The sequence below is a fragment of the Xyrauchen texanus genome, chromosome 9 (assembly GCF_025860055.1).
Source record: "Xyrauchen texanus isolate HMW12.3.18 chromosome 9, RBS_HiC_50CHRs, whole genome shotgun sequence".
Classification (NCBI taxonomy): Eukaryota; Metazoa; Chordata; class Actinopteri; order Cypriniformes; family Catostomidae; genus Xyrauchen; species Xyrauchen texanus.
The window spans coordinates 781,612-925,790 of NC_068284.1; the positions used below are offsets into that span (position 1 = coordinate 781,612).

General features: G+C 41.0%; 2 protein-coding genes across 5 annotated transcripts; both read left to right on the forward strand.

The window, feature by feature from the left end:
* Positions 1 to 6,297: 6,297 nt before the first annotated feature.
* Positions 6,298 to 72,686, forward strand: LOC127649408 (gastrula zinc finger protein XlCGF8.2DB-like). 2 transcript variants are annotated; one of them, XM_052134481.1, is made up of 2 exons: positions 6,298 to 7,549; positions 55,775 to 57,246. In XM_052134481.1, the coding sequence occupies exons 1-2, from the start codon at positions 7,456 to 7,458 to the stop codon at positions 56,710 to 56,712; spliced, it is 1,032 nt and encodes a 343-aa protein (XP_051990441.1). In that variant the 5' UTR covers positions 6,298 to 7,455; the 3' UTR covers positions 56,713 to 57,246. The 2 variants fall into 2 exon arrangements, with proteins under 2 accessions (XP_051990441.1, XP_051990440.1); XM_052134480.1 differs by lacking the exon at positions 55,775 to 57,246 and adding an exon at positions 71,291 to 72,686 and having other exon boundaries at positions 6,303 to 7,549.
* Positions 72,687 to 97,594: 24,908 nt separating this feature from the next.
* LOC127649410 (gastrula zinc finger protein XlCGF7.1-like) lies at positions 97,595 to 141,429 on the forward strand. Of its 3 annotated transcripts, none has more exons than XM_052134485.1 (4): positions 97,595 to 97,841; positions 116,621 to 116,764; positions 136,857 to 138,489; positions 138,636 to 141,429. In XM_052134485.1, exons 2-3 carry the CDS (start codon positions 116,671 to 116,673, stop codon positions 137,702 to 137,704), a joined length of 942 nt encoding a protein of 313 aa, XP_051990445.1. In that variant the 5' UTR covers positions 97,595 to 97,841; positions 116,621 to 116,670; the 3' UTR covers positions 137,705 to 138,489; positions 138,636 to 141,429. The 3 variants fall into 3 exon arrangements, with proteins under 3 accessions (XP_051990445.1, XP_051990444.1, XP_051990443.1); XM_052134484.1 differs by lacking the exon at positions 97,595 to 97,841 and adding an exon at positions 116,186 to 116,530; XM_052134483.1 differs by lacking the exon at positions 97,595 to 97,841 and having other exon boundaries at positions 116,186 to 116,764.
* Positions 141,430 to 144,179: the final 2,750 nt, after the last annotated feature.

Below are 144,179 nucleotides of genomic sequence, written 5' to 3' on the forward strand. Positions count from 1 at the left end.
AAAAGTATCTTGCTGGCATGGTGTAGAGTACACTGCTAAGAACAATGGTATGGTAACTTCATGTTAAATATGTATTTAAATTAATAGGTGTCATTATTTTTCCTTTTATTAGGCTACTATTAAAATTGTTAATAGTATAATAAATAAAAACTAAATACTAATAAACTAATTCATAATACGCAATAAACTGTTAAGCATTCAAATGAGAGTAGTAATGTTCACGTTAACACGTTATCTTGTATTACCATATATAGCCTACATGAATGAATGGTTATTTTTTTATTGGTGTACTATTATGTGCTTTTCTGTGTAGAGTGAAATTGTTTTCCTACTTTCTGCTTTTTAAATTGTAAATTTAAATGTAACTTATTTGATATCATGAGAAAAAGGCAACACGGACAGCAGTAAAGGGCAAAAAAAAGAAGAAAAAAGAGCATCAAAAACTATCAGGGGTGCAATAACATATATAATATAATATACATATATTTACGTTTAGCAGGGAAATAAATATGCAGTGCAAATTATAGTTTCCCAGGGATGCTTGTGTGTTAGATGCTGGAAATATCCCACCCCTTACTGAAACACAAAATATGATTGGTTAGCAAATATCCAATTACGTCTGAAATGTACGTTCTGATTGGTGGATCAGCTTAGCTCCCCAGTCAGTGCATCTCTGTGCGCGTTTAGAGAGAATCTCTGTAAATTTTAAAAATAATAATAATACAACACAATTGACTCAACGGTGCTGCAGCATGACGTTATTAGATTGAAAAAGTTCAGAGTCAAAAGCTTGTTGTTCTGGCGGCCACATGTATCATCACTTAATTCAGGTGGGCATACACTAAATCCTAAAACTGATAGGAGGGCGTACGGTATATGTCTGCGTATGCCCTAAACTACACTGATTTTCTGATTTTCTATCATTACCTCTTCAAGGCACTGATCCCTCTTATTTGAACGAGTTTTGTGACAGTGCAAGCGCTTGTCTACTTATGTCTTTCAGCATTTATGAATGTTAAGATGAGTGGAAGAAGAAACAAATCAATATTTGGTAATAGAGGATAATCCGTTTTATTTCACTTTGAACTTATGATTATTGTTCGTGGTAACCAAATAATAACAATATCCATAGTTAAAAAATAAATAAATTATTTAGAATCTATATTTTTGTGTGAGGATCAATATTTTAAATACAACTTCAGTATCGAAAGTATCGATACTTTTAGGATCGGTCCGCCCATCCCTAATCTCTAGATACAGACTTGACGTTCTTTAGAATCCTAGCCCACACTCCCTCCTCCAATATCAAATTTAAATCTTTCTCCCATAATCTCTTGATAGAAGTTAAAGCTCCAGACTCTGAAATTGCAGGAAGTAATACACTGATGCCTCATGACCTTTTCCAAAAGCAGTAATCACCAATCCCACAGTGTCTGGTGCTTTAGGGGGGCGTATGCTACTCCCACAAATGGTACAGTGCAGGTGACACACATGTAAATACCTAAAAAACTAAGATCTGGGAATCCCAAAATGTTGAACCAAATTATAAAAGGATCTCAACACTCAACTCACATATAGGTCACTGAAAGTAGTAACCCTCTCACAATCCACTCTGACCAGCAGAAGGGGACTTATTAATACTTAATTTTGGGTTCAGCCATATGCTCAAGGCAACATTTAAATAAATGTCTGAATTAAACACTCTGGACACTTTTGTCCATACCGAGTGCAAATGCAATGGGATGTAACTTAACTTCTCCGGTTAGTTTAATAGAGAGGCTTTGCAATGGGAAAATGGGCAAGAACTTCCTGTTCAATACAAAACCAGGGAGGGGCAGGTGGAAGTGACTAATGCAACAAATGTCTGAGACCGAATGCATACTGATAAAACGAAATCTTGGGAAGGCCTAGCCCACCTTTGTTTATCGCCTATTTAATTGGTTGAAATGCAATCTGGGACGTTTACCATTCCAAATAAATGTCTTCGCTATGCTATCAAATTGCTTGAAATAAGAGAGGGGACATCTATTGGGAGAGAATGTAGCAGGTAATTGAATTTTGGAATACAATTCATTTTAAAAACATTAACCTTCCCAATCATAGATAAATGTAATGAAGCCCACCTACTCAAATTTTAATTTACTTAACTAAATCACACAGATTTGCTGGAAATAAAAAGCCTAAATACTATATGCCCTGTTTGGGCCACTGGAATGTGCCCGGTTGAAAAGCTGTTACAGGGCAGTACTTTGTCAGAGCCAAAGCTTTGGATTTAGACCAATTGACTCTGCATCCTGAGAATTTAGAGAAGGAATTAATAATCCTGTGGAGGCAAGGTATGTATCTAGTGGGGTTGGAGACGAATCACAAAATATAATCTGCGCCACACCTCCCACCATCATCCCTGGAAAATGATCCTCCTTTCTTATCGTGGCTGCTAATGGTTACGGAGCAAGACAGAACAATAATGGTGAAAGAGGGCAACCATACCGGGTGCCTCTATCCAGAGTAAAATAATCTGAAATTAATCAATTTGTTTGTACCGCCTCTACCGGGAGTCTATAAAGTAACTTAATCCATCAATAAAAGTATTTCCGAAGCCGTATATTTCCAAAATCTTAAAAAGAGAATCCCATTGTACCATATCAAATGCCTTTTCAGCGTAAAGTGAGATGGCAGCGATGAGAGTCTGATCATTCACCACTGACCACATGATATTGATGAAACACCTAATGTTATCAGAAGAGCTACGGCCCGAATAAACCCCAAACTATCTACATGTATAAGAGATGTCATAACTTTACTTAATCGGTTAGCCATAATTTTGGACAATATTTTAACTTCTAGCTGGATCAGGGAAATTGGATGGTAACTCTTACACTCGTTTGGTTCTTTGTCCTTTTTACGAATCAGACTGATCCGGGCTTGTGTCGTGGTTGGCGGAAGCTTTACATTCTTTTATGATTCTGTATAAACTTCTAATAAAAGTGGAGCCAGTTCTGTAGCATAAGGTCTAAAAAAATTCAGCGGCAAAGCCATCTGGCCCCAGAGCCTTGCCTGTAGGTAAGTCAATTTTTCAAGTCAATTTTATTTGTATAGCGCCTTTCACAACACATATCGTTTCAAAGCAGCTTTACAGAATATCAGCATTAACAGACGATAAAACAGTAATGTCTATAAAGTCGATTAATCATCATTGTGTAATTTAGATAAAATACGTTTTTTAATAGTGTTTAAAAATAATTAAATGATAATTGTATTAATAACCCCAGTGAGCAAGCTGTAGGCGACTGTGGCAAGGAACACATATCTCCACAAGATGTAGATTAATGGAGAAAAATAACCCCGGGAGAAACCAGACCCACCACGGGGGCCAGCTCCCCCCTGGCCAACATCATGAATGCAATGTAAATATTAATTATGTATAGGTAAAATCATGGTTTAAAATTATTAAACTAAGTGTTAAGGGTCAGTGATTAAACATCGATTGTGTTTGAACTGTAAGATTAATGACCAAAGTCTTTGAAGTCCATCTTGATTAATTGCAGAAGTTCACATAGATGCAATTGTCCTTGTTAATTGGCTGATGAAGGCTTTTGTTGGCAATAGTTAGTCTAAGCATTTCATTTCAAGATCGTAGTCCATAAATAGACCGAGGTGATGCAGGTTGGAGTTGGCATCATTTCATCCTCTGAAGTCCGTCATAATAGATTGAAGTGATGTTTGGCTGGCACCGGCTGCATTTAGTCATCATCATTCTGCGACATGTAGCAGTGGAGTCCAACATGAAGCAGGAATGGTGCTGGATCCAGCCGGTTCTGGTGACCTCAGGATAGGAGTCCCGAGGTTGAGACAGGGAAACAAATAAAAAGATGTAAGCGTAGATGCCATTTAATTTATTGCAGAGTTAGAGATCATGCTCAATGTTTCTGGTTTCTGGTTCCGGCAGACCCAACTAAAGCAGCCTAATTGTGGGTTGGAGGATAAATTAGGTGTATGCCTGGCTAAATAGATGAGTCCTTAGTCTAGACTTAAACTGAGAGAGTGTGTCTGCATCTCGAACAGTGTTTGGGAGACTATTCCATAGTTTAGGGGCCAAATATGAAAAGGATCTTCCTCCTTTAGTGGATTTTGATATTCTAGTAACTATTAATAGGCCAGAATTTTGCGATCTTAATGAACGTGTTGGAATATAGCGTGGTAGAAGATCACTTAAGTACTGCGGAGCTAGACCATTCAAAGCTTTGTACGTAGTTAACAGAATTTTAAAATCAATACGGAATTTAACAGGTAGCCAATGTAACGATGATAAAATGGGCTAATATGATCATATTTCTTGGTTCTCGTCAGCACTCTGGCTGCTGCATTTTGAACCAATTGAAGTTTATTTATTGATCTTGCTGGAGGTCATGAACGCTTGAATTAGTTTTTCGGCATCAGCAACCGAGAGCATATGCCTTAATTTAGCAATATTTATTAGGTGGAAGAATGCTGTTCTATAAACATTTGTAATTTGATTTTCAAAGGACAGGTTGGTATCAAATATAACACCTAAGTTCTTCGCTGTTGGAGATGATGTAACAGTACATCCATCTAGAGTCAAATTATATTTTAGTGGCTTATTTTTAGAGTTTTTTGGTCCAATAATTAGAACCTCTGTTTTGTCAGAATTGAGTAGAAGGAAATTTCTGGCCATCCAATCTTTTATTTCATTAATACACTCTGCTAATTTTGAGAATTGTGAAATCTCATCAGGTTTTGAAGAAATATAAAGTTGTGTATCGTCAGCATAGCAGTGGAAACTTATTCCACGACTCCTGATAATATCTCCCAGGGGAAGAATATACATGGAGAAAAGCAGAGGCCCTAAAACTGATCCCTGTGGCACTCCATATTTTACTTTTGTTTGGTTTGACAATTCCTCATTTACATAGACAAAGTGGTAGCGGTCTGCTAAATATGACCTAAACCATGCTAATGCCACTCCACAAATTCCAACATAATTCTCCAGCCTATTCAAGAGAATGTCGGGATCTATCGTGTCGAATGCAGCACTAAGATCTAAAAGCACTAGGAGAGAAATGCAGCCGCAATCAGATGATAAGAGCAAGTCATTTGTAACTCTGATAAGTGCAGTCTCTGTACTGTGATGAGGCCTAAATCCTGATTGAAATTCTTCATATGTACTATTTCTCTGTAGAAATGAACATATTTGGGAGGATACTACCTTTTCTAGTATTTTTGACATAAACGGAAGATTTGAAATCGGTCTATAATTAGCAAGTTCTCCAGGATTAAGTTGTGGCTTCTTAATTAGCGGTTTGATAATTGCCATTTTAAAGTTTCTTGGGACATGTCCTAAGCATAGCGAGGAGTTAATGATATTAAGAAGAGGTTCTGATATTACAGGAGATACCTCTTTTAAGAGCTTAGTTGGCATAGGATCTAACAAACAAGTTGTGGCTTTTGATGTTTCGATAAGTTTTGTTAGCTCTTCATGACCTATGATAGCGAAGGATTGAAGTTGCACATGAGGGAAATTATTCGACACTGTTTTCTGAGGTGCTATGACAGATGATTGCATAATTCCAATTTTATTTCTGATTATTTCAATTTTATCTGTGAAGAAATTCATGAAGTCATTACTCTTGAGCTGTGACGTAATATCTGGTTCGGTTGAGGCTTTATTCCTAACCAATTTAGCCACAGTACTGAATAAACATCTAGGATTGTTGTGGTTATTTTCTATGAGTTTACTAAAATATGCTGACTTGGCAGCTTTGAGTGCGTGTTTGTAGCTACAGACACTATCCTTCCATGCACCCTGAAATACTTCTAATTTTGTATTTTTCCACATGCGCTCCATTTTCCGAGCTGCTCTCTTGAGAGCATGAGTGTGATCATTGTACCATGGTGCAGGGCTTATTTCTTTAATTTTCTTTAATCGAAGTGTATGTTATTATTACTGTTAAGGTAAGGCCTTAATTACTTCATCAAGCTCCTCCAAGGTTATCTCAGAATTAAGAGAATATTTTTGCTCATATTTAAATAATTGTTATCCTCTCTATTTTTCTGATCAGCCTATTATATAACCTGTAAATTAATATATTTCCAGCTAAAGCTTAACAATATAATGTACACCACTTTTGAGATTTCCCTAAGAGCTCATTTCACGCATATCACAGATTTCACATCTTACATTAATAATTACTTAGAAGATTGTAGAGTTGAAAATGACAGTCAGTATGGTGAATAGATAATCAATATCATTAGATAGATCCCATCCAAGCCCCTGTTCTCCGCTCCTTTTAGGGAATATTTAGTTTCTATGACAACTATGGAATGCCAATAAGAACGAGAAGATCTTATTATTGATTTTTGCATCATAGTGAATGTGATGCCACATATAACAGAATGTGATTATCTGACTCCCGAGTGTATATAGACAATCACTGCTCAGACAGTATACGAGTGTTGAACAACATTGATGAAGATCCCACTGACACCTACATCAGCCACAGTAGAGAAAAGCCCACAGGGACGGAAGGACGGACGGACGGACGGACAGACAGATAGATAGATCAAACATTATGTATTTGCATCAGGGTTTCATTATTAATCTTAATGTTGGTATTAAAAAATGTAGGGCATTATATTGTATACGGAGGCTTCTGAGTAACTCTTTTTGAATATACACTGCCTGCCCCAAAAAAAGTTGCATACTCTCATATTACATTGGACCGCCTTAAGCAACATTTATTTATGTCCAGAGTTGTATTCTTTTTTGAGAGGCTTGTACAGTGGGCACTATGCATGATGGGTGCATTGCTTCATGTGCTTCCCTTTTTACCCGGACGCGCCCATCGCTTTGTAATAGGGTAAATCTGGACTCATCAGACCACATTAACTTTTTCCATTGCTCTGCAGTCCAATCTTTATTTTTAAAGTCATTTTTCCCGATTTTCCTCATTAACAAGTGGCTTTCTTGTGGCCACACAGCTGTTTATTCCCAATCCTGTAAGTTCTCGTTGCATTGTATGCATGGAAATTATCTTTCTTGGAGTCAAAAATGTTGAGAACCACTAGTTTAGGACATGTTTCTAAAACAGTAGATGGCGGTAGTTTGCGGTCCGCCGTTAAAAATCAAGAAGAAGAAGAAGAAGATGATGACGCAGAAGAAGCTGCCAGTTTGTTTGTTTATAATAAATCTTCCGAGCGTTGGACAATAGACAACGGCATGGGCGGAAATATAATGCCCGAATATCTAACATGAGAATTTAAATGTAACTCAGTGTAATCCGGACAAGTTTAAGAATCGCGATACTTACATAGTGCGTATAGAAGTATGGAAGTAAAATCCCGCGAATATTCTCATCATCCTAAACGTGAAGAAGACTTGTTTCAACACGAACAGGAATAACTCCAGGTGTTATCTGCGTGAGAAATCATTGTAAAATGATGTTTATTAAAGAAGAGAGTGAGGACATGAGTTATCCAGAAGCATGCAGTTCAAATGCCATGAAAGATGAAGATACTGAGGAACAAAGAGGTTTGTGTTCATTCATCAATCAGCTAAATGAAATCCATTAGAATGTGTGATCAGGCCTGGAGTCTCACCACTCATCTAGGCCAATCCATTATCCACCCTGAAGAGAAGAAAAAACGTTTACCTCGAAAATGTGTGGTAACATCTAAATTAACTGTTATAATTAGTCAAAAGTATTATTTAACATCACTGAATCAAACTGACTACACGATGTTACACCAACAGAACATATGTTAAGGGTTAAATCAAGTAGAAAAGGGTATTTACAGGTTATGTTATAGTGCACAACATTTTGAAATTACTGCTACTGTAATGTATCCTAAAAAGAACACCAATTTACCTTACTTTTAATATGATTAGACATTTTTGAAAATAATACCTTTATTCCTTTTTGTGTGTATTTCTGTTGGTCATAACTTAAACAATTTAATGAAAGCACACACATCCAATGGCAAAAAAAGCTCAATGTGGGTGCCCTACCAAATTGGTATCAGAAAAAGAGGGGAAATGTTGGCAAACCACAGCTCAAATTAGGTATCAATGTGTATCAAAATGTATTTTGATGTTCTCGCCTAAAGTGACATTTCGAGCCCACTGCTCTTCATCAGACAATAAAACCATTCAAAGGTCAGCCCTTATGTACTCCGGAACAATCAATCAATATACATCATGATTAATCAGAGATAAACACTAGAAAATGTTGTGATGCCTCAACGTGCACAAAGAGAATAAACAATCAAACCAAAGACAACCAAAAAGTGCAAAACAGAATAAAAAAGAAATAAAATAATAGTGAATCATGATAACAGAAATGATAACAAAAATTTATAGTATTAATAATGATAATAATAATATACAGTACTGTGCAAAACTCAGGCACATAAGATGTTTCACAAAAGCATTTTTCTTAAGATGGTTTTTTATATCTTCAGCTTTAGTGTGTCAATAGGAAATATAAATGTTTGACTCCCAAACATTACTTTTGCAAATAGAAAAGTTTAGAATAGAAGAACACGGAGCCCTGCAACAGATGTCATGTCCCCCACAGAGACCCCCACTGAACATCGTGTCAGTCTGAGATTACACAGAGACAGATGCAATTGAGACAGCCCAAATAGATAACTAGGAGAATTGGGGCTGTTTTGAAGGCAAAGGTTGTCACACCAAATGTTGATTTATATCTTTTTTATGTTTACTAGACTTTGCATGACATTTAAGTGATAATATTTATGGCATTATTATAGAAGACATCCTCACTATGCAACATTTTTCACAAGTGCCTAAAACTTTTTGTACTGTATATAAATTGAAAGTGCAAATGAAGATGTTACTGAAAAAAAAAAGTTATGTACAAATACAAATATGTAAAGTATATTAAACAAGTACATATAACACAAAGTATATACAATAACAATAAAAATCCATAGGCAAAAAACATCAGGTTAAGATACCATCAGGACATGGGGCAAAGGAAAATTCACATTGAAATATTAACTAAAGGTGAAAACCCAATCAATGCACAAATGAGCACCCTTTTACATCAACATTCTTATTGCAGACTATTTTTAGTACTGCTAGACTACTGTATATTGCACAGATAACAAATAAGAAATATTTAAGAAATTCGAGAAAGCAGGGCTCAACAATAAGGACTGCCCGATGGCCCGGGCCAGTGTGAGAAAGATTCAGGCCAGTTGCTAGAACTGTCACTTGCCTGATCGGGCCAGTGCTGCATTTATAACATTAGTGCAAGAAAACAACAAGCGAGAGAGCACAAACATTACACGGAGCGAACAAAGTCTTCTAACCGAGGAGCGAGCGCGAGTATAATTATCTCGCAAAGACGCACAAATTCATAATATACTGGACGGGCCAAGGCACAGTCGCATGCACACAAAAGATGGTGCAGACACCAAACGCACTCTCCGAGCACTGTCCTTGCTCTTTTCCAAGTGTCTTAGCAGCAGCTATTACCAATGTGTAGAAAATAGCAGGAAAAAAACCCACTTAATTAATTTCGTAGTGGGATTTAACGTCTTGTGCAATTCTGTGTTCACAGTGCGCAACATCCCCACATTTTTTGTTTTTACATGTTGGTGAAAAGTAGTAATCCACACATTTAAAAACAAGAAATCAACAGTTTCTTTCTATAGGACTGAAAATCCATGTCACTCCATGCATATGTCTCATCATCTCTCTCCGTGCAGCGTAGACTGTTTAACATGCATGTGCTCTCGTAACGGGACAGAGTGAAAACACTACAAATGGGCAAAACTTGCATGACTAAACGGGTGACCGAAAAGCCATCATCTCCTCCACAGAACTCTTGGCTTAAAAGCACATGTGTAAATGTTAGGACGGCTGAGGTTAATATGATGTATTTTTGAATTTATATCTATAAAGCACATATATGGGATTACATAAGGCAAATCATATCTTGCAAATTATAAATGTGATTACATTTTGGGGGACATTGTATTTCAAATTTGAAAATTAAAATTGGCTTGTTGAGCGCATTACCGTGGAGACATAGCGTGTGTGGAGGCTTCACGCTTTTCTCCAAGGCATTCACGCACAACCCACCACACGCTCCACCGAGAGCAAGAACCACATTATAGCAACCACAAGGAGGTTATCCCATGTGACTCTCCCCTCCCTAGCAACCAGGCCAATTTGGTTGCTTAGGAGACTTGGCTGGAGTCATTCAGCGTCTTTACTTGCTGAGCTACCCGTGCCCCTGTTGGACATTGTATTAAAAACATAAGATATGTAAAAAATATTTATCTTCTGACATATTTTTTGAAGCCATGATGGTATAAACAGCTATTTGTCATTTTTGTTTTGGGGCCAGTGAAAATGTTGGCAGACTCAGTAAAAATCTGAAGCACTGGCCCAACCGGGCCAGTAGAAATAATTCTTAGCATTGAGCCCTGGAAAGGAACTAAAGTTAAACTCTTCTTTCAGGCCTTTATGTGCTACAGTATCTAGAGTGTAAATCCAATAGGTTTAACACCTTAAAAACATATTATTAATATCACCTCCCCTTCAAGGACACTTCACTGATTCGATACCTATATACTTAAGTGTGGAAATGGAATGTCTTATACCAGCAAAAATGCCGTGCTGCCAGACTCTTAGGGTCTTGATACCTAATTGCACTTATATGTTCGGAGATACAGGTTTTAAGAGGTCTACTGGTTTTACGAATATAACACAAGGACAACTCAGCATGTAAATAACATTCACGGTCTTACAAGAAATAATCCCTCTTATTTTAAGTGTTTCCAGTATGTGGGTGTTTGAAAGTTTGTGTTTTGTAAGTAAAATTATATTGTTGACAATCATCACATCGATAGATGCCAGAAGGCACATTACTCAAAAAAAAAAAAATTGGACGATCTGACTATGGAGAAGATTGCACAACACTAGGTCACTGTCGACAATGTACCAGAAAATCTGATTGATTCTGGTAGTCATCCTCTCTACTTCAGATCCTCCAGATACAGCTAAATTGAGATATTGGTAAAGAATGCTTCAGTGGAACAGGGTGGTAAGAAGACCCATATAGTAACATATTATGGTCAGTGGGTTTACAGTATAGATTTGTTTCAAGACCAGTTTTTTTTGTGTTGTATTTTGTACAGTATTGTTGACCTATACGTCTAGAAAATTAATTCCATCACGATGGAATTCTAATGCACTACTGCGATCACTAACAAGACTGTGAAATTCCAGTAACTGGGATACTGTACCACTCCATATGCAAAAATATTATCAGGGCTCCCGACTGCGACTAAAATGGTCGCAAATGTGACCAAAAATATATTATTGCGACAGTAATTGAAAATCTAGTCGGCATTGGCGACAGTTGGGTTGTGTGCGTTCATATGCGATTTCAACAGATATCATCATGTGAGTTATTGAATGGTCAAAGATGAAAACAGGTTTTCAAGCATAAAAAAAATGTAAGTGTAATAAAACCTTAAATTTGTACTTTTTTCTGAACATTAGAATGAGTCCTGTAAGTTTTTTTTTTTTTTTTTTTTTTGCAAAAGAAATTATATGTTTTTTATAGGGATGTTCCGATCCACGGCATCGGTATCGTGCCGATACTGGCCCAGAACGCTAGATCGGTGATCGGAGGGGAGAAAAAAATATGAGCCGATATCCAGTTAAGCGGCGCAGCTTGTCACGTGATGACAGTAGTAGCCAATTATAGTCGCATGAGTATGAGAGTTAGCTACGGTATCTTACAGAATAGCCATGTCAGCGGTGTGGAATTATTTCAACCTTAAAGAGGAAAAAAGTCCAACGGTCGAATGCAAAATTTGCACTGCAAATGTTTCGAGGGGTGGCAGTGCTGTTGCTCGGTTTAACACCACTAACTTAATTAAGCATTTGGAAAAACACCACACGGAACGGAACAATATCAGGAATTTCTGCAAGCAACTGCTGCAAAGTAGAGCAAAACGCCCCGACAGCAGACATTGCTGGAATCAATACAAAGTCGAGAGAAACTCCCCCCGTGCAGCAACAAGGCGAAATTGATAACGGAGAAACTAGTTCAGTTTATTGTCCTGGACGACTAACCCCTTTCAGTGGTAGAAAATGTGGGGTTTCGACGCTTAATTGAGCATCTCGAGCCTCGCTACACTTTGCCCAGTCGGCATTATATAACGGAAAAGGTAATCCCTCAGATGTACAATGAAGTTTGCGATGTCCTCTCCAAACTTTTGGAGAATGTAAGTGCGATTAGTCTCACAACAGACATCTGGAGCTCAGACGTGAGTCCAATGTCCTTGTTGAGTCTGACCGCGCAATGGATAGACTCTGATTTTAGTTTGAAAAAAGCTGTGTTGCATGCGCGAGAGTTTCGTGGCTCGCACACAGGGGAGTTTATTATGGCAGCAATTGAGATGTTGCGTGAATGGAAGATTAATAAAAACAAAGTCCATGTAATTTTAAGGGACAATGCAAAAAACATGAAGAAGGCCATGGATCAACTTGGCGTGGCGAGTTTAGGATGCTTCGCGCACACACTGCAGCTAATTGTACATGAGGGACTGTTGTCGCAGCGCAGTGTAAGTGACACATTGGCCAATGCGAGAAAAATTGTAGGCCACTTTAAACACTCACCGCTTGCCTATGCACGGTTAGAAGACATCTAAGTGGAGCTAAATATGCAGCCTAAGCGTCTGCAGCAGGACGTCCGAACTAGATGGAACAGCACCCAGTACATGATTGAAAGCCTCATTGCGCAAAAACGGACACTATCTGCATATACAGCTGAATACGACCTGCCAGCCACACTGACAGCAAACCAGTGGGGGCTGTTGGAGAATGCTTCCACGGTTCTGGCCCCTTTTGAGGAGATGACAAGGGCGGTGAGTGCCTCCTCCGCATCTGTAGCTGATGTCATCCCCGTTGTGTGTGTCCTGAAACGTGTTCTCAGTCAGGAAAACGAGGATGATCAGGGGATTAAGACAATGAAAAGTACCCTCCTTGACGCAGTCAACAGACGATTTAATGACGTGGAATCTGAGCCATTATACTCGGTTGCTACTCTGCTGGATCCACGTTACAAAGACAGGTAAGGGAATTTCTGTTAACTTTATTTAGTGTGTGTGTGTGTGTGTGTGTGTGTGTGTGTGTGTGTGTGTGTGTGTGAGAGAGAGAGAGAGGGGGAAACAAATCCCTCATACCTGTGTGTGTGTGTGTGTGAGAGAGAGAGAGGGAAACAAATCCCTCATACGTGTGTGTGTGTGTGTGTGTGTGTGTGTGTGTGTGTGTGTGTGTGTGAGAGAGAGAGAGAGAGGGGGAAACAAATCCCTCATACCTGTGTGTGTGAGAGAGGGAAACAAATCCCTCATACCTGTGTGTGTGTGAGAGGGAAACAAATCCCTCATACCTGTGTGTGTGTGTGTGTGTGTGTGTGTGTGTGTGTGTGTGTGTGTGTGTGTGTGTGTGTGTGTGTGAGAGAGGGAAACAAATCCCTCATACGTGTGTGTGTGTGTGTGTGTGTGTGAGAGAGAGAGAGAGAGAGAGAGAGAGAGAGATAGAGTAACAAATCCCTCATACCTCTGTATGGAATTTGCACTACCATTTCATTATTTTCACGTCAAGTACTGTATAAGTCTTCCAAGCAGACAAATAACTTGATATTAAGGAAATACTAGACTATTAATATTTTATATATTTTATCATACCAGGTACTTCACAAATGCAGACACTTTGAGACTTGGAAAGGAAGCATTACTGGCGCATGGTAGGAAAGATGGAGGAAGTGTTGAAGACCACATCTGAAACTACAGCCTCTGAGCCAGCAGACAAAACTCCACGGATGGAGGCGTTAGGCACAAGTACCAGCAGCCTTGGCAGCATCTTTAATGAAATCCTGGAGGAGAGCCAAGTATTACCTGTTCCAAAGAAAACCACAAGTGCACAAATTCAAGTGGAGACCTACCTAAGTGATTCCGAATACCAAATATTCCACGGTCGGACAATCCCTTACTTTACTGGAAAGTAAACGAACCTCGACTGCCCTCCCTGGCAGCCACGGCAGTTAAGTTTATCTGTGCTCCCTGCACAAGTGTAGAGAGTGAGAGGCTCTTTAGCACTTGTGCAGCCTCAAATGTGATTAATGAAAAAAGGAGCAGGCTGACGTCGGAGACAGCTGAAAAAATAATCTTCCTAAAGAAGAATCTGCCCCTCATGGTTATGTGAGCAAACGTAAAACATGTTCAAGAACTTTGTTACAGGGAAACTGCACCCGTGAAAGTGATTTTTAATTTTTATAATTGTTAATAAAGCAGCTAGGTCAGTAAGTTTGTTAAGGTTTAAACTGTTTAAGGTTAGGGTAAGGTTTAAACTGTTTGTTAATGTTATGTTATATTTATGTTATACATATTTATGTCTTTCAGTGCCTTTTTGTTATTACTGTGATTTGCACATAGCTGCACTGTGAGGGATAGTTTTGTATTTATTTGGTTATTTACAATGTAGAATGCTGCTGTTTAAATTGTTTTAACTTTAAACCTGTTGGTAGCTAGCTAGCTTTAAGTACTGAAGTACCTGTATTTTTATTTATTTATATATTTTTTATTTTTTTGTAGGGTTTGAATAAAGGGTGGCAATCTTTCATAATCAACTGTTGTTGTGGACTATATACTGGAGGTATATTTTAGGTGGCTAATTGAGAATAGTGCTATATATTTTATTAGTTTAAGAATAAAATAAAAATATCGGATTGATATTGGTATCGGCAAAAGCCAAAGCTGCGACATCGGTATCGGAAGTGGAAAAGTGGTATCGGGACATCCCTAGTTTTTTACCATGATTTATAGTGGATGCCCACTAAAATGTCATTCAGGGTAACAATAGTTTGTATACAATAAAATCTTGTCAGGCATATTTATAACAATCATTTGATGACATATGAAAAGACTCTTTTTAAGGATCACAATGTAGCCCTCAAATACTAATTATTTATCATTTTAAATCTTTATACTTTGCCAATATCCTTCAAACCACTAGGGCTTACCCATTTGTTAGCAAGAAGTTTTTGTAAGGAAGTGAAATTAATTTAAAATATAATAAAATTTAGTATGATCACATATTCCTTTTATATAATTTAATAAATACAGGTAAGAATAAGTGTTTTTTTTTATTTTTATTTTTTTTTACCTAAATCTATCTTTACGCCAAATGACCATGGTTTGTTACTCTGAATGACGTTTTTTCAAAAAGCGAGAGAGTGTATTAGTATTGTCATTGTTCCCATTATTGCAATGTTTTTAGTATTAGTCTGTATTAAATTAGTTTTAATAATATTCTTGAGTAAATGACAGCATAAGCAGATGTTGAGGCATGTGAATAATGGTTCAACATGCATAACAAAGCCCTTTAAACTGAAATGTACAACAGAAGAACAGATTGTTATACCTGTATAAACAAAACAAACATTGGTGGTATGGCTGGGCGATATGGCAAAAATATTATCACTTTATTCTTTTAATTCGATATCGATATTTATCACGATATTGAATCACAATACAGTCTGAATGGACCATTTTTCTATTTTCATTAAAGTGAGAAAGACTACGCTACAAACAATAATTGTTTTGTCTTTCATCCTTGTCAGAGATGATGACATCTGAATAATTTCACAAAATTAGAACTGAAATCTATTTGTTTATTATTAATGTCTTGGAACATGCAGATTAATAAAACTAAATTTAGAAAGAAAACTTTATCGTCTAAAGGCGTTCTGGAAACACGCACCTCATGTTTACGCACATGTGGGGAAAAGAGGACAGCCCGGGACAGGGCATCAGTGAAGCGTGCAAGAGAAAAATATTCAAGAATACAGTGCAGAAAGATCAGATATGATGGCACTGTTGTTTTGTCACGCTGCTCACTAGAGACGAGGAGAGGGCGTAACCGTCGTCATGATATCTTGCAGTCAAGATGGAATCAATCTGGGATCCGGAACGCGGTGACCTGCGTAGCGGGGTCGAGCTTGACGCTTGGCTTCCATAGGAAGGAATTGAAAGCGCTCACTCACATTCACTCAGCACGCGCCAGTGGAAACATACGACAAGAAAGCCAAACTGCTAGTGTTTTTAGCAACACGTGTCTAGATGTAGGACACAGGCTAAATATCGTTTTTTTTATCGCAAAATTTATTGATATTGTTTTATCGCCCAGCCCTAATTGGTGGCAATACAATATATTCAATATCTCTCATTTTATTGAGAACTCAGAACTTAAAAGAACACACACACACACTCCTGCCTACTCAATAAACTTCTCCCAATCTGCACTAGTAAGTTTGGACTTCCTCAGGTTTAATGGCTCAGGTTCAGACACTATTGCCTTCACATCTGATATGAAGTAAAATATTCTGTCTGGTGTCTCAGGCCACACAAATGCATTCTTTCCAGCTCCACTTTGATGCATGCAGTTAATCTCTAATTCGTCACCTACAGCCTGCAAAACCTGCCCAACAAAGGGCTTGCCTTTGTCATAGAGGACCACAACATATTTGCCGGTTAAGTCTTCAGCAGGTTCCACTGTCACAGAGGCTTCTGTATTTGTTCCACTGACCTCTTGGAGGGTTTGAAAGTCGATCTGCACTGATGGTCCACATTCACAAGTAGCATTGATTCTGGAGCAGAAACAGGATACCGATGGTGGATCTTCCCAGGCTTGTTTGCCACAATTTGGTGGATTTTTAAAGTGTCCTTCACAGGTGGCAGCTAATTTGGAACAGCTTCATCATACCTGCTTACCTCAGTCATACCAATCCAAAATTATTTGATGCATGATGTGGTGTCTTGGAGGACTTTGAAGAGATCTTTTTTGTCCTGGATATCTCCTCGCTTTTGTACAAAGTTATCTTTGGACAGCACCACTCAATTCATCTTGTGCCCCTTTTCTCAGAGAAGTTCCATGTCACCTGTTTGAACCCAAGGAGAAAAGAGACTGTGCTCATCAGGTAAAAATTATTGCGATTTCTGTACTGGGTTACTGGGCCATCGCTCTTGTAGTGAACTCAAATTCTCCAGTACTGGCTTGAGGTTAGCCCAGACAGCACGTTCATCATGACGCAATTAATCTGAAATTGTAGCATAGGACTGGTGACTCTCAGATGTGTATGCTACACTTGTGTGAATGGTGGCCTGCCTTCGGTTGCCACCAAAGTGAAATGCCTGCACTTCAGTGGCGAATTTGCATGTTAGTTTTCTGAAAAGTTCATGTGGAGTACAGCCTCTACCTCAGATAGGATCTCCTTTAGATGTCGACACTGTTCTACTTGGTGGAGACAGTTATAGTGGTGTCTTGTTAGAAAGTCAAGCTTATTATTGAAGACTTTCAAAAGATCATTCCAGGTCCCATTTTTGTCGTCTTCACAATGTTGGTGAATGGCTTATCCCCTACTACGGTCTTCTCTCTTTCCCACTGTTGCCACATAGTCTTTACAGGTTTTTCAGGCACTTCAAACTCACCATAGCAGCACTTGGCACACACGGTACATGCAGTTTTTTTCTTTGGGTGGCAGACGTTTGCTGCTATTAGTTCAGAAATGCTTGATGTTTTTGAACCAGAAGTTTAACATTCTCATGATCTATACAAGCACATGATCGGAACGATCACTTGCTTTTGGTTCAGTGATGTGAAATGGCCTTAAGCATAAGAAAGAGTCCTCACTGTCCACTTCTGAGTTATACTCTCCAGAGTTCCTTCAGTGTCTTTGTGAGGATGCATCTCTGAAGTTTAGTTTTGTTTTTTGTTACAGTGTCTTTCTTACCAGACAGCTGTTGGCTGTTCACATCTCTACTCAGAAAAGAACAGACGTTTTCTCGTTGTGATGCCTTTTCCTTCAAACACCTTTCCCTCTTGCTCCCCTTTTTTGGTCTGCTCTTATTCTTAGACCTTTGTAACTCTTTCCTAATCTATTCATACTTTTTTTGGGCTTGGGCTAGTTATTTTTTCAATTGGAAGAGCCGTTTCCTCAATTTCAAATTTAAGTTTTTCAGTCTTTTACAAGTCTTACCCACCAGTTTCTGTTCCGGGGTGGAGGAGGCCAATGGTTCTGCTGGTGGAGCCTGAGGCTGTGGAGTGGGTTCTGCTGGTGGACCTGAGGCTGTGGAGTGGGTTCTGCTGGTGGAGCCTGAAGCTGTGGTGTGGGAACAGCAGGAGAGTTTCTTTCAAGAACTTCCTCAGAAGGCCCCACAAAGGAATCTGGCGTAAGATCCTGAACTTCCCTAATACGTTTTGCTTCTACCCTATGTTTTCTTTGATTTTTCCCACCATTGCTTTCGCCTCTTCTCAGCTGCAGCATCTGATAAATTCCTGATGGCCGGGTGATCAGGATTTCCACCCAAGTCTCCACCCTTGCTTTCTTCTCTGATAGCTGAAATGCAGATTTCATGCAATTATTGACATGGATATAAACTCTGTGTTATTAATTATGAATACTTTATGTTTGACAACATAAATGACATGTTATCAGGATGGGTATTTCAGTGGCTTCTCTTGAACTTGACATAGGGCCCCTCCCTGTGTCCAGAAATAGTGGTAAGCTATTATTCTGACAATTGCAATCCTCCATACCTTTCTTGTCTCCTTGCTAAGAGCGTTGCCCTAGCTACTGGGTCTGCATTTACTTTCTGGCGGTGCCTAGCAACTCTCTCTTTGTTCGTGGGCATCTAAAATAAATAAATAATATTAATTATCTTTATTAAAAATAAAACATGCATTATAATATTAATATTTATCAAGTTTAACACATTTGTCAGTGTTAAACATCCCTCATTTAACTGAAATATAAATAAAATGCTAAATTGTTATCTAAACAGTATGTAATGGATGACACTGTGGTGTAGCAGAGAATTTGCATTACACCAAATGACAAAAACTTTACCCTGAATGACGAAACTCTTCAGCTTATATTGCAGGCATCAACTGGCTACCTATATCAAATATTGAGCTTGACCAGTAAAGTTAATCACAATTATTCACAACATCTACAGGTGCTGGTGATATAATTAGAATTTCATCAAAAAGTTGATTTATTTCAGTAATTCCATTCAAAAAGTGAAACTTGGATATTATATTCATTCATTACACACAGACTGATATATTTCAAATGTTTATTTCATTTAATTGTGATTAAAACTGACAAGTAATGAAAATCCCAAATTCAGTATCTCTGAAAATTAGAATATTACTTAAGACCAATACAAAAAAAGGATTTTTAGAAATGTTGGCCAACTGAAAAGTATGAGCATGTACAGCACTCAATACTTAGTTGGGGCTCCTTTTGCCTGAATTACTGCAGCAATGCAGCGTGGCATGGAGTCGATCAGTCTGTGGCACTGCTCTAGTGTTATTAGAGCCCAGGTTGCTCTGATAGTGGCCTTCAGCTCTTCTGCATTGTTGGGTCTGGCATATCTCATCTTCCTCTTCACAATACCCCATAGATTTTCTATAGGGTTAAGGTCAGGCGAGTTTGCTGGCCAATTAAGAACAGGGATACCATGGTCCTTAAACCAGGTACTGGTAGCTTTGGTACTGTGTGCAGGTGCCAAGTCCTGTTGGAAAATGAAATCTGCATCTCCATAAATTTGGTCAGCAGCAGGAAGCATGAAGTGCTCTAAAACTTCCTGGTAGACTGCTGCGTTGACCTTGGACCTCAGAAAACACAGTGGACCAACACCAGCAGATGACATGGCACCCCAAACCATCACTGACTGTGGAAACTTTACACTGGACTTCAAGCAATCTGGATTCTGTGCCTCTCCTCCAGACTCTGGGACCTTGATTTCCAAAGGAAATGCAAAATTTACTTTCATCAGAGAACATAACTTTTGGACCACTCAGCAGTCCAGTCCTTTTTGTCTTTAGCCCAGGCGAGACGCTTCTGACGCTGTGTCTTGTTCAAGAGTGGCTTGACACAAGGAATGCGACAGCTGAAACCCATGTCTTGCATATGTCTGTGCGTGGTGGTTCTTGAAGCACTGACTCCAGCTGCAGTCCACTCTTTGTGAATCTCCCCCACATTTTTGAATGGGTTTTGTTTCACAATCCTCTCCAGGGTGCGGTTATCCCTATTGCTTGTACACTTTTTTTTTCTACCACATTGCTTGTACACTTTTTTTTTCTACCAGATCTTTTCCTTCCCTTTGCCTCTCTATTAATGTGCTTGGACACAGAGCTCTGTGAACAGCCAGCCTCTTTAGCAATGACCTTTTGTGTCTTGCCCTTCTTGTGCAAGGTGTCAATGGTCGTCTTTTGGACAGCGGTCAAGTCGGCAGTCTTCCCCATGATTGTGTAGCCTACAGAACTAGACTGAGAGACCATTTAAAGGCCTTTGCAGGTGTTTTGAGTTAATTAGCTCATTAGAGTGTGGCACCCGGTGTCTTCAATATTGAACATTTTCACAATATTCAAATTTTCTGAGATACTGATTTTGGGGTTTTTCATTAGTTGTCAGTTATAATCATCAAAATTAAAAGGAATGAACACTTGAAATATATCAGTCTGTGTGTAATGAATGAATATAATATCCAAGTTTCACTTTTTGAATGGAATTACTGAAATAAATCAACTTTTTGATGATATTCTAATTATATGACCAGCACCTGTACTTATTTTTCAAGAAATGTAACAATAAAAGTGTTTTTTGGCATTTCACTGAATGACATGTGGTTTTGTAACTTAGGTTACCACACCATGAAAAGGTGAAATTATAAAATATTTAAGAGCAGTAAACTCACCTTGTTGCATCACCACACAGTCTTCAGGGTGCCTTTTGATGATGTCACAGACTGTTGAATGACTATTAGTTTTTGATGAGATTTCAAAATGGCTTTTTGATCCTGACACTGAATAAATCTAACAAACTGCACATTTGTGACAAAAGTCCCCTGGTTATTTCAATACTTGAAATACCGCTCTGGAGCAGGTTTTCATCAAGGATGTCTCTGTACATTGCTGCATTCATCTTTCCCTCGATCCTGACTAGTCTCCCAGTCCCTGCCACTGAAAAACATCCCCACATCACGATGCTGACACCACCATGCTTCACTGTATGGATGGTATTGGCCAGGTGATGGCCAACCTGGTTTCCTTCAGACATGGTGATGAGCGGTACCTGGTTTCCTTCAGACATGACGCCTGCCATTCAGGCCAAAAGATTCAATCTTTGCTTCATCAGACCAGAGAATTTTGTTTCTCATGGTCTGAGAGTCCTTCAGGTGCCTTTTGGCAAACTCCAGGCAGGCTGTCCTGTGCCTTTTACTGGGGAGTGGCTTCTGTCTGGCCACTCTACTATACAGGCCTGATTGGTGGAGTGCTGTAGAGATGGTTGTTCTTCTGGAAGGTTCTCCTCTCTCCACAGAGAAATGCTGGAGCTCTGTCAGAGTCACCATCAGCTTCTTGGTCACCTCCCTGACTAAGGCCCTTCTCCCCCTATCGCTCAGTTTGGCCAGGTGGCCAGCTATAGGAAGAGTCCTGGTGGTTCGAAACTTCCATTTACGGATGATGAAGGCCACTGTGCTCATTGGGACCTTCAATGCTGCAGAAATCTTTCTGTACCCTTCCCCAGATCTGTGCCTCGATACAATCCTGTCTCGGAGGTCTACAGACAATTCCTTGGACTTCATGGCTTGGTTTGGGCTCCGATATGCACCGTTAACTGTGGGACCTTATATAGACAGGTGTGGGCCTTTCCAAATCATCTCCAATCAACTGAATTTACCACAGGTTGACTCCATCCAGTGGAAACAGGATGCACCTGAGCTAAATTTTGAGTGTCATGACAAAGGCTATGAATACTTATGTACATGTTATTTTTTTTTATTTTTAATAAATTTGCAAAGATTTAAAAAAAACTTCTTTCTCGTTGTCATTATGGGGTATTGTTTGTAGAATTTTGTGGAAAATAATGAATATAATCCATTTTGGAATAAGGCTGTAACAAAATGTGGAAAAAGTGAAGCGCTGTGAATACTTTCCGGATGCACTGTATATATGTGTGTGTGTGTGTGTAATAAATATATATACATATTTACATTTATGCATTTGGTAGATGCTTTTATCCAAAGCAACTTGCAGTGCAATTATTTCATGGACAATCCCCCCAGAACAACCTGGAGTTAAGTGCCTTGCTCAAGGGCACAATGGTGGTGGCCGTTGGGTTCGAACCAACGACCTTCTGATTAACAGCCCTGTGATTTAGCCACTACACACATATATATAATTACTGTTTTGATCACTTTTATTATTTTAATTGCTTTTTCATTTTGAGTGCAATTTGAATTTAGAAATGTATTTGATTTAAGTTTTTAAATTTTTTAACTTAATTTAATTTTCAATATAAAATCACTAAAGCAAGAATATTCACCGATCCCGCCGATGAAATTGTATATTGTGAGATAATATATATATATATCTCACAATATACAATTACATCGGCAGGATCAGTGAATATTCTTGCTTTAGTGATTTTACATTGAAAATTAAATATATATAATATATATCTATATCGTGAAGGAGGGAACAAAATGAATTCATTCACACACGATGTATTTTCCCAGACACCGATATACCCGACAGGTAGAATTTTTTTTTTTTTTAAATAAGTTGAAAGTTTGAAATCAAGGTGTCTTGCTTTATTGTGTAGGCTTAACCCTAACCCTGCTTAACGTAAATTACCTCATAGTAACACCTAGCGTCCAACCAGCGTTAATACCGGTGTTTGTCAGTTTACTGTGGAGTTTTTTGTGTGTTGTTGATATTTTGTGAACAACCGACCAATCAAAACTTTGTTGACCAAGACTCTTCTCATCGACTAACATTTGGTCTACTATCAGGGGCAGCCCTAGTGCTTTTGCATAAACCGCCACAGTGCACATCAGCATGCTCCAGAGACAAGACCGGCAGAGCTCTGGGACAGCGCAGAGCGAAACTTCCGTGATTAATAGTGCGTTCCATTTGTACTCTGAAATCGGAAATTCTGAGTTCCCAGTAGTATCTTTTAACTGGAACACCCCCTCAAGTCAGAATTCTGACTCAGAAACTCGGAGGAACTGCAACAACCCCGACTTCAAACTCCAAAATGGCTGCTCCGCGCATCAACAGTAAGTGAAACCATAGTAATATATTGTTTATTAGCACTTCTGTTTGTCTGTGTCTCAATAAACAGTACTATCCAACCTCTGTGGAAATGATACTTCGGCATTATCTGTGCAAAATACTGCTTTTTTTTTTATGTGTTTTTGTCGACTGGTATTGCTAACAATGTTTACTTCCCCCACCCCGTTTTGTGGAAAGTAAACTTTAACTTGTTAGATAAGCTAAAGCAGGAAATGTTTTGGTTAGATTTGCTCTATAGTTGTTTGTATTCCGAAAGCGCAAGCACAACAAAGGTTTGCCTGGACACGTCCATCTTGGTTTTCCGACTTGTGTACTGGAACGCGGTCAACTCGGTGTGACATCATTCCCAGCTCCGACTTCCGAGGTAAATGGAACGCACCATAAGCTGAGCCTCACTCGATAATGCGGCAGCCGGTGGATACCACAAAGCTTATTTGGCCCATTTTAATTCTACAGAGAACATTCTATTATAAAGCTCTATAGAGAAGTGAAACTTCTCAGCCTCTACATAATAAACTGCACTGATGAGGTAAAGAGGAAAAAACACATAATCAGTTTTAGAATAAATTTAAACATCCTTACTAAAATATATATATATATATATATATAAGTTACACAAGCTGGTACTGTGACTAGTACAGATTAAATTTAAATCTGTTAGTCTATTTTAAGTCAAGTCAATTTTATTTGTATAGCGCCTTTCACAACACACATCGTTTCAAAGCAGCTTTACAGAAAATCAGGCATTAACAGAAGATAAAACTGTAATGTCTATAATGTCGAAGAATCATCATTGTGTAATTGGATAACATTTTTAAAAATAAGTAATTAAATAATTTTATTAATATCCCCAGTGAGCAAGTTGAAGGCGACTGGCGAGGAACACAAAACTCCATAAGAAGTTGATTAATGGAGAAAAATAACCTTGGGAGAAACCAGGCTCACTGTGGGGGCCAGTTCCCCTCTGGCTAACATCATGAATATAATGTAAATATTACTTCTGTATAGTTTAAAATTATTAAACTAAGTAAGTGTTAAGGGTCAGTGTTTAAACATTGATTTTGTATGAACTAAGATTAATGACTTATGTCTTTGAAGTCCATTCTGGATTAACTGCAGAAGTTCACATAGATGCAATTGTCCTTGTTAATTGGCTGATGAAGTCTTTTGTTGGCAATTGTTCGTCTATGCATGCCATTATAAGATTGTAGTCCATCAATAGACTGAGGAGATGCAGGCAGAGATCAGGGATGTGAAACGCAGTATTACAACTGTGCAAGTTGTAGTTCAAGGATTCTAAATGTTTTTAGGCTATTTCATAACAAATACTACAGTATTTATTTATTTTTTAGAAAAGATTATTAACAATAAACTTACCACTGTATAGGGGTGCCATCCATGGTCTTACTTCAAATGCCGGTGTTAATCAAGTCAAGTGTTTTTTATTGTCGTTTCAACCATATACAGTTAGTACAGTACACAATGAAACGAGACAACGTTCCTCCAGGAACATGTGCTACATTAAACAACATAGGACAAACCCAGAACCACATGAGACTACACAGACTAAATAACATACCTATATAAAGTGCACATGCAAACAGTATGGGACAGTACAATGAATTACTAACAATGAACAGGACAATAGACACAGTAAGGGACAGTGCAGCGCCGACCAGTACACAGTAGTGCAAAAAGATGACGGTTTCTAAAAATGCCAAATGTAAACATAACATACCATGAGATAGTGTTCTATGCACATAGCAGTTATTGAGGTAGCAGCCAGTTATAAAATGACAAAATTAAAGTGCAACTCAGGACGTGTGTGTGTGTCAAACCAGATTCTGAGTATTGAGGAGTCTGATTGCTTGGGGGAAGAAGCTGTTACACAGTCTTGCCGTGAGGGCCCGAATGCTTCGGTACCTCTTGCCAGACGGCAGGAGGGTAAAGAGTTTGTGTGAGGGGTGTGTGAGGACATCCACAATGCTGGTTGCTTTGCGGATACAGTGTTTTTTGTAAATGTCTTTGATGAAGGGAAGATTGACCCCAATGATCTTCTCAGCTGTCCTCACTATCCTCTGCAGTGCTTTGCAGTCCGAAATGGTGCAAGTCCCAAACCAGGCAGTGATGCAGCTGCTCAGGATGCTCTCAATAGTCCCTCTATAAATGTAGTGAGGATGGTGGGTGGGAGATGTGCTTTCCTCAGCCTTTGAAGAAAGTAGAGATGCTGCTGGGCTTTCTTGGTAATAGAGCTGGTGTTGAGGGACCAGGTGAGGTTCTCCACCAGGTGAACACCAAGGAATTTGGTGCTCTTGACTATCTCCACAGAGGATCATTCGATGTTCAGCGGAGATTGGTCACTCTGTGCTCTCCTAAAGTCAACAACCATCTCTTTTGTTTTGTCGACATTCAGAGACAGGTTGTTGGCTCTATACCAGTCCGTTAGCCACTGCACCTCCTCTCTGTATGCTGATGAGACCCACCATGGTTGTGTCATCGGCGAACTTGATGATGTGATTCGAGCTGTGCATTGCTGCACAGTCGTGAGTCAGCAGAGTGAACAGCAGCGGACTGAGCACACAGCCCTGGGGGGCCCCAGTGCTCGGTGGTGGTGGTGGAGATACTGTTCCCGATCCGGACTGACTGAGGTCTCCTAGTCAGGAAGTCCAGGATCCAGTTGCAGAGGGAGGTGTCCAGGCCCAGCAGGTTCAGCTTTCCAATCAGGTGCTGGGGAATGATTGTGTTGAATGCTGAGCTGAAGTCTATGAACAGCATTCAAACGTATGAGTCCTTTTTATCTAGGTGGGTGAGGGTCAGATGGAGGGTGATGGCGATGGCATCGTCTGTTGAATGGTTTTGACGATACGCAAACTGCAGTGGGGCTAGTGAGGGGGGCAGCTGGGTCTTAATGTGCCTCATGAAGAGCGTCTCAAAGCACTTCATGATGATGGGTGTGAGTGCGACGGGACGGTAGTTGTTGAGGCAGGACACTGAAGACTTCTTTGGCATGGGGACGATGGTGGTGGCCTTGAAGCATGTTGGAACGATAGCGTTGCTCAGAGAGATGTTGAAGATGTCGGTAAGAACATCTGCCAGCTGGTCTGCACATCCTCTGAGCACTCTGCCAGGAATGTTGTCTGGCTCAGCAGCCTTCCCTGGGTTGACTCTGTAGAGTTTTCCTCACATCAGCCATGGTAAGACCGAGCACCTGGTCGTTGGGAGGAGGGGTGGTCTTCCTCACCACCACGTCATTCTGCACTTCAAACCGAGCGTAGAAGGCGTTCAGAGCATCTGGATGGGAGGCATCTTTGTCACAGGCAGCTGATGTTGTCCTGTAGTTGGTGATGGCCTGGATGCCTTGCCACGTGCGCTGCATGTTCCTGCTGTCCTGGAAGTGACTCTGGATTCTCTGGGCCTGTGTGCGCTTTGCCTCTCTGATGGCCCGGGACAGTTTGGCCCTCGCTGTTCTTAGGGCTGCCTTGTCCCCTGCGCTGAAGAACAGATGGTAAACTTTTGTGTAGGCAGGTAAAATTTAGAATGAAGGGGTTAACTTGAATTATGGACAGATTATTGACAAATATTCCTCCCTGTTTTGTCCTCCTCCTGTTCTAACCGGTTATGTTTTCCTTCATATATTCCTAAGGTTACTTCAGCCATTAGGTTTGTGTCCTTCTAAATTTATATCATTCTTGTTCAAATAAAATGTCCAAAGAAATGCTTGCAGTTACATTCTCCACTTATTTTAAATGTCTTAATAAAATGCTGCAGTGAATAAAAAAATAAAATAAGAATTGTGGCTAATTGTAAATTCGGTTACTGGAAATTCTAAAACGGAACAAGTAAATATTGAGATAAAAAGACAGAATAATAAAGTTAGTAGCAAATTTCTCTTCAGTGGAGGAATTGGCAAGTAAAGTAGTAGAATCCAAACATCACCAATAAAGAAGCAAGAGTGCTTCTTATCTAATACACACTTTTCCTTTTCTGAGGTGTGAATTAGTGAGGTTGCAAAAATTCTGAATTCATTGAAAAATTTTAATGCAAAAGATTTTCGTAATCAGACTATCATATTAATTATATCTCATTATGATGTGTTGTCCCCCTTATGCATAAATTGTTAAATATTTGTTTACAGAAGGCAGTTTTCCCACAATCATGGAAACGGATGTCTGGTGACAAACAGAATGAAATTATCGACCTATTAGTATTCTGCCTATATTGTCCAAAGTATTTGGGAAAAATTCTCACAAACCAATTAACTGAATATATTTAATGAGAGAACCTGTTAAATGAACATCAATTTGGTTTTCATAAGCAAAGCTCAACTGTTTCTGCTGTTCTTTTCACAGAACATATCAGCCCAACCCTTAAAAAACATCAAATAACTGGTTCTGTAGTTATAGATTTCCTGATAGCTTGTGATACAGTTAATCTATCAATCTATAGTATTGTCATTATACTGTATCATCGTATGTAAATAATCGTATAAAATCCGCTAAAATAGGTACAACAATCTCTCAGCGAGCACTTAACCAATACACACTAAGTGCACTTACTATCAAACTTGCACACACACAAAAAACGTATTTCTCTTTCTTCTGTGCTAGCACCTATACTGCTCCAGCCACCTTGAGAGCTTTTGTATGAAATCTTGTTTTTTTTGGTAATTTCAAGCACTGTATAGCCTTTATTCTTCAAAACAATGATTGACTGACATGTCAGTCTATTGCATACTGTGGCACCTCAAAAACAAACAAAAAGACTATGTTAAGCTTAATTTAACAAACCAAATAGCTTTCAGCAGTGTTTGATATAATAGCAAGTGAATTTCTAGTACTAAATTAGCAATATAGCATGATTACTCAAGGAAAAGGTAAAGGTGACTACCACCCCTGGGGTCGCGAGTTTGAATCCAGGGCGTGCTGAGTGACTCCACTCAGGTCTCCTAAGCAACCAAATTGGCCCTGTTGCTAGGGAGGGTAGAATCTCATGGGGTAACCTCCTCGTGGTCTTGATTAGTGGGTCTCTGTACATTTCAGCAAATTCTAGGTAAAGGGTGACTACTTTGAAGATGCTAAAATATAACAGTTTTGATTTATTTTGGATTTCTAGTCACAACATAATTCCTAGTGCCATTTCTGCTATTACATAGATTAGATGACTTTAATATTATTCTAAATGTCAATAAAGAATAAGTGACCCTAAACTTTTGACTTTTGTATATATATTTATTTATACAGTGTATATTTTAAATACGTCCTCATCTTTCTCAAACTAGCATGTTTATACCTTAATTCAATTATATTGTCATCTATTTCTTACTGTTTACATATCTGGTCTTTACTACCCAAGATGCTCTTGATCTCATTATACCAATTTATAATAAAGCTCCTTAAATACTGTTTGCACTCCCTCTTTGCACTCATCATTGCTTGGCTTTACAAAATTATTTTTTAAATAAATGGAACTTAATGAAATGAAATTTTTATTAAAAATGGACTACTTCCACCTGAAATTTTTACTTTATTGCCTACATTTACTCAAGAAAGACTAACAATTTAAATCCGGTACCAAGTTTTATGAATAATTATTTACTTCCATAAATTATATTTTTGATTATTTCAAATGTATTTAAGTTTACTACCACAGGATATCTATTTCTTTGTGTATTACAAGAAGAATGAGTACTATATTCATTCAAATAAATACACAGTAAGTCACGTTGACATTTTGTTCAACAATTAACAAATCAACAATTGTATACATAATTATACAATTATGCATAATTATGCATAATATACATAATATACATGCTATTTCTTACTCAAGGTGGTGCTGTTAGTAGTATGTATTATGTACGTTGTGACAAAAAATGATTTATGGCCCTGATTTATGGTTTAATTGCTGTACATTTGACCTTTCCCTCCGCCCCCCTCCCCTCCCTCCGGTAGTTGTAGGCTACATGCTGTGATATGGCGTGTCTGTTCTGATACCCCCATCGGTGTATTTAAAAAGGGTTAGGTTTGTTCATTGCAACTATTCAGCAAGTATTTTGTGATTTCCACTTGTGCAATGGCTGCTCCCAGCACTCCTAAAAAACAATGTTAAATGATGTAAAAAGACTTACTAAGATATATTGGGCTCCGAGGAGATGTCATGGTCCAGGCATGACCAGGTCTCTCCATGAGCCGTTAGAAGATCTGAAATATGAATTTCATCTAAACAACACACAGTTGTGTGTGTACGACTTTGACAGAACATCTTGTACTGTTAAGTTATTCAACAAGGGTGATGCAATGGATGAAGACCATTGTTTGTATTTCACGGAAAAGGACTGGGATGTATTTTACAATCGTGTTTGGAGGGATCTGAATAATGGAGCATCTCCAGAATCATTTCCAAGAGACCGTGTGTTTGGTAACCACACTATCAAAGAGGGTGGCTGACCATGTCTACATACTTACCAGCGAGGACAAACAGGGTCTCAGTGACAGAGGGTGTCCTTTCCCAGAGACAGAGCACAATGAATGTTTCCAAATGAAGTTTTTGTTTCAGTGGAAAGATATTCCTATACTGAATGATGTTTTTTCAAAGATAGACAAACTGTTTAAATGGTGTGATGCAAATGACCAATACAATGTAATTAAGGTCAGCCTGTTTGACCCCGAAAAGCGTGGGAGTGACCGTGTAACACCGCCCACCTTCTACAGACCTTAAAGGCTGGCGGTGACTGACCGCATTTCAAACCAACATTCAAACCAACATGTCTCAAGACTTTACTACATATCTTCCTGGGCTCGTCGCATCACCCAATGACCCAGATACTTCAGCAAGAGATGACCCTGTTGTAGGGTCTTCTGACATCGGCCATTGGCTTGACAAGTTTTGCATGGAGCTTGGCTACAGCAATCTAACGTTCATTTCATCCCACGGATCAGGATGCCCACTTCCGGATGCAGCGGCTCTTAAGGGAGAGGACGACACGGATGGCATTATTGGTGTGAAGGGGTTCAATTTCATAAAAGCAGTCATAGTGGTCATTCTGGATCATCTCCTCGATTTAAAGTTAAAAGAGTTGTGCTACGGTTGTGAAGTGGATCACCCCAGTCAGATCCAGCACACGTGCTTGTTTGATCCTGACAAGTATTTCTTTTACACTCATTTTGAAGAAATTTCCAGTAAACTGTTTAAACCTGTGTTAAACCAAGTCATCGGCCAGGCTTTAAAACCATTTGGATTGACACCGCATCCTCAGAGAATCCATGGAGTTGTCGGGCGTGTTGTGTGAACTAAGAGAGGAGCCGAACATTCTACAGAGAGTACGTGAAATCCGTGAGAAGCTGGTGAATGATACCTGTGAACAGGCTGTCTACGACGCTGTGGACGGTTGGAAAGGCTGTTCGGCTGGGTCCAAAGTTTGATGCTAACAATGGGGAACTGCTGCGGAGCTACTGGCCTGATTACATTTATTCTGAGACATCGACTTCAATGTGAAATAACCAATATGCTGTATAAGATCATTAATGATCTAACGCTCTGGACAAAACAAGCTTGTAAATGAAGCCTATATTAACAAACGGCTGATTTGTCTAAAAAACACATGGATATAGTCAGAGGTCTATCAAACAATTGGACTGAAATGATACAAGTCTATGCCTACCAGAATGATTCTCCCTGTTTGTTGCTTAAAAACATTCTAAATTCATTGTTTGAATGCGATAATGTCTGTAAAATATCTGATATAATATGCTTATGTACATTTGTGACGGATACATGTGTGATGTTATTGTCAAGAAACGAAAGGAGTGATAGTCATGTCTTTGAAAATGTTGATACTCTGGTTAATTACCTGATTGACAAAAATACTGATACATGATTTAATTTCCTACAATATCTAGACATTGGTTGATGTTGGTGTTTCTATTTGACTATTTAAGCATGTATTGTATGATTACCCCTGATTTTAAAATAAAAGGATACTTTTATAGAATCACTGTTTCATTATTTAGGTGGTGTCTGATCTGTTAACATGACCGAGCAATTGCATAAGGTGTACTACACACCATCAAACCCCGGCTCTTTAGGGGTGTGAGTAGATTAAAACGTGGTGTATTAGAGGAAAGTGGTGATTTGCTAAGTGATAAAGAAGTTTCAGACTGGTTAGCCAGTCAAGATGCTTATACACTCCACAGACCACTGCGACATCATTTTAAAAGGAATAGGGTCGTTGTTTATGGTATTGATACACAGTTTCAAATGGACCTGGTAGATATGTCAATATATTCTACGGAAAATGACAATACTAAATTTCTTCTCACATGTATAGACGTGTTTAGCAAATATGCATGGGTACGTTGTATAAAGAACAAGACTGGATTGGCGGTGACCAATGCCTTTAATTCAATACTACAAGAGGGTAGAATCCCTCAGAAAATTCAGACTGACAAGGGAAGGAATTTTTAACAAGCATTTCCAACAACTAACTAAAAAACACAACATTTACCATTTCAGCACGGGAGTGAATTGAAAGCAAGCGCTATTGAACGCTTTAATAGAACGTTAAAAGGACGGATGTGGCGTTATTTAACAGCTATAAACTCTAAACGCTACATCAATGTTTTACAAGACATTATTCAAGGATACAACAGTAGTTATCACAGAAGTATTAAAATGAGGCCTGTAGATGTCAACAAAGAAAATGAACCGGTCGTCTATGACAATTTGTATGGTAATGTGTGTAAGAAGATGCCTGTATTTAAATTCAAAATCGGCGACGTGGTTAGAATATCAAAGATGAGGGGTCCTTTTACCAAGGGTTATGAACAAAACTACACAGATGAGTTCTTCACTATAACCGAATGTATACCACGACAACCACCAGTCTACAAACTATCTGATTACGATGGCGACGTTATCGATGGATCATTTTATGAAGAGGAGTTACAAAAAATTATTGTGGATAAGGACAAAGCTTTTAAAGTAGAAAAGATATTAGACAAGAAGAAGCATGGTAAAAGATCCATGGTGCTCATGACGATGGGTAGGGTGGCCTCCAAGTTTGACAGCTGGGTTAATGAAAAAGCTGTTGTAGATCTACAAACCTCTTAAAGCATATAAAAATAAAACATTTGTTACCTGACTTCATTTCTGCAGTAAACGGTCATGGATGAAGCAGGGTTTTATGTTACATTGCCATGCAATGCTTCATTAGATCTTTACCCTAAAACCGAATTTCAAATTACAGAACAAGATTAGCCAAACCTATAAACTTAAAAGGTCGTTGGGAGGTGGGTGTGGCTGAAATTGAATACCCTAGATCATGGTACACTATTACTGATGATGATGCGAAAGTCCAATTCAGAGAGGTTATCGACGGAATCAGTCATCTTGTGAAGATAAAGCTGAAAAGTGGTTATTATGACGAAGTTTTGTTTGTAATTAAGGAGCTAAATGCTATGCTACCTCGGCATGCACGCCTTGGCTACGATCATGTGAAAAACAAAGTGTTCATGATGGCGCACCAGGAAGTTCCTTAACATTCCACGGTAAACTAGCCATTATTTTGGGTGTAATACCGAAGAAACCATTGGTAGCTGTAAATGATTATACTGGAAATGAAAGCATCGAACCCGGTTTTACGCCAGTGTACGCGCCACACCAAGCAGACATAAATGGAGGGTTTTACACCATGTACATGTACACAGATATTATCGAATATCAATCTGTGGGTGATGCACATGCCCCGCTTTTGAGATGTGTACATATAACCGGATCGGATCGTGAAATAGTCAGTGTTGCATATGACAGAGTACACTACGTGTCAGTGAATAAACATTCTATTGGAGAGATTTGTATTGAGCTCAAAGACGACAGAAACAGGGAAGTGCCATTTTCTTACGGCAAAGTCGTCGTTAAACTACACTTCAGGCCTGTGAAACAACCGATCCTTTAAAAATGGCGTATTATAATCCGTACCAAATGGACCCCACTCATTATGTAAACTATTATAAAACTCAAGCAGGCGGTGGAATGCCGGGGTTTTCTGGGGAGGGGTCATGTATGGGGCGGGCTCGGAGGCCTTTTCAGGGGTTTGTTTCAATGGCTCTTCCGTTGTTAAAAAGAGGTTTCAGCATAGCCAAACCACACCTTAAAAACGCTGCTAAAAACATAGCCAGCGACGTTGTTACCAGAGCTATGACACATTCCTTTAATAATAATGATAAATCTCAAGACGGTTCGGGTTAATGGTTATGTTACGTAAACGGAGGTCTAAACCACCTGGAATGAGGAGGGGAGGAGTGGTCAGGCGGTAAAGAAAACCAGGAAACCCCTAAGAAAACCGCAGTTAGGCAACGAAAACGAAAGAGAGCTGTGAAGCGTTTTCATCTGTTAAAACTATATTCTAAACCATGGCACTACTACACACCATGTCCGAAGAGTGTATTAAATCCGAACTGGATCTGTTTACAGTACCGATGACTCAGACGGCTATTGAAAAAACACATACATTGAAATCCCTCCTCTATCTGCGATATCGACAGCGCTCCATTGGAATTTTTCATAGCGGGAATGGTGAAGATTATATAGATTTAAATAATACACTGCTTTACATGCGTGTTAAAATCACAAACCGGACGGTTCAAATATCAGAGATGGGACTCCTGTTGGACTGGTCAATTATCCAGGAAACACTATTTTTTCACAGGTTGACGTATCGCTTGGTGATAGGTTAATTTCGCAGAGTACAAACACTTACCCCTATCGATGTATTATAGAATGCCTTTTAAACTATGGTAAAGATACATTGGAAAGTGTTTTCTCAGCAGGTTTATTTTACAAAGATTCTGCCGGACATATGGATGCAGGCTGATCCGGCAGGGGCTAACATTGGTCTGACAAAGAGGGCTGCCTTTAGCAACGAAAGTGCAGTAGTTGAGCTTTTATCACCAATACACAGTGATATTTTCTTTCAAGAAAAACTAATGCTTAATGGGGTGGACATTAAAATCCGCCTGACAAGAGGCAAAGATGAATTTTGTCTAATGAGGAGTGATGCTATAGCATACAAACTGCGTATTTTGACAGCTTCTCTGTTTGTTAAAAAGTATCTGTATCACCAGGAGTGAGACTGGGGCACGCTCAAGCACTACTCTCAACAACTGCCAAATACCCCATTGACAGGGTCTGCCTGAAAAATTTCTCCATACCAGCTGGAGGTCGTGTATCAAACCAGGAAAACCTGTTTTTAGGTACATTACCCAAATCCATCATATTGGGTATGGTCGATAATGATGCTTTTACAGGGGCATACGATAAAAACCCTTTTGCATTTAAGCATTACGATCTGGAGTTTCTAGCTGTTTATGTGGATGGTCAGCAACACCCCGCCAAACCATTACAACCTGACTTTGGAGCAGGCACCGCCGTACGAGAATTTTACCAGCTTGCACTTTCGTCTGGAAGACATCTAAAAACCAAGCGTTGGTAATCGACAGAGAAGATTTTCTGCAGGGTTATACACTTTATGGTTTCAACCTCACTCCAGACGAAGAATGTGGTCAACACATCTCGCTTGTTAAGTCTGGGAATATCAGACTAGAAGTACGCTTTCAGACAACCGCTTCCAAGAACCATTAATCTGATTGTTTATGCTGTTTTTGACAACATCATTGAAGTTTCTAACCGAAGACAGGTACTTGTTGACTACTATTAATTGAAAACATGAATACCATACAACTTACAGCGGCTATAGACAGAATCACACAAAACACGCATTTTCTTGGAGTACTACCGTAGTGATCATTTACCGAAGGACCCCTTAAGAACATTACCTACGCCAGCCATAATCAACACAGACCCTGCACATCTCCCGGTGAACACTGGTTAGCAATTTACATAAATAAGGATGGTTCAGCATTTTTCTTTGACAGTTTCGTAATAGTCCTGATTTTATTCGTTTTCCTGTATCAATCACTGCCTTTCTAAAAACGAATTCAACACGCATTCAATATTCAGCTAAACAAGTTCAGCATTTTATGTCTGACACATGCGGTCATCATTGTATTTTCTTTCTATATCATATGATTCGAGGTCGTGCTTATGATGATGTTATGATGCTTTATAGCTGATGATTTAATTAAAAATGATGAATATGTATCGCATTTTGTGAAAAACTAAGGATAACTCATTGTAATAGTACTACATTTAAGTGTATGCAATGTGTGCAAATGGGTGAAACGTTTATGTTAAACACATGATTTGTAAATGTTTGCTTCAAATAAATAAAAAGAGCACAATGTCAAATGTACCAATGTCATAGCTTTATTGAATACCATATGATTAATTTGTACAAAAATGAATATACAATTATACAATATCAAAATGACAGCCATACGCTTTGATCAAGAGACGGTGATTTAAACGGTGATACATCTGAATCCTTAGAAGAAGGCGTACTTAAATACATTCTTTGACCCGTAGAGGTAGAGGGCGTATGTAGACGGTTTGGTTTTAAATGAACTTATTACACGCCTAACCTTATGGTTTGGCACTGTTGAATAGGGATGTTTAAAGTAGCAATTGCCTGCAAAAACTCAGTCCATCCATGAGGTCTCACGGTCATCCCTAATATTATGCGGAGCCGTAATACTCTTTACAAGATCCATCACGTGTGATCCCTGTATAGTAATGCCTTTAAATACAAACTCCCTAATCGCTCCAAGATGCCATTTCTTTGGCTTTAGACATTTTATCCATGATGTATCTTGCATTTTTCACACATCTCAATGGGACATTTTTCAATACATCTGCTATAATATCTTCAACAGGGTTAACAGATTGTTCTTTGTGAGACTCATTGGGGATGTTAATGCAAGCGTTAATGTGTTACTATCTCGATCACCCTGTTTAACTACCGTTAAAAATCTTTGTAAAGCCGAGGTGTAAAGCTTAGCCTTCTCATGAGTATCCAAATTGTCTTTATTCAAAATATTTCTTATAGCAACATCCAGATCGTCTTCCACGGTTTGTTGAATAGACTCTCGGGTATTGGACATCTTCAGTTTATCTATTTGGTTTTGAGACACTAAAAACAGCTTCTCAGCATACTCCATCTTCAACCTTGTTTAGCCGTTATCAGACTTGTAATAAAGGGGACTGCTATGCTCAAAAGCGGAAGAAGAAATCCTCCTTTCTGGTTGAGCATGCGTTTTTTGTGGACACACCAATCTTTTTATTGGCTATGTATTTAATTTCAGTCTTTCTCCTCTTCAACCGCTTGTGTTGCTGGTTCGTTAGTGGGATTGTGCCATAGAGTACATTAAATGCAATCTCACACAATGTTAAAATGAGCTCGTCAGATGCTGATTGCATAATAAGACGCCTTTGCATGGGGGTCGCTTTAAATAGCATTTTTAACAGGGGAGGTTTCTAGATAGTCTAGCAGACATTTTACCAAAATCACGGTTTTCTTTTTTGAATGTAAACTACTGGCTGGTTTGAAAGCAACCCCGTTCTGAGATCTAAAACATTCAGGGGTTTTTGCTTTATAGTCTATCATGAGGTATCCAAAAGGCTGGTTGGTAGCATCTTGATAGCATTCCATAAAATATTTTGTATTTCCGGGTACATTTGTTTTCCCAACACATTTATCTGATTGTTATCACGAGGATTCTTAAACAATATTAAATAATTTGTATTCAAACTGATGGTTCTGCTGGATTTACCTTGAAAAATAAATTCTGCACAATATAAATAGCGCTGAGGTTTCTATGGTGAACGTATTGAGTGAATAACTTTTCCACTTCAGAGTTTCCACTTGCCTCCTTCATCATGTCGTCAATTATTAACAGATTTGTTTTATTGACAGGTAATAAAACATCATCATTCAGAGATTGAGGTATTCCTTCCACAAATTTAATGTTATACAATTTATACAGTTCATCATACATAGGTTGCCAGCAATCATAAATGTACACAATGTTTTCAATCTTTTTAGAAATCATATTTACAGCATTTTCCAACAACATTTTTACAAAATAAGACTTTCCAGAATTTGAAGGTCCACTTATTACACATGAAAAAGGATGTTGAAGTCTAAAATCAAAACCATCAACCTCCCACGACACTGCGGTGGTTTAAAAATTATTAGTAGCCATATGGTAGAGTTGTATAATCAGGGAAAAGCAGCCTCTTATTATACACCACTTGAAACTTTTTAACAACTGACTTGTTTTGCAAAGTGAAGTTCTTTTTATTCCTCACGATGTTGTCTGTGTAGGCTAGGACGTGTTTGGTGTCATGCGATTTTACATAACTGTCAACAAGACCGATCAAAGTGTCTAATCTAATCGCCATAGAATTTTCAGCATTCAAAGTTATACCCTTTGCTTTCATACACACTTTACCTTTTGCAGTGCGATATCCAGTATGTTTTAGGCCCTCCTGAACAAAATTCTGTGATGTGATCATCATTGCCGATTTCGTCAGTCAGATCTCCTAAATAAGGACCCAGAGGAGGTTCCCAATCACCGCCTCTAGAGATAAAGATAACGCTGTCTGTGTCGCTATACAACAATCTGTCACCCAATTTATCCATAAGGCTATACAATTCTAACCGTGCATGTGCTGTTGTAAAGGCCCCCAGAAATATATTCACATCCCGTGTGTTGTACATGGCTCCATCGTCATGTTTGTACTGCACCAGCGCAATTTCATCAGACACGTAATGTGAAATATTTAACGCCATACTGACAGCCAAATATGATGTGAGCAAATTCTTCTGGGTCTTTCAAAAGTTTAGAAGTGGGTAGATTTTCTCTCATTGAAAAACGCCCCCACAGACTATTCAGCAACAATTTGTTGATAGATCTCTGAGCAGGGTTGTGACAGATCTTTGCAGGATCGAGGTTAATCCCTTCTTTTTAAAGTAATCATCGATATAGGCTTTTTGTCTGAATCGGTGACTACGTGAGAGGGATAGTCTGAGGCCTCCTGTTTAAATTTCAGAAAGGTCTTTACATAATCGGAAAACAGTGTTTCCGATTTCTCTGCAAAGTGCCACACCTCTGAGACCTCCATTACAAGATACCCCTTCTCAATCGCCTTCAACAATTCAATGCTCACCCAGCAGCCTGAGATAGACCTCTCCTCATCTGTATGCGTACAAGATGTAACATTGATTTGTTTCTCAACGCATGTTCTGCATAGAGGAAACATAAGTTTCCCTGCACACCTGTAAGGAAGCACAGGATGAAGCAATTTTCGGGGTAGCATTGTGGCCTTAATAAGTCCGTAATAATTTTCAAGGGGTTCAAAATCCTTGAAAATTATTTCAGGATGTCCAACAGGGTAGCTTTTTCGAGCCTGACAGTAAGGATAAAGACTCGTGAAATCAACATATCTGATCTTTTCATTTTCTGAAGTTTTGTGGTACAACTTGTAAGCATTTGTACGCCCCCAAAGAGTGCATCACGTGGTTTCAGTCTCTCAGGTGCCGAATAAGTGGTCATAAACGCAATTACATGAGGGTCAGTTTGCTTAAGATTCTTCCATACACACTCATGCATCACCTCAACGTCTAAACAGTATGCGTTCTGCAAAACATCAATCTTGTCATTAAACTGCATCCTGAGCACTCCAAAAGGCACTTTTGACAGGGGTTTACATAGTCAGATCTGTAACGACACTCGTGACCGTGGTGAAAACATCCGCAAATTCTAGAGCTTTTCGTACACCATCTTTTTCGTAATATCCATCAACAAAGTACCCTCCAAATTTCACTTCACCGTGATTTAGCTGCGGTGAATGTCTACGCCACGTGTTTTTTCACATACTCAAGCCATTCAATAGAGATGTTAGAGAATGTCTTATACTGATTGACGTATGCATTATTATGTGTCAGAGCCAGTGTATTTCTAGAGAGAAATTGCGTCTTGAAAGCACCCATACAGCAACTAGCAAGAGTCACGTAGCTGAAAGGATCTACCTGCGTGCATCGTAGGAATTCATCTCTAAATTTAATACATGCTTCACGTAATAAAACGACGCCATTCATGCAGTAGATGCCAATCTCTTTTTTGAAATCAAAGACTTCACCATCGACTGTTTCGTACCACTGATCAAATTTTGTCCTGGCACTATCTGTCATGGAGTTGTACCCGTAGTAGTTTTTAGCAGGGTATGGACCTATATAAGTCTGATTTTCCTGTCTGTTGAAATAGTGAGGAAAGAAGCCTTTTCTTCATTTTCCAAATTTAACGCAGATGGCATCTTAGACAGAGCCATGTGGAGGAATGAGTAAGAATCGATAAAACGTTGCCTAAAAGTCTCATCATACATGAAAATGGTTCTACAGCCCTGCATTACTATGTTAAGTTGGAGTCCTGCATTGCAAAAATACTCCAGAATTAAAAAGTTGTCAAACCCGCTTGCATTGTGTGCAATCCAAGTGTAATTTTTGTACCTCGGCTGTCTAAACCTCCAAACGAGTTGTCTCACACATCCCTCACCTCCAAATTCAAATGTCTCACCATCAAAAGTCATGGCACACACATAATTTGCTATATGTTTACCATTATCACATCGTGTTTCAAAATCATAGAAAATGTAACGATCTGTATATTCCTTGGGTATGGTAGGCTGTATGAAGCACTGGTGTAGGCCTTCGTGGCTTACATCATCCCCGCAATGTAGACATTTATCATTTGGACAGTTATGAGGTTTGGGGTTTTTGGCTGTATGGTAACGCTTATTGCATTTACGACAATATTTTGTAGTATCGCAAGGAGATCTACCACAATCATCGTCCGTATGGGGTACTATTTTATGAGCATTAAAACAGTATCTAGATCTGCAATAACGCTAAACAGTCTTGACAGTGTATTATGCTTTTAGGCTGTTTGTAGCACTCACTATCATTGCAAACAGAGCACACATATTTACAATCATGATTCTGTCTGCTCAGTATAACCTGTGTAACAGAAATCACACACATATGCAGACCCTATAAAGGCTTTCAGATTCTTTATCATGTAATAATGAGAATCATGAATGTAAAGATATGCTGTTTTGGTGTGTGGCTCATCTGAAGTTTTATATTTTTCCAACTTTCCATCGGTTGACCTGTAAAAGACAACAATTTTTATGTCTAATGCACGCTCAAATTTTGCAATGTCTCCTAGACCTATTTTATCCCGAGGTGTGAAACCGCCAGCACTCTGAATGGATTCACCCCGTCTTTCTAAGTTGTCATGGGAAATCTGAGGGTCGAGAAAATATGCTAGACATAATGAAAAACACAGGTTGTTTGACGTATTGACAGGACAGAATAAATGCATTCTTTTTCTTCTAATCACGTCATCATGTGCTATATCAACTAGCTTCCTACGAGCACCACCGCTCCTACTTCTGGCTATGGATGCGTGTAACTGCAAACTGTCGTCGGCCATCACTTTCGCATTGCTCTGCATAATTTTTTCAAATTGTTCAACAAAAATGCGTTCGTTATAGCCATTGCTAGGTGATAATACACAGTTTACATCAGATTTCAGACTGGGGCCTCTCAGTGAAATATTAATAAAACTGGATTCACCGCCCATCTGTCTGGAAAATGACACCATCTCTGACAATGCATTGTGCACAGAGGTACTGTATTCAGCAAGGTCTGTAGATATTAAATCCCTTAAATTTAGAGCCCTGTGTATCTCTATGCCATTGAAACGCGGTCTTGGTACAATTGTGAAATCATTTACAACACCTCCGTTTCTAACCAATGTTTCAATATTATTCTGACTTAAACCTACATGGGGGTCATTCGTGTCTGATGAAATATTGCTTACACCACCAGTCTGTACTGCATCAACAATCAGCTCATCCTCATTATTAGCATCCTCGTGCTTTTTTATCATTGCTTCTAATCTTTCACAAAGGTTAGGTCGTGAGACCCCAGTTTGTCATTATATTTTTGGATCATGTCTTCTAATCGCTTATGCATACTTTAGAGCTGAGGGGCCTGATATTAATGAGGATGAACTGTGTGATGATGGTTCTAGTGACTGATTTAACATCTCACATTCTTTATTACCATTAGAATAATTTAGACATCTTCTCTGTGTTTGAAGAATACCCTCTAATCTAGCATTTACATCCAAATAGGCAGGACCTAAAACATCTATCTGTTGATCGATTATGCTTTGTAGCTGTTCAATATTTGATAAATGATCGTATCTAGTTCTTGCAGAAGGATTTTGTTCAAAGTCTGGTTGACAATTAAGCAATTCATCGTCTGAATGTGTTCTTTTACTGGTCATATTGAAAACTTTTTTCAATTCAGTTTTATTTTCCACTGATTATACACATACACCAACTACAAAAAAAGCACAGGTAGCCTAAATAATACAAAACAACACCCTTTTAACACAAATCAAACATAAACACAATTATACACATACCAGCTACAAAACAACAACACCCTTTTAACACAAATCAATCATAAACACAATTAGTTATTTTATATGTTTTATGACAGCGTTATTGATGTTAGTCAATATATTTACCATGAGCTGGCTTTCTCGGAATTCGTCCTGGAGAATCTTTTCAATTTTATTCAACATCTCGAGATTGGCACCAACTCGATCGAGAATAAGCCATATAAGACTTCCTTGTTCTTCTGAGTTTGTCATCACCATGTGGACGCAGTCACAAAGACGTTTGACATTCTCTGAAATAATGTCCAGCTTCTCGTCCGCCAATCGATTCTGTTCACGCAATTCCATCAACAAATCATGGGAAAAGTTCTGTTGATTTGATGGTAGATTTTCATCCGCCGATAACTGTCTCTTCCACACACTCCTGATTATTCGCATCGTCCTCCGTACAATCCGATACAGCATCAATAAACGAAATCACATCCTCCGCGTCGTTTAGCAGCAGCTCCTCATCTGGCACCACAGGCCCACCGTGTGATGAGACAGCATTATCGGTGTTGTCTGGAAGTATGGGTTGGTTAAGAGCGTCCCACTCCCTCACCTAACGCATCATTATTGAAGATTGCTGTGGGGTCTTCGTCAATTTGCAAACTGGTAGCGTACAAATCTATATAAAGAATGAGAATATGTGCATTAGCAAGGGGTTACCATTTTTAATGATGTTAGTGTGAATCGTAGCCTACTCACCAACTGATTCGTTTAACACAGAAGGTATTTGACGTAACGTTGTTTGATCGCTTCTCCTTTCTCCTGATGAAGACCGATGTTTTTTTTCTCCAAAATAGTGTCTTGCACCGTTTCCAGCTGGGGTACAACATGTAATCGAGGGCTTCGTGAAATCCTCGGAATAGGACTAACGGGTTTGTTGCGTCTCCGTGAACTGAGTGACAGTGATGTCTTCGGTTTGGGTGTAGCAAACCCCGGTTGTGAGACAAGCGATGACAAGTCAACGTTTGAAATATCTACAAACACAGAAAATACATTTTTGTTTTATCAATATTGCATAATCAAAATAGAACACAAATAATGTATACATACCTTGCAGTACACATCTGTTGACAGATTTGCTCTGACCCGTTGTTTCATTAATTAACGGTTCAGTCACTGAAAAACAAATAGAAAATATTCACATCAGTACTAAGCAATTCTAATATATAAATACATAAAAATGATCTTTATGTAAACTTACGCAGTTGATCGATGCGATCCAGGTTTTCATAATCGTTGATAGGGGCTGAATTACGTACAAATAAAAATGATTTAAACGCCTGTTAAAAATCAAGGTACCAAAATGTAAAACATCAATATTTAAAAAATCACATACTTCTGAAAATAAACGCCATTTTAAAGTGCAATCACCCGTGTTCTACAGATGCGTCCGTCTGGTTCAGCTGTAAATGATGACCACACACACTTAAAGTCTGTTTAAATAGGCTGAGTTCTCCCCCATAAGAAGACCTTCACTCACTCACTGCCGGAGGGAGGGGTTGGGGAGGGGAGGGTAAGGGGGGGACAGGAATTAAAAGTTCAAAGGTACTGCAATTAAGTCATAAAGCATAGGTCATATATCATTTTTTGTCACAAAGTTTCACAATCACACCACAGCTATCTGGCGCCATCTTCTGTTTAAATCTGGGTTCATGAAGCATCGCGACAAACTCAAAATGACCTATATAAAAGTTTAAAACTTTCAAAAGTTCAAAATGACGTATATAAAAAAAAAAAAGTTTATTCATGTCTCTTTTATATAATTCTCAACAGAAAAATACACTTTTCTTAGACAACAATTGATCTCATTTTGTTTTCATACATTTAAACGACCGCACATCTTTCTGTCTAGTGATTTAACTCAGCGGCTGTTTTTATTATAATATTATTGAATGTAGGCCTATTAGCTTGTTTTTAGTAGGCGGTTGCGCGTGAAGAAAGGACCCATTAATTTACAATATTAATATGTTTAGTTAAAATCTCTTTTAGAACTGAATAATGCAACATTGGGATGTTTGATAGTTTAATCTGTGCCTGAAATCATTTAAAAGGACTGTCGACCAAAACACCCGTTGTGAAAAATTAAGAGATCAAAGATTTAAATTGACACTTCGAACTCTTGGCGCGTCTTCACTACACATCCCCGCCACAAAACATCTGTCGATCGTCGCCTTTATGTCTGAATCATACAATTAGGCTATCACACCGCATGAAAACGAATCCCCCGCTGCTCAGCGCCTAAAAACCTGGATCAAAAACGCCTTATCAATTTCGATGCTCTCAAATAATTTTGATTGGAAAAATGCAATACAACACGTGTTAAAGCTACAATTTATAATGCATACTATTTCAATGACAATATTGTGTTTGCCAATCTGAACCTAATGTTTAAAATACGTTTTAGTCTCTGGTAAAAGTAAATAACACTTGTTAATCGTTTATTCGTTTTTTAAAGTGAACGTCTGAATGAGACTGCTCAACCAGTATCGTCTGTTTGCGTAAAATAAACCTATTTGTTAACTAATATCATTCAGTATCCACTGTTTTAGAATCTCATGGTTAAAAATAAAAATAAAAAATGTAACAAACGTTTGTATTAAAGATATTTCGTCAGAATTCGCTTTTAGTAGGCAGTTGCTGCGTGAAGAAAGGACGCATTAATTTACAATATTAATATGTTTAGTTAAAAGTTATTTTAGAATTGAATAATGCAACATTGGGACGTTTGATAGTTTAATCTGTGGCTGAATCATTTAAAAGGACTGCGGATAGACTATACCAAACCCCAGTTGTGAAATATCCAGAGATCAAAGCTTTAAATTGACACTTCGAAATCTTGGCGCGTATTCATCCCCATGAACACAGATCCAATTAACAACCCTAAGGTCTGGTCAAAATAAAAATTTTATTAACCCCCAGTCATTTCGTCGCCTTTATGTCTGAATCATAAAATGAATTACCCCGCCGCATGAAAGCGAGACCCCCGCTGCTCAGCGCCTTAAAGGCTGGATCAAAAAACGCGTTATCAATTTGGATGCACTCCTGAAATAATTTTGATTGGAAAAAATGCAATACAACACGTGTTAAAGTTACAATTTATAATGCATACTATTTCAATGAAAACTCATACTATTTGGTTTAAAATATGTTTTAGTCTCTGGTAAAAGTAAATAACACTTGTTAATCATTTATTCGTTATTTTAAAGTGTCCGTCTAAATGAGTTTGCTCTGCCAGTATCGTCTGTTTGAGTAAAATAAACTAATATCATTCAATATCCACTGTTTTAGAATCTCATGGTTAAAAAATAAAAAAATGTAACAAACTTTTGTATTAAAGATATTTCGTCAGAATTATATATAAAATAAACCTGTTTACCAAAATACTGTATTTTCTAGTGAATGTTGTTAAAGTTTTTATAATTTTAGAGTGCCTTTGTTGTATTTGCCAACTTGATACGTTTTTTTAAAACAAAATGTCAAAGTTTTCGTTAAATACATTTAAACCTTTAAATAATACTTTAAAACACTTCCTAAGATTAGGAGTTAAGCCCCACCCCCGCGGAGGGGCTTGTCTTACGCCATTGTCATTTTGGACGAGATCGTGAAAGGACTTTAAACGGAGTCGTGTAAGATTTCTGTCTTATATAGTTAAAATTATATATTATGTTTTTAGACAATGTATCCTGTTTGCTAGGTTAATGTTAAACATCGTCTTACTTACATCACTTATCGCTGAATGAGTTCATGAAAGGATTTTAAACGGTAGATTTTGTGCTGCATTTTACAATTTTTGCTATTTAAAATGCTCTTTGTTGAAATACAATTTTTAAATACATTTTATGTTTTTGTTCAGCATCTTTAAAGTGACATTGCTAGAGATGTGTTAGACAACCTAATGTTTAAAAACACATTTTCTTCTCTTTGTCAAAAGTTTAAAAAACAAAACAGTTTTTCACCAAGCATTAAACCCCAATAAAGACATCATTTAAACACTAATACTACTTTTTTTGTCATCTCAGTTTTCCATTAAAGATTAATAATCTTTCAACTCTTTTAAATACACCGATGGGGGTATCAGAACAGACACGCCATATCACAGCATGTAGCCTACAACTACCGGAGGGAGGGGAGGGGAGGGGGGGCGGAGGGAAAGGTCAAATGTACAGCAATTAAACCATAAATCAGGGCCATAAATAATTTTTTGTCACAACGTACATAATACATACTACTGCTGTTGTTTCAGTGATTGACTTGATTTACATTTGGCAATGCTATTTGATGAAGAAACAACATTGAATTAAACTTATAGCAAGTACAACACAAAGCAGTATGATATAACTGGTATTTTGGGTGTACTACTGAATCAATGTCAGTTGTGCAAGTCCCTGAGAAAATATACAATAATATACAAGTTAGACAAAGGTACACATACATTACACATGTAGATTATGTGTTATGTGTAGCTCAGTATGTGTTTGACAGTCAGTTGTATCTCTTGAAATTTCAGTGTGAATATAATCAGTCCTGTTCTTGATTTGTCCAGATGTGTTATCTCTTTAATTGACAAATAAAACATCAAAATATAAATTAATTTTTATGAAAATATTTTGATAATTTTACTCTATCTGGGAATTTTGTAGATCACTTTTGATAGATAAAAGTGCCTGGTCTCTGGAGTGTTTGGGAAAATGACCATGTATTTATGGGTTAAAGAAACGTATAGACGCATATGTTGATTAATCAGTCATGTATTCATTAATCCCATTTATTCTTTTTTTGTTTTTTTTTATCATTAGTTTTTTAATTTGCTATGTTTCTTTGTTGCTTTTTCCCTAACTAAATGTTTTATTTTTTCCACAATTTTTAATTGTTCCATCCATCTTCAACCGCTTATCCGAAGTCAGGTCGCTGGGGCAGCAGCTCCAGCAGGGGGCCCCCAAACTTCCTATCTTGAGCCACATTAACCAGCACATGTTCCCAGGCCAGTGTAGAGATGTAATCTCTCCACCTAGTTCTGGGTATTCCTCGAGGCATCCTCCAAGCTGGACGTGCCTGAAACACCTCCCTAGGGAGGCACCCAGGGGGAATCCTTACCAGATGCCCAAACCACCTCAACTGGCTCCTTTTGATGCAAAGGAGCAGCGGCTCTACTCTGAGCTCCTCACGGATGACTGAGCTCCTCACCCTATCTCTTAGGGAGAAGCCCGCCACCCTTCTGAGGAAACCCATTTTGGCCTCTTGTACTCGCAACCTAGTTCTTTCTGTCATGACCCAGCCTTCATGAACATAGGTGAGGGTAGGAACGTAAATTGACCGGTAGATCGAGAGCTTTGCCTTCCAGCTCAGCTCTCTTTTCGTGACAATGGTGCGATAGAGCAAGTGCAACACCAGGGCCCCGATTCTCCGGCCAACCTCCCGCTCCATTGTCCCCTCACTCGTGAACAAGACCCTGAGGTACTTGAACTCCTTCACTTGGGGCAATACCTCCTTCCCTACCCGGAGTACGCACACCATCGGTTTCCTGCTGAGAACCATGGCCTCAGATTTACAGGTGCTAATCCTCATCCCAGCCGCTTCACACTCGACTGCCAAGTGATCCTGTGAGAGCTGAAGGTCACGGACCGATGATGACATGAAGACCACGTCATCTGCAAAAAGCAGTGATGAGATCCCCAGCCCACTGAACTGCACCCCTTCTCCAACCCGACTACTTCTCGATATCCTTTCCATGAATATCACAAATAAGATTGGTGACAAAGTGCAGCCCTGGCGGAGACCAACCCCCACATGGAACGAACTCAACTTCGTGCCGAGGACCCGAACACAGCTCTCGCTTTGGACGTACAGGGATTGGATCACCCTAAGAAGGGACCCCCCCACCCCGTACTCCCGCTACACCTCCCACAGTATCTACCGGGGGACCCGGTCATACGCCTTATCCAGATCCACAAAACACATGTAGACCTTATGGGCATACTCCCAGGCCCCCTACAGGATCCTTGCGAGAGTAAAGATCTGGTCCGTCGTTCCACGGCAAGGACGGAAACCTCATTGTTCCTCTTCAATCCGAGGTTCGACAATATTATTTTTTTCTATTTATTTATTTTTGTTTCGTTTTTTTGCACCTCTTAAAAATCAGATCTTCTTTTTTGGGCCTGGAAAACATTGTTTTTGCTTTAAAAAAATTTTTCCCTCTATAAATAAATGCAAGCTTGCCTTTTTGTGGGGCATGGGATTTTGGCTAGTGAAGATGCTGAGTGGCTAGTGACCTTGGAAAACTACTAGCCACAGTGTCCGTTGAGCCAAAAAGTTAATTTCAAACCCTACACATAACACATGATTTTAGAGTTGTTTTGTTTAGGACATCAACAATGACATCTGAGTCTGATCAATAGGCTAATTTGTTCCCCTCCCTCAAACAAGCGTGCTTTATTGCTGTTCTTATCTGTCAAAATGACGGGAAGACATTTGGAATTACCCCTTAAAGTCATGGATGACTGATAATCGCTTGTGAAAGCTGTCACTCGCTCACAAACACAAGATTGTGGCCATGCATGTGAAAGAAGCCACATATATCAGGTAAATATGATAAAATCAAAACTGCTATTCTAGATTTAAATGGCTTTAACACCAAAATGTTTCTCAGGTTTTTCAAACTGGTCCTTTTAAGAGCTTTGTACTCCTGAAATATTCAATAATGACAGCGATACCAAGTACAAATATTGAAATGGCAGAATAATAGTAGAGAGAATTATTTATTTCAGCTTTTATTTCTTTCATCACATTCCCAGTGGTTCAGAAGTTTACATACACTTTGTTAGTATTTGGTAGCATTGCCTTTAAATTGTTTAACTTGGGTCAAACTTTTTGGGTAGCTTTCCACAAGCTTCTAACAGTAAGTTGCGGGAATTTTGGCCCATTCCTCCACACAGAACTGATGTCAGGTTTGTAGGCCTCCTTGCTTGCACACGCTTTTTTCAGTTCTGCCAACAAAATCGGATTGAGGTCAGGGCTTTGTCATGGCCACTTAAATACCTTGACCTTGTTGTTCTTTAGCCATTTTGCCACAACTTTAGAGGTAGGTCATTGTCCATTTGGAAGACCCATTTGCGACTGAGCTTCATGGCTGATGTCTTGAGATGTTGCTTAATATATCAACATCATTTTCCTGATGCCAACTATTTTGTGAAGTGCACCAGTCCATCCTTCAGCAAAGCATCCCCACAACTTGATGCTGCCACCCCCATGCATCATGGTTGGATTGCAAGGCTTGCAAGCCTCACCCTTTTTCCTCCAAAACATAACGATGTTCGTTATGGCCAAAAAGTTACATATTTGTTTTATCAGACCAGATTAAATTTCTCCAAAAAGTAAGATCTTTGTCCCGATGAGCACTTGCAAACTGTAGTCTGGTTTTTTTTATGGCTGTTTTGGAGCATTGGCTTCTTCCTTGCTGAGTAGCCTTTCAGGTTATGTCGATATAGGACACGTTTTTCTGTGGATATAGATACTTGTCTACGTGTATCCTCCAGCATCTTCACAAGAACCTTTGTTGTTGTTCTGGGATTGATTTGCACTTTTCAACTAAACTATGTTCATCTCTAGGAGACAGAATGAGTCTCCTTCCTGAGCAGTATGATGGCTGCATGGTCCCATGGTGTTTATACTTGCATACTATTGTTTGTACAAATGAACATGGTACCTTCAGGTGTTTGGAAATTGCTCTCAGGGATGAACCAGACTTTTGGAGGTCCTCAATTTTTTTTTTCTGAGGTCTTGGCTGAGTTCTTTTGATTTTCCCATGATGTCAAGCAAAGAGGTACTGAGTTTGAAGGTATGCCTTAAAATACATCCACAGGTGCACCTCCAATTCAGTACAACACCTGGCTAATTGGCTAAATGTCTGAAAGCTTGAAATTTTCTGGAATTTTCCAATCTGCTTACAGGCACAGTTAACCTTAGTGTATGTAAACTTAAAAAAAATATATGTTTAATAACTTCAACATATGTGTATGTAAACTTCTGACTTCAACTGTAGTTCTCCTTCTGTCGCTCTCTCCATGTTGTGTCAGAGAAGCGACACTAGGGGTCTATCTTGAGCACCGATATTCATCTCTGATCTATGAAAAAAGGCCAATGAGAAGTTGGCAGCCGGTATTTGCATGTCCCGCCCCCGGACATACGGGTATTTAAGCGGCGCAAATACGGGAGTTCATTCAGAAAATTTCTTCGGAGCCGATGGTCGTGCATGCAGTCTGCTGCGAGTTACACACCAAGTTCCTGTTTAATCCTCTGACGCTCTGCATGCTGTTGGATTTGACGGTGCATAACAGCAGCTTTCTCCTTCGTGCATGGCTGTGCATTCTTGCCCCTGGGCGCTTCGACAGCGCAGACAACTCGAAAGAGTTATTCTAAAAGAGTAATTTCGCTCTAAAGAGCAAAACACAGCGGCGTTGAACGTCCTTCTCAGGACGCGTCTTTTTAAAGACGATATTTCCGCCCCTGTGTAATTTCTGGATGTGGTTGATTTCTCCCCACCTCTGACGGTCATAAAAACTGGGTTGCGATCACACGCAGGCAGCGTTTTTATGAATGATCTATGTTTTCAGTGCGAGAACATAGCCATGACAGCATTGCAGTCGTAGGCTTTCTCTTGTAGTGAGAGAAAGCCTCTTCAGCCGGCCCCACGAGCTGTTTCCGTCCAAGCTCGGGTTCAGCATTCTCTCCAATGGGTTATGTTTTCAGTGTGAGAACATAACTGCGGCAGCGTTGCGATCTCTGCTTTCTCTTGTAGTGAGAGAGAGCCATTTCAGCCGCCCCCCCCGTGCCTCGCCTCCTTCCTACGGGATTGAGGCAGGTGCCGCGGGCGATGAAAGACGATTTCGGGAGAATAACAGGACGCTTTCGCCGGGTAAATCCCCTCGAAACCTCCCGCCTCCCCGGCACGCTTGCCCCGAGCTCGGGATTAGTGCGGTCCGCTTAACGACCTACCGTCCGGTCCCTCGAGATCCCTCGGCATTGGATGATGACATCACCGCTGCATCGGAGAGCGTAACAGCGGCGTCGGATGCGGATAACTCGCCTGGGCCGCCACCTTCGGGTCTGAGCCTGACGCACGGAGGTCCGCTATGCTTCCCCGGGCTTAATTGGTCTCAAACAGGCGATGGCCACCCTCCGTGGTCCAGAAACGCAACGATGGACAGGACCTGGTCGCAGTACAGGAGGCAGACAAAGCACAAAGCTTTCTCAAAAAATGCCCCCGTCTCCCAGCTCCGTCCATTCGGCGACACCACTTGACGACTCCGCCCAGCAGTCCTCATCGGTGAAGAAACAGACGGAGGCTATTTCACACATCTTGCCCTGCCGCAAACCTGCCGCCAGGGGCCATGCCCTGTCTGCTCGCCGAGGGCGTCCTCCTGCGGCTTTTAAGAAAGAAAGAATGTGGTGCTCCGCCTCAACTAACGAAGAGAGTGGGCCCAGCTCTCAGCCCCACCATCGAGCTCTCCGCAGAAGTTGGACACCCCTCGTCTCACGGACCCCCTCGAGGACCCGGAAGGCTCCCAGGCGCTCCTGAGATGACCGACCCAGAGACCGAGACGATAGCTCCGGAGCTGGTAAGACCGCTCGGTGGAGGGCCGGAAGGAGAATGTTTTGTTAAATTCTGTACACTCTATAGAGCTATTTCCTTTTTGTCTCTGGGTCACCTGGCCCGCAAATGCCGTTCTCACGGCACTCTGCTTTCAGGCCTCAACAGTCCCGGTTCCTGGACGCGGTGTCCCCGCCTTCAGCCCACGACTGTTCCCCGGCCGGCCGGTTCAGACGAGTCCAGAGGACGCCAACATCAGACCTCCTCCTCAGTCACGAACCCGCCCCCTGCCGGGTGCGTGGAACAAGGTAAGTGCTTTGAGTCTATTCTCAGCACCGGAGCCTCGGGCCGCTTCACTGCCTCCCGACGCCGCATTACCTGTTCCGCACCGCTGCGAAGCCCCGCCGGGTACGTCCAAAATACTCGTCCCCTTGGTGTCCCTAGCACGGAGCTTAGAGCCGTGGCTTTCACTGCCCAGCCCATCACGCTGGCTACACCGGACCATTCGACTCGGTTAGCAATTCAGTTTGCCAGGCCTCCGCCCCCCTTCGTGGGCGTTCATTTTTCCGCAGTACACGGCGAACATGCCAATTCCCTGCGCGAAGAAATCGCCTCCCTTCTAATCAAGGACGCGATAGAGCCTGTCCCTCCAACCGAAACGAAGAAGGGTTTCTACAGCCCTTACTTCGTTGTACCCAAGAAAGGCGGCGGCTTATGACCGATCTTGGACCTACGAGTTTTCAATCGGACCCTGTCCAAACTCCCGTTCAAAATGCTCACCCAGAAACAAATTCTATCTGGCGTCCGGCATCTAGATTGGTTCGCAGCGGTAGACCTGAAGGACGCGTACTTTCGCGTCTCGATTCGCCCTCGACACCGACCCTTCCTACGGTTCGCGTTCGCCAGCCAGGCATATCAGTACAAAGTCCTCCCCTTCGGCCTGTCTCTGTCCCCTCGCGTCTTCACGAAAGTCGCAGAGGCAGCTCTTGCCCTGCTCCGAGAAGCCGGCATACGCATACTCAATTACCTCGACGACTGGCTCATCCTGGCCCCCTCGCGAGAGTTACTATGCGCGCACAGAGACCAGGTGCTCAGGCACCTCAGCCGTTTGGGGCTTCAGGTCAACTGGGAAAAGAGCAAGCTCATCTCTTTTCTCGGTTTGGAGTTAGACTCAGTCTCAATGACAGCACGTCTCTCCAACGAGCATGCTCAGTCGGTGATGAAATGCCTCGCTTCCCTCAAGCCAGGTACCGTGGTCCCTCTAAAACGATTCCAACAGCTCCTGGTATATATGGCATCCTCCGCGGCGGCCGCGCCGCTGGGGTTGATGCATATGAGACCACTTCAGCACTGGCTCCAGACTCGAGTCCCGAGACGAGCATGGTGCCGCGGCACGCACAATGTGAAAGTTACCACCGCCTGCCGCTAAACCCTCAAACCCTGGACAGACCTCTGCTTTCTACGGGCAGGGGTACCCTTGCAGCAGGTTTCCCGACGCGTTCTGGTCACAACCGACGCCTCCAAATTGGGTTGGGGCGCCGTGTGCAACGGACACGCAGCCGCAGGCCGTTGGAACCGGGCCCCGCTGCGTTGGCATATCAACTGCCTAGAGCTGCTGGCTGTTTTCTTTGCCCTGAGGAAGTTTCTCCCGTTAATTCGAGACAAACACGTCCTAGTCAGGGCAGACAGCACCACAGTGGTAGCCTACATAAATCGCCATGGCGGAGTACGCTCCCTCCACATGTCACAGCTCACCCGTTGTCTCCTCCTTTGGAGTCAGCGGCGACTGAAGTCACTACACGCCACTCACATCCCCGGCAACCTCAATGTGATAGCGGACGCGCTGTCAAGACAAAGCTTGCCCGGCGGAGAGTGGAGGCTCCACCCCCAGTCGGTCCAGCTGATCTGGGACCGGTTCGGCAAGGTCTGGTAGACCTGTTTGCCTCCCAAGAAACCTCCCACTGCCCGCTCTGGTATGCCCGGACAGAGGCTCCCCTCGGGGCAGATGCGTTGGCACTCAGCTGGCCCGCGGGATTGCACAAGTATGCATTTCCCCCAGTGAGCCTTCTTGCACAGGTGCTATGCAAGGTCAGGGAGGACGAAGAGCAAGTTATTCTGGTGGCCCCCTACTGGCCCACCCGGACTTGGTTCTCGGACCTCACGCTCCTCGCGACAGCCCCTCCCTGGCGAATTCCCCTGAGGAAGGACCTTCTTTCTCAGGGACGGGGCACGCTCTGGCACCCGCACCCAGACCTCTGGAACTTCCACGTCTGGCCCCTGGATGGGATGCGGAAGATCTAGCCGGCCTACCACCGACCGTCATAGATACTATCAACCAAGCCAGAGCCCCCTCGACCAGGCATCTTTACGCCCTAAAGTGCCGTCTGTTCACGAGCTGGTGTTCTTCCCGAGCTGAAGACCCGCAGAAGTGTGCGGTTAGGTCAGTGCTCGTGTTTCTTCAGGAGAGGCTGGAGAGGAGGCTGTACCCCTCCACCCTCAAGGTGTATGTTGCCGCCATCACGGCTCACCACGACACGATAGACGGCAAGCCTCTTGGTAAGCACGACTTAATTGTCAGGGTCCCCAAAGGTGCCTGGAGGCTAACTCCCTCCCGGCCTAACCTATTCCCCTCCTGGGATCTCTCGATCGTCCTCACGGGCCTCCAGAGACCCCCCTTCGAGCCGCTAGATTCAGCTGGACTCAGGGCCCTCTCTCTCAAGACCGCCCTGCTGATCGCGCTCGCCTCCATCAAGAGGGTCGGGGACCTGCAAGCATTCTCTGTTAGCGACACTTGCCTGGAGTTCGGTCCTAAGACCGCGACCGGGTTATGTGCGCAAGGTTCCTACCACACCCTTCAGAGATCAGGTAGTGAACCTGCAAGCGCTGCCCCGGGAGGAGGCAGACCCAACCCTTGCGTTGCTGTGTCCAGTACGTGCTTTGCGTATCTATCTGGACCGCACGCAGAGCACTAGATGCTCTGAGCAGCTCTTTGTCTGCTTCGGGGGACAGCGGAAAGGGAACGCTGTCTCCAAACAGAGGCTTGCCCACTGGGTTGTCGACGCCATTTCATTGGCTTATCACACCCAGGCCGTGCCCCCCCCTGCGGGTCCGAGCTCACTCCACTAGGGGTGTTGCGTCCTCATGGGCACTGGCCAGGGGCACCTCCCTAGCAGACATCTGCAGAGCAGCAGGGCGGGCAACACCTAACACTTTCTCAAGGTTTTACAATCTCCGAGTTGAGTCAGTATCGTCCCGTGTTTTCTCAGGTCCGAGCCCGTAGAACTCGGTAACACGCTGACGTTCTGACCGGGTGAATCGCTTGCGCCTAGCGCCCTTTCCCTTAGCCGAGGTAAAATAGTGCGCCTCCGTTCCCAGGAGACCCCATCTCCGGGTCGCTGGTTGACTCCTCCCTAGCCCTAGCGGAGGAACTCGCCGACCCAAGCCACTACGGGTACCCGAAGGCTACCCTGTACTGGAATAGGTGCTCCACAGGTAAGGCCTCCTGCTCGGACTCCCCCTGTGTGTAATTCCACGGTACTGTCCCCTCACGAGTGGACCCCCGTGTCTCCCTTAGGCAGTTCCAGCTGCCTCGGTCGGCATGCTGTATGCTTCCCCCCTCTACGAGGCTGGATCTACCACCGCACCAACTTTTCCACATAGGTCCTAACAGGCCATGTGATGCATTTGCCACTCTTTGCCTCCCCTGCCGGGTAGGTGTGGCCTCCGCAGGATCTTCTCCCCCTGAAAGAAGGGCTAAGCCCCGGCCGTAGTTGCTCTATGCGAGAAACATGGAGAGAAAAGAGGCCCAGCCAGGCTGGCCCGTTCCCAGGTTGGCGGCCATCACCTTGTTCGCCCTTTCAGGGTAACAAAAAGGATTCTGATGGCTTGAATGGGGCATTGGGGAAGGGTACGTGCAGCCTGATACAGTTGGTCGTCCTGCACGTAAGAATACCTGCTCGCTCCTGTATCAACAGTTCACGTACACGGCTCAGCGCATGGCACTTTTATAAGTGGACCCCTAGTGTCGCTTCTCTGACACAACGTGGAGAGAGCGACAGAAGGGGAACGTCTAGGTTACGTATGTAACCTCCATTCCCCGATGGAGGAAACGAGACGTTGTGTCTTCCCCGCCACGTTGCTGAGCCGAGCCACTGTTGTGGCCGGACCATTTCCGGCTCCTCAGAAAAATCCTGAATGATCTCCTGTATTTGCGCCGCCTAAATACCCGTATGTCCGGGGGCGGGACATGCAAATACCGGCTGCCAACTTCTCATTGGCCTTTTTTCATAGATCAGAGGTGAATATCGGCGCTCAAGAGAGACCCCTAGTGTCGCTTCTCTGACACAAAATCTCGTTCCCTCCATCGGGGAACGGAGGTTACATACGTAACTTAGACGTTTCTTGTGGACACTTGTACATTTCTTCTATAAAAATTGGGGTGAATTTTATATCCTTAATTGTAATATTTGTCCTTTTGAAATAAAATATCATTTTGTGTTTATTTTTTAGATCTGATGCAAGTGAAAGAGGAATGTCCAGAACTGAATGAAGTGGAAGAGAAACACCATCCAGATCAGACACTTTATAGTTTCAAAACAAAGCAAAAGTATTTTAGTGACTCACCAAATCATTTATCACAAAAAAGAACTAAAAGAACAACAGTAAAAAATTATTTCACCTGCCATCAGTGTGGAAAGAGTTTTGGACATAAAGCAGATCTTAAGCGTCACATGAGTAATCACACTGTAGAGAAGCCCTTCTCCTGCCGGCATTGTATGAAGAGTTTCAAACGCAAAGAAAATCTTACTAGGCACATAAGAAGTCACACTGGTGAGAAGCCTTTCACCTGCCATCAGTGTGGGAATACTTTTACACGTAAAGCAAGTCTTCATAAGCACATGAGAATTCACACCGGAGAGAAGCCTTTCACATGCCCTCATTGTGGGAAGAGTTTCAGACAGGCATGTAATCTCAAAACGCATCTGTCCTTGCACTCTGGAGAAAAGTTATATAGCTGTGATCAGTGCAGCAAAACATTTTCTTCAACATCAATCTTGAGAACTCACCTGAAAGGTCATGCAGATGAGAAGCCCTACTTGTGTTCAGTTTGTGGAAAGACTTTTTCACAGCTTCACACTTTAAAAGAGCACCAGAACATACATACTGGTGTGAGAGATCATGTGTGCTCGGAGTGTGGGAAGGCTTTTCACAGAGCTTTTGACTTGGAACGCCACAAAAGAATCCATACTAGAGAAAAACCTTACAAGTGTTCACATTGTGGAAAGAGTTTCAGTCAGTCAGGAGCCCTGAAAGCACATGAGAGAGTGCATACTGGAGAGAAGCCATACCACTGCACTTCATGTGAGAAGAGTTTCACTAGTTCAGGAAGCCTGAAAAAACATGAGACAATGCATACTGGTGAGAGGCCATACCATTGTACTTTATGAGGACATTTACACTACATGCGCAGTAAGAATCTACCACAGGTTTTGGAGTTGTCGCTATCTGTCTGTCCAAGTACAGATGACATACAAATTTGTGAACAAAGGAGATCAGCTGAGAAAGTGACAGACGCTTTTCTGTTGATCTTTTCTTAATAGGGGTTGAAGTCAGTTACAGTGAGAGCACACAACAACACAGGCACCACAACATGGAAAACGTTACAGCCATGTGCAATTCTTATATTTGTTGATTTTGGCGCTGATCAGACGTACGTTATCTGTTGTACTTATGGGGACGTAGGCAGAAGATTTGCTCCTGGATTGTTCTAACTATACGAGCTCTGCATTGCTTTACTTTCATCCTTTTAATCACAGCGTAAAGTGTAATAATATAATTTAGACTGAGGATAGAAGTTTTGAATAAATAGACAATTAAGTTATGTTTTGTCTATTTTCTTAGTGATCACTGGTATTTGTTTTCTGTATACTTAAACAGTTCAGTGTCTGTACCTGTCATTTGCTTGTGCTGTATATTCAATAAAAATCATGCTTTCTGCCTCTTTGTATGAATGGAATCTGCATGAGATCAGTAAAAGATCTTTATATTTATAGCACCTTTTTGTGATTTCGATCAAAGTGCTTCACAAAATATACATCAAAAATGCACCGTAAAACACAAAACATTCACATTGTAATAAAAGCATGTCTATACAAATGAGTTTTTAAACGAGACTTAAAAACGGACATGGGTTCAGCTGATCTAATATCCCAGTGCAGGCTGTTGCATAATCATGGGGCCTTCATTACAAAGGCTCTATCACCTTTAGTTTTGTATCTGCATCTTGGAACAGCCAACAGTTCATGACAAGATCTAAGAGGTCTAACTGTTTCATAAGGTCTTAACCTCCTGAGACCTCCTGGCTGCTGTGTGCATTTTGTTTCCCTTTTTCATTTGTAACTAGTAGCACCTAATAAACAAACCTCCTGTCTGATAACTCAACATCTCTTTAATCAGTATTTAACTGAAGAAAATGACATGCCATCTAATTTTTTTATATACAGTATGCCGTACAAGCTTGAGGAACATTTAAATTAATCAGATCATTGGGATTCTACAACAAATACAATTGCAGGTCATCATCATAGCAATGAAAATTTTAATTGTATTTTCGAGTCACAGAACCAAGCTTTAACATATAGTATAGTGAAAACAATAATAGCCCTAACCGGGATCCTTGGGGAACACTGCAATTCATTTTTAAAGAGGAGGACATCTCATCTCTAACAGATAGTACAACTTTCCTATTCGACAAGTAGGAAACAAACCAGTCCAAAGCCACCCCAAATATTCCCACCCATCTCTTTAATGTATCAATTAAAACGGAGTTATCTACTGTATCAAACACTGCAGTTAAATCAAGCAACACTTAAATGGAGCACTCTCCAGCAACCTCCACCAAGACTGCCATCAATAAGTCCCCTAATTGGTCATTCTAAGAAGGGCAGTTTCTGTACTGTGGTTTTCTCTAAAACCTGACTGAATTTTTTCAGCAATATTGTTAACCTTCACTAAATCTAATTATTGTTTAGCTACAGCTTTCTCTAATATTTTAGAGATGAAAGGTTATTTTGAGACTGGTCTATAGTTATTTGCAACCTAAGTATAGAATTCCTTGAAAAGTCTTAAAGAAACAACATATGGCAACTAGATGGTTTCAACTCATGTACAATGTTATAAAGATCTTGCTCTGAAATATAGGATTTATATTATATATATTATATTTTATCTGTAAATACTATGTCAAAATGAATGCTTTTATGATCTGACACAAAAGTGTCCTCTATTTTTAGATTACTCTAAACCAGGGGTCGGGAACCTATGGCTCGCGAGCCACAAGTGGCTCTTTGTTCAAAATCAAGTGGCTCGCCGGGTGTCGCACTGTTCACATGTTCGTTTAAAACTTTCTAGAGATAATTTTCCTGCAGAAAATGTTAATGCGATTGCAAAGCTTGAAGTCAATGACAGTTTTGATTTCCTTCTAAATTTGTCACATAGCTACACCTAGTGAACAAGGTTTGAAATGAACATCCGGCAAATGCGGATTTTCATGCAGAGATTTTGCTGATGCACTGTGAAAAGCGACCTGTAAGACTTCTTGGAGTGATATATTACAAGAAATTAGACACAGATGCACATTTGACAAAACCTGACTATATTTTGAAGAACAGACGAAAGAAACGCCGCCGATGCACGTCTGATATTATATGTGCGTAGTGAGCTCTGCTGTTCACGAGTGCAATGAAAGTTCTTCTCCAAGACATGCACATTCATAGAGTTCTGGGCTTCGTGTCCCAATAACTGTTGAAAGTAGTGTTTAAGGGCATTTTCTATGAGCGATTTCATGAATGTTCGTTATTTTTTATGTGCACCCAGGGTGTGAAATAGCACAGTCACTGCAAAATGCAATGAGGCTCAATCCAGTTTGCGGCTCCTCGTCCAAATATATTTCATGTGCGAGTAATTTTGCTCATCTACCTACAACAGGCGAGTGACACATGACAAGAAATGCTGTTAGTCACAAAGACATGTGCTTGAAGAAACACTCTTTATTATATTTTTAAGAACGGACAAAAGAAAAGCCGTCATTGCTTGTGTCTGATTCACTGTTTGTTCAGAGGTGTGCAGCGCGAGCCTGTCTCATGGAGTAAACGCAAGTAAAGAGTTTTCACTCTTTTTTTGCTGTTTCATACGTCTGAACTGTTTGCAGGAATAATGTCGTCTATGAGAATTGCAAATTATCTCTGATCATCTCAGGAGGTGCTGTGAGTTTAGTTTTACGTTATTTCCACTCATTTAGCATGCCTTGTGAACGCTACTCTTCTGGTTCAGTAATAACGAACCAACGACCTTCTGATTAACAGTTGTGTGCAGTACATTAACACAACTGTTAATCAGAAGGTCGTTGGTTCGATCCCCACAGTCACCACCATTGTGTTCTTGAGTAAGACACTTAACTCCAGGATGCTCTGGGGGATTGTCCCTGTAATAAGTGCACTGTAAGTCACTTTGGATAAAAGTGTCTGCCAAGTGTATAAATGTAAATATATTTGGTATTAAAGAAACAAAGTCGAAAGTGATTAAATCATAATTTAATAAATAATACGTTCATCTCGAACCTAAAATGTATTTCTATTTTCTTATTCCAGCATAAACTGTATTACCAAAATGCAATAAAAACACATTCGATAAGAACACATTTGTTAGCATTTTTTGGGAACATAAGGGCATTTATTAGGCTTATTTATTATGATGATTCTTTTTATTTATAATTGTTTAATTTGTAGGCTATAAGTAATTTTTCACCTGTTGTGAACTTGCATGATGGCAAATGGGGTCATGTAGATGGTTAAGTCTGTGTATTTAGGGAGGTGGTCATTTATATGATTTTTTTAATCACTTCATTATTTTTATTGCTTTTTTCCTTTCATTTAAAGAGGGTTAGGATCTTGTGCATTGGATTATGCATTGGACCTCGATTATGCATTGGACCCTGTTACATGCTGCTTTAAATTAAAAGATGAATAATATGGTTGCAAATGCGATCACAAATAATTGAGACAATCCTTTAAAATCTAGTCACCACTGGCCACAGTATGCAGGCACGTGCACACATAGACATCAAAGGGGGCTTGAGCACCTGCCCTTTTTCTTCCTCGAGAGAAAGTGCCCTTTTTTCTGTTTTTTTTTTTATTTTTATAAATAAATTAATATATATATTCCTGTTTGCGCACAGCTTCCCTGTCAAACAAATATATTTATTGAATAAAAACATCAGGTCGGTAGATGAGATTTTGTCGATTGCCCGCCCTCCCTCCCTCCCTCCGCGTCGTGTACAGTGCCTCGACTATACAGCTAATTAGCCAAAAGCAAATATAGTTAACTTGTGTCTTGCTAACATTCATGACAATATGAGCGACTAGCTAATGTAATAGGTTAGCTAAAGTCTAGATAAAGTCTATAAGTAGATTTAAGGCAATATATCCAATAATATATTGGATTGGGCAATATATCATGGCCATACAGGCCAATATACTGTACTTATTGGAGACTTTACAGGTGAATACAGTCAAATTTGTGTTTAATAACGTCATCACAATTGCCACATTGATATGCAAATTAGGTGTTGACTAATTAAAATTAGATAATTTGCTTTATTTGTCAAGACACTGCAGGTGAATAGGATACAAGTCTCGAAATTGCAACCATTTTGGTCGCATATGCTCCCGAAATGTCATCTGGGCATCCTCAAAATATATTTGGGAGCATCTGTGCGAAAGCAAATAATTGTTGGGACACAATTAATTTCTCTACAAAATATTCGCTAATTACTGCACTATGTGCCTGCTGTGAGCTGATCCAGTGACCAGTCATCCGCTACATTCAACATTACATAACCAATTTAACTTTACATTCTTGATCTTTACATTCTTAAATCTAATGCAGATTTTGGATTGGTTAATATTAGCCGTCAATCACTCCTTTTCACCGTGCTCCATGTCACGTGACAGGGAGCTGGGTCATTATACGAAAACGTGCCATTTCCCACTTTTAATGTCTGATTTTCAAAGTACTGTTTTGAAAATCTTTAAGCCCCTTTTTGGATGAAGTAGATCCTTGACTCTCAGGAAAATGTGCCATGCCATCTCAGGCTATCTTATTTTTTTGACTTTTTTCATATAACCAACGTAAATGTGTGTGTTTGGTCAACCCTGTTACCGACATATTATTTACTATTTGAAAAGGTTTTAAATACATGTATAGTTCAAATATGATATACTGTGAAAAATACCCCCGTTCATTTGCAAATGACACTCTCCCAGCATCTTCTGTTTTAAGAAAAATGTAAGCAAACAAAAATAAAACACCTAAATTCAACTTTGAGTGGATTATTAGCCTCTCTCACTAAACATATACAATTAGTTGATTACTTTTTTATTTTCATTTTTTAAATAATATTAGAATATTATACAAGTAACAGGGTTGACACATCAGTAACAGGGTTGACAACAGTTACCGTATTGGTTATACTGCTTGTTTGAGTAACAGTTATGGGTGTAATGGAGTCTTAATTGGACATTCATAAACCTTTAAGTCAACATGACTAATCAGCATATTTTGGAGACAGCTCTTTTGAGATATTTTAGCATCAAAATTATGAAAAATGATGATGATTCTGCGGATGTAAATGTAAACCAATTGTTTTATTAAAACAGTTACATTGCAATTAAATGATCAATTGAACATGTTTGGCAATGTTGAGTTAGCCCCACCCATGTGCATGCTGTATCAGGGGACCTCAAACAAAGTCACCTCAAAACTTTGGTGTTTCAGGACCCTTCAGAAATCAACACATTTCTGCAATTTTCAGCCATTTCTTTGGCTGTTTTTTGTGTATGAACAAATAATAATTTATCATTTTATATCATTTTCCTTTAAATGGAAAGATGAGTTTTATTAGCTTGCTTCAAAGCTAATCTCTAGGTCAAACCATTAGCCTTACAGAAAGATGGACTGCCAAAGAATTAAGCATGTGAACTGCAAACACTAAATGTTTTGTGATTCATTTTACATTAATTTACAAATAAATACATCATAACTTGTTTTGTAGAGAAGATTATTTTCATAAATTAACTTTTTTTTAAAGATGGGCTTAAATGGTACAGTGCCACAAAACGCATGCAAACTATAGCCAATACAAGCTAAGCTTAAATGAAAAAAACTTAACATTTCTCAATGTGGGCACAATAAAAAGTACTAAATCAACTAATTTTTACATTTTGTGAATCAATGAGGATGTGGGCTTATTTGGAACACATGCGGGCTTAAATGGTGCCAAAGTACCAATTAAGCCCATGCCAGACTTCTGACTTTATTCCTAAATTATCTTAATTTTATATTCTAAATTGTACATTAACTAATTAATACATTTTCAAATGAGAGATAAATCTTGCATTTTAACAAATTATTTTTCTTATAAACTATGTCAATATCTATGAAAAAAACCTAGACTTAGATTTTGGTGGGCTTAATAGGTACGCTTGGCACTCCCCATCAGTCATTTAGAACTGAAGAAACCTCTTGGATGAGAGGCAAAATATCTTCAAATATGGAAGTACCAAGTCCAGTTGCCCTTGATTTAACCCTTCTTGGGTATACAACATGGGTAAGACACACAAAATCATACTTCCGTCAAACCCTGTTACCCTGGAATGGTAACAGGGTTGACGAAAAATTTTATTGGCGGCTATTACGAGCCATGAGGTATAGGTAATGACACCACATTATGTGCCTTAATGAGAGGCTTAAATGTTGTTATATATGTACATTTTTAAATATGTACAAATAACTTTTTAACGTATGCATTTCTGGTAACAGGGCTGACACAATGAGTGTGTCCCCATCTTTCAGACATTACATAAACTCAAATAAAATTCAGAAAAAGAAGAGAACACTTGTCTTCTACCATTAACTTCAAGAAAGGCAGATGATGTCACTTCCTGGAACTGATGCAACTTTTGGAACAGTCCATTATCTTTAAAGAGGTGTTTTCATAAAAAGTAACGGTTGACGAGAACCTAGGGACCCGACTAAATTGTGTTTTTTTTTTCACAATTTGACATGTTAAGAATAAAATCCATTCATGACTAATGAACTGACACTTAAGGCTTTATACAAGTATATGTTTTTTTATGATAGTGTAGCGTGGCCACATAAGGGGATGTTTTATATATGGTTCAATGACATCAAACTAATTATGTTTAGTCATGTTTTGCCTATTAGTTGTATTACTTTCCCCTGTAACCTGTTATATCCCTCAGCTGTTGTGTGTTTATCCCCGATCTCTGTTCACGCGAGATCTTCGCGTGAATTCATCTTACGTGTTTTCCTGCCACGTAAACAGGCAGTAACTTTCAGTTTCTATTTAAAGAACCGCTATGCCGGTTGTCGGCGCTCATTTGCGAGTACGCTCACACCATATATACATACACATTGGATTACGCTGGTGACTGACCTGGGAGCGCTGAGACGCCGTTCCTCTTTGGAAGTATTTTCGTTTGGCTCGTTGCCAGGATTACCTTTTTATCAGAGGACATTGGTCTGACATCACTTCATCATTCCATCACTTGATCGTGCTCACGGACTATACAAACACCCGGTGAGGCTGATCTGAACACTGTATATAACTCTGTGCACACCGGACTTCACTTTTACTTGTATATACACCTTGTTTGTTATTATTGTAAATATTATTGGTTTTGTTAATACACTTGGGTTTATTGATTTTTCATCAGTGTTGCTATTTATTTTCTCCACTCAACCTATCTCTAGAAACGGTACGGAAGATCCCATATTACTGTAAACTCAACTTTAATATTAGAGAGTGTTACATTGTGGTGGCCCGTACGGGGAACTACGTGCCGTTTCTATTTGTTGATAGTGTTTTTTTTTTGGTGTTGATAAATATGGAAGACATGACACAGGTAAATGGAGCAGTAATTAATGTACATAATGATGAAATTGAGAATGAGTTAAGGTGTAGCTCTGAGGAAACTGAGGATGCTGATTTCACTGCGGGCCGGTTTGTTACCAGACGAAACCCGACAGATGAAATAGCATCTATAATAAGTTCATTATATAATTCTGATGAGGATGATAATGTTGAAAAAGAAATGGTGAACATAAATGTTGTACAAACAATGCAAATGGAGATTGATAAACTCAAGGTGGATTTATTGGCTCTTAATGCAAAAATACAACATAATGAACAGGAATTACAACAGTCTGTAGATAGTTCCCTTAATAGGGAAACTAGTTTCCGGGAGTCAGTGGACGCTAGCTTAGCAGACTTAGAAGATCATTTCCAGAGGTCTATAGAGAAGTTGGAGAGAGCGGTGGTTGATTGTTTCCTGCGGAGAGATGCAAGATGGGAAAAGCAAATGAAAAAAATAAGATTCACCAGTACCCCATCTCGATCTCAAGTACAGACTTTTTACCCTGCCTCTTCCCCATCTACAGTCAAGGCCTTGAAAACTCCCATACCAGCAACACGACTTAAAGTCCCACCTGTTAACAGATGCAACGCTACCTATGACGTCACTGCTGGAGTGGGTAAATTGAACAGCAATGAAACAACAAATAAAAGACCACCTGAACGCCATACCTCAAAAAATCTAGCAGGAGTATCCATTGCTCAAGCACACCCTATGACATCCCTTCTAGTAGTGCCAATAACTATAGAAGGACGAGAGGTGAAGGCGGTACTGGATACAGGGAGCACATACACCCTTATGCAGGAAAGCCTGTGGAGACAATTAGGAGGGAAACAAAACCTTACACTCCAGGCCTCCTTCAACAGTTCATTATGGCTGATGGAAAAATGCACCAGGCGATCAACAGGAAGACAGTCTGTTATGAGTGGCATGAAAAGATATGCAGGTTGGACACCTATGTTATGAAGGATGCTCACCTGGCCTTTCCCCTTATAGCTGGTCTGGACTTCCTGAGAGCCGCTGAAGCCATAGTGGACGTGGGACACTGGAGATATGGTCTGAAAATGGGCAAAGGATATGTTTATCATCCATTCCTAAATGCACTTATAAATCCGATGCTGTCTTCACATCTGATGGGTGAAAACATGGGTACGACCGCTGAGGTGAGTCTATATTATGCCTTACCTCCAACCTGGAATCCACCTACATATGACTTACCCACACAAGTTGTTCCCAGCTGGGACTCCGACAATCAGGAGGAATTACGGAAGCTGATGGATAATTGGCCTCGTACCACCTCTCAAGTCCTGGGAAAAACATCTGTGGAACAGCACAAAATTACACTGTCCGATGAAATGCCCATGAGATCCAGAGCTTATAGGGTCTCACCATTCAAGAAGAAGATTATTGATGCACAAGTAGAACAAATGCTACTGAGACCAGATCATCGAGCCTTCTTTCTCTCCTTGGTCATCACCTGTAGTCCTGGTCCCCAAACCCGATGGTTCCTACAGGTTCTGTGTGGACTATAGGAGACTGAATAGTAAGACCGTACCTGACGCTTATCCAATGCCAATTATTCACGACATCTTAGAATCCATGGAAGGCCTCCTGGTTCAGCACATTGGATTTGCAGTCAGGGTACTGGCAGGTTGAAATGGAGGAAGCCAGTAAAGCCAAAACAGCCTTCATCACCTCCCAAGGTCTATTCCAGTTCCGCTCCATGCCTTATGGATTACGGAATGCCGCTGCCACCTTCCAGAGGCTGATGGAGAAGGTCCTAGCAGAGTTGAGAGGGAAGTTTTGTTTCGGTGTACATTGATGACATCATAATCTACTCAAGGTCTTTATCAGAACATGTACAACATCTGAACACCATCCTGCAACGACTAAACCAAGCATCACTTACTCTGAACATGAAGAAGTGTCACTTCTTTAAGAAGCAGCTGAAGTTTCTTGGACATATAGTCTCAGAGAAAGGAGTGGAGGTCGATCCTGAAAAGACCAGAGCGGTTGCTGACTATCCTCCTCCCAAAGACATTAAAGCCCTCCAACGCTTCTTGGGATTAGCCGGGTGGTACCACAAGTTCATTCCCCATTTTGCCGACATCACAGCTCCCTTAAACAATCTAAAAAGAAAGGAGTTAAATGGGATTGGACGCCTGAGTGCCAAACCAGCCTGGAGAATATGAAACAAATATTACAGAACCCCCAGTATTGATGCAACCTGACCTCAATCAACCTTTCCAGGTTCATACAGATGCCAGTGATGTGGGCTTAGGAGCCATTATTACCCAGCAAACTTCTGAGGGGAACGGGTAATAGCATACGCATCACCGAACATTGCGTGGACCTGAACTGAATTATTCAACGGCTGAAAAAGAGTGTCTAGCTGTAGTCTGGGCGGTGGAAAAGTGGAAACATTACCTGGAAGGAAGACAGTTCGACGTTTACAGCGACCATGCTGCCTTAACTTGGGCCTTCAACAGCCCTAAAACCTCCTCTCGGCTGACCCGGTGGACTCTTAGATTACAGCAATTCATCTTCCAAGTACATCACAGAAGAGGATGTCTGAACCTAGGACCAGATGCCTTGTCACGAGTCTGTGAAGCTCCTGAAAGTGAAGGTGTGCCCTGTCTAGCCATAATCAAATCAAAATGTGCCTCTGACATACCCCACACGTTACAGGAAATCTCACAAGCACAAAGACATGACAATACGGTGTCTCTCCTCCAACTGGCCCAAAAAACCAGAAAGGTTCAAGAAAACCAAATAACCTTTGAGGTCCACCAGGGGGTGCTATATCGCCGGGTTCCTGTCAAGAACAATGGAAATAAATTCCAACTGGTTGTTCCTCAGGCATTAATTCCTGGTTTCTTACATTACTTTCATGATAACCCACTGGGAGGACATCTGGGACGACTAAAAACACTGCTGAGGCTCTTGGAGGTGGCGTGGTGGCCTACTGTCCATAAGGATGTCTGGCAGTATGTCAAAGGATGCGATACCTGTCAAAAATATAAACACGAAAATACCAAACCAAGTGGTTTCCTACAGCATACACAAGTGACAGAACCAGGTCACACTTGGGGGATGGATTTCATGGGACCTTTCCTGACCTTACTTGTATATACACCTTGTTTGTAATTATTGTAAATATTATTGGTTTTGTTAATACACTTGGGTTTATTGATTTTTCATCAGTGTTGCTATTTATTTTCTCCACTCAACCTATCTCTAGAAACGGTACGGAAGATCCCATATTAGTGTAAACTCAACTTTAATATTGGAGAGTGTTACAATAGTTTGACTTTTTTGGCCTCGATAGCAAGTAGAAGTAGAAAAATCATACTGAGGGACAGGCCATTTTCAACATTTCTGCAAGATGCTTTGCACAAAAATGTGATTAAAATCCTTTAAAAACAAAAGATACAGAAATTAATTTATTCTTATATTATGAGACATATTTTGGAAACTAAATTATAAAATATTTTATTTGTTTTATGGTTTATTAAGATTTACAGAGCTTTTTTTTTCTGAGGGACACAAAATGGCACGTTTTCGTATAATGACCCAGCTAACTAGCATGCAAAATGTTAAGAGCTGAAGAGAGAAGATGAATAGAACACTGAGAGATTTATTTTGTAAGCCGCCTAAAGTTACAGCTAATGTAACTCCTGAAGTTGGTGATGGCGATCATGTGGTGAATCTGGAACCACCAGCAGAAAAGAAGGCTTACAGTTTTCGGAGTGAGTGGCTGAAAGACTTCGAGTGTCTCCGCTATAAAAAAGGCTCACTGTAAAGTCTGTGTGACAGAGGTTGCAGGTAACACTGCCTTCGCCACTGAATCCACACATTTTAAGCACAAGAGCTTAATTAAACACGGGGAGAGTGCCAAGCACAAGAAATGGCAAAATAAGTGTGTGCCAAAGAATTCAGGATCAGGTTCGATTGTTGAAGGATGCTGCCGGACATTCCGCTCAATTGGCAGAGCTGAACGTGAGATTTAACACCGCCATAGAAGAGTTCACCTTTACTAAATTAGAGATAAATTAGCTGAGCCAGGAAAACTGTACATTGCTTTGTTTCATACGGATTACATTGCAGGGAAATATTTGTTTTAAATTTGAATTGTTTTATTTAAAAGTAGACATTTTAAGCTTTCTTTAGACATATGTTTCATGTTTGTGTGATAAGTATTCGCGGAGTTTCAGTTCATTTTTGTGACGTGTTTCAGATATATGCTCGCAAAAATTTTTTATAAAAGAAGACCCTTTATAGTCTCTAATGTTGTCTTACACTTATCTGTATGCCCCAAAATGACTGATAATTTTATGTTGTTTGCGCTGTAATGGTGAAAAAATCCAGCAGGACACGCGTCCTTCGACCCCACAGGGTTAAGACTCTCTAAACAACCTAATTTTACATTTGGCAGACGCTTTTATCCAAAGCGACTTACAGTGCACTTGTTACAGGGACAATCACCCCGGAGCAACCTGGAGTTAAGTGCCTTGCTCAAGGGCCCAACAGTGGCATCTTGGTGGTGCTGGGGCTTGAACCCCCAACCTTCTGGTCAGTAACCCTGAGCCTCAACCACTGAGCCACCACTGCCCCATTTGCCCCACTGCTAATTTAAAGCAAAAAGGGTCATTGGTCAGAAAGGCACCTCAGCATGACCTATTGAACTTCCACATAGTGTTAAAGCAGTCTTCTCTTTGAAAGATTTCCAAAAGACCATCAGATTTGCACGACTTGAATGCTAACACATTTTATCTTAATCCAGATTCTACACAAAGTCACAGTACTTTACCGATTTGAACCTTCAAAATTGTACAGAATGCATTTAAATACTGTACACGATTTATACAATACCTAGGCTTGCTTTGAACTGTGGTAAATTGTATAAATGACAAATTAATGATTATAGCCTGATGTACCTCTTTAAAATGTGTAATGTTTTATCCATGTTGTATAACCAAGGAATTAACCAGTATGATTTGTAACCAGGGATTTACATTTTTTGTTACCTACACGTATAATATCCATGGATATTATACGAATGAATGTAATGTTTAGTATGTAAAGGTTTCATGTCTCTTGTACCATTTGCAAGATATAAAAGTTCATGTTTAAACATGCACTATTTTGAGCTGGAATTTTGTAAAAGAATCTGAAACAAAGGACCATAAAATCAACAGCCCAGTTGACCATGTGACTCTGAAAAGTAACTTCTGATTGGCGCAGGACACCTTTGGGGATTGGGCCAATTTCAGTTCAAATGTTTCCAAACAGGAAGAACATCGCTCTCTTGTCTTCCCTCTCTGCTTGTCTATCCTGCTCTTCTGACTGCTCAGACTTCGCTCTGACTCTTCCCTCGTGGTCTTCTCCGGATCTCGTCGGAACCAGATCCATGATATGTGAGGTCCAAGGAAGCTCGGGACTCGAAATACAGAGAAAGATTGTCACTCTCTACGGTTTACACACCCATGAGAAGGCCTCGCTTCAAAGGCAACCTCATCATTCATACAGACAATAACTATCCGATCTTACAGAGGTCCAAAACATTGACGGAACAAACTTTCAACCAAGAACCAAGCAACACAAAGAACGCAAGGAAACACCACTACACGCAAGTACATTTCCAATATTGTGCTCAAAGTGATGGTGTATTTGTTAAATACTTTGGGTAATCCGATAGCAAATCGATGTAGACTTAAATAAGGTTAAATGGTTCTTAAGGCTTTGTCAACAATCACTGTATTGATCATTAATTTCAAATTCTGTCACTCTTCTCACAACCTGTCTTATGTATATATGTGTTAGATTAGATTTATGTTTAGAATAGCAATAAAGTTTGTCTGTATTCAAAAATGAATGACTGGTAAATTTTGATAAATAATCTCAGCCCTGTTTCAAAAAGATTTAGCTTCAAAGCTGTACCTAAATACGTGTGACAGTAAATAAACCTTGAGAATAATATTACTCCAATAAGTGAATTAATCATAATTCACATATTAAATGAAATTCCTTACAGAAATTGTGAGCGGATACAACGAGACGTATTACGAATTTAATGGTGGAGAATTTTATAATGACAAATAATCTAGTTATTTGCCATTTATCTAATTTATAATGGTTGTCAACACGACTAATTCATTATACATTTCATTACCTAATACTGTACAATAAGGACAGTTTAATTTATTTCATAGCTCATAAATTTCAAGACCCTGTAGTTCCTTACATATAATGGTATGAAAAGGAGGGCACTTTAACAGTTCCCTTCTAAATTCATCAGTACCAAATATCCTACACAGCTTATGGTGCAGTACTGCCAACCACTGAGCTGTAGTGTGGAGCATCATAGAGTCAAACATCAGTTGAAGATTATGAAATTGGCAAAATTTCATCAAGAAGAGGTCACGCTTATGTGGGATTATATCCTAAACTGAGTATACTTTTAAATTAGCTAACCCTTGGATATTTACTTTTAAACAAACAAGTTATGTTCAAAGAATTATTGCAGTTCTGCCCCTATTAATGATTTGAAATGTATATTGTGCTAAAAATGTATTTCAGATGATATGAAGAAAAATATGCTCTAAATGTGGTAGACAGTGGCTCTTTGAAAAATTTAAAAACTAAACCATGAGAAAACTGAACTGTTACACTCCTAATTTATAGGCTATATTTTATATAAGTAATTTGGTCTACTTTAAAATAATATTTGCAAATACTATTATAACTATATAAAATGTTTACTATAAAAAGTAATCCCTCGAGGCTACAGCTCATAGGAACTGTATAAATAACCATGTAATCAATCTAAGAAAAACAGTATAGATGGTAATAATATAAATGGTTTTAAAATAAAACAAAATCCATGTAACATTGAATTCCCGAGACCTTGCATCTCAGATCACATACAAAAACATCACATAATAATAACTTTTCATAGATTTCTGCTATAAAATTTTAGGTGAGTTTTATTTTCATAATTTTAATATTTGTCCTTTTTATGTTTTCATTTTAGATCTGATGAATATTAAAGAAGAAAGTCAAGAACTGAATGAAGTGGAAGAGAAACACCGTACAGATCAGACACTTTATAGTTTCAAAATGGAACAAAACACTTTTAGTGGCTCACAGGCTGAAAATAATTTCTCAAAAAAAGGAACTAAAAGAACAAGAGCCAAAAATTCTTTCACTTGCCATCAGTGTGGGAAGAGTTTCAAACGTAAAGAAAATTTTACTAAGCACATAATAATTCACACTGGTGAGAAGCCTTTCACCTGTGATCAATGTGGGAATACATTTACACGTAAATCAGGTCTTATTAATCACATGAGAATTCACACCGGAGAGAAGCCTTTCAAATGCCATCGGTGTGGAATGAGTTTTACACATAAAGAAAGTGTTCCTAAGCACATGAGAATTCACACTGGCGAAAAGCCTTTCAAATGCCATCAGTGTGGGATGAGTTTTACACATAAAGAAAGTGTTACTAAGCACATGAGAATTCACACTGACGAAAAGCCTTTAACATGCCATCAGTGTGGGAAGTGTTTCAAATGGGCATGTAGTCTAAAAAATCATCTGTCCTTGCACTCTGGAGAAAAGTCATATAGCTGTGATCAGTGCAGCAAAACATTTTCTTCAGCATCACTCCTAAGAACACACTTGAGAATTCATGCAAATGAGAGACCTTACTTGTGTTCACTTTGTGGAAAAAGTTTTTCCTATGTGCACAATTTTAAAGAGCACCAGACAAAACATACCGGTGTGAGAGATCATGTGTGCTCTGAATGTGGGAAGGCCTTTTACAAAGCTTATAACTTGGAACGTCACAAAAGAATCCACACTGGAGAAAAACCTTATAAGTGTTCACATTGTGGAAAAAGATTCAGTCAGTCAGGAGCCCTGGAAGCACATGTGAGAGTGCATACTGGAGAGAAGCCATACCACTGCACTTCATGTGGAAAGGGTTTCACTAATTCTGGAGACATGAAAGCACATGAGAGAGTGCATACTGGAGAAAAGCCGTACCACTGCACTTCATGTGGGAAGAGTTTCACCCAATCAAGCACTCTACTGACTCATAGAAAAAAACATTGTCCAGGGTTGTCAAAGTGAACAAAGTTTGTCTTTATTTTCCTTTGAAATGTGATAAAATTTAGAAAAAAGAAAGAAAATGAAAAAAAACCAAAATGGGCATTCTCTGAAAAGAACAATTACAATGTTCGGTTACTGTTATTCTACGTAAGGGGTAGAAGGACATTTGTACTTTTTCAACAAACAAAAGGGAAGTCAAGGTATTTGTTTAGAAATCTATTATTGTTGATGCTGTAAAATGCAACAACTTTTGTATTAATTATTTTTTGTTATACACTGTCTTCCATCTAATAAATCTGTCTAAATGAAACTTGAAAATAAACAAACAAAAATCTGACAACATTTTTACTGATCAAATTTTTGCAAAATTGTCACATTAAAAGTGTTAATACTTTTTGTTCAAAAGTTCAGTTCTTCTTGCTTCAATTGAAGCATTACTTAACATTACTGTAACGTAGTTCAATGGAAAGGAGGAGGCGAGAACCGGCTTGGCAATATAAATGTAGTGAGAGAGCGAGAGGAGAGCGAGATGAAGAAAAAAAAACCTACTCGCCGGTTCTCCGATACCCCGTCGCATGGTCCTCGATCACTTCTCCACCCTCTCAGGCTGATGACAGCCACTTCTCCCCGGGCAGACCGGAGTCAGACTCACAACCTCCGGCGGTCAGAACGCCCCTCCGGCGACTCGTGGGGACACTCGTCCGCCCCTGGCAGTGGCCCTACCGCTCCAGGCGGTCGAGGAGACACTTCCCCCCTCCCCTCGCAGACGGCGGTCTTCCTTCGACCCCTCCGCGTTTCTGGGGGATGGCAGGGCTCTCCTCCACCCCTGGCAGCGGCTCCATCGCTCCAGGCGGTCGGAGACCGGGTGTGTATAATCACAACCCGGCCCCGCCCTCAGCCCTGCCACAATTACTTAAATGTTTGAGGTGTTGTTGATATGTTGCTTGTTTTTTATGTATTGAATATGATAAAACAATCTGCAGAGGCTGGAAAGCTGTAATATACTATATTATGATGCAATAAATCACAAGCATCACATTATAATCTATTTTCAGTAAGCGCGCACCAGAGTGTGCCTCAGCAGGGTGCAGTTTCTGTCACTCCCTATAGAACAGGACACTTCACGCAACTTATAGAACAGGCGCTGACTGCACAGAGAAATGCCAGTTTCAGAGTTTGTAGTTATTTACATGACCTGGTTCTTTTTTCCCCTATTTGTTATGCCCAATTCCCAATGCACTGTAAGTCCTTGTGGTGGCGTAGTGACTCGCCTCAATCTGGGTGGTGGAGGACGAATCTCAGTTGCCTCCGTGTCTGAGACCGTCAATCCATGTATCTTATCACATGGCTTGTTGAGTGCATTACTCGACGTTGTGTCAAATGAAGTGACACAATGGGTCCCATTCAAAAACACCACACACTGGTCTGTGTTATGTGAACTGCTGAGACAGGTGCAAGCAGGCTGCTGCGTGCTAGAGGCAACTGTGTCGGCTGCACGTAACCCTCCCCAATGCCCCCAAAAGAGATGTCATATACAGACCTTAGGTTCCCGGCACACCTGTGAGGGGAACAGGTGCTACATGACTAGCATGGGAGCAAGCCCGGCCGCTGCGGCCTTTTCTCTCTCTATGTCTATGGGTCTATGTCTACGCATAGGGTGTGAAGTGGCTGGGGCTATCTTAGTGCTATGAAATGCGTCAGGGAAAGCGGTCTTTCCCGGTCCTATTAATTCAGGGGGGAAAGACCCTGTGTAGGCCACATCCTGCCCAGACTAGAGGGAGGTAACATGTGGCAACATGTGACACTATGAGGGTTGTGAAGCCGTACGTGGGAGCGGCGTGGTGGTAGCTCCTGTCTGACGAGGGAGGAGCTCTACAAGCACGGCGACCTGAGGCAGTGGGACTGCCCAAGGGAGACGCAGGTCCGCCGACAAGGGGATCGTACCACGGAAAATACATCACAGGGAGTTTGCCTGAGAAGGGAACTAAGCCCTTGGATCCCTACCCCAGTACAGAGCACATGTGGCTCGTAGTGGGTCTGGACGCAAATTGCTCCACTGAATTCGCAGGCCAGAAGGCTTGGGAGGAGAACTTCCAGGAAGCGACACTTAGTGGCTAACCTGGGAGAGAAGACGCACTGGATCAACTTGGTGCAGGGCACTGTGTGCAAGCGGAACATCCGGTCGGTTGTGCCAAGTTACCGAGTTCTATCGGCTGGGACCTGACAAAACAAGGAATGAGACCGACTCAACCCTGAGATTGTAAAATCTTGCAAAGGTATTAGGTGTTGCCCAGCCTGCTGCTCTGCATATGTCTGCTAGGGAGGTGCCGTTGGCCAGTGCCCACAAGGATGCAACACTCCTTGTCGAGTGTGCTCGGACCCGCAAGGGGGCGGATGCGGCCTGGGTTTGGTAGGCCAGTGAGATGGCGTCAAAGACCCATTGAGCTAACCTCTGTTTGGAGACGACATTCCCTTTCCACCATCCAGCAAAACAGACAAAGAGCTGCTCAGAACATCTAAAGCTCTGCATGCAGTCCAAATAGATACGCAAAGCACGTACCGGACATAGCAATGAAAGGGCTGGGTCTGCCTCCTCCCGGGGCAGTGCTAGCAAGTTCACCACCTGGTCCCTGAAGGTGGTCGCAAGAACCTTGGGCACGTAGCCCGGTCGCGGCCTCAGGATAACGTGAGTATGTGCCAGACCGAACTCCAGGCAGGTGTCGCTGACAGAGAACGCTTGCAGGTCCCCGACCCTCATGATGGAGGCTAATGTGATCAGGAGGGCCGTCTTCAGGAGAGGACATTGAGCTCAACTGAATCAGGCAGCTGGAAGGAGTGTCTCTGAAGGCCCGTGAGGACCACTGAGAGATCACAGGAGGGGAACAGGCTTGGCCGGGGAGGGTTCATTCTCCGGATGACTCTAAGGAACCTAATAATCAACTCGTGCTTACCCACAGACTTGCAATCTACTGCGTCGTGGTGGGCCGGGATAGCAGCTACATACACCTTTAAGGTGGAGGGGGACATTCTCCACTCCAACCTCTCCTGCAGGAATGAAAGCACTGACCGATCTGGGCATCTCTGCGGTTCTTCTGCATGGGCAGAACACCAATTCACGAACAAGCGGCACTTTAGGGCGTAAAGTTGCCTGGTGGAGGGAGCTCTGGCTTGGTTTATCGTGTCTACGACTGCAGGTGGTAGATCACTCAGATTTTCTGCGTCCCATCCAGGGGCCAGAAGTGGAGGTTCCAGAGGTCTGGGCGCAGGTCCCAGAGAGTGCCCCGTCCCTGAGAAAGAAGGTCCTTCCTCAGGGGAATTTTTCAGGGAGGTGCTGCCGCAAGGAGCGTAAGATCCAAGAACCAGGTCCGTTCTCCCTGATATTGCACAGCACCAGTGCAAGGAGGCTGAGTGGCATGCAGCAACCTGAGTTGTGGCTGACTCCAAAGGAGGAGATGGCAGGAGAGTTGTGACATACACTCACCTAAAGGATTATTAGGAACACCTGTTCAATTTCTCATTAATGCAATTATGTAATCAACCAATCACATGGCAGTTGCTTCAATGCATTTAGGGGTGTGGTCCTGGTCAAGACAATCTCCTGAACTCCAAACTGAATGTCAGAATGGGAAAGAAAGGTGATTTAAGCAATTTTGAGCGTGGCATGGTTGTTGGTGCCAGACGGGCCGGTCTGAGTATTTCACAATCTGCTCAGTTACTGGGATTTTCAAGCACAACCATTTCTTGTTTACAAAGAATGTTGTGAAAAGGGAAAAACATCCAGTATGCGGCAGTCCTGTGGGCGAAAATGCCTTGTTGATGCTAGAGGTCAGAGGAGAATGGGCCGACTGATTCAAGCTGATAGAAGAGCAACTTTGCCTGAAATAACCACTCGTTACAACCGAGGTATGCAGCAAAGCATTTGTGAAGCCACAACACGCACAACCTTGAGGCGGATGGGCTACAACAGCAGAAGACCCCACCGGGTACCACTCATCTCCACTACAAATAGGAAAAAGAGGCTACAATTTGCAAGAGCTCACCAAAATTGGACAGTTGAAGACTGGAAAAATGTTGCCTGGTCTGATGAGTCTCGATTTCTGTTGAGACATTCAGATGGTAGAGTCAGAATTTGGCGTAAACAGAATGAGAACATGGATCCATCATGCCTTGTTACCACTGTGCAGGCTGGTGGTGGTGGTGTAATGGTGTGGGGGATGTTTTCTTGGCACACTTTAGGCCCCTTAGTGCCAATTGGGCATCGTTTAAATGCCACGGCCTACCTGAGCATTGTTTCTGACCATGTCCATCCCTTTATGGCCACCATGTACCCATCCTCTGATGGCTACTTCCAGCAGGATAATGCACCATGTCACAAAGCTTGAATCATTTCAAATTGGTTTCTTGAACATGACAATGAGTTCACTGTACTAAAATGGCCCCCACAGTCACCAGATCTCAACCCAATAGAGCATCTTTGGGATGTGGTGGAACGGGAGCTTCGTGCCCTGGATGTGCATCCCACAAATCTCCATCAACTGCAAGATGCTATCCTATCAATATGGGCCAACATTTCTAAAGAATGCTTTCAGCACCTTGTTGAATCAATGCCACATAGAATTAAGGCAGTTCTGAAGGCGAAAGGGGGTCAAACACAGTATTAGTATGGTGTTCCTAATAATCCTTTAGGTGAGTGTATGATGAGAGCACTCACCGCCTTGGCGATTTATGTACACTGCCATCGTGGTGCTGTCTGAATGGATCAAGACGTGCTTGCCCCGAATTCGCGGGAGGAACCTCCGCAGGGCAGTTGATGTGCCAACGCAGCCGGGGCCCTGTCTAGGAGCCAGCGGCAGCGTGCCCGTTTTACATGGCACCCCAACCCTGTTGAGAGGCGTCTGTGGTGACCACGACACGTCTGGACACCTGCTGCAAGGGGACTCCAGTCCGCAGAAAGCAGAGGTCTGTCCAAGGGTTGACAGTCTGAGGGCAGGAGGGGGTGATTGTCACACGGTATGTGCCGTGGCGCCATGCCCATCTCAGGACTCGAGTCTGTAGCCAGTGCTGAAGTGGTCTCATGCATCAACCCGAGTGGCATGACCACGGCTGAGGATGCCACATGCCTCAGGAGCCTCTGGAATTGTTTTAGAGGAACCACCGTGCCGGCCTTGAAGAGAGCGAGGCATCTGAGCACTGACTGAGTGCGCTCATTGGTGAGACACGCTGTCATTAAGACTGAGTCTAACTCCATGCCAAGAAAAGAGATGCTCTGAACCGGGGCGAGCTTGCTCTTTTCCCGGTTGACCTGAAGCCCTAGACGCCTGAGGTGCCTGAGCACCTGGTCCCTGTGAGTGTGAACCAGTCATCGAGATCGAGTTGAGTATGCGGATGCCCAATTCCCATAGCGGGGCAAGGGCTGCCTCTGCGACCTTCGTGAAGACGTGAGGGGACAGGGACCGGCCGAAGGGGAGGACGTTGTAATGAAATGCCTGGCCGTCGAATGCGAACCGTAGGAAGGGTCGTGTCGAGGCAAGATGGAGACGTGGAAGTACGCATCCTTCAGGTCTACAGCAGCGAACCAATCTAGCCAAAAGAATCTGTTTCTGCGTGAGCTTTTTGAATGAGAGTTTGTGCAAGGCCCGGTTGAGAACTCGCAGGTCCAAGATTGGTTGCAACCCACCACCTTTTTTGGGTACGATGAAGTAAGGGCTGTAGAAACCCTTCTTCATCTCGACTGGAGGTACAGGCTCTATCGCGTCCTTGAGAAGCAAGTGGCAGCGGTCCATAGCCAGAATGCCCCTGCTGTGTACACCTGGTATTAAGATGCATTTTGCTCCTGATCTGATCACAAGTGTACAAGTGAGACACATCATGTTACAGAGAGTGGTAAGGCTTGTCACCTGGTTCACAATGATTTTAACACCTGAATCTCATTATAGTGATGGCAGAGGGAGATTTAAGAGCCACATCACAGCATCAGTGGGAGAGAGAGTGACCCGAGAGCACAGCATCCAGAGTGTGCTACATTTTGATTTAAACTGATCCAGCAGTCCCAACATCAGGCCCTCATGGATATACACCAGGAGCAGGAACAACGTTTCTAAGTCCTGCTCCAGGCACAACGAAGGACCGTCAGGTGCTCCGGAGCCTGATTGCCGGAGAGGGGGCTGGTGCTGCGACCTCCTCGGAGCCCATCCCACCGGTCGCCCTTAACAAAATGGGTCCGAATGACGATCTTGGAGGTGGTCTCCTGATCGGTGGGCAGCCCGCCTGTTACCCCTGCTCTCTGGGGAGGCGCAGCTGGCGGCACAACAACTCCCCGCCACCAGCCTCCTGGATTATAAGCAGGTGAGGAAGGCCATCCAGCAACGGGTTGGTTGGACCCGGATTAGATTCGGCAGCTCTTCCGCTCGTTGTGCTTCGGGAAGGACGGCCACCCGTTTGCATTTGCCCAGCAGCTCTGTGACGCCTGCTGGAGATGGTTACTGGCAGGGGGAACGCAAACCGACGGGTTGGTCTAACATTTTAATAAGACCTTAAGATCCATATTCGTAAGTTTGTACATGAAGATGCTAAAAACTGGGATAAGTGGCTCGAACCCCTGCTGTTTGCAGTACGAGAGGTCCCGCAAGCCTCCATTTTCCCCCTTTGAGCTACTGTATGGGCGCCGGCCGTGCGGCATGCTTGATGTTATACAGGAAGCCTGTGAGGAAAGACCTTCGAATAGTAAAAATCTAAATCAATACGTACTTGACCTTCGAGCAAAACTCCCCACTTTGGGGCAGGTAACACAGGAGAATTTGCTCCAAGCTCAGGAGCGTCACCGCTGACTGTATGATGGGGCTCCCGACTACGGGTATTAGCACAGGGAGATAAAGTGCTTGTATTGCTGCCCACTTCAAGCTACAAATTACTCACCAAAAGGCAAGGACCCTTCAAGGTCACACAACGAGTTGGAGATCTCAATTATGAGGTTAGGCGAACGGATAGGAGAGAAACACGTCAAATCTACCACCTCAACCTCCTCAAACCAAGGAGGGAGGCTGTACCTGTAGCCTTGGTGACATTAGTTCCAGAGAGGGCGGACCTCGGGCCGGAGGTATTTCCCAAATCAAGTTAATTTACCCCGGTCCCTTGCGGAGACCACCTCTCGCTGTCGCAGCTTGCAGATATTTCCGGGTTGCAAGCGGAATTCGCAGATGTGTTTTCACACCTACCCGGTTGCACGAACCTCATAGAGCACCACATTGAGACCACCCTAGGGGTGGTTGTTTGTAGCCACCCCTATCGTCTTCCTGAACGCAAGAAAAATATTGTTCAGGAAGAATTAGAGGTAACGCCGGTTTCACACTGCACGCGTTAGCAGCGCGTAAGCAGCGCATATTTTTTTCGGCGCCCATGTTAACAGATTAGAGAATTTACACCGCACGCAGAGGCAGCGCGGCAGCGCGTAGCAGGAGCAGAGCAGGAGCAGTAGTGCCGCGATCGTTTCGGCGTCCTGTCTATTTTTGCCGCGCGGCTTACGCTGAATTAAAGTGACAATGCATTGATCATGGCAAAAATACACAGCAGTTACCAAAAGGGCATTGATGATATCTATTGTGTTTTAAACAGTCAAATGACCTTTTCAATTTAAAAAGATAACAAATGTCCAAAAACAAACTTGTTGCCCAAACTACAAAAACAAGTTTAAATAATTTATACTGCCAGTTTAGTTTAAGTTAGATTAATTTAATGTATAAATGTATATACATGTAACTAATATACACTCACCTAAAGGATTATTAGGAACACCTGTTCAATTTCTCATTAATGCAATTATCTAATCAACCAATCACATGGCAGTTGCTTCAAATTTAGGGGCGTGGTCCTGGTCAAGACAATCTCCTGAACTCCAAACGGAATGTCAGAATGGGAAAGAAAGGTGATTTAAGCAATTTTGAGCGTGGCATGGTTCTTGGTGCCAGACGGGCTGGTCTGAGTATTTCACAATCTGCTCAGTTACTGGGATTTTCACGCACAACCATTTCTAGGGTTTACAAAGAATGGTGTGAAAAGGGAAAAACATCCAGTATGCGGCAGTCCTGTGGGCGAAAATGCCTTGTTGATGCTAGAGGTCAGAGGAGAATGGGCCGACTGATTCAAGCTGATAGAAGAGCAACTTTGCCTGAAATAACCACTCGTTACAACCGAGGTATGCAGCAAAGCATTTGTGAAGCCACAACACGCACAACCTTGAGGCGGATGGGCTACAACAGCAGAAGACCCCACCGGGTACCACTCATCTCCACTACAAATAGGAAAAAGAGGCTACAATTTGCAAGAGCTCACCAAAATTGGACAGTTGAAGACTGGAAAAATGTTGCCTGGTCTGATGAGTCTCGATTTCTGTTGAGACATTCAGATGGTAGAGTCAGAATTTGGCGTAAACAGAATGAGAACATGGATCCATCATGCCTTGTTACCACTGTGCAGGCTGGTGGTGGTGGTGTAATGGTGTGGGGGATGTTTTCTTGGCACACTTTAGGCCCCTTAGTGCCAATTGGGCATCGTTTAAATGCCACGGCCTACCTGAGCATTGTTTCTGACCATGTCCATCCCTTTATGGCCACCATGTACCCATCCTCTGATGGCTACTTCCAGCAGGATAATGCACCATGTCACAAAGCTCGAATCATTTCAAATTGGTTTCTTGAACATGACAATGAGTTCACTGTACTAAAATGGCCCCCACAGTCACCAGATCTCAACCCAATAGAGCATCTTTGGGATGTGGTGGAACGGAGCTTCGTGCCCTGGATGTGCATCCCACAAATCTCCATCAACTGCAAGATGCTATCCTATCAATATGGGCCAACATTTCTAAAGAATGCTTTCAGCACCTTGTTGAATCAATGCCACGTAGAATTAAGGCAGTTCTGAAGGCGAAAGGGATCAAACACAGTATTAGTATGGTGTTCCTAATAATCCTTTAGGTGAGTGTATATATATATATATATATATATATATATATATATATATATTGTCATAAGGATGTCATGCTGATATCATGCTGACAATCATAAACAAAAGCACGTGGTGTCACAGCCGGCATGGTCGAAGTGCACCTGAAAATATAATAATGGACGACACTCGTCTCATTGTGGAGGTTGAGAAACGTTTAGTTATTTATGATCCACGAAATATGCTTTATAAAGACTCACAGGCAAAGGAAAAGGCATGGGATGAAGTTGCAGTAGCTCTTGGTGCCGATGGTAAGTAATTTAAAAGTGTTTTTGACAACCTTTCCCTGGCCTAAACAACTTAACTCAATATAGAAAGGGAAATAGAATAGACATGTTATTATAGCACACATTCAGTATGCATGATTTTGTTGAATTTTCGAGAAACTGTGCAGTTTGTTATTACACACATTTATGAATTATCTTTAAGATGTTCTTGATGGGTAATGTTTGTAAATTAGATGTGTATCAGATATTTCAACAATCTAAATAAAAAATCTTTCTCCAAGAAACAACAAATGTAAGCATTTATTTACATTTTGCACACAGTAAGCACACATAAATAAGAGAAGCAGATGTAACAACAAGTCGCTGCTTGGGTTCAATGGACTGCCTGTAGTTTGTTGTTTGCCTTGTTAGTTGGCCTCCAATCAGGGAAAGAATGTGATCCACTTGCTCTGCATTCATCCTGAAGTAGTTTAGGTGTCGGTCACGGTCAAGACGGAGTTCGGCGACAAGATGGTAATATGCACCATATTCTCTCCTTCATCGGTTCATGGAGTGAACCCAAAGTCTGCGTCTTTTCCGTAGTCTTCGTAATAGCAAATACAGCGCAATGGCCTTCCTTCTATCAACAACTCGCACTACACGGTCAACAAAAACAAAGATGAACCAAAAGTTATATAATATTATATTAATATTATTATAATAATATAACATAAATGTATTTGAAAACGAAATAAAGCAATGCCAACTTAACCATTATAGAGTAGCCTACTTTGTCTGTAAATACGCCGCGCGCGTCAAACGCTGCCAGTATGAAAGCAAAACGCGCGTGTCCTGCTTCCGCTCACCGTACGCACTGCTCCTGCGCTGCTAACGCGTGCAGTATGAAACCGGCGTAATGCTGGAAATGGGCGTAATACAAGAATCGCACAGTGATTGGGTCAGCCCGGTAGTTCTGGTACGGAAGAGCGACGGCTCAGTCCGATTCTGTGTTGACAACCGGAAAGTGAACGCGGTGTCAAAATTTGATGCATATCCAACGCCACAAATTGACGAGTTACTCGGTTGGGCGCTTCTCAATTTTACTCGACACTGGACTTAAAAAAGGGTTATTGGCAAATAACTTTAACTACAATATCCAGAGAAAAGACGTCTTTTTTTCACACTGTTCCGATTACACCAATTTGTGACTCTTCCGTTTGGTTTGTTGGGGGCCCCGTTTCAGCGCCTTATGGACAAGGTCCTCAGACCACACACGGCATACGCTGCCACATACCTAGATAATATCATAATATACAGCAATGTTTGGCAGCGGTGTATGCAACATCTGAGGGCTGTCCTGAGAGTACTGAGACAGGCAGCACTCATGGCCAACCCGAAGAAGTGCGCAATTAGGCAGGTGGAAGTTAGGTATCTGGGCAGGTGTGTCCAGAGGTTGTCAATACCATGGCAATCGCAGCCTGGCCGGCGCCCAAGACCAAAAAAGGGATAAGGCAGTTCTTGGGGCTGGCTGGCTACTACCGAAGGTTTATGCCTAGCTACTCTGAAGTCACCAGCCTGCTGACTGACCTTACTAAAAAGGGGGCTTTCGATACGGTCCAGTGGACAGAGTCGTGTCAACAGGTCTTCCTTAAGCTAAAATCTGCACTTTGTGGGGGGCCGCTTTTACATGCACCTGGTTTCTCTCTACCCTTTATTTTGCAGACTGATGCATCTGACAGGGGGTTGGGCACAGAAATTCATTCTGGTGGCCCCCTACTGGCCCTCTCGGACTTGGTTCTCAGATCTTGTGCTCCTCGCGACAGCCCCTACCTGGCGAATTCCCCTGAGGAAGGACCTTCTCTCTCAGGGACGGGGCACCCTCTGGCATCCACGCCCAAACCTCTGGAACCTCCACGTCTGGCCCCTGGACAGGATGCAGAAGATCTAAGTGGCCTACCACCTGTTGTCGTAGACACGATCTACCAAGCCAGAGCTCCCTCTACCAGGCAACTTGATGCCCTGAAGTGGCGCTTGTTCACGAATTGGTGTTCTTCCCAGTCTGAAGACCCACAGAGGTGTGCAGTCGGGTGAGTGCTCTCATTTCTGCAGGAGAGGTTGGAGGGGAGGCTGTCACCCTCCACCTTGAAGGTGTATGTTGCCGCTATTGTGGCCCACCATGACGCAGTAGACGGCAAGTCTTTGGGTAAGCACGACTTGGTTAGCAGGTTCCTTAGAGTCACCCGGAGGTTGAACCCTCCTCAGCCAAGCCTGTTCCCCTCCCGGATCTCTCAGTGGTCCTCTCGGGCCTTCAGAGACCCCCTTCGAGCCGATAGAATCAGTTGAGCTCAAGGCCCTCTCCTGAAGACGGCCCTCCTGATCACGCTCGCCTCCATCAAGAGGGTCGGGGACCTGCAAGCGTTCTCTGTCAGCGACACCTGCCTGGAGTTCGGTCTGGCAGACACTCACGTCACTCTAAGACCGCGACCGTGCTACGTGCCCAAGGTTCCTACGACTCCCTTCAGAGACCAAGTAGTGAACCTGCAAGCACTGCCCTGGTAGGAGGCAGACCCAGCCCCTTCGTTGCTGTGTCTGGTACGTGCTTTGCGTATTTATTTGGACCACATGCAGAGCTCTTTGTCTGCTTTGGTGGACAGTGGAAAGGGAATGCTGTCTCCAAACAGAGGCTTTCCCACTGGGTGGTTGACGCCATAGCATTGGCCTATCACACCCAGGCCGTGCCCGCCCCCTTGCGGGTGCGAGCACACTCGACGAGAAGTGTGGCATCCTCATGGGCACTGGCCAGACCCACTACGAGTACTCAAATTACTCTGTACTGGAATAGGTGCTCCACAGGTCAGGCCCCCGTGTGGACTTGTCCCTCTGTGTGTATTTTCCTTGCAAGCTGACCCGTGTCTCCCTTGGGAAGTCCTCACTGCCCCCCGGTCGCCATGTTTGTAGCAACTCCTCCCTCCCATTGAGGTAGGATTGACCCCCCCTGAAAGAATAGGAATTGGTAAAGAATGCCTTCCCTGATGCATGTGACAGCATTAAGATGGCCCCAGCCACTTTAACTCTAAGCGAACACAGAGAGAGAAAAGGCGCGGCTTGCTCCCATGCTAGGCACTTTGCCTTGTTCCCCCCATATCGGAGTGTAGGGAGCCAGAAGGTTATGACAATCTTATGGGGCGTTGGGTAAGGGTACGTACAGTCTGACACGGCCTGTCGCTGTGGCACGCAACTGCCTGCCTGCACCTGTGTCAGCAGCACATGTACACGGTTCAGCGCATGGCGTGATTAAAATTGGACCCCTAGTGTCGCTTCTTTGACACAACGTCAATGTTCATGTTTTATTACCTATGCGTATAACATCCATAAAAACATGTCATGTTTAGTATGTAAACATTTGTTAGTGTATGAAGTAAAATCTGATGACAATTCTCAAGATATAAAAGCTCATGATTAAATATGCACAATTTTTGAGCGGGAAATTCTTAAGAGTCTGAAACAAAGGACCATAACTCACCTGTCGGAAAAGACAGACCAGTTGACCATGTGACTCTGAAAAGTCACTTCTGATTGGCACGGGACACCTTTAGGGGATGCGGCCAATCTCCAGTTCAAATAGTTCCAAACAAGAAAAACTCTTTCTTGCTCTCTTGCTCTCTTGCTCTCTTCAGCTGCTGTTGCTCTCCTCGCTTGCTCTTCTTCGGCCTGCACGTGCTCTGTCTGGTCGCTCCGCTGATGGCCAGATCCTCCCATGTGAGATCCAAGGTAGCTCGTCCCAAGAAAGCTCATCACACTGTATGGTTCACAAACCCATGAGAAGGCCTTGCTTCACAGCTCACCTAATTCATACAGACAATGAACTTCAATCAGACAGAAATCAAAGCATCGACGGAACAAAATTTTTATCAAGTGCCAAGAACCAAGGAAACGCCACAAAGAACGCAAGTACATCTCCAATATTGTGCTCAAAGTGCTGGTGTATTAATCAAATAATTTGGGTAATCCGATAGCAAATCAATATAGACCCAAAGAAGGATGAAATAGGAAAGGTATTGTCAACAGACTCCATAAAGTTAATTTTCACTGTACTGATCATTTATTTCACATTCTGTCACTCTTTTCACCAACCTGTCTCATGTATATATATGTTAGATTAGATTAGAATTAGACGTTGTATTATGTTTTCAATGGTGGAGAATCTATTAAGACAAATAATCTAGTTATTTGTCATATATCTCATTTATAATGGTTGTCGAACGCGACTAATTCCGTTATACATTTCCTTACCAAATAAGGACAATTTTTATTTAGTTCATAGCTCACATATTTCAAGACCCTAAATTCACTCCTAAATTTAGTATGTGTGCAAATTACCCTACATACAATGGTGGTAAAATGCGTGTAAAATACCCATTTTAACTGATTGAGTCCACATCTCTAAATTATATATGTAATACCCTACATATATAAAGCACAGAGAGTCTTTCTCTACCATTCCCTCAGTGAAATCTTATGGTGGTGAAATTGTTACCTCTGCTATTGATATTAATAATGCGTTTAAAGAGTTCTATCTTGATCTTCATAGTTCCATGTGTTTGTCTACTGATGAAGATATTAGAAACTTTGTGGAACCATTTGAGCTCCCTAAATTGACGACTGAGCAAAACAATTATTTTGATTCTGAGATAACCTTGGAGGAGCTTGGCGAGGTAATTAAGGCCTTGCCTATAAGCAAGGCTCTGGGGCCAGATGGCTTTGCCGTTTACTTTTTTTAATCTTATGCTACAGAGCTGGCTCCACTTTTGTTAGAAGTTTATATGGAATCATTAAAGAATGGAAAGCTTCCCCCAACCATGACACCAGTCCGAATTAGTCTGATTCTTAAAAAGAACAAAGATATAATCAAGTGTAAAATTGAACGTCCAATTTCCCTGATCCAGTTAAATGTAAAAATTCTGGTTAAATGATTAAGTAAAGTTATGACAGACTCTGGTCGCGGCCATCTCACTTGACACTGAAAAGGTGTTTGATATGGTAGAATGGGACTATCTTTTAAAATTTTGGAAATACATGGGTTCTGAAATACATTTATTGGATGGATTACGCTATTTATAGACACCCTGTGGTGGCGGTACAAACAAATGGATTAATTTCAGATTATTTTACTCTGGATAGGGGCACCCAGCAGGGTTGCACTCTTTCTTGCCCTGGAACCATTAGCAGCCACTATAAGAAAGGAGGATGGTTTTCCGGGGTGATGGCGGCAGGTATGGCGCAAAAGCTTTTGCTTTTGCTTTACGCAGATAATATTTTATTATTCATCTCCGACCCCACTAAATCTATGCCTTGTCTCCACAGATTTATCAATTCCTTTTCAAAATTTTCGGGATACAGAGTTAATTAGTCTAAATCTGAATCTTTGGCATTGACAGCATACTGCCAGTAACAGCTGTTCAGCTGGCCGCCTTTCAATGGCCCAAACAGGGCGTTAAGTATTTGGGTATTTGGCCAGAAAATTTATGTGATTTAGTCAGAGTTCCTTTTGACCCTTTAATAAAATGTTTTTCGAGTGATGTGGGCAGGTGAGCCTCATTACATTTATCTAGTATTGGGAAGGTTAATGTTATAAAAATGAATTGTATTCCAAAATTTTACTACCGATTACTGTCTCTCCCCATTGAAGTTCCCCTCTTTTATTTTAAACAATTTGATAGTATAAATCCTTTATCTGGAATGGTAAATGTCCTTGAATGCATTCTAACATGTTACACAGGCCAACTGACAAATGTGGGTTGGGTCCCCCAAGATTTTGTTTTACTAGTATGCTTTTGATCTCTTTGGTCACATCCACCTCAAAGAGCTCTGGCTCTTTACTGAACTGGAGGTACTTGCCACTATCTTGCCATTGCAATGTCTTTCTACCAAGCTGCCTGGAGAAGTAAAGACACATCCTGTTATCTCACACATGCAGTTAGTGTGGACAGAAGTTTCCCACATGCTCAATTCGGACATTTACCTGAACGTTGCCACAAGTATTTGGTTAAACCCTAAATTGTGTATTAACAAGTCCCCCTTTTGCTGGACAGAATGGATTGAGAAGGGAGTTGCTATGCTGGGTGATCTGTATGAAAATGTAGCATTGAGCATCCTTTGAAAATATTATTCAGCGGTTTTGAATTTCCAGATCTCAATTCTTGAGGTACTTACAGCTGCGCCATCTGTACCACCTTTGGGTGTAGTATGCAGCCCCCTAAAATGGCAGACACTCTTGAGATGGTGCTTGCTGCTTTTAGAAAAATGTCATGAAGCTTCAGCATACCATTCCTGGCTAATTCCGAGTCAATGGGATGGGGTTCTAACATCTCTTAAGAAGTTATGGGAGAGAGACTTGAATTTAGTACTAAAAGATGGAGAATGGGGTAGGATTGAAAAAAAATCCCTATGTCTAGGGATGCAAGGGTGCGCCTCATTTAATTACTGCATCGTTTTTATTGGACCCCCTCTAGACTGTATAGACTTGGCATTACGGTTGCAGGATGGGGACACGGCCCATGTTTTTCAGTCCAGTGTTGAGATTCAAGAGTTTTGGTCAGGGGTTCAGAGTTTTGTCTGTGAGGTCTTGGGCACTCAAATTTTATTCTGCCCCAGATTTTGTATTTTGGGTGATGGGGCGGGTATTAATATAATAAATAAACACATAAAAAATTGGGTCCTTACTTGCGTGATGATTGGCAGGCAGGTGATTCTCAGGGGATTGAAGTCGCCTGGTGCACCCTATTTTCGTTAGTGGTGCACCGAGTTGGGCAGAGTGGTGGCTTTTTAGAAGTTATCTTATAGACTACTGGGCAGGTTGGGTGATTATGGCAGGAAATGGGGCACTTATTTGATCTTCCTGGGGGGAGGAGTAGTGGAGAGAGACATTTGGATCATTTCTGTAATTAATGTGTGGAATCTTTTTTCTCGGTTGGTTCATTTCTTTATGTCTTATTATGTCATACAGTATTTTCTTTGAACTGAATATTTATATGTGTGTCTGTTGTTATTTAATGTAATTAATCAATGTTCTATTGATTTTAATTATTAATAATTATCTTTGATAATTATTCATTATTGCTAATAACCAAACCCGCTCCTGAACGTAGGCCCAACACATTGCTCTTTTCCTTGTAGGAAGTTAGAAAATCTGATTTTCCAAGTTGAATGGAACTCAGCATAACAATATTTAGCAAGGAGTGAGACAAGCACATGTGACAGGAAACAATGCATTAGGTTCAATATTCAGGGGAGAAGGCTCTCTGGTGGCCTGGAGGGGAAATGGCAGGCTGAGCTGTTACAAAAGCAAAACAAATTGTGCATATTGTTCTAGTTTTGGTAATTATCAGTATGAGTAGCTTCTGTTGTATAGGCCTAAATTAGAATAATAAACCATTTATTTATATTTATTTATTATGTATGGAGTTTGAAGTTTTTACAGTGGGTAGGTGCAATTTGAAAACTCTTTCATATTAAATGTACAGCTCATTTATTTTAAATGTTTATTATTATTAATAGGCCTAATCATGCTGTTTGAATAACGGGCTGAATTATGTATTCTGTTGTTGTAATAGGCAATTTTTTAGTGTATTGTTATTATTACTGTATTAAATATTAGAATATAATTATGTAAAAAAAAATCGGAGCTTCTGTATTAATTTATTCATGTTCACACACAGCATTGCAAGTTCTTAACCTTACAGTTAAACCTTGTCACATACAACTGATTATTATTCAGTTTTATTATTATTATTAATATTATTATATATTCATTTTTTTTAATGCTCAGTAGCCTATTTTTAAATGTGAAATTGATTTCACAACTCCAGTGGCCTGATCTTATATGAAAAGCATTGTATTTTGGATTCTCAGCTTTTCTCTCAATCCACTGTCACACCATTAAGAAGGACACATACAAGTAAATCTTGAGAACCTATCACTTGTTTTAATTAACAATATTACATGAAATATTATAAAACATGCCTCCAGATTAGCATACAGCTCTCCCACACACCTGTCTTTCTCTCCAATACACATTGAAAAAAAGATCTTTAGCGTGGTACATTCTGCAGATTCTTTTCTCTAATTACTATAATTGATCAATTAAATTAATAATGGCAAATAATTGTAGTAACAACCCTATTATATCTATCTCCCTGTCTAGAGGTCTGCAACCTGTCACCGTGTTAGTAGGACTTCAGGTTCGGGGTTGTATGAATGAAAAAATAAACAGGCTTACCAAACTTGTTTCGCGCACGTGCGAACGGACGAGTTAGGGGCCGTTCACACCGAAAGTGTACGTGTCTGTTCTGTTTCCCCATTGTTTAAACACATGCTGAATGAATGTCTTTGACAACTGCACCGAATATAATTTTAAATTCACTTGTTATATTAATATATAGTATTATAAAACATCCTTAAAATGGTAGTAAATATGGGTCAATTCAAAACTGTTATGTTATGTAATTATTGGAATTATTGATGTCAAACAGACATCAAGACTCAGCAGACAAAACTCATTTTCAGACTCATGCTTTTTTAAGCATCCTCACACAACATATCAGTAGATTGTAGTCCAATAACATTTTATTTGCAGCTGATGTAAAGCTGTAGCTGTAAAACAGATGAAATTGTTCTGTGTCTGCTGGTTTGTTCTCTTGTTGTTCTGTTCTTGTTCCTCACTCTGATGAAAAGTTCATCAGAGTGTATCTACTTGATCTCATTAGCTGTTTGGGCAATACAACATTAAACACAACACAGAGTAGATTTAACTCTGCTTAGTGTTAGTTTTTAACACTCCTGTAGAGTGGATTCATGACTGGGGACACCAATGAGTGTTGATTTAACACCAGGGATTTTGCTGTGTTGCGATTGCAGATCAATTGATGTGTAAAACGTATTATCTATGCCTGTTAGCTCATTCCATAAATGTAATCCATAGTGGTTTAATAGAGGTCTTCTGAAGCGATACAATCCGTTTTGGGTGAGAAACGTAAAAATATATCTCCCTTTATACTGTAAATCTTGACAATGCAGTCTGATTGGTGCGATCATGATTTGAAGCTAGAATACACAAAGCTGCACAATTGTGACATAAACCGTGTTAAATCTGTACAAAGGTCAGTTTTTCTTGCTTCAATTAAAGATGCTCTTTGAAATTTTCACAAATCTTGCTGTATAACATCAGGTTTTGCACAAACTGTTCACTCAAACTGTTAAACTGATAATATAATTTGTACTGAAATAAAACTGTATTAGAATAATGTACACCATTCTATCATGAGTGGACTCACATATTCAGCACAGTGACTAACAAGGAAAATAAAAAAATTACACTTCATGTTAAAAGGTTGCTGACCCATACACTAAACATAACATGCCACTAATAGAAGCCAACAAATTATTATTACCAGTAAAGACCCACAGGGAACATTATAGTTTCCATTAACACCAATACAATTCCCATTATAATAAATTATATATGAAATATATTTAATATTTTTCTGCCATGCGATAATTTAATAGTTCAGGCTCTCTGGGGTCTGACTTGTTGTAATTTGAGAACCCCTGTTGTTGTTTTTAACGGGATAGTTGAACCATCCATCGTCAACCGCTTATCCTGTGTACAGGGTCACGGGGGGCTGGAGCCTATCCCAGCTAACATTGGGCGAAAGGCGGGGGACACCCTGGACAGGTCGCCAGTCCATCGCAGGGCCACACATAGACAGACATACACTCACACTCACCTCAACATCCACACCTAGGGCAATTTTTTTTGGAGACACCAATTAACCTAGCCTGCATGTCTTTTGGATGGTGGGAGGAAGCCGGAGTACCCGGAGAGAACCCACGCAGACACAGGGAGAACATGCAAACTCCACACAGAAAGGCCGGGGCAACCAGGGTCTGAACCCACGACCTTCTTGCTGTGAGGCGACAGTGCTAACCGCTGCACCACCGTGCCGGGGATAGTTGAACCAAAAATTAAAAATCTCTCATTATTTACTCGCCCTCATGCAATCCCAGATGTGTATGACTTTCCTTCTGCTGCTGAATACAAACAAAGATTTGTATAAAAAAATATCTCAGCTCTGTTGGTCCATATTAATGCAAGAAAAGGGTAACAGAATGTTAAAGCTAAATTTGAAACTAAAATAAAAAAACATATCCAAATCTACAGAAGCTATATAATAGATGTGGGTGAGAAACAGATCACAATTTAAGTAATTTGTTTACTCTAAATCTCCACTTTCACGTCAGAAAGTGAATGTGGAGATATAGAATAAGAAAAAAAATTAAAAAAAACTTAAATTTGTATCTGTTACTCAGCCACACCTGTTATATCACTTCTGAAAATGTGGATTTAACCACTGGAGTCGATTACTTTTTTGTTTCCTTTATGTGATTTTTGGAGCTACATATGTTTGATCACCACTTGCATTGTGAGGACCTACAGAGCTGAGATATTCTTCTAATTAAATCTTTATTTGTGTTCTGCTGAAGAAAGAAAGTCATACACATTTGGGATGGGTAAATAATTTACAAATAAAAATAAAAAGATATAAATAAAAATAATTTTAATGTTTGGGTTGATTTTTCCTTTAAGCCAATTTAAGCGTTGTTCTTGACAAGCAGTTCAGAATGTCCTCTCCGAGATGCTGTTATATTACGTCACGAAAACATGGCGGCGCTCTAGAGAATTTGCAAAGGTAATATAAACATTAACGGGGGAGGGCCAAGATGGCGCCTGTGTAAGTCGTGTTTTCAGTAGCTCTTAAAAGTTTATGTGCAATTCTTGACCTAACCGATCCTCATGTGAATAAATTCGATACTAAATACTACAAAGTTAAGAACCCTTACAACTGGATTTTTCTTGAAGATGATGGATGTTTCCTATACCCACTTTCTTGGAAATTAATCTGTAGGCCTATGCTATTTGAGAAGTGACTGCTCTTTCCGTCGGTTATAACTATCGGTCTTTTCCCTCATCGAAACATGGAAGACGCTTTACCAGTAAAACGTGTGCATGATTACGCAATGTCGCCCGTGCAGACGGATAAATCGTCTCTTTCAACGTTACCTGATACTCCCACCAAGAGTCCACAATCGAAGATACGACACCATACTACAGAGCCATCGAATGCTGTTCTCTTGGAAGCAATTGAGAAACTTGGGAAAAAGCATGACGATTTTTTTAGAGAAGTTAACGGCAATTGAAAACTCTGTCTCCTGTAATTCAAACCGCATCGCTGAACTCGGATCTGAAATGAACGCGATCTCGGACAAGGCCGATTTTGCTGTTACAAACTCCACTGTGATGAAGGATCAAGTTACATCGCTAAAGACCGAAAACAAACAACTTTGGGAAAAGCTGGATGAATTAGAGGCATACAAAAGGCAGTGGAACCTAAGGATTGCTGGTATTCCTGAAGTGGACGGTGAGAACGTAAAGATGGCTGTGATGGAAATACTGCGCTTTGTTTCACCATCTCTAGCAGATGTTCTCCAGTCTTCCATCGACGTGGCCCACAGGCTTGGGAAGAAAGGGCTCACTCAGCAGCCTCGTCGCATTATTGTGCAGTTCACCTCTCGCACACACCGTGACCTCATCTGGGCCGACGCAAAGCGTTCCGAAATTCTCAAACAAAAGAATGTCAGGATAACGGAGGACTTAACACAACGCGCAAGGGAGGCTCGAAACAAACTGTGGCCACTTGTGAACCAAGCTAGACTGGAAGGTAAACGTGCAGGGTTTCAGGGTTCAGCTGCCATCATCGACGGAAAGAAAATTACAGCTGACCACATATAAGTGACTCTTTGCCGTGTTTCTAACATTCTGTGAGGTTTTTCATTCTCGGGGAACTTCTTGTAAGGGTGCCAACCTAGGTTAGAGAAACGTTAAACTTGTTCTAATTAACGTTATAATGAGGAGGTCTGGATAAGTGTTGCACTCACTTTTTGTCTACCTTAATCCATTTAGAAGTTTTAGTTTTACTTACTATAGAAAAGATTTTGCTTTCACGTTCTTGTTCGTTTGTTTTTATGTCATTTAAGTTAAACGGTTTTTCACTTAATGTTAGGGGAATCCGAGACTTAACCAAACGTAAAGCTTTATTTCTTTTTTGTAAATCGAAGTGTAGAGATGTCTATTTTTTACAAGAAACGCATTCAGTTGTGAAAGACGAAAGTTTCTGGTCGAATCAGTGGGGGAGTAAAATATCTACTGTCATGGTTCCAATAATTCTGCTGGGGTTATGATTTTATTTAATCAACACTTTAATTACACTTTACTTGAATCACATTGTTCAAATGAAGGCAGGTGGTTAATTATTGTTATCCAGTTTGGGGAAAACATTGTTATTCTAGCAAATGTCTATGGCTTTAACCGATCCAGTCTTAATAGTTGTCTCTTTACAGATTTAACCTCCAAATTAATTTCTTTAAAAACAAAATACCCATCTACATTACTAATTATGGGTGGGGACTTTAATGAGGCTCCTGATTTATGCTATGATAGATTTCCTCCAAAATATGGCATTACTACTGTCAACAAAATAATTAGTGATATATGTACCAGTCTCTCTTTGGTAGATATTCATAGATTCTTACATAATGACTCTCCCCCTTCCTTCACCTGGTTTAAATCTGATTTGACACAAAAATCACGTATTGATTTTTGGTTAATATCTGATAATCTGATTTCTTCTGTTAAATCATGTTCTATTTCCAATGCACCCTTAACTGATCATGCAGGTATCGAGTTAGAAATCTCTGACATTAAACATAACTTATTTAGGAAACCAGGGTATTGGAAATTGAATAGCTCTTTATTAAACAATTCTGATTATTGTTTGGGTATTAAAGGCATAATTGATTCTTTAAAAAAAATACTAATATTTCTAGTACCTTAAACTGGGAATTGTTTAAATATGAGTGTCGAAAGTTCTCCATAAAATTTAGTAAAGATCTTTTAAAGTCAAAAGGATTACAATTTGAATTTATATGGAAAGAAATTAACCGCATTACTTGTCTTCCCAACCCAAATGATGCAGATAAAGAAAGTTTATACCTATTAAGAGAAAAATTAGACTCCTTTTATATAGAAAAGGTTAAAGGGGCCTTCATTAGATCTAGAGCCAAATGGCTAGAAGCTGGCGAAAAAAACTCTGCATACTTTTTCAATTTGGAAAAAAAACGAGCTGAACTAAAAAAAATTTCCTCTTTGTATATTGATAACACTCTTATATCAGATGATAAAATAATTTCAAAATTTGTTTCAGATTTTTACCAAAAATTATATACATCATTTTTTAATCCTGATTCAAGTAGTTTATTTTTAACAAGATACAGCCTTACATTCCTAGTATAAATATAAACAGCAAAAACCTTTGTGAAGAGGAGATGTCGTTGAAAGAATTAGATGATATCATCAAAAAACACCACTTAACAAAAGCCCAGGACCCGATGGTTTACCTTTTGAGTTTTACAGATGTTTTTGGGAAGAAATTAGAGAGTTTATTTTGAATGTGTTCAATGAATGTGCAGCAAATGGAGAACTTACAGAATCTATGAAACAAGGAGTAATAACACTAGTTCCAAAACCAAATAAAGACGTTTTGCATTTAGATAATTGGCGCCCAATCACACTGCTCAACTCGGACTACAAATTGTTAGCATCTCTATACGCCAATAGGTTAAAACCATGCTTGGAGGAAATCATATCTGTCACACAGTCTGGATTTATGAAAGGAAGAAGTATTTCAAACAATATTAGACTGATCTTAGACCTTTTAGATTATTCAGATTTGGTCAATGAGGAAGCTCTTATTTTGTTTTTAGATTTTTGTAAGGCTTTCGATACAGTAGAGCACAATTTCATGTATCAAGCTCTTAATTATTTTGGTTTTGGCCCAACTTTTACAAATATGATGCACACACTTTACAAAAATATTTCTAGTAGTGTCTCTTTATCTAATGGTACGTCTGCTCGTTTTGGTATCCAAAGAGGCATTAGACAGGGATGTCCTATTTCCCCATTTTTATTTTTATTAGTAGCCGAAACTTTGAATCTTTACACTCTGCATTGCTCTTAAATCAAAGGTATTGAAATAGGAGATTTCACTTTAACTATTAGTCAACTCGCTGATGACACTTGTTTATTTTTGAAAAACAAAGATCAGATCCCTGTTATTTTGGAGGCACTTAAATTGTTCTCTGATGCCTCAGGTCTAAGTGTGAATCAGGCTAAGAGTGAGATTATGGCTGTACACCAACTTGAAGACTCAAATATATTTGGAATACAGGTTAAACAATTAGTCAGATACTTGGGTATTGTAATTAGTAAATCAGATTCTGAGAGACTAACACAAAACTTCTTGAAAAGATTACAAAAAACAAGAAATATTTTTAACTGCTGGCTCCAAAGAAATTTATCTATTCAAGGTCGTGTGTTGATTTCAAAGGCTGAAGGCATCTCCAGAGTTGTATATCCAGCATTATCTCTTTATGTAGATTCTAAAATGTGTGCTGCAGTTGATAAAATCTTATTTAAATTTATTTGGAGAGGTAAGACAGAACATATTAAAAGGAAAACCATAATTAGAAGTGTATCAGAAGAAGGACTAAATGCTTTAGACTTTGACACTATCAATAATATATTTAAAATGAATTGGATCAAACATTGTCTTTGTGATAATAGCCTTCCATGGTTTTTCATTCCCAATTCAATCTTCAAAAAATGTGGTGGTCTTAATTTTCTACTTGCTTGTGATTTTAAATGTTCTAAACTCCCAATTAAGTTGTCCAACTTTCATAAACAAGCTTTGATTGCGTGGAAATTAATTTACAAACACAATTTCTCTCCCCATTCATGTGTTATTTGGAATAATCAATATGTACTATTCAAAAACAAAACCATTTTTTGGAACGTTTGGTTTAACAAAGGTTTAATTTTTGTTGAAGATTTGATAAATCAATCAGGTGACCTACTTAATTATAATGAATTTATTAATTATATTGGGACAAATGTATCTTCTAAAGAATACTTTAAACTTATTCGTTGTATCTCCCCGAAAGTACTTTATCTTATAAAAAAAGAAAAGATGTATAATCCTGTAACTCCAAGTTTTCTTCCTAGTCTGACTGTTGGGAGCCTTTCTATTAGAGATAAGAAATTGAATAATATATATATCAGAAGAATTTTAACCAAAGAAAAAAGTTCTTCACCTAAGGCAATGGTGAAGTGGAAACAGGTTTACCACTTTCTGGTTTTTAAAAATTTGTGGTCTGATATAAATAAATATGTACTCCCTAATAAAGTTAAAGAAACTCACTTTAAAATAATAAACAGATACTATCCTTGTAATGACTTTATTAGTAAATTTAAAGAAGGGTTTTCACCACTATGCAGTTTCTGTAATGAAGAAAATGAAACAATAATACACTTATTTTTTAATTGTAATTATACTAATTTATTTTGGTCCCAAGTTTCTTGGTTTCTTTTTGAGTTATTTTATAAATTTGTCACAATAACTGAGGTAATGGTCTTGTTTATGGATTGTAACTCTGATTTATTGGAAATGAATAATATAACGAAACTTCTCATTTTATTTGGAAAATATCATATACATAAAGCAAAATGTATATCCACTGTACCAAATGTTAGACTATTTTCCACTGATTTGAAGATGTTTTATAACTCTCTAACTTCAATACAAAACAACCGCAAAGCTCTAAAGACATCAAAACTGTTGAAAAGGATACTTAATGTATTAGAAAGATGATTGATATGTGAAATAAGATGCAGAATTGTGATTTTTTTTTTTTTTTTTTTTTTTTTTTTTTTGTTTGTTTCACGGATTCAAATGTCTCTGTATTTCCCTTTAACGTTTTCTCAATAAAAAAAAAAAATAAATAAATAAAAAAATAATATAAACATTAACCTTTAAGCGTAAAAGTAAAATAAACGCACAAAAGTTTCCGTATTATATGATGTTTAGCACGCGTTTGCAGAGACGTGAAAACAGTAAACGATATTCTCTATTTATACTCATAAACCTGTAAAAACTACCGACATTGTATTTTTGTTTGTTTCTCCATTATTCGAGTAACGGACAATAGACCGCCGCATGTTTGAAAACCGGATCAAGTAGGAATATCCAGCATCCGACATTGAATAATACGGGCTATACACGAACATTAGAGAGTAAACAGTGCTGTAAATAAGAAGTGAGTAGAAGCATGTAAATTGAGATTCATGTTAATAAATGCCGCATTATTCTCATCATCCTAAACGAAGACTTGCTTCAACACGAACAGGAATAACTCCAGGTGTTACAGCTGAGATCTGCGTGAGAAATCATTGTAAAATGATGTTTATTAAAGAAGAGAGTGAGGACATGAGTTATCCAGAAGCATGCAGTTCAAATGCCATGAAAGATGAAGATACTGAGGAGCAAAGTGTAACGTACGACCTTGTCCTGTTTTACTGTTTCCCTTTTGTCTCCCATTTTGATACTTTCGTCACTCCATAGATTTCACTTTTGAACCTTCTGTACCTCCATAGTCTTGTTAGCCATTGTGTTCATTGTTCATTGTTCTCACCTGTCCTCGTTAGTTTCCCATTGGTTTCTGTTCATCACCTCATCATGTCATTTTGAGTTCTGGTTGTTCATTGGTCCTGTCTTGTATTTATACCCTGCCCGTTTGTTCAGTCCCTGTCGATCGTTGAATGTTGGTAATGTTTTCCTTCCCGAGTTCCCTGCTTATGTTTGTTTCCCCATCGTGGGTTTTCCTTTGTTTGTCCATTTATTTCAATAAAGTTAAAACTGCGTTTGGATCCGCACCTCCTCGTCTGTCTTCACTCCAGCCTCATTCATAACAGAACGATCGACCCACACAATGGATCCAGCAGTTTTTCGGGCTAACTACGAACTGCTCTGCCTGAAGCAAGGGGACCGACCGAAAGAAGACCACATCCACGACTTTCTTGTTCTGGCAAACGTTTCAGACTTCCCTAATTCCTCCCTTGTGGTCTTCTTCCGAGGCAACCTGAGTGACGGGCTGAAGGAGCGGTTGCCACCGGCAACGCGCGACTGGACGCTCCGCGCGTTCGTTGAGGAGACCCTACAGGCCTGCGGTTCTCCTTTAACAGTGGACATCATCGAGGAGAACCCCGTAGCGCCTCCCACAGTATTGACCCTCCATTCGCCCGTGGTTCGTCCTTTCACGCCTGTCAACGAGCCAGCGCGACCCTCTTCGTCTGCCCGGAGGAGGAGGAGAAGACAGGCTTCCGCCTCCCGGCCCACGCATATCACTGTGAGCGAGCCAGAGCCCACGCATGTCACGGTGAGCGAGCCGGTCGCCTCCGATGTCAGTGAACCAGCGCCTGTAGCCTCCGATGTCAGTGAACCAGCGCCTGTCGCTTCCAATGTCTGCGAGCCAGCGCCTGTAGCCTCCGATGTCAGTGAGCCAGTGCCTGTAGCCTCCGATGTCAGCGAGCCAGGGCCCGTAGCCTCCGATGTCAGCGAGCCAGCGCCTGTAGCCTCGACCGTCCCAGAGCCAGCGCCTGTAGCCTCGACCGTCCCAGAGCCAGCACCAGAAGCCTCGATCATCCAAGAGCCAGCACCTCTCGAGTCTTCCAGGGCTCCTCCTCCAGAGCTTTCCAGAGCTCCACCTTCCGAGTTTCCCGAGCTTTCCAGAGCTCCGCCTTCCGAGTTTCCCGAGCTTTCCAGAGCTCTGCCTTCCGAGTTTCCCGAGCTTTCCAGAGCTCCGCCATCCGAGTTTCCCGAGCTTTCCAGAGCTCCGCCATCCGAGTTTCCCGAGCTTTCCAGAGCTCCGCCTCCCGAGCCTTCCAGAGCTCCGCCTCCCGAGTCTCTCGAGCCTTCCAGGGCTCCACCTCCCAAGCCTCTCGAGCCTTCCAGGGCTCCGTCTCTCAAGCCTCCCGAGCTTTCCAGAGCTCCGCCCTCCGAGCTTCCCAGAGCTCCGCCTCTCAAGCCTCTCGAGCCTCCCGGGGCTCCGCCTCTCAAGCCTCTCGAGCCTTCCAGGGCTCCGCCTATCAAGCCTCTCGAGCCTTCCAGGGCTCCGTCTCTCAAGCCTCCCGAGCTTTCCAGAGCTCCGCCCTCCGAGCTTCCCAGAGCTCCGCCTCTCAAACCTCTCGAGCCTCCTGGGGCTCCGCCTCTCAAGCCTCTCGAGCCTTCCAGGGCTCCGCCTCTCAAGCCTCTCGAGCCTCTCGAGCCTTCCAGGGCTCCGTCTCTCAAGCCTCTCGAGCCTTCCAGGGCTCCGCCTCTCGAGCCTTCCAGGGCTCCGCCTCTCGAGCCTTCCAGGGCTCCGCCCCTCAAGCCCCTCGAGCCTTCCAGGGCTCCGCCCCTCAAGCCTCTCAAGCCTTCCACGGCTCCGCCTCCTAGGCCTTCCTCGGCTCCGCCTCCTACGGCTCTACTCCCCAAGCCTCCTATGGCTCTGTCTCCAGAGCCTCCTATGGCTCTGCTCCCAGAGACTCCAGAACCTTCTAGAGCTCCGCCTCCCGAGCCTCCTACGGCTCCGCCTCTAAAGGCCCCTACGGCGCCACCTTCCTCGGCTCCACCTCCTGAGCCTCCCTCAGCCCTGCCTCCTGAGCCTCCCTCAGCTCCGCCTCCTGAGCTCACAGAGCCTCCTACAGCTCCGCTTCCAGAGCCTCCTACGGCTCCGCTTCCAGAGCCTCCTATGGCTCCGCCTCTCGAGCCACTCAAGCCTTCGACGGCTCCGCCTTCAGAGCCTCCCGAGCCTCCTACGGCTCCGCCTCTCGAGCCACTCAAGCCTTCGACGGCTCCACCCTCAAAGCCTCCTACGTCTCTGCCCCCAGAGAATCCAGAGCCTTCCTGGTCTCCGTTCCTAAAGCCTCCCACGGCGCCGCCTACCTCGGCTCCGCCTCCTGAGCCTCCTTCAGCTCCACCTCCTGAGCCTCCCTCAGCTCCGCCTTCTGGGCCTTCTGAGCCATCACCTCCCTCGGCTCCACCTCAGAGGTCCTCCTGGGCTCCACCTCACGCGGCTCCGCCGGCCTCCCTTGTGGCCACTCCATCTCCTAGGCCACCAAAACCGGCCTCTGTCCTGTGGTCACCTCCCAGGTCCCCTGAACCGGCCCTTGGCCCACGACCACCTCCCAGGCCACCAAAGCCGGCCTCTATCCTGTGGCCTCCTCCCAGGCCTCCTGACCCGGTCCCTGTCCTGTGGCCTCCTCCCAGGGCTTCTGACCCAGTCCCAGCCCCGTGGACTCTCCCCAGACCTCCTGACCCAGTCCCAGTCCCGTGGCCTCTTCCCAGGCCCCCTGACCCAGTCCCTGTCCAGTGGTCTCCTCCTAGGCCTCCTGCATCTACCCGGTGGCCAGCTCCCAGACCATCGAAACCTGTCTCTTCGTGCCCCCGTGGACTGTTTAATTTCCCCTTGTTGCCCCCCTTGGACTTCCTGCCTGCCCTCTGTGCCCCCTGGACTGCCCCCCTGCTCTTGTGCCCCCCCGGTCTGTCTGCCCCCGGTGCCATCATGTTGTTTTCTATGGTTTTTGTATTGGGTTTTGTTTTCTCGTTTTTGGATCGTCTGGGATCCGATCCTTAGAGGGGGGGCTATGTAACGTACAACCTTGTCCTGTTTTACTGTTTCCCTTTTGTCTCCCATTTTGATACTTTCGTCACTCCATAGTTTTCACTTTTGAACCTTCTGTACCTCCATAGTCTTCAAATCAAATCAAATCAAATCACTTTATTGTCACACTACCATGTACACAAGTGCAACAGTAGGTGAAATTCTTGTGTGCAGTTCCGAGCAACATAGCAGTCATGACAGTGATGAGACATATACCAATTACAATAAACAACATACTTACACAAAACAATTTACATATCAAATGTACACATACTTACACAAAACAATTTACAAATCAGATGTACACATACTTACACAACACAATAATTATATACAATGCAGAATATAGAACAGAATATACAATACAATACAATAAGTGGGAGTATATGAAATATATATGTGTATATATATATATATATAGCAGTTGTATTGAGGAGAATATGTTGACAGTCCAGTGTGAGATTATAGATTAATAAAGTGCAGTGCTAATTATTGATCCTGATAGATCAAGAGTTCAACAGTCTGATTGCTTGGGGAAAAAGCTATCATGTAGTCGGCTGGTGCGGGTCCTGATGCTGCGATACCGCCTGCCTGATGGTAGCAGTGAGAACAGCCCATGACTTGGGTGACTGGAGTCTCTGATGATCCTCCGAGCTTTTTTCACACACCGCCTGGTGTATATGTCCTGGAGGGAGGGAAGCTCACCTCCGATGATGTTCCTGGCAGTTCGCACCACCCTTTGCAGGGCTTTGCAGTTGTACGCGGTGCTATTGCCGTACCAGGCGGTGATGCAGCCAGTCAGGATGCTCTCTACAGTGCTGGTGTAGAACCGTGTGAGGATGTGGTGGTTCATTCCAAACTTCCTCAGCCGCCTCAGGAAGAAGAGGCGCTGGTGAGCCTTCTTCACAACGGCCTCAGTGTGGACGGACCATGTGAGTTCCTCAGTAATGTGGACACCGAGGAACTTGAAGCTGCTGACTCTCTCCACCGGTGCTCCATTGATGGTGATGGGGCTGTGTTCTCCGTCTTTCTTCCTGAAGTCCACAACAAGCTCCTTGGTTTTACTGACGTTGAGGGAGAGGTTGTGCTCCTGACACCAGCGTGTCAGAGTGTGCACCTCCTCTCTGTAGGCTCTTTCATCATTGTCAGTGATCAGACCTACCACCGTCGTATCGTCAGCAAACATAGTCTTGTTAGCCATTGTGTTCATTGTTCATTGTTCTCACCTGTCCTCGTTAGTTTCCCATTGGTTTCTGTTCATCACCTCATCATGTCATTTTGAGTTCTGGTTGTTCATTGGTCCTGTCTTGTATTTATACCCTGCCCGTTTGTTCAGTCCCTGTCGATCGTTGAATGTTGGTAATGTTTGTTAAGCCTGCTCTGTGTTTCCTTCCCGAGTTCCCTGCTTATGTTTGTTTCCCCATCGTGGGTTTTCCTTTGTTTGTCCATTTATTTCAATAAAGTTAAAACTGCGTTTGGATCCGCACCTCCTTGTCTGTCTTCACTCCAGCCTCATTCATAACACAAAGAGGTTTGTGTTCATTCTTCATTATTGTGTGTTGATGAAGATTAAAGTAATAAAACTTCAAGGAGTTCACCACAGGTCGCTGTAGTTAATTATTAGTTTATGTTAAATAACAATTTAATCGTTCAAATAAAAACATACAATTAAATGGCTTTAATTAACTTATTTGCCCATCAAGCGGAGTCTGATACACTGTGGTTAAGTTGTGTTCACATTTTCAGACTATTTTGTTTTTATAATTTTCTAACAATGGATGCAATAGGGTCAGTATTTTTTAATTAATAGGCTATAATTTGCATGTATGACAATCAGCTACAATTCAGATCACATGTTCATTGATTTTATGTAATATTTTCTCTGAATCTTCACCGAATGCACTTTTGAGAAGTTAGGGACCGTATATAAAGTGTGTGAAAGTGCTGATGCATTTTATCAAACAGAAATTAGCATAATTCAGTCTTATTCAAAGTAATGGCCAGCATTGTCCAATCATTGCCAACCATGTCAAAATAAAACTTTATACATTTAGAATCAATGTGCGGATTACCACTGTCCCATCTCTGACATACTGACCAAAAGCAGCCTGCTTTTGGTCAGATGTTAGGATTGAATGCACTTATCTGCATAGAAATGCTTAAGTATGTCCCTTGCTCACTATTTTAGTGAATGATTTAACCTCCATTGTGCTGTCTGTCTGCACTGGTCTCAGAATAGTTAAAAATTCATCTTTTCAACCTATCTCCATATACAGCCTCTGAAAGCTAAATTTTCTATCTTTTCAATGCACCCTGCAAATCGGAAAGTGTTCAAAATTGACATGCGGCGAGAGGTTTATTCTTATGCTCTTTATGACTTTACACCGATAAAGGAATGCAGTTTATTGAATTTATATGACCACATGTTGTCGGCTTATTATGCATAATCGGTGTAAGTAAAGTGTATGTAAATGCGCTTAGTGATAACCTCTGAACAAAGAACAAATCAGACACGAGCATCAACAGCCTTTTCTATCATGTTCTTCAATGTCTAATTAAATATGTTCCTGAAAATGCTTCTGAAAATTCTTTTTTCTAAGCAATGGCATCTCTTGTCAGATGTCACTTTGAGATGTACAGCTTGGACGGCTGACCGCAACAGTGGCCGAAAGATGAGCAAAATTACATGCATTTGGCAATACTTCTGCAGGATTTGTGTATCGTGTTAAGACCAAAGTATACCTCAGTTTTCTGCGTTCCAAAAAGGTTCATGCACAGTATGTTTGACGAAAATTTCATCATCAGCACAGTCTGCACGGACTGTCCACATGCAGACCAGTTTTTCTCAGCACACGGACAGTCCACCTTCACTGCATTTGCCTGCTGTTGACTGGATGAAAGCAGTCATACTGGCAGAATCTGTACAGTGTACATGAATAGAATGAAGTGCACTTTTATTGCCAAGAGCGGTGGTGATTTTGCGGAACCACGATAGAGACACTAATCCAAACACAGTTTTCAAATTATTGTATTATTATTATTTTTTAAGTTTATCGTTTCTACCAGTACATCGATCACCCCTAGTTACAATTAACAAAAGTCTAATATTGAGTGAGTACATAAAGTCTGTCCTTGTCTTACCCTGATTCACTATGGTAAGTCTACAATAATGATTTTTATTTAGAGCTGTGGGGACGGATTTGGTGAGAAATTGCAGGCTTTCTAGTGGAGTTACTGTGTAACATGTTTACTAATAGTTCTGAGTATTTTATAACATTGCTGCAGTCACAGAAATGCACATTTGTAATCACTTTTCATTTATTGAGCTTTTAGCAGATGGTCTGTTTAAACACAGTAGACAATTAAACATTGCATGTACTATAAGTACAAGGTGGTGTTGTTTATCTTCTTTGAAGCCAGTAATATCTTGTAATGTTTATATGAATAACATAATAACATGAAAATAGCAGCACATTACTCCAGCTCTCCTGTTAAAAGGAGTGATCACAGAAAAAGAAGGTAACCTCAAACCACGAGATGCAATCGCCAGCAGAACAGTGCGGAATCACAACTTAATATCATATAGGTTGTTTAAAGTGATGCAGGTGTATTCATTTGTTTGTTTAATATTACAACAGAAAAATAACTTTTGCTGTTGCTCATTGTGTATTTAAAAGGGGTCATGAAATGGAGAATACAATTTTCCTTGATATTTAGACTGATAAGGGGTAACTGTACTTAAAAAAACATACTGTACATTTCAGACCTCAAAACTTCCCAGTCTAAAAGAGCATTTATAGCTACCAACCTGACGAAATGTCTAATTTTGAAATCTGTGTGTTCGTGACTTCACAAGACATTGTCCATTTGCATTAACATGCCCCACAACATGCTCACACCCACAGGACAGACAGGCCTAGTGTGGCCTACTTTCAGTTGAAGTCAGAAGTTTAAATACACCTTAGCCAAATACATTTAAACACATTTTCACAATTCCTGACATTTAATCGTAGAAAACTTTCCCTGTCTTAGTTCAGTTAGGAAGACTACTTTATTTTAGAATGTGAAATGTCAAAGGCCTGTGTAGCTCAGTGGTAAAAAGATGCTGGCTACCACCCCTGGAGTTCACTACTTCAAATCCAGGGTGTGCTGAGTGACTCCAGCCAGGTCTCCTAACCTCCTCGTGGTCAACATAATTTGGTTCGTTCTCAGTCGGGTGCGTGGTGAGTTGAGCGTGGATGGCGTGAAGCCTCCACACGCGCTATCTCTCCGTGGCAATGCGCTCAACAAGCCACGCGATAAGATGTGCAGGTTGACGGTCTCAGAGGCGGAGGCAACTGGAATTCATCCGCTGCCACCCAGATTGAGGCGAGTCACTACGTGACCATGAGGACTTAAAACCACATTGGGAATTGGGCATGCCAAATTGGGAGAAAAAGGGGAAAGAATTGCCCCCCTCCCAAAAGAAAGAATGTGAAATGTCAGAATAATAGCAGTATTTATTTCAGCTTTTATTTCTTTCATCACATTCCCAGTGGGTCAGAAGTTTACATACACTTTGTTAGTATTTGGTAGCATTGTCTTTAAATTGTTTAACTTGGGTCAAATGTTTTGAGTATCCTTCCACAAGCTTCTCACAATAAGTTGCTGGAATTTTGGCCCATTCCTCTGGACAGAACTGGTGTAACTGAGTCAGGTTTGTAGGCCTCCTTGCTTGGACATGCTTTTTCAGTTCTGCCCACAAATTTTCCATCGGATTGAAGTCAGGGCTTTGTGATGGCCACTCCAATACCTTGACTTTGTTGTCCTTAAGCCATTTTGCCACAACATTGTCAATTTGGAAGACCCATTAGTGACGAGCTTTAACTTCATGGCTGATGTCTTGAAATGTTGCTTCAATATATCCACATAACTTCCACATAATGCCATCTATTTTGTAAAGTCCCTCCAGCAGCAAAGCACCCCCACAACATGATGCTGCCAACACAATGCTTCACGGTTGGGATGGTGTTCTTCGGCTTGTAAGTCTCACCCTTTTTCGTCCAAACATATCCATGGTAATTATGGCCAAACAGTTCAATATTTGTTTCATCAGACCAGAGGACATTTCTCCAAAAAGTAAGATCTTTGTACCCATGTGCACTTGCTAACTATTGTGTGGCTTTTTTATGGTGGTTTTGGAGCATTGGCTTCTTCCTTGCTGACCAGCCTTTCAGGTTATGTCGATATAGGACTCATTTTACTGTTGATATACTGGCGGCCAAAAGTTTGGGATAATGTTCAGATTTTGCTCTTTCAAAAGTAAATTGGTACTTTAATTCACCAAAGTGGCATTCAACTGATCACAAAGTAGGACATAACTGATGTTAAAAACAGCTCCATCTGTATCACTGGGAAGCTCAAAGTCATTTTTGATCAAATCTAGACAGGCCCCATTTCCAGCAGCCATCACTCCAACACCTTATCCTTGAGTAATCATGTTATATTGCTAATTTGGAACTAGAAAATCTCTTGACATTATATCAAACACTGCTGAAAGCTATTTGGTTCATTAAATGAACCTTAAAGGTGCCATATGTAAAAATGTTCATGTAATATTCGCCTAAACGATCTTCTCTTTATACAAAAAATCAGGTTAATGTCAATGTTAATTTGTATTTATTCACATAGGAAAACTACAATAACACATGAAACGAAGACTAGACAATGTTCAAGATAATGCAAAAAGCTCCATTCATTAGTGTAATATAACTTAGTTATACAGAAAATATATACAATCTATAATTATAAAACAATAGTGCATCAATAAATATCAAAATGACAGTTGTGATGGAATCACATCAATACTGAACTGTGTCAACATATTTATAATGTACAGTCTATTTTTTAAACTGCTACTGTCATCATCCACCAAATTTAGCTAACTGCTATTGATAAACTGGCTAACTCCGACATAGACTATTGTATAAATGCAGTCGCTGTATCATGAACAGAAAAATGATTACTTCAAACTACAGTCTCGCATTGTCAGACCTATATCCACACTTTGTTTTAGCCCTGTTCCAGCACTGGAGAGTCAAAAATAATATACAGCCTCAAAGTTTATAGTAAAACAATCATAACTGTAATTTTAATTATGCTACCTCATCTTTCAGCATGATGCCGTTGAATCATGTTCAGCCTCTTTGTATGTTACGTCATTGTTTTGGCCGATGCTCGCTCGCGTCCTTATGGAGTGTGCGCGCATGATCGCGAGCAACAGGTAGATGACTGCAGTTCACTTAACGGCCACAGGTGTCATTAATAACCAGGGTTTCTGAATCTTACATACTGCACCTTTAACATTGTCTTTGTGTTTGTTTTTGAGTTGCCACAGTATGCAATAGACTGACATGTCTTAAGGTCAATATTAGGTCAAAAATGGCAAAAAAAGAAACAGCTTTCTCTAGAAACTGGTCAGTCAATCATTGTTTTGAGGAATGAAGGCTAGGGCTGGGTATCGGGTTTGATACATTTTAGGCACCGACCGAATTGCCTCTAATCAATCGAGTATCAAAAAATGTCTTGTCATTCGGTACCAAATTTCGATACCTATAAGCTCGTCAACTTCAGTGATAAGAATGTAGCATGCCAGATGTGCCCAATCTAAAAGTGCTGGTGATTGGCTGTATTTAGGCATCAAGGAAAAAACACTAGTATCAGAAAATGGTTTGAGTTTCAGAGCTGAGAAGAAATGTTATCAGTAATATTGCTAACACTGTTCTACATTACAGAGAAATGTTAAACCGTAATAATGAGCCTTTAAAATATAAACTTTACAAGCGCACACGAAGCGAGCTGCAAAAGCGGTAATGATTCTGAATGTGTCGGAAAAAACAGCAAGAGGCTTGTTGCGTACTACCCCCTACAGTTTGCATACAGAGCCAACAGGTCTGTAGACGATGCAGTCAACTTGGCCCTCCACTACATCCTCCAGCACCTGGACTCCGCAGGAACCTATGCCAGGATCCTGTTTGTGGATTTCAGCTCTGCCTTCAACACCATCATCCCGGCTCTGCTCCAGGAGAAGCTCTCCCAGCTAAGTGTGCCTGACTCCACCTGCAGGTGGATCACTGATTTCCTGTCTGACAGGAAGCAGCATGTGAGGCTGGGGAAACACGTCTCCGACTCACAGTCCATTAACACTGGATCCCCTCAGGGCTGCGTTCATTCTCCTCTGCTCTGTACGACTCCAGGACCCTGAAGCGTGCTGGAAAGATTGTTGCTGATCTCTCCCACCCTGGCCACAATCTCTTTGAATCACTCCCCTCTGGCAGAAGGCTGAGGTCCATCAGGACAAAAACCTCACGCCACAAGAACAGTTTCTTCCCATCCGCCACTTGCCTTATCAACAAGGCCCGGTACCCACCCTGACACTCTCCACACTCCACCTCTGGCTCTACATTCCACTGTACTACTCTGGTCTCTTTTATTTTATACTTATTTTTAATTGATACTGCATGGAAATATTTATATTGCTTATATTTTAATTCTTGTTTCATATATTTAGAGATTGTGTGAACGCACCTACAACACCAAAACAAATTCCTTTATGCTTAAAAAAACTTACTTGGCAATAAAGCTTATTCTGATTCTGACTATTGTTTGTACAGATCAACTTGGTACTTTCAGGCATTTGGTAATTGCTCCCAAGGATGAACCAGACTTGTGGAGGTCCACAATTATTTTTCTGAGGTCCTGGCTGAGTTCTTTTGATTTTCCCATGATGGTCAAGCAAAGAGGAACTGAGTTTGAAGGTAGGCCTGAAAATAAATCCACAGGTACACCTCCAGTTCAGTATACATCCTATCAGAAGCTAATTGTCTTTCCCTATCTGTCACTCACTCGACCTTGTGTCGATGACACAGGCTGACGCGGAGATGACGGACATGCTTTCCTGGGCAGCCGCGAGTGTCAGGCTAGAGTCCCTCCACTCTCCCCTGAACCCTTGCGGCTCGATGATTGGTTTCTTGGCAGCGGCGCTGCTCACAGCCACGCCCCGCCATAGTTCCTTTCTTCCCAGAGGTGCATGAGGATCTGACAAGTTTATGGGAGGCACCTTTCACTGCCAGTCCCGATCTTTCAGCTCCCCCAATAGTGGGGCGGCCAGAAGTAACTCGGCAATGCCCCCAGTGGATAAGGCGCTCGCGATGCAACTATGCCTGCAGAGCGCTGCCACCTGGCATGGGCGCCTGAAGCTCCCATCCAGGGCCTGTAGGTTTACGTCATCCCTGGCGGCCAAGGCCAGCGGTGCCGCTGGACAAGCCTCCTCCGCCCTGCATGCCATGGCTGTCCTGCAAGTACACTAAGCCAGTGGATTCCAAACTTTTTACAGAGGCCTACCCCTTCAAACATTCTACATCCTTTCGCACACCCCCTCTCTAACGCATAGATACAATTCACACAAGGTCAATTGAAAATGTCTGTTTAACACAATTATCTTTGTAAAACAACTCCCTTATATTAAAATTTTTATATTTGTACATGTTTTGTACATGTTATATTAATCATATACATATACTGAATAAATGGCTCACCGATTGAAATCAGAATGCTAGATATGATATAACTGCATAACTTCAACAACCCCCATCGCGTCGCTGTATGCAAGAAATGCGTTCGGTTCTGTGCCTGGAAATGCGCATCATTGCAGGTACGGCATTGCTGGCCGAATTCGAGCATTGAGGGTATCTGTGCAATTGCGCGGTCAGCACAAGGGGCTTTTTATGTCACTTACACTGACAGTATTGACACTGTTAGCAAGGTTGAGCTCATTTGCTGACAAAACATCACGCAACAATGTAAAAACAGGTCTCTATCTTGCAAGCAAATGTGATTGAAAATTACTACGTGTGAATATGGAAAATTATTTGATGCTGCTGAATGTCTGACACCTGTAAACAAAGATTATGAACTTATACCATGAGAATCAAAACTCCCTATGCATCTCATCTTGAATACAAATTGTGTTTTAAACTGCGAAAAAAAAAAAAAAAAAAACTAAAATCGCAGACGAATGACATGTGCGATTCTTGTAAAACAAGTATTTTACTTGCTATCACTAAGCTACGTCACCTAGCACTGGGCTGGGTGACGAAAAAAGATACATGTGTAATGCACGACGCATGATAAATGCTTTTTTTAACTGTAAACTATCAGGTTATTTCATTGCATATTTTTCTGACCTTTATGACACAAGTGTTGCTGCACTAGAGGACACACAAAATAATCTTTGCCAGTGAGAAATACATGAACTGGGTTTGAATGTCATTTTAGTAATTTGTGATGAAATTGAAAGAACAGTAAATCTCAGAATGTCATTCGCGTACCCCAGTTTGGGAAACACTGCACAAAGCCAAGGCACTGAAAGAACTGCACGAGAGTAGTTCTGCCCCAGAATTGATGCAGGAGCTGTGCTCGGCGACCGACCTCGCCCTCCGAGTGACAAGGGTCACGACACGGTCTCTCAGGTGGACAATGTCTACTTTGTTGGTCTAGGAGCACCACCTATGGCCGACAAGGCACGATTCCTGAATGCCCTAATTTCCCAGGCTGGCACCGTCAGGGACTATGCCCAGCAGTTTTCGGCGGTGAAGCAGCAGACACAGGCCATTCAACATATCCTGCCCCGGCGTGGCTCAAGATCCCGCACCCCGTCTGCACGTCGCCACGGGTGTCCTCCTGCGGTGGCTACACGAGCCGCCTGCTAAGAAGAACACCTCTAAGCACCCCTGAGACGGGTGACCCAGGGACAAGGATGTTTTGCTTGCCCTCTCCAACCCGTCGCAGTGGCTGGCCCGGACCGTCTGACTCAGCTACGTGATTTAGTTATCCAGGCGCCCGTCCAGGTTCAGTGGCGTCCACTTCATCTCGGTGAAGGGCGAGAATGCCGCCACCTTTTCGATCAAAGGTCGGGCGTACAAGTACAATGTCCTCCCTTTCGGGCTGACTCTGGCTCTTCACGTCTTCATAAAGATCGCAGAGGCAGCCCTTGCCCCGTTAGGATGAGAATGCCCAATTCTCTTATCTCGATGACTGGCTAATCCTAGCTCACTCTCAGGATATGTTGTTTGCGAACAGGGACCTGGGAAAAGAGCAAGCTCCTCCCGTTTCAGAGCATCTCTTTTCTCTGTGTGGAGTTGAACCGCTACATTGGCACATCGACTGCCTCGAGTTGTTGGCAATACTGCTCGCCCTGCGGAGGTTCCGGCCGTTGATCCAGGGCAGACAACACGACAATGGTAGCATACATCAACTGTCAAGGCGGTTTGCGCTCCCTTCGTATGTCACAACTCGTCCTGCCGTCTCCTCCTCTGGAGTCCGCAGCACCTCATGTCACTGCGAGCCACTCACATTCCGGGCAACCTCAACACTACAGCTGATGCATTGTCACGACAGGTTACCCGCAACGGAGAGTGGAGACTCCACCCTCAGGTGGTGCAGCTGATCTGGAGTAGATTTGGACAGGCACAGGTAGACCTGTTCGCCTCCCCAGAATCCTCCCACTGCCCGCTTTGGTACGCCCTGACACCGAGGCACACCTTGGTATAGACGCGCTGGCACACAGCTGGCCCCCTGGACTGAATATGCATTTCCCCCAGTGAGTCTACTTGCACAGACCCTGTGCAAGGTCAGGGAGGATGAGGAATGGGTCGTCCTAGTAGCACCCTACTGGCCCACCCAGACTTGGTTCTCAGACCTCATGCTCCTCGTGCCAGCCCCTGCCTGGCAAATTCCCCTGAGGAAGGGGACTCTTTCTCAGAGACTGGGGTACCATCTGGCATCTGCAACCAGACCTCTGGAACCTCCACGCCTGGCCCCTGGACGGGACGTGGAATACCTAAGTGGCTTACCACCCGCCGTGGTAGACACGATCACTCAAGCTAGGTTGTAGAGTGTTTGTGTACTAGTGAATGAAATGAAACGGTTCGTGAATGAAATGTTCTTTTCAGTGAACTAGCTGAACCAGTTCATCAAATCAGACTGAATCATTTGAAATAGTTTGCGCTTTGAAACAACACTGATCCACAAGTTACTCCATCTTAACCTGTCTCTCGGATGTGCCTGACACGTTGTCTCAAAATGATCTGATAACAGGGAGTAATATGATCTTAGAACTAGTGAAGTGAACTGCTCCAACTGGTACATACTGTAAATCAGACTGAACAGCTTGGTCTTAACAGTTCTTGAGTCAACAGTACAAGTTGCTCACAGCAGTTCTCGTGTGAACCGTACACTGAACTGAGAATCGCATCTTTCAGAGGTGTCTGACATGCTGAGAAATGATGATACGGAGCATGTGTGTGCCGTGTGAGTATGGGAGGCGAAATGTATGTTTCTGGTGTATTTTGCTGAACAGCAAAAACTATAACAAATAAAACATACTGTAAATATGTTTATGACTTGATTTTATTACTGTTTTATCAACGTATGATGATGATCCAGTTGCAACAGTTCTCAGGTCAACAGTACACTGATCCGGGGACAGCAGCTCTCAACTCAACAGTAAATTGAGTCCATCACCGCAGTTCCCAAGTTAACAGTACACTGACCTGCGAATCACCTTTCAAACATTTCAAATATGCATTCAACTAATTTTATTAAACAACATTTTTATTTAAAAAATGCTAAAACTTTTCAGTTGAGAGATGTAAATAAATTGTACTATTGATAGTGTGCATGCAGATTATATTGTAAGATATTATGAGCTGAATCATGCTTATTCCAGTTATTGAGTCTTTATTATAAAAATGACATGAAGACCTACTGATTGTAGACTTTCTAAATATCTGTTTGTTTAGTATGATGTTTTGACATGAGTATTGTACAGTAGCTGAGTAGTACATGACCTGAATATCTCTACATATCTCTTGTATTTGTATTGAATGCACAGCAGAAGAGAGTGTGGTGGTGAGAAGTAATGCAAAAGTAACGTAATGCTTTATTTTTCATCAATAGTAATTATTTAATTAATAAAGTTTGGCTGCTTCTATATTCAGTTTTTGAATATTTGACATGTCGTAATAACAAATGTCTTAACCCCTGAAGCTTTCTGCTATAAAATTTGGGGTACATTTTATTTCCTTAGTTTTAATATTTGTACTTTAAAATGAATGCCGACCATTTTATGTTTTTATTTCAGATCTGATGGACGTGAAAGAGGAAAGTCAAGAACTGAATGAAGTGGAGAATAAACACCATTCGTATCAGACACTTCATAATTTCCTAACTGGACAAAATTCTGTTAGAAATTCAGAGACTGAATTTAATATACCCAAATACTTCATGCCCTGTTTGGGCCACTAGAAGGCACCCGGCTGAAAAGCTGTTATCGGGCAGTACGCTGTGAGAGCCAAAGCTTCGGATATAGACCAATTAACTCTGTATCCCGAGAATTTAGAAAAGGAATGAATAATTCTGTGGAGGCAAGGCATAGATCTAGTAGGGTCCGAGACAAATAATAAAACATTATCTGCGTAAAGCAGAAGCTTATGCGCCACACCTCCCGCCATCACCCCTGGAAAATTATCCTCCTTTCTTATCGTGGCTGCTAATGGTTCCAGGGCAAGACAGAACAATAATGGGGAAAGAGGGCAACCCTGCCGGGATCCCTATCCAGAGTAAAATAATCTGAAATTAATCCATTTGTCTGTACCATCACTACCGGGTATCTATAAAGTAACTTAATCCGTCCAATAAAAGTATTCCCAAACCCATATATTTCCAAAATCTAAAAAAGATAATCCCATTCTACCATATCAAACGCCTTTTCTGTGTCAAGTGAGATGGGCGCGACCGGAGTCTGATCATTCCCATTCATTCACATGATACTGATGAAATAATGTTATCAGAAGAGCTACGGCCCCAAATAAACCCAGTCTCATTCTCCCAGCCATAATGAAAAGCTAAAAGAAGTTATAAAATATGAGAAATGTGGTGTGCCCCTTCCCCAGATCCTCCATACAAACTACCTCCTGTATGTAAATCTACAGGAATCAAGAACCCATTCAATTACAAATTCTGATCCCACAGTTGTGAACCCCTCAATAGGGGACCAAAATATAATTATAATGACAGACACCACCATTTGGTAAGCATATTGAATTATCTGGGTTTATAAGGAAAATGGGCAAAAGGTTCGGGGAGTCTGTAGTTAGACTTCCCACACGATCGCTGTGTGTAGATTTTATTGCCAGGTAAATTTTCTATAAATTCCTCGATTTCCGAATTGTTGTCATTATATTTGATTAATTGATGATTTTACTCAATGAATTGGATTTGAATTATTGTTCTATTTACCTGGTCAATAAATTGTCAACATTTGATTTTATTCTAACTGACTCTGAAATTGTTTTTCCAAACAGATTAAACGATTCGTATGGTACCGCAAGTCTGTGTCTGATTAGTGACGACTAATATTTGGCGTCAATTCAAGTGTACTTGGTTTGCAAAGACAAAAAGGGAATTTCCGTTTAGAACAGCAAATGCTGCTTGACCAATCTAAATTTGGGTGTGTCTTACCTTTAATTTGATGTTTCTCCAGATAAGTGTATGTGGGAAACCACGGCATGGCCAATCCAAAGCTATTATAAGAGAAGTTATGTTGGTCAACTTACATCTGTAATAGTGGCCGTGACCTCTACTGAAGAAAACATTAAGTTACATTCAAGTGTGTGCAATTCCATGGGGCTATACTGAAGTATCTTTGATTGTGTAAACGTGAATGTGACCGATCTCAGGTATATAGCAATTACCTCTGTTTGATGATCCAAAGCTGATGAGCTTTCGAGCGTGAGACCCGCATAAAAGAGAAAAACATGCGAGGACCTCAAAGCGACATAGTTTCCTAATCTGAACGGGTAAAATATAATTAATGAGTTAAAAAGAATAATCAAACAACAGATTTTTTTTTAATGATGCTCAGATATCATTAAAACCTTTTTCATTTATGGAGTCAGATGAAATAACGAGATAATATACATAAGAGAAAATGTATTTCATTTAATCTTGTTGTGTTGCGTACAAGGAAAGACAGTAACACGCAGAGACCTTCACCCGTATTATTGGAGACCTCCATTGGACTAATAAATGGGCCTACATGAGGATTTTGAGTTTTTTGACATAATGTCTTCCCAGAATAGTTAAGAATCAGGGTGTATTGAATCTCACCGTTTTATGACAAAATAGTAATAAAATTAGCAAAGTGTGCAGAGCTCGCCGTTCACACGTCTGCTCCTTGCATGGCGTCACGTGACTTCATAAAATAACACTTTTAATGATCTATTACTATAATGAAACATTTTGAATAATAATTATTCTAAATGAATCATATCAGTAATACACTGTTCAGTTTTTCTTGCTTCCTTGATGCTCTTTGAAATGTTGGATTATTCATGCTGGATAACATGGATCAGGTTTTGCACAGACTTTTCACTCAAACTGTTATGCTGATAATATACTTTGTAATGAAAAACAAACTGTATTAGAATAATGCAAAGTTTTTTATCATGAGTGGACTCACGCATATACATTCAGCACAGTGACTAACAAGGAAAATTAAAAATTACACTTAATATTAAAAGATTGCTGACCCATACACTAAACATAACATGCCACTAATAGAAGTCAACACATTATTACCAGTAAAGACCCACAGGGAACATTATGGTTTCCATAAAAAACAATACAGTCCATTATAATACATTAAATATGAAATATTTTTGATTTCTGTGAAGGTTTGTAATATATTAAGACAATCTTGTGAGGTGATAATTCTTTTTAATTCTATTAACAGCTCTTATCATTATGAACAACTGATTCTGACTTATTGTAATTTGAAAACAACTGTTGTTTTACTAGAGCCACATTAAGAGTTTTCCAAATGCAGTTCCGAATGTCCCCTCCGAGATGCTGTTGTATGACGTCACGGAAACATGGTGGCGTTCTTGGAGATTTGCAGATTTACTATAAACATTAACTTTTACGCAATAAATCCATAAATAAACGCACAAAAGTTTCCGTATTATATGATGTTTAGCACGCGTTTGCAGAGACGTGAAAACAGTAAACGATATTCTCTATTTATACTCATAAACCTGTAAAAACTACCGACATTGTATTTTTGTTTGTTTCTCCATTATTCGAGTAACGGACAATAGACCGCCGCATGTTTGAAAACCGGATCAAGTAGGAATATCCAGCATCCGACATTGAATAATACGGGCTATACACGAACATTAGAGAGTAAACAGTGCTGTAAATAAGAAGTGAGTAGAAGCATGTAAATTGAGATTCATGTTAATAAATGCCGCATTATTCTCATCATCCTAAACGAAGACTTGCTTCAACACGAACAGGAATAACTCCAGGTGTTACAGCTGAGATCTGCGTGAGAAATCATTGTAAAATGATGTTTATTAAAGAAGAGAGTGAGGACATGAGTTATCCAGAAGCATGCAGTTCAAATGCAATGAAAGATGAAGATACTGAGGAGCAAAAAGGTTTGTGTTCATTCTTCATTATTGGGTTGTTCTGTGTTTTCAGCTCAATTTAGTTTTAGATTTAAAAAAAATTGTTACTGGTGAAACATAAACATACATGATGATGAAAAGCGAAAATAATAAATGCCATTGATTAAAATGTACTGTGAAATTCATTAAATTGAAGAGGTAGTTCAAAGTGACAATTGTTTTGCTCAAGATTTTGTAGAAAAACTACAGGTAAAAACAATAAACTTAGAAAGGTACCATGATTTTATTTTTACACGTAGATAGGTAGGTGTATACCAGTGGTTCTCAACACGGGGAGATCAGAAGGCAAAAAAAACCCTGCCAATTTTTTTCAAGAAAAAAACAGAGACAGGGCATCATTTGGGTACTCCGTGTATTTTATTGCTTTTCAAGTAGAATGCACATAAAACTCCTGCGTTCCCTCTGCATTTTCTTTTTGACGGGGAGAGGCAGAGCTTAGCCTGCCTTGTATCTAGCTGTCGGTGCAGACATGTCAGTCAGACTCAGGACGTCAGCCGAAAGGATTTCATATTGGTATGAAGGTTATGGATAACTTCATCACACATGCAAAAAGGAGTTGTGGCAACGATGTGTCATCAGCACCAACCCATAAAACCCATGTAAAACACGAATGTATGACATTAGCTATCTTCAGTTTGGCTTTACGGTGGCTGGGACAGATGCTGAACTGCTGCCCCAGTGTCATATGCACAGATTTGCTGGAAAATGATAGCATGAAACCATGCAAATTGAAATGACATTTAGAAACCAAACACCCAACACTCAAAGACAAACCCTTAGATTTGTTTCAAATTAAAGTTATCTTGCCTTGCACAGCAGAAATGCAACATTAGCAAACACAAATCAGTGTCTAACAGGTGTCTAGAAGCATCATACTACGTCTCGCAATGAGTTGCTAACTTAGGAAAACCTCAAACAATTGCAGAGGCGCTAATCTTACCTGCTGCCAAAGATATCTGTCAAGTCATATTTGGAGAGAATTTTGCACTACAGATTGGTGACATCCCCCTTTCTAACGACACCATTAGCCACGGCATGTCTGACATGGCAAACAACGTTAAGGAGCAATTGCTAGCTAACGTCATGCAAAGCCAGTACTATGCCCTGTAGCTTCATGAGACAACTGATGTTGCAGGGCTAGCACAGTTTACCTATGTCACATATATAAATAATGGTAATATTGAGGAGGACATTCTTTTCTGTCAGTCTCTTCCAGTGCACACAACCGGTGAGGTATTGTTTGAAGTTCTGGATGGTATATACGGAATGCAGGCATGTGTTGGGATATGCACAGACGGGGCCCGTTCAATGACTGGGAGGGTTTGTGGTCTTGTCACTCGTGTCCAGAATTTAGCTCCTTTAGGACCCACTTTATGATTCATCGCGAATCTCTCGCATCAAAGCAAATGCCTGAGTCTCTGGAGTCAGTTTTAATGTTTTTAGAACGCAAAACGAATTAAATGCAACATGTTTTACATGTTAAATAGTACATGTTATTACATCCTAGAGTTCTCTTGTTCAAAGTATAGTGTTCAGAAACATTTTAGTTCCAAAAGGTTGAGAACCTCTGGTCTATAATAAAACCAGTTGACTTCAACACAACTTGTTCCATTATGTTCCAATCAGGGGTATAAACAGTACTCAGAAATTATACTTAAGTGAAAGTATGGATACTGAGTGAAAGTTTTATTCAATATCTAGCCAAAAACATACTTTTATTTAAAAAGTAAAAGTTTTTTCCTAGCTAGAATGAAATCAAGAGGAGTTTTGTTAAGTCGCATTTTTACGGTCTCTGACGACTGTCATATTTCTCCCCGTGTGGCATTTGTAACCTGGTCAAAGAAACAGGTTACAATAATATAATCTTTCTAAAATGATTTTTATGTGGCCTGTTGTACGTAACACACGTAGAGACACTAAAACAACAATTACGTTTATCCCTTTCACTCAAATCACAATTAAAAAGCAGATTATCAGTTAATAAGCACTTATTTTTCTCTCTGTTCCTCACACAATGTATCTTATGACATATAATCACTTTTTATGTAGTGCATGACTCATTTAAAATAAAATAAATGTATCCCCTTTCCTCCCAATTTGGAATACCCAATTCCCACTAATTAGTTGGTCCTCTTGGTGGCGCGGTTACTCATCTAAATCTGGGTGGTGGAGGACAAGTCTCAGTTGTCTCCACTTCTGAGACAGTCAATCTGATAATTTTATCACGTGGCTTGTTGTGCATGACACCGTGGAGACATCACATGTGCTCATGCTACTCTTCGTGATCCACACACAACTTACCACGTGCCCCATTGAGAGCAAGAATCCCTAAACGTGACCACGAGGAGGTTACTCCATGTGACTCTACCCTCCCTAGCAATCGGGTCAATTTGGTTGCTTCGGAGATCTGGCTGGAGTCACTTAGCACACCTTGGATTCGAACTCGCGACTCCAGAGGTGGTAGTCAGTGTCAATACTCGCCAAGCTACCCAGGCCCCCGATATTGCCTTACATAATCAATTTCATTTACAATCTTGTTAGAGTGTGCTTAAATTGGGCAGATGCTCAATTGATATAGTGTTGCACTTGTGATACAAATGACTGTGGTACGAGTCCTGAAGAGCACGCGTGTCGACACGTGAGCGAAAGTGTCATAGAAGCACCACAAAATGACGTGGTTGCTTCAAAACTTGTGTTTTTCATCTCACATTTGCTTTTTTTGACACTATCGTTTAGGTTTAGGGTAGGTAGGTAGCTTTTGTTGATTTAAATCTCGATATATTACCATTAAAAACCTCATCCGTTTGGGAGAACATTTAACTCATGCACTGAGATGTGTTATGAACCACATAATTTTATTTTGCAAAAATATTGCCACAGTTATGCACTGTTCGTTGCATGGGAGAAGGCACTCATGAAATGCAAGGTCAGAGCTCCCAGCCCCTACCAATCCTTGCTATTGAGCAGATGGATGAATTCAATAAAATACTTACTTCATATTTACTCAGATTCCATTATTTTTATTATTATTATCATTGCTAGTTTTATAGTTCATATTATAACGAATAGTTGCCTAACAACAATAATAATTCAGCAAATAGGGAGTAGAAATTCATAGATATGATTTCAACATGAAGACAAATGTAGAAATAAATGACATGTACACATTTACAGGTGAAACTCGAAAAATTAGAATATCGTGCAAAAGTTCATTAATTTCAGTAATTCAACTTAAAAGGTGAAACTAATATATTATATAGACTCATTACAAGCAAAGTAAGATATTTCAAGCCTTTATTTGATATAATTTTGATGATTATGGCTTACAGCTTATGAAAACCCCAAATTCAGAATCTCAGAAAATTAGAATATTGTGAAAAGGTTCAGTATTGTAGGCTCAAAGTGTCACACTCTAATCAGCTAAACACCTGCAAAGGGTTCCTGAGCCTTTAAATGGTCTCTCAGTCTGGTTCAGTTGAATTCACAATCATGGGGAAGACTGCTGACCTGACAGTTGTGCAGAAAACCATCATTGACACCCTCCACAAGGAGGGAAAGCCTCAAAAGGTAATTGCAAAAGAAGTTGGATGTTCTCAAAGTGCTGTATCAAAGCACATTAATAGAAAGTTAAATGGAAGGGAAAAGTGTGGAAGAAAAAGGTGCACAAGCAGCAGGGATGACCGTAGCCTGGAGAGGATTGTCAGGAAAAGGCCATTCAAATGTGTGGGGAGCTTCACAAGGAGTGGACTGAGGCTGGAGTTACTGCATCAAGAGCCACCACACACAGACGGGTCCTGGACATGGGCTTCAAATGTCAAACGTCTTACCTGGGCTAAAGAAAAAAGAACTGGTCTGTTGCTCAGTGGTCCAAAGTCCTCTTTTCTGATGAGAGCAAATTTTGCATCTCATTTGGAAACCAAGGTCCCAGAGTCTGGAGGAAGAATGGAGAGGCACACAATCCAAGATGCTTGAAGTCCAGTGTGAAGTTTCACAGTCTGTGTTGGTTTGGGGAGCCATGTCATCGGCTGGTGTTGGTCCACTGTGCTTTATTAAGTCCAGAGTCAACGCAGCCGTCTACCGGGACATTTTAGAGCACTTCATGCTTCCTTCAGCAGACAAGCTTTATGGAGATGGTGACTTCATTTTCCAGCAGGACTTGGCACCTGCCCACACTGCCAAAAGTACCAAAACCTGGTTCAATGACCATGGTATTACTGTGCTTGATTGGCCAGCAAACTCGCCTGACCTGAACCCCATAGAGAATCTATGGGGCATTGCCAAGAGAAAGATGAGAGACATGAGACCAAACAATGCAGAAGAGCTGAAGGCCGCTATTGAAGCATCTTGGTCTTCCATAACACCTCAGCAGTGCCACAGGCTGATAGCATCCATGCCACGCCGCATTGAGGCAGTAATTAATGCAAAAGGGGCCCAAACCAAGTACTGAGTACATATGCATGATTATACTTTTCAGAGGGCCGACATTCTGTATTTAAAATCTTTTTTTTTATTGATTTCATGTAATATTCTAATTTTCTGAGATTCTGAATTTGGGGTTTTCATAAGCTGTAAGCCATAATCATCAAAATTATATCAAATAAAGGCTTGAAATATCTTACTTTGCTTGTAATGAGTCTATATAATATATTAGTTTCACCTTTTAAGTTGAATTACTGAAATTAATGAACTTTTGCACGATATTCTAATTTTTCGAGTTTCACCTGTAATTACAAAAGCCTTATATTTATTTGCCATGTGAATGATCATTTTGACTTCATAACTGTCCAATCTGTAGGAGTAAAAATGTAATGAATACTTTTCAGTTCTCTCCCAAACTGGTGTCTCCATCTCCCCTTTATCTTACTCTCCCGCTGATCAGCTGACCCAGTGCCGGCTGTGCACTCACGGCCCGGCCACGCCCTCCTCCTCGTTACACTCCTCCCCCGCCCGATTCAGGCCAGGGTGCCATCCGGACTGAACTGGTGGAGAGATGAGTGGAGGGAAAGGGTGAGTGGGAGACACACAGAGAGAGAGGAGAGAGAAAAACTTGCTCATCGGTCCCCGGACACGTTGTCGCCTTGTCCTCAACCACTCCTCCGTCATCTGGTGGACGACAGCCGCTCCTCCCCGGGCAGATGGCAGTGAGTCCTCCGACCCCTGGCGGATGGAATGGCTCCTCTCCTTCCTGGCGGATGGCAGCGATTCCTCCGACTTCCGGTGGCCGGCTGCGACTCCTCTGCCCCCATGTGGACGGCTGCGGCGACTCCTCTGGCAGATGGAAGTGGCGAGGACTCCACGACAGCGCATCCCTCCTCCTTCCCGGATTTCAGCACCAATGTAACAGGTAACGTATGGGCAAGGAGGAGGCGGGAACCGGCTGAACAGTCAACGTAACTTTAATGACAGAAATTCAACTTAAAACAACATAAAACAAAGACGCACAAACATCAGCATGGCCACATGTGTCTCTCCTGAACTGGCGTCTCCGGCTCTCCTTTATCTCGCTCTCCCTCTGATCAGTTGACTCCCTGCTAGCCGTGCACCCTCATGGCCCGGCCACGCCCTCCTCATCACAGAGTAAAAAAAAATATTTTGAAACGTAATTAAGTAAAAGTACAATTATTGAGTTTAAATTACACTCAAGTAAATATCCCCAAAAATAATACTTATGTATTTCTTCTCAATTACTTTACACCCCTGGTGCCAATGGTGTAAGTCCAACACTTTGTGATGTTGCAGTGCCAAACTCCAGAAATATTAAAGGGTAACTAAACCCTAAACCAACTTTTTTTAGTTAATGATCTGTAAGAATGGGGCTTTATTAGTACTGGTCATTGATTCAAGTAATTTTTTTGACATTTGTGTATAAAGTGTTTTAATTCTACAATATATGGTGTAAAAACGTCTGAGTGCTGCCCTCTTCAGGTTGAACGGTGGCTACTGCAGTTGAATTTTCCTATTGGCTGTTTGCGGTACTTCGTGATGTAAGTGGTGACAGCTGACGTAAGCAGGTTCCAGCTCACCACGCCCTTGGTACGAGCTACCACGCCCATGGCAGTATAAAACCATCTCGTTTCGTCAAAACCACTGTAGCGAGTCAGGAGTTGGAATTGCGAGTATTGAAAACGATCAGGATAGAGTATTTTAGCATCTATTTAGCATAGCATTTATATAGTTATTTAGATTATTTCGTGTAGCCTAGGTAGTTAATTAGCATATTTGTTAGTGTAGTATTGTTAGAAGCATAGTTAGTTAGTAGCATAGTATTGCGTCAGTTAGGATAGCTTCAAGTTAGCGTAGATTATCTGTATTTAGTACAGTGGTCAGGATGGTACGTAGGTGTAATATTGCTGATTGCAACAGCACTGCTGGACTGTATTGCTTTCCATATAGACTTGGAAATTAGGCGCCAGGGGTTGCACGTCCTTGTTCTGGAAGACCGCGAGTTCCCGCCTAGAGCTGTAGGAGTGTGCAAACTGCATTTTACGCGGGATTGCTTCTCGAACGCAATGGAGGTGGAAATGGGCTTCTCCAAACAGCTTGCGCTGAAAAGCGACGCAGTGCCAAACGCTGCTCCTCCTGCATGGACTCCACCACCTCAGCGGCATCTTGAGGTGAGTGATCATATATATTTGAATCAGAATTTATGGTTAGGCTAAAGTTAATCCTCTGGGGCCGACAAACGCGCGTTCACGATGCGGGAGTGTTAAACGTATTGCATCCTTATACATTGTATTACGGTATTGACTACCTGTATAGTTTTATTTGGAGGTATATGGTTTTGTACATGATGACGTTACGCTTTACGTCACATTCTTCTAAGTTGAGAGAACAGCTAACTGATGTTATGTTCAAGTGAAGCTTGCTAAATAAAAATCCTGCTAAAAGGATAAACATCACTGAACAGCGTTTCATTTGTTTTTCCTGCACGCGAGTGAAGGTGAATGCGCACTCGGATGCTCAGCAGGGAGTTAAAACCGCAGTTTGAGCCAGCGGCTCGAATTGATATGGCTCCGGCCCTGTGTCCACAGACAATTCACCCTCCTCCACTTCAGGTGAAGGTGGGGGAGAAAGGTCCTCGACTTCAAAAGAACGCTCCGTGGCAAAGCTACTTGCGTCACTCTCCATTTAAGAGTCTGACAGCAGCTGTCAATTAATCTGTCACTACGGGTCTCAGGTGCACGCCCCCCCGCTCATCCCCGCCCTCGGTTCGTCCCCTCTATCCCCACTGGGGTCTGCCCACTTTTCGAGCATTTTTCAAATATTGCTAGTGGGTGGAGTCAGACTCTGAGCAGGAGTTTAGTTACCCTTTAAAGCTGCACCCAGTAATTTTTTCCTCATTAAAAAGTTTTACTCCAAAATAAATTTATTGTAATTTTGATACATATACATAAAATTGCCCCTCACACAAGATTAATCAGTAACCTTATAAAAGCTGATTTATTCTACATGGAGATGGTCCGCACATGGGGCCTTCCATGTTAAAATCACATGACTAGCTGAATACAAGTACTGGCTTAATCACAGTAACCATCCTGTTACGTGACACTTTCACTCACTGATTAAAATAATCATGGCTGACTGTGAATTCTAAATTTCTACAATGGCCTCTGAAACTGAAAACTTTTGATTTGAAATGATTCTGCATCCAAGCCGCTAGATATCGCTGTAAGTTCACAAGATACGAACAAAAAAGTTGAATGTTGAAAATGAGTGCACCTTTAAAGACAACTTAATTAAATATAATTTTTTTTAAACAAAACAAATAATTATTTTACATTCTGCTTCTGAAGAAACGTTCGTTTTTTGTATCTTAATTTTAAGATGTCCCTATGTTGTAAAATCTCTGAGATATATGGCTTGTTTTTTTAATTTTACCCATTTTCAATGGTCGAAAACCAAATGTGGGACACATAGTATGAAGCAAATCTTTCTTGTTATGTATCTTTAAATTATGTATCTTATTTATTCACATAAAAATAATAATGTCAAAATCTTGATTTTCGAGAGTCCTAAGATTGTCCAAAAATGCACTAATATAACAAATGAGTGACTATTGTGGCTCTTCAGGTAGTGCAATACCTATTTTGGACAAGAAAAACTAGCTTAATACCATGTTAATCACATTTTTGACCTATGAAAATTTTAACAATTTTCAGATGTAGCCACATTGAGAGCCACATTTCTCTGTGATTTAACCACAGAGGTCCTTAAAGGGTAACTAAACCCTAAACCAACTTTTTTTAGTTAATGATCTGTAAGCATGGGGCTTTATTAGTACTGGTCATTGATTCAAGTAATTTTTTTGACATTTGTGTATAAAGTGTTTTAATTCTACAGTATATGGTGTAAAAACGTCTGAGTGCTGCCCTCTTCAGGTTGAACGGTGGCTACTGCAGTTGAATTTTCCTATTGGCTGTTGCGGTACTTCGTGAAGTAAGCGGTGACAGCTGACGTAAGCAGGTTCCAGCTCACCACGCCAGATTCATGTACATGTCGTCTTGCGACCGTGTGAGGAATAATAATAACATAGAGTCTGACAGCAGCTGTCAATTAATCCGTCACTACGAGTCTCAGGTGCCCCCGCTCAGCCCCGCACTTGGTTCGTTCCCTCTATCCCCGCCGGGGTCTGCCCACTTTTCCTGCATTTTCAGATATTTCTAGTGGGTGGAGTCAGACTCTGAGCAGGAGTTTAGTTACCCTTTAAAAATACAAAAAGGATATAAAAATATAAATATAAAAAAAAATCTTAAAGGATATTAAGTGATATTTAATACTTCTAGAGTTATTGGCACTCGAGTAATTGTTTTGACTCACCATTGGCTTATAATGCAATGAGCGGTGCTAAATTCCACTGATTTGAGTAAAAGACCTATCTATCTCTGTGTGAAAATAAAATAATGATGGTGCCACCTTTCAGGTTATTTTATTTTACCTATAGATTTACTCCAAAGTCATAGGTGAAATCGTAATTTTGAATAAAATAATGAATTACTCAGAAAATATTGATTTATTTTTTTGGCTTTCATCATCATTTACAGTGGCAAGAATAAGTATGTGAACCCTTTGAAATTAGCTGGTTTTCTGTAATAATTGGTTGAAAAATGTGATCTTATCTTCATCAGTCACAAGTATAGACAAACACAATATGCATGATCTAACAACACACAAACAATTATTTAATGTCTTTATTGAACACATTCCATTAAACATTCACAGTGCTGTGGAAGAAGTAAGTGAACCTCCTAGCCTAAACAACAAATGCTAATTAGAGACAGGAGTTGGCAATCCTGCCAATTAATGAAGAGATTGGAGGTGTGTGTTAGAACTACTTTGATTTATAAAAAGCACTCAAATATTTTGAGTTTGCTATTCACAAAAAGCAGTTAGCTCAGCAGGTAGCTCAGTGAGTAAAGACACTAACTACTACCCCTGGAGTCGCGAGTTCTAATCCAGGGTGAGCTGAGTGACTCCAGCCAGGAGTCTCCTAAGCAACCAAATTGGTCCAGTTGCTATGGGAGGGTAGAGTCACATGAGGTAACCTCCTTGTGGTGGCTATAATGTGTGGTTCTTGCTCTCGGTGGGGCACGTGGTGAGTTGAGCATGGATGCCAAAGAGAATAGCGTGGGCCACCACATGCACTATGTATCCGTGGTAACGTGCTCAACAAGCCACGTGATAAGATGTGCGGATTAATGTCTCAAGCGCGGAGGCAACTGAGACTTGTTCTCTGCCACCTGGATTGTGGTGAGTCATTACACCACCATGTGGACTTGGAAGGAGCGTATTGGGAATTCCAAATTGGTGAGAAAAAAAAGAATTGTTGCTTTGCATAAAGCTGGAAAGGGTTAAGGAGTTATTTCGGTTTTCATATGTCATAAGTTTGGTCATCAGTTTGGCAAATTGTCTATAAATGGAGACAATTTAGTACTGTGGCTACTCTCCCTAGATGTGGCCGTTCAGCCAAGATGACTCAAAGGGCACACTGTAGAATGCTCAGTGAGGTAAAAAAAGAAACCTATGGTGACGACTTAAGACTTGAAGGAATCACTGGAACTGGTTCACATCTCTGTTCATGAGTGCTGGCCTCATGTATTCAGATACAAGACAAAGCCAGGCCTAACACAGTCATAAAGCCTGACTGAGGCCTACAAACACACATTCATAAATCTTACTGATAAAAAACATGCCAAAATCAAACAAAGGGAGTACAAAACAGACTACAAATCCTAAGAAGCCTTGCTCATTTAACACCTATGTGTAAAATGTGTGAAAAGGATCGAACTCTCAACTTCTATTGGATGAGGCGCTCAACAGAACGCCCCTCAGCCATGATGTCATCGGGCATAGAAATACCTCTGAAATCCTTCTGAGCATTGCTTCCAACAACTTTGTCATGCCATGGATAGATGCAGCTCATCGCTGCTCTCAGGTGTACCCTCGTTGCACAAGGAAGTAACGTATGACTTGAAACTGTGCCCTTACAATGTCTATCTCGTTGGACGAGTTGAGATTACTCTGTGTTCCACCGAACACTAACGGATCTGTAGGAGGCCGCCGAGGAACCCGTATCTTCATCCGTTTTCCTGCCGAAGTGAAGAAAGAAGAATTCTCTTCCCTCTTCTACCAAGTCGATGTCGCTGATTTCTCCACCAGCCCGGCGAGAATCAGCATCCGTACCGCCAGCCGACAGAGCAAACAGCCTCCCGTCATCACCCGAGCCTCGAGGAACCGAGTCGGAGTTAAAGGATGGATGAACACACATTTTAACTGCGTCCTCACTTGATCCAAGTAAGAGGTTAATGTCTGGGCGGAGATGGAATATTATAGTGTGTTATTCTTGTTTATCAAGGCTTGTACAGTGTACGGTCCGCAGAGTCCGCTCATTGTTGCTAATAATACTCAAGGTATTAATGTAAGGTATTAATGTAAGGTACTGTTATCACGAATTAGATTTTGTGGTGTTGTAATCCAACCACGTTGGACTGTTGTATATTTTCGCCATCGCATACAGAGTTTATCTGTTAAAGAATGAAAGAACGCAGGATGGTTCATGATGGTTCATCCCCCACGATCGCGAAACCTGTTCGGTACCGCCACTTTATTCTCTCTCTCTGTCGTACTAACCGCACACACACGCGAAACACATTTGGCTAGTAGATAACTTGGTGATAAATCTTTGCTTACATGCGGTAAATGGGCAAATGCCATTTAACCGGCTTCTCTCCGCACACATTCGCGGCCATATTCTCTGGCTAGAAATCTCGCAAGACATACTCTCCACAAGAGTCATATCTGCCATTTTGAGCATGTAACTCCTTACACACACACCTTCCTCATGTGTTATATATTTATTAGTTTGTAGTTGTACATCGGAAATTTATTGACTGCAATGTATTGATTATTAATTGATATTACTGCATCAATAAATGTTGTTATATTTCAAAGAGAAGTGTTTTTGGTTTGTTTTGCATACACACGTGTCAAAGGCTGGCAGTGGATGCCAGTACTCGAATTCAAACCTTCATTGTTTCCTTTTTGACTGTTGCTAATCAATTTTAAATTGATTAAAAGGCTAACATTGATTTTAATAATTCATAATTATCTTTGATAATTATGAATGATTGCTAATAACCAAAACTGCTCCTAAACTTAGTGCCCTACATGAGTCTACTAAACGAAAAACATTAAACAGGTATGGTGTCCATGGCAGGACAACACGAAGGAAGCCACTGCTTTCCAGCAAAAACATTGCTGCATGCCTGAAGTGCCAAAGACTTCAGACCACCATGACTCTCCACAACATTACTGGGAAAATGTTTTGTGCACTGATGAAACTAAGGTTGAATTGGTTGGGAAGAACACACAGCACTAAGTATGGCATAAAATAGGTAGCACATACCAACAAGAAAACCTCATCCCAACGATGAAGTACGGATATGGAGCATCATGATTTGGTGCTGCTTTGCTGCTTCGGGGATTGGACCGCTTGTCATCATTGAGGTAAAAATATATTCCCAAATTTATCAAGATATCCTACAGAATAATGTCAGGATGGCTGTGCACCAGCTGAAGCTAAGTAGATGTTGAGTGATTCAGCAGGACAATGACCCTAAACATCAAAGTAAATCTACTACAGAATGGCTTCAAAAGCCCAATACAGATGCTGTGGAATTACCTCAAGAGAGCCATTCATGCCAGACATCCTAAGAAAATGACTGGCTGACGCTCTTTCGAGAGTGTAAAAGTATTGCATGTGTTTTTATTTTTTACAAACAGGTTTGTTCTTAAGGGTGGGAGTGTTAAGTCCCTGTGGTTGCGCGTGGATGTCTCTCTCTCTCTCTCACATGCTCAGGCTGGGAGAGCTGTCAATTTCAATCTATGACGTGACGTCACCCCCCCCAGCCATTCAAGTTTCCCGCTAGCAGTTAAAGGGAAGCTGCAAAGAACGCGTGGGCGGCTTGTTTTCTTGTCGCTCTGCTTTGTTGCCTTGTACGTTCGTTATGTTCTGTTATTTTCTTTGCCATCTCGTTTTGAATATTATTGTGACATATTCTCTTTTATGTTCTTATTTTTGCCCTTTTGATGGCGTGGTTTGAGGTTACCAAGAGTAATGTGGACAGGTAAAAATGTCACGTGACTTACACAAAAATATACCTAGGAAAACTATGTATATACACATCAGGTAAGTAAGTGAATGCCACCCTTGTATGTTTTTGTGTTTGTTAGTCAGTGTAATTTAGAGAGGGCGTTTGACGCTGAAGAGGTTTGTCTTTACTTTTCTTTTGTTTATTAGTTAGATTAGAGGTTTGATTTACAAGTCAGACTGAGTTTTGTGTTTTGTTCTTTTTATTCATTTGGCTTCACTAATTACGTCCCTTTATTCTCTTGGGTTAACTATTTATCTGGTATCTTTTGAGCTGTAAATATTTTGCGTATTATTTTCTTTGTTTATATTCACCATTATTATTATCAACATTATTCTTCTTTTGGTATGATTAATTCACTTATGTATAATAAATTCATTCTTTTGCATTATTTCGTTACGTGTTGTCTCTTGCCATTTTACTCACACCAAGTTCATCGCAACCACAATGTTACCTTTTAATATGACCCTAGGTCATAAGAGTTCGTAACATTTAATGGGGGCTCATCCGGGATTGTTAAAATCCCAAATAAATGTATAGTTGTGATCATTTGTGTGTGTGCTGGTGGCAAGTGACGAAACGTTATTTTGGCGGCGTATTTATGCGGAGTGGTATTGTTGTGCTCGTTTTCTGGTTGAGCATTATGGAAAGGTTTAACTTGCAGGAATTTATTGCCAGTCCGTCCTTAGAGCAGATTAGTTCGTGCAGGAAGCAAGACTTGGTGCTGATAGCTGACCACTATCAGGTTGTTGTGAGTAGACAGGCTCTTAAGAGTGACATAAGGAGTAAGATGATACAGCGGTTAAGAGAGAGTAATGTTCTTCCTATGTCAAATACCGTGGGTGATGATGGGGCTAGCGGAAATGTCGGTGTGGGTGACGTTGCAGTGGCAAATCTCAGCCTTGTGGATGATGAGGATAAGCGGAGCGGTCGCGCTGATGCGGAGGTATTGGCCGATGCTAAGGCCGGCTTCCCACCGTTTGATCCATTCTCTCCCAGTTCTGTTGATTCCAGAGACAGCGCGCGACAGAGTCCGCTTGGCCCGTTTGCAATATGAGGCACAAGAGAAAGCCCAAGCACGTCAGGCTGAGCAAAATCTGCGTTTGGAGTTACGCAGGCTCGAAATTGAGGCGGAGACTCAGGTGAAGCTGCGACAGCTCGATCTGGACGCGATGAGGGTTGCTGCCGGTTCGGCTGCGCAGTCGAATCCAGGTCCGGTCTCTGATGTTCCTCCGCGGTCTGATTCATCCCAGGTTACGTTTGACATAAGCAAGCACATTGCCTTAGTACCTCAGTTTAGAGAATCAGAAGTAGATTCTTATTTTAATGCATTCGAACGCATAGCTACTTCTCTTCGTTGGCCTAAAGACGTCTGGTCTTTATTATTACAGTGCAAGTTGATCGGTAAAGCTCAGGAGGTTTGCTCTACTTTATCATTAGAGGAGATTTTAAAGTATGAGTCTGTGAAGTCTGCTATACTTTGCGCGTATGAGTTAGTTCCAGAGGCATATAGGCAGAAGTTTAGGGGACATAAAAAAAATTCTACCCAGACATTCGTGGAGTTTGCAAGGGACAAAGGCATTTTATTTGACAAGTGGTGCACAGCCAGTAAAGTGAGTGACTTTAACGAGTTACGAGAGCTTGTACTGCTTGAAAAGTTTAAGGGGTGCTTGCCCGATCGTGTTGTGGTTTACCTTAACGAACAGAAAGTAACTTCGTTATCCCATGCAGCCGTGCTAGCGGATGAGTTTGTTTTAACCCACAAAAATGTTTTTGCACTTGTACGTCCAGAGAGATCACAGCCGGTTCCTCTGCAAAACCAAACGTTACACTCTAAACACAGCCCACCTCGTACTAGGGAAGATCGTGAATGTTTTTATTGTCACAAACGAGGACATGTGATAGCAGATTGTTTGACATTAAAACGCAAACAGCAGCCTAAAAGTGTAGGGTTTGTGGAAGCTGTTAAGCCGACTGTTATTGTACCTAGTGAGGAGAAAATTGACGATAGTTACCAACCTTTTATCTTGAAAGGGTTAATTTCCTTAAATCGTAATCGTGAGGATCAGAAAGAAATAAGGATGCTTAGAGACACAGGTGCAATGCAATCATTTATTGTCGCAGATAGGTTGCCATTGTCTGAAGATACCTTTTGTGGCTCAAGTGTAATAATACAGGGCATTGAAATGAGTTGCATAACTGTACCATTGCATCGTCTACATTTGCAGAGTGAGTTATGTACGGGATTCGTGAGAGTGGCGGTACGTCCTTCTCTTCCTGTTCAGGGCGTTGATTTTATTCTTGGAAATGACCTGGCCGGTGGGAAAATATTGCCCGTGTTAGAGGTTGTTGACAAACCAGACGCGTTTAGCCAGTCAGAAGATTTGTCTAATACTTACCCTGGGGTTTTCCCCGCATGCGCTGTCACTCGTGCTCAGTCGCGTTAAGTGGGTAATATGGTGGATCTGTCTGACTCTTTTTCTTCCTCTCCTTGCTGGTGACGAATCACTGTGTACTGTTACGTCGACAAAGCAAAACAATTCACAGTCAGAGAACATCAGAGTAAATGTGTCTGATGCGGATGCCTTAAAATTATCCGTGTCACGAGAGAAAGTTATTGCTGCACAGAAAGAGGATAAGTCTCTCATCACTGTTTTTAATTCTGCTATCTCTCTTGATTTGGCTAAAGACAAGAAAGAGGCTTATTTTGTTGAAAATGATTTGTTGATGAGAAAGTGGTGTTCTAACAATAACGATTCAGATTGGAATGTTGTATATCAAATTGTCGTTCCTTCTCCTTATCGTCAGCATGTTCTATGTTTAGCACATGATCATCAGCTTGCTGGTCATTTAGGAATTACAAAGACGTACAATAGGATATTGCGACATTTCTTTTGGCCAGGGTTAAAGAAATCCGTTGTTCAGTACTGCCGTACCTGTCATACCTGTCAAACTGTTGGGAAGCCGAATCAGGTGATTCGACCTGCTCCACTGTCTCCCATACCAGCTATTGGGGAGCCGTTTGAGCATGTGATCATAGACTGCGTTGGGCCATTGCCTAAAACTAAATCTGGTAACCAGTTTTTGTTAACCATAATGTGCATGGCTACTAGATTTCCGGAAGCAATTCCATTAACTCTTTCCCCGCCAAACACGGAATTTTCCGTGTTTTATGAAAAAACGTTTCCCCGCCAAACACAGAATTTTCCGGGTTTCCGTGTTTTAGGTGTTATACGGTAAGGAAGACCCCTCCGCATGTTTTGAAAGATTACGCAACTCTTTGATCAAAGAAACAGACTGCGATCGTCTCAAACGTGAAGAAATGGAGTATTGAGAAGCTCAAAATATCAGACATAAACATGCCTTTTTATCAGCTTTTTGTCTGAAATGTTGTTTTTTGACAAAACCGACCTCTGTTCAAGTCGCAATAAAAAAAGAACAAATGAAGATAAAATAAAATCATTTTTTTTGCCTAAAAGCAGAGGCTCAGATCTTTATTGTGATATATAGCATCTTCATATATTCATGGAAGAAAATATTCTGCGGGCCATTAAAGTTTAGCTTAAAATCGTCAAAAACCCTGGCGGTGGCTGGCAACTTTTTTAAAAACGCTGGCGGGAAAGAGTTAAGAAAAATCACCGCTACCGTTATCAGCAAAGCGTTGGTGAAGTTCTTTTCCACTTTCGGACTTCCTGAAAAAATACAAAGTGATCAGGGCACAAATTTTTTATCAAGACTTTTTAAACAACTACTGGAGTCTTTGGCAATTTCTCACCGAGTTTCAAGTGCGTACCATCCACAAAGCCAGGGCGCACTTGAACGCTTTCACCAGACACTTAAGTCGATGCTTAAGAAATATTGTATGGACACTGCTAGAGACTGGGATGAGGGTGTTCCCTTGGTTCTATTCACAGTAAGAGAGACTGTACAAGAATCTCTTGGTTTTAGCCCAGCCGAACTCGTATTCGGACATCAGATGAGAGGACCTTTGAAAGTTCTTAAAGAGCACATTTTGGCTACTGATCCGAGCCCGAACACTAACGTACTGGATTATGTAAGTACATTTCGAGATCGTTTGCATACTGCTTGGTCACTAGCTAAAGAATCTTTAGAAAATGCTCAGAAAGGCATGAAGCGCAAGTTCGATCAGAGAGCAGTTGCGCGTTCGTTTTCGTCTGGTGATAAAGAGTTGGTGCTTTTACCAGTTCCTGGATCATCTTTGTCTGCCCGTTTCTTTGGTCCGTATGTGGTGAAACAGAAAATGAGTGAAACTGATTATATGCTTTACACACCTGACAGAAGACGTTAAACCCGAGTTTGTCACATAAACATGATAAAAGCTTACCATGAAAGGGCGATACCTGAGGTGAAAGCTTCAGAGGAGACTGCAGGGCCCGCTGTCTCGTCTGTCGCAATAACCGTGGAACTGATCCCATCTTCTGGTATCTCAGGGGCTGACGAGGATGGTGTCGTGCTTCGCAATGCTCCTCAGCATTGTGCAAGGTTAGCCAACTCAGATTTTAAAAGATATTCACTCGTATCTTAATCATTTAACTTTGGACCAGGAAACTGACATTGTTAAAGTAATATCTGATTTTAACTGTCTGTTTAGTGATGTTCCTAAACAAACGAATGTCTTACAGCATGATATTGTTGTAAACGGTGCTTGTCCTATTAAGCAACATGCTTATCGCATAAATGCAGTCAAGAAATCTATTATGCGTCAAGAAATAAGTTATCTGCTGGAGAATGATTTAGCCAAACCTAGTTGTAGTCCGTGGAGTTCTCCGTGTATTCTCGTTCCTAAGCCTGATGGCACGTTTAGATTCTGCACTGATTTCTGTAAGGTGAACGCCGTAACGGTGCCAGACAGTTATCCGTTACCGCGAATGGAAGACTGTATTGATAATATTGGGTCTGCTTGTTTTGTTACTAAGCTGGATATGCTGAAAGGGTACTGGCAGGTACCACTTACTCCACAAGCGTCAGAAATTTCAGCATTTGTAACCCCAGACAGGTTCCTTCAGTATAAAGCGATGGCTTTCGGACTCCGAATTGCAATGCATATCTCGATGATCTGGTTTTATACTCTGGGAATTGGAAGGAACATGTGTGCTTGTTGAGAACAGTGTTTGAACGCCTTCGTAAAGCTAACTTAACCCTCAACTTGGCAAAATGCGAGTTTGGCCGAGCGACTGTCACTTATCTCGGTAAAGAGGTTGGACAAGGCCAGGTACGACCGGTAGAGGCTAAAAAGTCACAGCTATTGCGGAATTTCCAGTCCCTACCACCTGACGAGAGTTACGAAGATTCTTGGGTATGGCTGGATATTATCGCAGTTTCTGCAAAAATTTCTCGACTGTTGTTAATCCTCTCACTGCGTTACTCAGCCCGTCTACATTTTTTAAATGGTCTGTGGAGTGTCAGTATGCTTTTGATTGTGTAAAGACGCTTTTATGTAATGCACCTGTTCTTGTTGCACCTGACTTTATACACACTTTTAAGCTTGATGTCGATGCAAGCGCCGTTGGTGCTGGAGCTGTTCTTCAGGAAGATAAAAATGGTATAGATCATCCTGTTAGTTACTGTTCTCGTAAGTTTAATAAGCATCAGCTTAATTACTCTACCATTGAAAAAGAAGCACTTGCTCTCTTGCTTGCCCTACAACACTTTGAAGTTTACCTTGGTTCTATTAGTCTTCCTGTCACAGTGTTTACAGACCATAACCCTCTTGTGTTTTTATCTCGAATGTATAATCAAAATCAGCGTTTGATGCTCTGGGCTCTAGTACTCCAAAATTACAATTTGGAGATCAAACACAAAAAGGGTGTTGATAATGTTTTGGCTGACGCTCTTTCGAGAGTGTAAAAGTATTGCATGTGTTTTTATTTTTTACAAACAGGTTTGTTCTTAAGGGTGGGAGTGTTACGTCCCTGTGGTTGCGCGTGGATGTCTGTCTCTCTCTCTCTCTCTCTCTCTCTCACACACATTCTTAGGCTCGCTCAGGCTGGGAGAGCTGTCAATTTCAATCTATGACATGACGTCACCTCCCCCGCAGCCATTCAAGTTTCCCGCTAGCAGTTAAAGGGAAGCTGCAAAGAACGCGTGGGTGGCTTGTTTTCTTGTCGCTCTGCTTTGTTGCCTTGTACGTTCGTTATGTTCTGTTATTTTCTTTGCCATCTCGTTTTGAATATTATTGTGACACGTTCCCTTTTATGTTCTTATTTTTGCCCTTTTGATGGCGTGGTTTGAGGTTACCAAGAGTAATGTGGACAGGTAAAAATGTCACGTGACTTACACAAAAATATACCTAGGAAAACTATGTATATACACATCAGGTAAGTAAGTGAATGCCACCCTTGTATGTTTTTGTGTTTGTTAGTCAGTGTAATTTAGAGAGGGCGTTTGACGCTGAAGAGGTTTGTCTTTACTTTTCTTTTGTTTATTAGTTAGATTAGAGGTTTGATTTACAAGTCAGACTGAGTTGTGTTTTGTTCTTTTTATTCATTTGGCTTCACTAATTACGTCCCTTTATTCTCTTGGGTTAACTATTTATCTGGTATCTTTTGAGCTGTAAATATTTTGCGTATTATTTTCTTTGTTTATATTCACCATTATTATTATCAACATTATTCTTCTTTTGGTATGATTAATTCACTTATGTATAATAAATTATCTTTCTTTCGCATTATTTCGTTACGTGTTGTCTCTTGCCATTTTACTCACACCAAGTTCATCGCAACCACAATGTTACCTTTTAATATGACCCTAGGTCATAAGAGTTCGTAACACTGCCAAAGGAGGATCGACCAGTTTTTAAATCCAAGGGTTCACTTACATTTTCCACAGCACTGTGAATGTTTAATGGGATGTGTTCAATAAAGACATGAAAGATTATAATTGTTTGTGTGTTGTTAGGACATTGTGTTTTGTCTATACTTGTGACTTAGATGAAGATGAGATCACGTTTTATAACCAATTAATATAGAAAACCAGCTAGTTACAAAGGGTGCACATACTTTTCTTGCCAAAGTATGCTTATCTTTCAACAGTGGAAAAAATGATCAAAGACAATATTTCTGTCTGGGGACCTCTGGTTGGGCTGGCACAGAATGTCCCTATTGTATTTAGATGAAGATTAAAATAAAAAAGCCTCAAGCAATTCATAGGAGATAACAAATTCTTAAAATTAAACAAAATACACATTTAATGCCATAAATCTTGCAGCTTAGTATCTACTGGATGTGATGACATTAACATGAGCATGAGAGACTTAACCTTGAGCACATCAAACAACATTAAAATAGATTCTTGACACTTATGGGTTCCTGCTATAAAATATGGCATCAATATGAATTCCTTAATTGTAATATTTGTCCTTTGAAATAAAAGACCATTTTGTGTCTTCATTTTAGACCTGATGGACATGGAAGAGGAGAATCAAGAATTGAATGAAGTGGAGGAGAAACACCATCCAGATCAGACACGTTATAGTTTCAAAACAAAACAAAAGTCTTTTAGTGACTCACAGACTGAAAATCATTTTTCACAAAAGAGAATTAAAAGAACAAGAGTAAAACATTATTTTTCCTGCCCTCAGTGTGGAAAGAGTTTTGGACATAAAGAAGATCTTAAGCGTCACATTCGAGTTCACACTGGTGAGAAGCCCTTCACATGCCGTCAGTGTGGGAAGAGTTTCACACGTAAAGCAAGTCTTAATAAGCACATGAGAATTCACACCGGAGAGAAGCCTTTCACATGCCCTCAGTGTGGGAAGAGTTTCAGAGAGGCATGTAGTCTCAAAAGTCATTTGATATTTCACTCTGGAGAAAAGTCATATAGCTGTGATCAGTGCAGCAAAACATTTTCTTCTAGATCCATCTTAAGAACACACCGGAATATTCATGCAATTGAGAAGACTTACTTGTGTTCACTTTGTGGAAAGACTTTTTTACAGCTGAACAGTTTTAAATATCACCAGAGTAAACACACTGGTGTGCGAGATCATGTGTGCTCTGAGTGTGGGAAGGCCTTTCTAAGAGCTTACAACTTGGAACTGCACCAAAGAGTCCATACTGGAGAAAAACCTTACAAGTGTTCATATTGTGAAAAGAATTTCGCTATTTCAGGAAACCTGAAAGCGCACGAGAGAGTACATACTGGAGAGAGGCCGTACCACTGCACTTCATGTGGGAAGAGTTTCACACAATCAAGCACTCTACTGACTCACAGAAAAAATCATTGTCCAGGGTTGTCACACTGAGCTAAGTTAATCTTTATTTGCCATGCAAATAGGATAAAATACTCTTCAAAAATAACAATTAAGTGGGTGAACCGCTAAATAAACTGCAGAGATAATTGAGCTGTCATGGTGTGCAACAGGTAGAAGAACATTTAAAGAAACTAAAAGGAATTTTCGTTTCCTTTCCCTACATTCGTTGCATCTTAGCTCCTTCCATTTAGGATGTGAGGATGCAAGGAAAGGAAATGAGACAGAGTAATTAAAGCAAGATGCATTTGTGAAATTGAATGTCCTTGCTCAGGACATTCCATTAAGTTGCAAGTATCTGTATAAGTTCAAATGTTCCAACACTTCCAGCAAGTTGACAGTATATCTCTCACTTTTCTTTAAGCCAAGAAATGTAAAATCTACAATTATGTCATACCTGAAACTGGGATTTAAGGTTTTGATTGATCTGACATAAGATATATCTTAATATTTATTGTGTTTTCAAGTATTCATACCACATGTGCAAATATGACACTGTGACATACCAATTACCTTGCTGACTTTGTTGCCATTATCCACATATCACATTTCATTGAAAACTACAGAAGAAATAAAAGAATGGCTAAAGTCTATTCCAGTGACATTGAGAATTGGCCATACTAGGCCAACAATAGGGCAAAATATATTTAAGTCGATTAAAAAAAAAAAAACCATTTCATTAACATTTTCATTTGTTAGGGTTTGGTGGCACATGGGGATGATTATCTCTATGCTTCAGCAGACCGGTTTGTGTGTCCTGACCTGCAGTTCTGTTACAGGTATGGTCGTTTGCAAACTTTCAAATGGTAATAACTCATTTTCAGCGAGTTGAGTGGTTTATTTGAATGTTACATCAGTGTAGTTTTATGCTGATGTGTTGCATTTTCCATTGGCTGACAGATTATAACATCAGATTTTTCTACAGGAGTATGGCACTGTAAGTGGTAAAGCCATGACAGAAGCTTAGGAGAGGCAGGTTGCAGTGATACAACAGTGATGGAGGGGAGAAACTTCAAAAAGCAGCCAAGACATGCCAGAGAGGAGAGAGAAGAACACAAGTGCGACATGAGATATTAAGAGAGTGTATTTAGAATGTATGTTATTTAGAGTCTGGTTTGAGAGGTTATCTTCAGAGTTTTTGTTTGAGTGAAGAGCAAATAAAGTCTTCGTTGTTTACCCTATCCTCCTGTGACCGAACTTCCAAACTTCTCACAAAAGTAAAAACGCATTCATACACTGGAAGCTGCAATTGTAGATGTCTCCCGTTATCATATTAATAGGCAAAGATGTAAACAGCTGATTAAAATGCTTTGTCTCATCTAATGTTAACCATTTAAAATTTGCACTGAACTTCAATCTTAGTGGCTGTTTGTTCTTCTGTAACTATGTAGATATGGTGTCGCTCTGTTCAGGGATATAATCTGAGGGTACACACAAAAATCTGCCTAATAAACCTTATATCTGGGCATGCTCCCAGGGGAGATTTGTTTTGTTGCAAAAAAACAACACCAAAGCGTTCAATTCTGGTGACTTTAAGATAAACATTAGTTTTATTTTCTTGAGTGTGATTAGCATTCACGTAACTACTGGCTAAAGCATTTCTTTCAGTAATCGTTCAGACAGACGCGTTTTCACATTAACAAAGCAAAATGCACCACAACGAATAGAGCAGAACGCAAGTGTCTTGAGTTATTTTAATTTGACACATCATCTTAAAATGCAGCGCTCCCGTGAGAGATGCTAAAAACAGTGAAACGTGATGCAGTTGTCAAAAGACATTCCATCCATGGAAAACGATTGATTAACAGTGTGAGCGGATGCAAAAACACATTCAGTTTGAACAGCCCCTTGTTCACATGACCGAGCACTAGCTCAAGTTTCTGAAGTTACCTCTCAAAAAGACAGCCTTTTGATTCAGTTAATTGTTGTTACATTTCCACTGTATGCAGCATTGATTGTTGTCTTTATTCATAAATATCTTGATACTGTTTTACTGTGTGAGGAAACTGCTCCAAATGATTCAGTGAGAGCGCTCTGAATGAATTGTACTGAATCGTGAATTAATTCAGCCTGTTTGGCCAATTCACTGAAAAGAACTGACTCAAAAGAATCATTCATTCGAAAATTGGGCTTTTAAACAGACAACAGAAATACAAGACACATTTTATGATTGATGAAATATTCTTTGAGTAAATATTTCTCAGTGCATAGGGCTTGTTGGCGCTGCCATCTCAATTAGAGCTAGGTAACCGGTAATAGTAGTACATGACGAAGGATTTACAACTCAGACATTATCTGGCGTTTAGCCTGCACTCCCGCACAAGAGAGCAGCGGCCATTTTATTATTGATTGCACACCTGTGTATGTTACTCCACCCACATCATAATCACAGTCAATTAGAGAGCATATACAATTACATAGATTAACACCCCTCCTTGTTCTTAAATTGACAGAATATAACACAATGAGTCACATGCATCTCCGAATTACAATTAATTCACACTCCAAATAAAAAACACATAAATTTATCCATTTTAGCTTTAGACACAGATTTTGTTAAAATGTCTGCCACCATATCAACTGTAGGACAATAATAAAGAATTATTTTGCCGTCATTCAGTACAGATCGAACAAAATGATACCTTATGTCAATATGCTTACACCTTTGTCGACACACCGGATTCTTTGAAAGTGCAATAGCACCCTGATTGTCCCCAAAAATAGTCACTGGTGCATATTCAATTACATTATCCATTCCATTGATTAGATTGGTCAGATACAAGCTTTCTTGTGCAGTAGCTGATAAAGCCATATATTCTGCTTCACATGTGGATAAAGCAACAGTTTGTTGTTTCTTAGACTTCCAAGAGACAACAGGCCCATTCTTAGACAAACTGAAACAGCAGCCAGTAATACTATGCCTGTCATTTAAGTCTGCTGCCCAGTCTGCATCGCTATAAGCCACAAGTTTCAGATTTACATCACTTTTCTTATAACATAATTCCAAGTCTGCTGTACCTTTCAAATACCTCAACACATGTTTAGCAGCCACCCAATGTTGTTCTTTTGGTGCCCTTAGATATTGTGACAATTTACTAACTATGAAGCTTAAATCTGGGCGAGTACTTGTCATCATTAAACTACCAATCACTTCACGATACCTTTTTAAGTCAACAGGTTCACCATCATTGTCAAATTTTACTTTGATTTCACATGGGGTTGATCTTGGTTTGCAGTGAGTCATATCAAATCTCTCCAGAATTTTTTAAATGTATCTTTCCTGATTCATTTTTACTTTACCATGTTCTTGCGTAAAGTCAATGCCTAAGAAATGTCGAAGTTTTCCCAGATCTTTAACTTTGAATTTAATTCCCAACATTTCCTTCACATCTCTGAGTATTTGATCATTACTCGCTGCAACAATAAGATAATCAACCCAAATAATCAGTATGATTCTGTCTTCATCAATTTGTTTACTGTAAACACAATTATCTGTTGAGTTTTGAACAAAATCATTTTCAATTAAGAAATTGGAACAAGATGTTGAATGATTTCGTCCTGATTGTTTCAGACCATACAGTGATTTATTGAGCTTACATACCAATTCTTCTCCTGTTTTTGACTTAACTTCAAATCCTTCAGGTTGCTTCATATAAATTTCACAATCTATAGGAGCATGCAGATATGCAGTTTTAACATCCATCTGATGTAACTCTAAATCATATTGTGCTGCAAGCTGCATTAAAACACGTACTGAAGTTATATCGGCAGTAGGTGAAAAGGTCTCATTATAATCAATACCTGCCACTTGACAATAACCCTTTGCCACATACCTGGCTTTATATAATCCCCCATCAGGATTTTCCTTTATATTATAAACCCATCTTCCCCCTACTGCCTGTTTACCTTCTGGTAGTGTTGTTAATGTGAACGTATTATTCTCTTTTAGAGAATTCATCTCATCTTCCATAGCTTCAACCCACTGCTCTGATTTTAAAGAGCCTAAGGCTTCCTTCAGTGTCTGAGGTACATCACATGCAACACGATAACAGTAATCTATAGTCAATGGCTGATCTGCATCATCTTTAACCTCATAATCATAGTCTGCAAAGTGCTGGGGGTCTTCTTTCTCTTTTGGATATCTAGTACCTAGATCATTCTCTTTTTCACCCTTTTTACTGACTTCATCAACTTTCATTTCTTGTGGAATTACTTTAGTCTTATCTAGTTTTGGTACTAGGATTTCAACCTCCTTCCTAGATCTCAAATATTTATCCACATCCTCCTCTGTCTAAGTATCTCTTTCATTTGTACTTTTTGTGACAAACTTCACCAGTCTACTTTTGAGTACTCTCCCTGTGTCTGGATAGAAAACAAGATAAGCAGGGCTATTTTTGTCATAACTAACAAATATACCCTTTTCACATCGCGCATCCAACTTTTTCTTGTCATACTTGTATGCATAACACTCTAACCCAAACACTCATTTTGGATAGGTCAGTTTTTTTTTCAGTTATCAGATAGTATGGAGTTTGTCCCAGACGTCTATTATAACATCTGTTTCTAATTATAGCCGCGGTCTGTACCGCATATGTCCACAACTCCTTTGGTAAATTACTCTCAATTAGCATACATCTTGCCATTTCAAACAAAGTCCTCCAAGCTCTTTCAGCTGTCCCATTTTGATGGGGTGAATAAGGAGCTGAGGTTTCATGTCTTATAGCATTTTTGCTGAGCAATGACTGAAATACAGTAGATGTAAACTCTGTTCCATTATCTGATCTTATACATTTAATTTTACCATATGGTGCAACATCAGCAATGAATTTCTCGGTGGCTACGGCAGTGTCACTCTTGCTCTTCAAAAAATAGGTAAACACAGCTCCTGAATAGTCATCTGTGAATGCTAAGGCAAATCTAAAACCACCTTTCCCTGCTGGTTCTATAGGACCAGCCAGATCTGCATGAACAAGTGCAAATACATCTTCTGCTTTCTCATCTAGATCTCTATTTCTGTTCTGAGCAAATTTGCCTTTTACACACACTTCACATTTCAAATTGGATCTGTCTAGTTTACCTCTAATTTTCATCCCATCTGTAACATTCTCCAACTTTAACACATCATCATAATTACAATGACCCAGTATTTCATGCCATGTCTGAATATCATAGCACGCGTTACACTCATCAATCTCATTAGCTACAGTACTCAAGTAAAACAATCTGTCATACATATGAATATCAAAAGTTGTACCATTTTTGTGAATGAGTCGGTTCTGTCCCTCTTTGAAGATTACTCTCGCTCCGTGTGTAATTGCCGCTTTGACGGAAAAGATGTCTTGAGAAAATGATGGCACATAAAGTGCCTCTGTCAACATCATGTCCACAATGCGGCCATTGTTATTTCTCAAACGCAATTTTGCGGTACCTTTCTTCAACGCGATACCACTGGCCCGTTCCGCCATCAGCCAGCTCCAGTATGTGGCTCTGAGGCTTGAAACTTGAGTCGAAATCCACGAACTTCTCAATGTCCGTAACGATGTGTTTAGAAGCTCCAGAATCCACCATGAGACCTTTCATTTCCACTCCACCAATTGGGACTTTATTCACCTGCTCCACCATAAACGCAAATGTGTGATCCTCCTCTTCATCCATCATTTGCTTCACTTTATCCCGCTTTCTTCGACGACAGTGCACGTCTTTATGTGAGGTGCTTTTACAGAAACTACACCATTGTCTCCGTTCCCCGCGCTCCTCAGCAACCACCGTGCACTCCGCGGCTTTGTGACCTTTCTGTCCACAATTGTAACAGGTGAGTCTCATACGCCAATTGTCTCTTCCTTTAATTTTCATTACGCTGTCCTCTACCGAACCAGCAGTGCCAAACTTCTCTGTGCTTTCATAGCTCCTCAGTTTTGCTTTAAAGTCGGCAAATGTTAGTTTTTCATCACTCTGCGTAATAAAAATAGAGAATGGTTTGAAAGTATCGGGTAAACCCTTTAGAATCATGGCAGTCAATAAATCGTCGCTCAAAGTCTCTCCCGCATTTCGCAATGCTGTGATTGCGGTCTCCGCACGAATAATATAATCCGTAACTGTTTCATTTACACCTTTCTGAAGAGATGTCAACTCCGTATACAAACTTATCACACGTGGCTTCCCCTTACCAGCGTAGTGATCTCTCAAAATCTGTAATGCCTTCTTACCATCATCAGCAGCCTCTCTCATCACAAGCGACATACTCTTGTCATCTAATAATTGGATCAGCACTGCATATGCCTCTTCATTTTTACTGTCGTCTTCCTCACCTTCATCGTCCACGGCAGAGGCTTCACCCAATATGGTGGATTTCAAACCCAGAAGACGCAAATGTGCCAGGAATTTCGTTTCCCACAGTTCGTAATTCTTTTCCTCTCCGTCGAAACATAAACGATTCCATCGGTTCCCATATTCTTTACTGGGCCCATAA

What these genes read in the sequence shown, in the direction of transcription:
- LOC127649408 (XM_052134480.1), top strand. Translation starts at nt 7,456, where the DNA reads ATGATGTTTATTAAAGAAGAGAGTGAGGACATGAGTTATCCAGAAGCA. An exon ending in AGATACTGAGGAACAAAGAG is followed by an intron (nt 7,550 to 71,290) that starts GTTTGTGTTCAT and finishes TTTTCATTTTAG; the next exon opens with ATCTGATGAATATTAAAGAA.
- LOC127649410 (XM_052134483.1), top strand. Translation starts at nt 116,569, where the DNA reads ATGCCGCATTATTCTCATCATCCTAAACGAAGACTTGCTTCAACACGA. An exon ending in AGATACTGAGGAGCAAAAAG is followed by an intron (nt 116,765 to 136,856) that starts GTTTGTGTTCAT and finishes TCTTCATTTTAG; the next exon opens with ACCTGATGGACATGGAAGAG.